This window comes from Sturnira hondurensis, unplaced genomic scaffold (assembly GCF_014824575.4).
Source record: "Sturnira hondurensis isolate 20B ecotype Veracruz unplaced genomic scaffold, ASM1482457v3 Scaffold0018877, whole genome shotgun sequence".
NCBI lineage: Eukaryota > Metazoa > Chordata > Mammalia > Chiroptera > Phyllostomidae > Sturnira > Sturnira hondurensis.
The window spans coordinates 86,355-212,540 of record NW_028091508.1 but is presented as its reverse complement, the minus strand read 5'-3'; the positions used below and the strand labels follow the sequence as shown (position 1 = coordinate 212,540).

Here is a 126,186-nt window from a genome sequence, read left to right as displayed (position 1 = left end):
GGCTTTTGTGTGATGGGAGTTTTTTGATTACTGCTTCAATTTCATTTGCTGTTATTGGTCTGTTCAGGCTTTCTACTTCTTCTTCATTGAGTTTTGGAAGATTATATTTTTCTAGAAATTTGTCCATTTCACCTAGGTTTTCAAATTTCTTGGCATACAGTTCTTCATAGTAATTCCTTACAATCCCTTCTATTTCTGTGGTATCAGTTGTAATCTCTCCTCTTTCATTTCTGATTGTGTTTATTTGGGTCCTCTCTCTTCTTTTCTTAGTGAGCCTACTTAAAGGCTTGTCTATTTTGTTTATCTTTTCAAAAAACCAACTCTTGGATTCATTGATCCTTAGAATTGTGCTTTTAGTCTCTGTCATTTAATTCTGCTCTGATCTTGGTTGTTTCCTTACTTCTACTTGCTCTGGGCTGTCTTTGTTGTTGTTCCTTGAGTTCTTGCAGGCGTCGGGTTAGGTTGTTTGTTTGAAATATTTCTATCTTCTTTACGTAAGCCTGTATTGCTATGAACTTCCCTCTCAGGACTGCCTTCACTGTGTCCCATAAGTTTTGGGTTGTTGTGAGTTCATTTTCATTTGTTTCCAGAAACTTTTTGATTTCTTCCCTAATTTCAAATTTCATCCATTCATTGTTTAATAGCATACCCTTCAGTCTCCATGATTTTGGGTGTTTGGGTTTTTTTTCTTTGGGGTTGGTTTGCAATTTCAGTCTCTTGTGGTCAGAGAATATGCTTGGTATGATTTCAATTTTCTTGAATTTGTTGAGGCTTGTTTTGTGTCCTATCATGTGGCCTATCTTTCAAAATGTTCCACGTGCATTTGCAGAGAATGTGTATTTAGCTTCTTCAGGATAAAGGGCTCCCTCTATATATAAATTAGGTCCATTTCATCTAGAGTGTAGTTTAAAGCCACAATATCTATGTTGATATTTTGTTTGGAAGATCTGTCCATTTTTGACAGTGGGGTGTTAAAATCCCCTACTATAATTGTGTTGCTGTCAATATGTTTCTTGAAGTCCTCTAAGATATTCTTTATATATTTGGGTGCTCCTATGTTGGGTGCATATATATTTTTGATGTTAATGTCTTCTTGGTGGATTCTTCCCTTGAGTATTATGAAGTGACCTTCTGGGTCTATCTTTATGGCCCTTTTTTTGAAGTCTATTTTGTCTGATATGAGAATTGCTATCCCAGCTTTTTTTTCTTGTCCGTTTGCTTGGAAAATTTGTTTTTCCAGCCTTTCACTTTTAGTCCATGTAGGTCTTTTGTCCTGAGGTGGGTCTCTTGTAGGCAGCATATACGTGGGTCTTGCTTTCTTATCCATTTAGATATTGTATGTCTTTTAATTGGAGTATTTAATCCATTTACATTTAAGGTTATTATTGATAGGTACTTATTCAGTGCCATTTTTGTACCACAGGTCCTCTCTGTCTCTCTCTTTTCCTTCCTTAAAGCAGCCCTTTTAGTATTTCTTGTAGAGCTGGTTTGGTGGATGCCTATTCTTTTAGAGTTGTTTTGTCTTGGAAGCTCTTTATTTGGCCTTCTATCTTGATTGAGAGCCTTGCTGGGTAAAGTAGCCTTGGTTGTAGGCCTCTGGTTCTCATTACTTGGAATACTTCTTGCCATTCTTTTCTTGCTTGGAGTGTTTTCATTGAGAAGTCAGTAGCTAACCTTGTATGTTAGTAGGCTCCCTTGTATGTTACTTCCTTTTTCTTTCTTGCTGCCTTTAAAATTCTCTCTTTGTCTTGGAATGTTGCCATTTTAATGATGATGTGTCTTGAAGTGGGCCTCTTTGGGTTCCTTTTGATTGAGACTCCCTGTGATTCCTGGATTCCTGTCACTTTTTCTCTCATCAAATTAGGGAAATTTTCCATCATTACTCTTTCAAATAGGTTTTCTATCCCTTGTTCTTCTTCTTCTCCTTCTGGTATTCCTATTATTCGGATATTATTACGTTTCATATTGTCTTGCATTTCTCTTAATTCCTCTTTATTCTTTCTGAGCCTCTTTTCTTTTTCTTGCTCTTTCTGGGAGTTTCTTTCTACTTTGTCCTTCAACTTCCTGATCCAATATTCTGCCTCATCGATCCTGCTTTTCATTACTTCTACTGTGTTCTTCAGTTCGGAAACTGTATTTTTTATTTCCTCTTGGCCTTTGCTGATAGTTTCTATTTCCTTTTTCATGGTGATATAGTTTGTGGTTTGTTCATTGTACCTCCCCTGCAGTTTCTTGTAGCTCATTGTGAGCTCTTTGAATTTCCTGATAACCAGTGCTTTGAATTCAATAGCTGTTAGCTGACTTGCCTCTCTTTCATCTGACATTCTTTCTGAGGTTTCCTCCTTTCCTTTTATTTGGGGATTATTTCCTTTTCTTCCTGTTATTTGTGAGATTCTTTTTGTTAGCCTCAGCTTCTTAAACTGATCTGTTCTGACTCCCTGGGTTTATGGTGTGAACTTCTGTGGTAGAATACCTGTGAAATTCATTGGTGCAGTCTCCTGCAGGTATCTTGATGTTATCTGCTTCCACCTACTCCTTTTTTTATGTGTGTGTGATCAGTTGGAGAGGGAGGCAACATGGTTTATGACAGCAGAAGAATATTTTATTATATTTACAGTCACAGCCTGTAGAGAAGAGATAGAAGATCTTTTGGATATATATAGTGTTAAGCGTAATCTTCAACCCAACTTGTCGCTTTTAAGAAAGGATGGACAAAAGATAAGTCCCTTGTTGGGGAGGGAAGGCTTTTTAGTTGGTTCTAGTAAGCAGTGAAGTTGTGGATGGTCAGATTTTGAGGTAAGGAGAGAGTAAAGAATAGTAACTAGGTGTTGCATGCGAGAAAATAGAGTTAATCACTACAGTAATAGAATTCAGGAACCTGTAAAGTGGGCTAAGATCCGAGGGATGTGTTGTGAACTATTTACAGTTGTATAGAACAGCTATTATTTACAATAATATTAGAGCAACAATCATATGACAGACTCTATGTGATCTGTCTTAATCGGGGGTATAGAGCTTTGGGTAGTGTGCCAAAGGAAAAGAAGTGGTGTGAAGTATAGAAAAGAGCGATACACTCTGGAGGAAAGAACAGGGGAAACCTGCAAAATAATACAATATAACCAGCCAAGACTAAGATGCCTATACAGAAAGAGGAGGAATACAAAGATACTATTAAAACATAAAAGAAGTGAGGATAATGGAAAAATAATACCACTATGCAGCAACTTGAGGCTTGTCTGCTATAACAAAGTGAAATTTGTCTCTCTGTCTCTCTTGTTGAGATGCCCCCTCTTTGGGTCCCACTCTGGTCCTTTCGCAGTTCCCATTTGTTTGTGTCTCTTGTGGATAAAAGAAAACAAAGCAACAAACAAACAAACAAACAAAAAAAGGCAGGAGAAGGGAGGAAAAAGTGATAAGTTTAGGGAGAAAGGAAGAAGGACTAAACAGGAAAAAAGAAAGGAGAGGAACAGAGTATTGAAAGATAAAGCAATAATATAATTTTAAAAATATAAGATTACTAAAAAAAAGTTACTTAAAAAAAAAAGAAAACCTTCCCTTGTTGGTTTCAAACTGTCCAAACTGGTTTTATTGGTTGCCGCAGGACCTTTCTGTCAGCTGGGGTGCAGGCACACATGCGTGCGGACTCGCGCCAGCCTGGCTACCAGACTGGGGTGTGTGCACCCACACACCCGACAGACAGCCCGGGTCCCACGGGATCTGGCACGGTCCTTCCAAGTCCTGTGGCAGGACTTAAGTGCTTCCTCCCCTCCTCTGGATGGCTGCCAGGCTGGGTGGGAAGCAAGGCAAGCTGCCATCACAGGAGAACATCTCATCCACTTTCCAATAAAAACTTCTCCAGAAATCCTGTCTCAGCCCAGCCCAATCCCCAGCCAGACTGTTGAAGATAATGCTCCTCTCAATTCTCCCAGGCTGGCAGGCTGGCAGGCTGGCGGGCTGGCGGGTTGGCAGCCACAGAGTGTGCAGTTGAACACAGCCCTTTGTCCTTATTACCCTCTCTGTAAACTTAAGCAGACAGGTCTCTGCCCAGTATTGCCCAGCCTTGCTTAGATGGGGAGGGAGGGGCCAGCTCTCTCCCAGGGACCCTGCAGCAGGCCTAAGGCTCCCAAAGAGTCTGCTGTAGACCCACTGGGTGCCGGGCTTCTGAAGAGTCTTCTGTGGCAGACGCCCCCGGTGCAGATGAAGCCTCTGGACCCTGACCGCGGCGGCAGCACCAAGGCCGTTAGGCGCTGGCCAAGCACGCCGGCTCCCTCCACCACCGCTTTTGTCTTTACTCACGTTCCCGAGACCCCACTGACCTACAGTTGTCTGGTTCGTTTGTCACAATCTCTGGTCTCTTATTGTCATAAATGCTGGGGAACTGTTGGTTGATTGTACTGTTCCTTAGTAGATCTGCCAGGATTTTCTCCCAGGGGTACGGGAACTGGAATCACTCCACCCTACTCCGTCGCCATCTTCCTTCCCCTCCCAAATTTCACTTTTTAAATTGTGGCTGAATAATATTCCTCTGTATTTATATAACACGTATGTTTATCCATTCCTCACCTGCTGATGACAGTTGAGTTGTTCCCACCTTTTGGCTATCGTTGTTTACAAAACAACTTTTAATTATACTTTATTGGTCAGGATTTTGTCACAGGGCACTCTTATACTCAAGGAAGACTGAAAAATATAATTTTTTTTAAGTAGACAAAGTGGACACCTAACCACTTTATTAGCTAAAGAGAATTGAAGGTGATTAGGTAAGCAGCTAGAAGTCTTTGCTCCAGTCCAACTCTTTGCCAGAAAATGTCTTTCCATACATAGAACACATTCGCCTTTTCCCAAAGGAGACAACCACCTTCAATGTGCAGTCCTCTTCAACAGATCTGGGTGTTTCTTCTTTTGTTCTAAACAAAAAGACAACTTACCTGCTGCCAGCACACCCATCATTAAATAGCACAGGTGCAACCAGATAACCAGAGGTCCTTTAAAAAACAGATACTGAGGTACACACAGCATTCACAGGTTCACATAAATTGTTAAATCCAGTTGAGCAGGAATAACAAAATTTATATTTCCTAAGAATGGAAGAAGTTTCCTGCTAGCAAGGACGAACTCCCTTACCTATTACCAATCATCACTCTTTCATCTGGCCTCTGGAAGGCTCTCCTTTTTCCTACTCTTTCCCTGGATTCATCTGAGGTAGAAAACACAAGCTTTCTGTTGGGCCACAGTTTCTATTAGGGGTTTAATAGTCACAGGTTGCTACATATCAAGATTGGGAATTATTTGGTAATATAGTTCTTTGATAAAGCTNCATAAATTGTTAAATCCAGTTGAGCAGGAATAACAAAATTTATATTTCCTAAGAATGGAAGAAGTTTCCTGCTAGCAAGGATGAACTCCCTTACCTATTACCAATCATCACTCTTTCATCTGGCCTCTGGAAGGCTCTCCTTTTTCCTACTCTTTCCCTGGATGCATCTGAGGTAGAAAACACAAGCTTTCTGTTGGGCCACAGTTTCTACTAGGGGTTTAATAGTCACAGGTTGCTACATATCAAGATTGGGAATTATTTGGTAATATAGTTCTTTGATAAAGCTAATAGGCTTCCAATATTTTCTAGAAGGGTATTTATGGCCAAACATCTTATCTGTACATAATATTCAATCATGAAGAGTCTGCCATACTAAGCTTCTTTCATTTTCTCAAACTCATGTAGCAGGGCTTTTAACATGCTGGTCCAACTAACTAGGATACAGTTCCCTACTCTTCACTGGCTATTCACCTTTAAACATTGAGTTTAAAATGGAACTTCCTCCATGAAGCCTTCTTTCATGACCCACAATGATGGTGGTTGTCCTTGACCTGTACTTCCTGAGCAGAGCTCTTACCAGCCTTCCCTGTTGTCTTAGGTAGAGTAACCTCAAAGCAGGGCTTGAGGCAGGGATTCAGATGCATGTATTGTACATCTTCAGGAAAAACCCATGAAGGAGTGTGGAAAACAGCACAAGGAAAGGTGGTGTAATTTCTCAGAGGAGCAGCATTAGTATCACCTGGGAATTTGCTAGAAACAAAAAAAATGTTAAGAACCACCCTAGACACTCTGGGGATGGAGCCAGTGATCTGTTGTTTAAGCAGATTTTTAAGTGATCCTGATACACACTAATGTATGAGAACCATAGGAAACGGGGATAAAGTCAAACAAGGATGTGGTCCCAGGTGAAGTCTAGCCGTGGCCTGAACCACGGAGGACTCTAGAACATAAATTGTGGCACAGAGTTGTCCCTGCCTCTGGTGAGAGGGCAGCACCCATGTATCAGCCACTCATTGACCTCAGGCTGGTGAGGCAGTTTTTATCAGCCAAGAACACTTCTCCCAAGAAGGAGGCAACTGAAGGTAGGCAAAGTGGGTGGGAAAGCCATGGTTAGGTCTGCAATGTACTGACACAGTAAAGGAGACCTGGGCATCTGTGGGGTACCAGCAGCATCCACCACAATTGTTCTTATTTGCTAATTATCTCCGTCCTCTACCAATAGACTGAGTTCTGGGTGATCAAGAACAATGTCTTTCTTTTTTTTCCTAGTTTGCATATTTATTTCATGTATTCTAAAATCATGTTTTCTGCTGATATATCAGTTTTGCTTTGCCCTTAGTCAAGTTGCATCTAAGGCAGAGATAGAACAGTGTCTTTCTTGCTCATTGATTTGCCAGTGCCTATCACAGTGTGTGAAACAATAATTATTCATGCAATTAATTGGTTAAACACATGCTAATTGAGTGTCTTCTATAACCTGGGCACTGTTCCAGGGTCTTGTAGTCTTGTAATTTATATATAAATAACACAAACCACCTGTCCTCATGAAACTTTTTTGCTCTATTTGGAAAGATGAGAATAAACATACAAATATGTGTGTATGCCTATGTACATATTTGCACATGTACCTAGGATGATGTCAGATATTGATAACTTCTATAAGTGAGAGGACAGAGATGTGGAGGGTATTACTCTAGGTATGGCAGGTAAAGAAGGATTCTCTAAGAAAATGACATTTGAGCTGAGATGTGAATGAAATGAGGGATTGAATTGTGACGACCATGACAGCAACTTTTATGTAAATTCACAATTGTTTCAAAATAAGGGTGCTTTTTTTAAAGAAGGGTATCTCAGGAAAGAGCAGTCCAGGCACAAGGACAGATGGATAAATCTCACCTGGCATTTCTGCACCGATAAAGAAGGAGGGGGCTGGGGGAGATGGACAGGGGCATGCTGTCTATTGTTTTCACTTATTTTTAAGCAACTTTAAGCATTTATCAGAGTGTACATGCACAAGATTTTAAGAAATCAAGTAGGATCAAACAGATTGTAAGGAAAAGCAGCTGCCCTGGTCCCACTCCAGTCCCTCTTCCCAAAGGTAACCACGGTTACCCATTTCTGTCTTCGTTTAGCTCACTTCACCCCAAATATTGTTGAAGTAATTTTTAGTTCATCTATTGGTTATTCTAGTAACTTTCAATAACTTACTTCAATCTTTCACTCTTTCATCAACAGTAACACAGGGATCTCTTTGTAATATCAGGATGTTGCATCCTTCCCATTCCTCCCCTCCTCCTACTGTCCAGCTTCTCTTCAGCTCTAGGCAGCAGGAACAGAACTTGAAAATACTTGGGTGATTTTCACCCTCTCCTTAATTTACACCCATGTGGATGCCTTTACCTTAGAAGAGCCTTTCTCTTTTAACCCATGCCCCTTGGAAGAAGGGCACAGACAAAGGCAAGGCTGGTTTGGTACCACCAACACCCACCATGCTCCTAAATTCTTTCATGTTGTCTTCTCATGCATGATCATGTTGTACTGTTAAAACCCATAGGCACCATCCAAGTGGAGGTCTCATGAAAACTCCTCCTAATTTGAGAACATCTTCCCTTCCCCCTTTCATGGAGCTGGTTCTGATAGCTGTTCTTGATATCTCTGGGAATGCAGCTGGTTGGGCCAGGAAGTGGCACATGACACAAGCTAGGTCAGTCAGTCTTTCTGTCCTGCAAATTTTTAATTGGGACTAAAGCTTCCCAGTTTAGTCTGGGTGGGTTTTCGAATAGAGATAACATAAAATCTCAAAACCAAGCTTACATCTTGAGTATTGAAGAGTAGAGAAAGCAAAGCAATTTTTGTCAACTAAAACCAGGCAGAGATGAAAAAGGGAGTGACTGTCAAGATTCCCATTGGCTTTGACTTCCTGGCTTCAGCTCCTTGCTAAGGCTTGATTGTGGCTTTGCCCCAATGATTTTTTAAAAAATATATTTATTTATTTATTTATTTTTAGAGAGAGGGGAAGGGAAGGAGAAAGAGTGGGAGAGAAACATCAATGTGTGGTTGCCTCTCATGTGTCCCCTACTGAGGACCTGGCCTGCAACCCAGGCATGTGCCCTGACTGGGAATCCCTGACTGGGAATCACAGGCCCATGCTCAATCCACTGAGCTACACCAGCCAGGGCCCCAATGACTCTTAAAACACCTCCACATCCTTACACAGACACACACCCTCCCCAGCCTGCACCAGTTTCTTAAAAAAGCTCCAATGAGTTTCTGCTATTTACAGCCAAAATGAAATAACAAAATACCCCCTGCTATAGACTGGGCTCCTTAGGAAGTAGGAAACTTGTCTTTGTATTCTACGAAGTGTTAAGCAGAATGTCATGTACACAGTAGGCACAGAAGAAGCATTTACTGAATTGAATCAGCATTCAGTACTCCTCTCTAAACCACTTTCAGGGGGCACTGACCTCTCTTGAGATGAGGGTAACTCTGAGAGGACAAGTGGAAAAAAGACAGAGGTCCTGTGCCAGCTGCTCTCCTAGCTGAGAGTCCAATGGAAGGGGTGGGGGAAGAAGCCTTAATAAGAGAATCAAATGTCAGCTGCAAGCTGTCTAAACACCTCCAAGTCTCCTGCCATGTAAGTAGGATCAGAGAAGGTCATCAACAAACACAGACAAAGGGCCTGGCTCCATGACTATAAGGATAGATAGTACTTTGAATCTCCTGGGTGGCTGATTGTTCCGGTGAAAAAGCCCTCTAGTGGTGAAATAGCAGTTATATCTAGGCTTAAAAGTAGACTCGAAGCACCCATGTACACACACCTACACATCAGCTGAATGAAAGGATGAGGTCATCCCCTAGTAAGTGGGGAGGCAGCATCGGGAACTAACTAACGGCATCCCTGCCTCCTCACTCCCACTCCAGTCAGGTGTTCTGACTTGCTGCAAATGCAGGTTCAAGACTTCCCACACTCTGTAATCAAAGGCTCAGTACAGAGCTCCATTCTTTTTACCTGTCCCTTTCTCTCCTTCAGAAGAATTGTTCACATCCTCACCCATGATTGTCATCTTCATATGCCTGAGCTCCTGACTGTTTCTCCCAACCCAGCGTTGTCCTACCTGGATACCTGATTCCTTCTGCTGAACTTTCTGAACACATTTTGTCTGTCTGGGTTTGACAGAGCTGAGGAGGTGGAGACAGAGATGCTCTTACTTTACTGTGGTTCTGGTGAGTGGAGTGATTGGTGCACCCTCTCCTTAAGCTCAAAGTCCACTGACCTTTCACCTACATGGTCTTGCTTTGAGAAAAAATCTTTCTCATCCCTGCTGAAGTGAGGAAAGAAACAAACAGTTCCTGGAATGGCAGCTTTTGGTCATTATTATTTCATGTTGTTTATGTTTCACCTCCATGTTACATGTGGCCTTTTTTAAATTGAGAGGCAAGTTTTCTTTCTGGGAAAAGAAACCTCTAGAGAAGGCCCTGTGCATCCCCCCATCTCCCATCATTCATTTTGGTTGTGTGGCAAACTTTCAGTACTATTTTCTATTCACAAGTCAGTGTTTGTAAGCCACAATACATGCAAGTGCAATTAAATGCACAGACCCACAGAATACCTATACCCAGCCCTGGCTGGTGTAGCTCAGTGGATTGAGTGCGGACCTGCGAACCAGACGATCGCGGTTCGATTCCCAGTCAGGGTACATGCCTGGGTTGCAGGCCAGTTCCCTGCAGGCCAACTCCTAGCAGGGGACGCACAAAAGGCAACCATACATTGATGTTCCTCTCCCTCTCTCCTTCTCCTCAAAAGATAAATAAATAAAATATTTTTTTAAAAAAGAATACCTATACCCAGGCATGTATAGCCACACTTGCAAACAGCTATACACTTACAGTAAACACATTCATATGGCCCATAACATTGCATGCAGGCACAGATTTGTATTTACATGCCTGATTTACTCTACAACAAACTCAGAACTCATAATTAAATTGAACACAGCACAGGTGAGCATTCAAACACAAATGTGCTTGATTATGTATCTGAACCTATGCATGTACATGGATGTATATCTAACATGAAGAACCAAGTCTTCAAGTGACTTTAGCACAAAAGAAAAAGTAGCAAAATCACCAATAAGTTGTGTGCTTCATTTAGAACTCTTCAATACATTGCTGCTACTCAGTCATCTGTATGGAATCTCTCAGACAGCCAGAGATGGCACCAGGAGAATATATGTGTCTATGATTACCTCCTGTTATATTTTTTTCAGTCAAATAACATTCAAACATGGCAGGTGCTTATGGCTACAACTCAGAAACTGCAGGAATAACCCAAGCAGCTCCAATTCCAAACACTGGCCTCTGGGTATCCATCCCATCAGGTCACAGAGAAAAAAAAATAAGGCATTCTGTGGACTGTTTTAAGTTAACTCAGTTAGTGCTCAAGTATGTGTCAGAATACATAGTAATAAAAAGATGGTCGAATACTGGTCTTTTGCGACACTGGCTATTTCTAAGGGAGAGTCTCACTTACTTTTGGATGTGGTGTGGCATTTGCAGTTTGGACTAAGAAGGACGTCAGACTTAATTTTACCTGTCTTCTGTTCTAACTTGGAAAGGATGTTAACAAATGAACATCCCAAGGACCTTTAAAAAGAATCTGACATTTTCAGGGACTTTCCTTTCTTGAATCCATCACACATATTCCCAATGCAGGAATGTTAAAATATAGGATGTATATTCATAGACCAATATTTCACACCCCTTTCCCCAAGTCCCTAATATGTGTACTACAGAGTCTGTATACAATTAGCTCCTTCTGTCTTTTAGAAGTACATGATTATATGTAATAACCAATTCTGGGGCTGATCTGAGCACTTGTCTCTGGTGTAAACCAGAGATCCAGAGAAAGAAGGGTAGACATATTGGCTTGTTTTGTGAGGAACAAGAGTGAGACAATGTATACACAGATGTGCCTGTGACAATTTTTGCCCTCCCAAGTGAGCCATAGAAGCAACGTCCAGAGTGGCAGGCCCCTTTAAGAAGACTCAATCTTTCCCAATGGGCTCCAGCAGCACCCACAGCAAAAGGCAAACTTGCCTGGTTCATGGGTGACAGGAGCTGGGATGGGGATGGTGGCGGTGGGGGGCGGGGGAGGAGGTGGACAGTTAGGTGAAAGCTGTGAGAGCGCCACAGTGCGCTGAGATCTTCTCTCTCCCCCCCCCCCCCCCCCCCCCCACCCNAATTCTCTACCCCCCCCCCCCCCCCCCCCGCCGCCCTTTCTCTTTCCTTAACCCTTGCCAGAGCGGAGGAACAGTGTCTTGGTGCAGCGCAAGGAGCCGGGCTCCGACTGCCCCGAGCTCCCCAAACTTTGAGCAGAGCGTAGGCTTGACTAGACAGAGCCGACAGCGACGGGGCGTAGGGGAGGAGGACCCTTGCGCAGCCGAGGTCTTTAGCCCAATCTCTAGAAAGGCTGGGGTGGATCAATGGTAGTGACAAGCTGGTAGCTGCAGGTTCAGCTCTATGGACTTGAATGAAGGCCCGGCGTTTGGAAGGCGGAGGCGGGTCAATGGAAAGGGAGCTGTCCGTTCAGCACCACGGACCCCTTTCCCCTCCACTGAAACGGCCGGCCCCAGCCCCTGGACTGCCTTTTCTCCAGTTTGAGCGGGGGTGTTGAGAGCAGGAGAGCTTTCCTCTGAGGCTGGGAAGCAGTGAACACTCTTCTCAGCGACCCGCCTCCCAGCAGTGCTATTTTTTGCCATACGCCCTCACCCCCAACACACACGTTCGCTCACCCACAAGCACACACACGCGCGCGCGCACACACACGCATACATGCACACGCGCGAGTGCGCGCGCACACACATACACACAGAGACCTCTCTAGATTTCTTGGCTTTGAGTCTCCCGGGGCTGTGAGGAGCCAGGCGCATCTCAAACCAAGCTGACAGCTCCAGGCTCCGGAGCCATGCTCTGCACGGAGTCTCATCTTTACCAAGCTCCTGAGGAATGAAAGGAACCCAGGGACCCTCAGAAGGCAGCAGTGATGTGGACCAACCCCCTGGAGCCAGCCCTCTTCCGAGGGCCATAGAAAGACCGAGGAACTGGAGAGAGGTCCCAACAGGAAATTCCAGCTTTCCCCAAGTCCCTCTGGATGCTGACAAAAGGAGATACGAATTTTTGGAAGAGCCTGTCCTAGGTTACCCAGCTGCAGAGTGATTTTTTTTCCTCTGGCACTGAACTTCCCCTTCAATCCCCAGCCATTCAGAATACCATGAAGAATTATGAGGATGTGTGACAGAGGTATCCAGATGCTGATCACCACTGTGGGAGCCTTCGCAGCTTTTAGTTTAATGACCATTGCAGTGGGCACGGACTACTGGTTATATTCCAGAGGTGTGTGCAGGACTAAATCTACAAGTGATAATGAAACCAGCAGGAAGAATGAAGAAGTAATGACCCACTCAGGGCTCTGGAGGACCTGCTGCCTGGAAGGTATTTACAAATTCCTCTCAGTGGCCCCTAATAATCCAGTTTCTGATATTCTGATATTCCACTGGGGAGGTTGGGGGATGTCGAGGCAGTGAATGGAAGGAGAAACAATGGTTCAAATTATTGTTGAGAAGGTGCAGACGTCCAGACTGTTCTCAACAAGACCAATGCTGTGTTGTGTGGGATGAAGGAGTTGGATCTTATTGATTGTTTTTGGTATAAGCTTCATGATGTGAGGTTTTATAGCACTCTCTGCAGCTTCTGCAATTGAGAAAAGTCCTCAAATCTTTAAACATATTGTGAGCTGCTTTGATCTCTGGCTTGAGGTGGGGTCTTTGGTTCTGCTTAAATTATATTTCAGTGGGAGGGGGGAGGTAGAAAGAGGGAGAGGGTGAGAGAGACAGAGACACACACACACACACACACACACACACACAGAGAGAGAGAGAGAGAGAGAGAGAGAGAGAGAGAGAGAGAAAGCAACTCCTTGACCTAGTCTGATACACTCTAAGCTATTCCTTATTTATCAACATAGTCTTATCAGTTTCTTCTGAGTTTGGTCTAACTAGATATTTTCGTGAACTTCCATTGCCAACCAGTTCTACACTAACATATGTGAACTCCTGCACACACACACATACACACATTTTAAGAATATTTCCTTTTTAATACACATTTTATTATTTTGGGATAAAAACAAAACTAAAGTCTTGGTATTTGGTATCCACATGTCTTCTTTCCTAAATCATCCCAACACCCAAAAATACATTTCCATTATATTTGCATAAGACTGATTCTCCAAGAATGGTAGCTTATTGTCTCTAATTTAAGAAATTGATAATTGGCTCTCAATTATAATGAAGAGGACAGATCAATTTTAGAATTTCAAGCTCTTGGGTTTAAACTTGCCTTCACTACACCAGGAGTCACTCTTAGTTTCACTAGACAATGGCTGGATGTCAGTGGTAAAAATCAGAAAGAGAAGAAAACCAAAGCTTTTGGAGCCTATGTACCTGAGGGAAGGCCCTAGTTTAAGGGATTAGAAGGGAGTTTCCATGGGCTTCTAAAGAAACTGTGAAGCTTGTCACTATCATGGGTAAGAAAAGCTGGGATTTTATATGCTCTTCTCCCCTGTTCATCATTGGTTCTCCATGCCTGCATTCTCACTGGCTGGCACTCGTCAGGGCTTCTTGAGAACTTGCATTTATGTCAATCGTTTAGGAAATCATGCTATGACATCACTTGCTAGTGTAATATTGCTTCATTCCCTGGCCTTCTTCCCATGTTCTGATAGTCCAAAGAACTGCTCTCTGACTGCAAGACTCCCTACAATTGAGTCTGTTTTCAATGCAAATTTGCAACTGGTGGGAAGGCCAGGTGGGAAAAGACCATTTAAAATGCAAAAAGAATCACTGTATGTGAAGTCAGAATATCTGGGTAATGCTGCAAACTATCTGCACAGCCTTGGCTAAAACATTTGTCCTCTTCAGCCCTCACTTTATTAATCTGGGAAATGATTAATTTGGAATAGGTAGTCTTAAATTAGCCCTATCTAAACCTCATATTTTATCCAGTGTACTGATAGAAATTAAAGAATAATTGTTTAGGAAACAAAATGCTAATATTTGTGATCATTTGTTGTTGTGTATGATGAAGTCATTTTCCTTAGGGAAAGTCTATCATTTGCTTTCTTATACTGACAATAAGGAATTGAATGGTCTTTTGTAAAGCTGTAGTTTTGTGGATATTTTGATGCCTACATGGTTCTTGGGATGGCATAAGAAATGATCTGAGACTCCTACCAATATCTACACATGTAGACCATGTTTCAGTTATTTCTGATTCTTTTGCCTCTTGCAATTAAACCTCATAATGCACAATTCAACACCAGTTCTAGCTTCCCCCTTTAGGGCCTATGATTCCTGAACCTTTAGCATTTCCTGACTGAACTTTTCTCTTTTCTTCAACATCCTGTCTTATGTCCATACCTGGACGTGGGGGCAAATTCTCAAAGAAATTTGAGCCCCACCCAGACATTCTGTGAAAAGTGAGAATTTGAATTAAATAGGAATTGGTTGAATCTAAAATATATTCTTGGTCAGATGAATTCTTTTGAGAAAATTTGTTGCAGTCTTCATGCAATTTGATCCAGCTACTTTTTCTTGTTTGCATTTTTGAAGTACTAAATACATTCAGAGGTATAAACTTTAATGAATCACAATAAAATTTTAGCTATGTGTACACCCATGTAACCAATGCGTAGATGGGCCCAGCTGAAACTGAAGCCAAGGTTTTTCTTGGAGGGTGAGGGGAGATGGAAGAGGGTATAGGAAGGATAGATGGTGATAGAAAGAGACTTGACTTGGAGTAGTGAGCACACAATACAGTGTACAGATAGTATGTTGTAGAATTGGGCACCTGAAACCTGTGTAATTTTGTTAACTAGTGCCACCCTGATAAATTCAATTAAAAAAGAATAAACAAACAAATAAATAAATGCTACAACTGCTATTAAAAAGATTTTTCTTTGTGTAGTGACTATACCAAGTGTTCAAGAAATTCACAGGAGCCTCTGCTTTCTGCATGGGCAGACACATGTAGTAGACAAGCCTGTGCTTTGATGGAATGAAGGTGCACAACCATTTTCTGTTTGGTATCTCCCAGAATCTCAACATCTTCATTTTTTCTGCCCCTTTAGGTGTCAGAGGATAATTACAGGGTAGAAGTAGGGTTTTTAGCTCATTTTTAAGATATCGAATTAGAAGAGTCAGTTCATCCACACTTTTTTAGGAACCATGAGAGAATGTAGCCATTTTGTCCAAAAGAAGAGAATGCTCAGCAGGAACATGACTGAAAGAGCAAATATCTGAAGCGCTGTTATGAAAAAGAGATTTGAAATGCTCTGTGTGGCCTCAAGGGGGTAGAAGTGGGAGCTAGAGGTAAACAGGTTTTACCTCAGTATACAAATGTATCCAGTGTAGAGTAGGAAGCTTTAAGAGGTGATGAGTTCCCCACGACTAGAGATATTCAAGTATAAGAAAGATATTCAAGTACATCAAATGCTTTCAAACTTGGCTAGTTATGAGAATCACATAAAGAGCTTAAAAATAGATTATCAGATCCCACAACTAGATTCTCTATTTCCATAGGTCTACAGTGGATCACTGGAGTCTGAATTTTCTAAAAGTCCTACAAGCTATTATGATGTTAAAGCCAATGTGTACTGAATATTTACAGTGCGCCTAGGGATGACTACATGTGTTAGGAAGGATCACATTGCTGAAGCAAGAGAAGGAATGTTTCCAGTTTTCATTTCTATAACTCACCATAATGTCATTTATATTAGCATTTACTAGGAGCTAGGACTGTTCTAAGAATTTTTTAAAATTAATTTTCTCCTTCAAAGAAGCTGAGTGATATAGGTGTTACAACCCTCACTTTATAGATGGGGAAACTGAGGCTGGAGAAGTTATATAACTTTGCCAAGGTCACATACTTCAAGTCAGCAGTCACTTACTTCACCTAAGCCATGTTGCTTCTCAGAGTGCTTGCTAGAGAACATTAACTCATGCTCTGATGGATATAGATTGCTACTATAATGTATAGACATTGGCTTTTGAAAATGCCAGACACATGGGTCTTTCCATTCTAATGCTCCACCTCCCAGAACACTCAGCATGCCTGCGCAGTGTCTGCAGGGGCACAGGAGCCACCAGATAGGCGCAGACTCAGAGGCAGCAAGGAGATGCTTGGAATGTAAAAACAATCGACCTGTGTAGAGACACCCACACTGAGAAACCAGACTGAATGCCTGACTCATTATCTAGAAAGCATTCAAAACATTCACAGAGTAGTGCCCCAGCCTGCTGTGGGTTTTCAATAGCAATGTATGAATTTGAATGAGAACATGCTTGACATGTGATGTTCTCATTGGGAAAACCTCTTTCTTGAAGTCCTAGATGCAATCAAAATGATGTATTTAGACAGTGGAAAGACCACTGCACTGGCCTGGGAGCAGGGGACCCTGGCAGCTAATTATTTCTGTCGCTAATATTTGCGTGAATTGTGCATTTTATTTTCCTCATTTAGATCTCCATTTATCCAAATCTAAAATGAGAGCCTCAGCCCTGACTGGTGTGGCTCAGTTTGATGGGCATTGTCCTGCAAAACAAAAGTTCACCAGTTCCATTCCAACCAGGGCACATGACTGGGTTGCAGGCTTGGTCCCCAGTTAGGGCATGTATAAGAGTCAACCAATTTATGTTTCTCTTTCACATGGATATTTCTTTCCTTTCTTTCTCCCTCCTTTCCCCTGTCTTTAAAATAAACAAACAAACAAATAAATAAATCTTTAAAATGAGAGCTTCAGGTAATATTGTGGAGTGCCAATCCAAATTTTCATGTGGACTAGGCAGGTAATATAAAGTGTGAAAAAAGCATTTCACAATATTCTTCACTCAGTTCTATGGGGAACAGGAAGGGATAAGAGTGCATTTAAAAAGATGAAACTTTGTCTCAATGTGGGGAAATGGAGAGTGGTGGGGGCTGTGGCAAATTAGAGAGCACAAGCCCATTCTAAGGGACAATTGCCACTTAGCTTAAGCTGATTTTTACCCTAGGGAAATACGTACCAATTTGGCCAATATTTCAAGTTTTAAAATGCCAGATGTAAACTCTCTTAATCTTTAAAATATAGGCAACTAATTCAACTTTTTAAAAAGATGTTGTCAGCCCTGGCTGGGGTGGCTCAGTGGATTGAATGCCAGCCTGCAATCCAAAGAGTCATGGGTTCGATTCCTGGTCAGGGCACATGCCTGGGTTGTGGGCTGGGTCCCCAATTAGGGGCATGCAAGAGGCAACCACATGTTAATGTTTCTCTCCCTCTCTTTCTCCTTTCCCCTCTCTCTACAAATAAATTAATAAAATATTTTTTAAAATTTAAATGTTCTTAAAAAAGAAAAAGATGTTGTCAGCCAAAGCAAACTTGCTTTGTAGCTGAATTAGACCCATAGGCTGCCAGTTTTGATTCCTAGAAGTTACCTAAAAGGCCTTTTAAATCCAAATTTATTATAGTTTCAAATTTGATTACTGAATTGTTCTTCCTCAGTCAACAATCACTCTTGAAATTTATTTTTTAAATGCCTACTAAGAAAAGAAAGCCCATTTAGGACTCTAGGACATGGAAATTAAAATTATGGAAAAGTTTCAATAAACTGCTATTTCTGCTACAGGTGGGCCTGGATGACATCAAACATGTGGCTGAAAAAAAATTTTTTAATTAGCCAGTCATTAGAAGTTCTCTCATATTTCCAAATCTCCAGATGATTGACTTTTTCAGGCAGATGGAGTTCCAGCTTTATTGACGTGTTCAGAAGCCTTTAGGGAATCAGGAAAGGTGTGGTTGAGGACAGGTTGAGAGAAGGATATAACACTGGTTGAGTATTTCCTGTGTACGAAGCCCAGTTCCAGGTGCCTTCACACACATGAACTCATACTTTTCCTACCTCCCAGTAGAATAGAAACTTGATAAAAACAGAGATTCTTGCCTATTGGTGGCACTGCTATATCCCTGGAGCTTACAAACAGTATCAAGTAGTCATTTCTGTGCCTTCTATTCTGGATGTAATGTTGTGCCTTCCTTTAGACGTGAGTGTGGAATATATCAGGACTCTCTTACTCTCTTTCTTACTTCTGAACTTCTCCCTGTTCTTTTTCCTTCACTGTTTCTCCTTGTCCCTAAAGCCTAAGAAAGACATGGGTTGGAGTGTTTAGGCAGGATGAGGAAGAGTGGCCTGTGTTTAGGAGGTGGGTCAGGACTGGGGTAGTGGCAGGATTAATAAGGATGTGAGCCTGACTAACGTTCAGCCAGAACTTGTCTGCATAACACAAGTTATTAAAATGTTGAAATTTCTCCTCACCTGTTGGTAAACAGCTCCTGGCCCAAGTCCCCCACACCCCTCTGCCAAATCCCACCATCAATACAGCCACCCTAGCCCTTCCTAGAATCTCCCAGATGTCTGTTAGATCTGTCAGATAAAGGGTTGAGATGTAACCTAGCAAGATCATCATGATCCTACTCCAGACCTAAGAAAGCATCTATTCTGATTGGCAGGTCTTGTGTCCTACTAGTGTTTAAGTATTTTGAATCCTACTCCTAGATGTATCATCATGGGTGGAAAGGCCACACTCTTCTTTCTACCTCAAATCCAGCCCCTCTACCTTCTGACTCTAGGACTCTACCCATCTGAGGAAATAGATGCCTTGAAAATACTTCTGCTTGGTTCATATTTGAAAATTTATCTTCTGTATTAAAATAAAGGCAAGTGATTTGCATTCCATGGTTGCGTGGCCAGTGTGGGTTACCAGCATCAGGAAAAAATAAAACAAGGAATTGGGCAAAAAGATGACTCTGTCCTTTTAATGATCTCATAGAGTGGTGTCTAATTAGCTTACCTAAGGGGTCCTCTGATTCTTTTGGTGAATGTAATTTTGTCTGACTTAGCCCTCATTATGAATTCAAGCCCAGCTGCATAGTTATATGTTTATTTGTAGAAAGCTTCAGAAGATGTATGTAAAGTTTTTGCTCAATAGAGATAGATGCAAATGATTTCTGTTCATTAGAGGAGATCAACACAGATATTGTGGATTTATTGCCTACCCTGTAGGTCATTAATCAGTTTTGTATCTAACTTAACAATCTTATTTCAAAATACTTTCACTGAGAAAAAATATAACATCCTCCTTTGAACCAGCCTTCTCATTCAGCTGGTTCCCTCACTGGTGAATAAAACTTGACATGAATTCCCTATGTATTTGAAAAGAATGAAACTGTGTTACTAACAATTTGAAAATTATACTCTGACATGTAGAAATACCACCAATGAACTAATGTTTCTGAGGTTAAAAAGAAGCCTATGTAAAACTCCAGTGCTGTTTTTCTTTTTCCCCATTCCCACAACCCTGCCAAAGCCCACTTTTTCCATGTAGGAGTAAATGGCCCTTTAATAATTTATGAGAGACAAAAGAGAATATCAGACAACAGGGGTTTTGAGGTCAGGTAGACATGCATTCTTATCTTGGAAGTTGGTTAACCTCTGAGCATAAGTTTCTTCTACCATTAAGATAAGAAAACAAAAGTAGCAAGTGCTTTCCACTGTTTCTGCCTCAGTTCTTCTTGTGGTTCCTTCATTCTTTCATACCTCTAAGTGATATGTTGATGAATAGTCCTTGATTCGTCCATTTTAGACAATATTTCTTTGCTAAGAAAAATGACATTAGCTTCCTTATACTGCTCTTTCCTCCCAATACTTTTAGTTCCTCAATGGTTTCAAGAACCATTTTCATCAAAATTGAGGGTGTCTGGAAAAAAAAGAGACTGGCATGTTGTTCCTGGATTGGATACTTGTTAGTTAGCCCAACTGCTCAACTGCTCTTGTGTCTATTTCAGCAAGAAAGTTGAGTTAAACATCAGGGCTGAGAGAGGAACTGGCAACAGGGAAGCCTGTTAGGAACGGGGAGACCCTATGAATTTGGTGGATCCAATGGTGGATACCTGAGATTGAGCCACTTTAGCAGCATCCCACCCAACAGAGCAGCCTGTTAAGCAAGAAGTTGTAGCCAGGGTTGCATGACATTTAAGAAGATGTTACCTTGCCCAGAAGGGCTTGGCTTGGAGTCAAGCAGGGGTAAAACAGTCATCCCATGCTTCACTTCCCAAACCATGTACCTTGGTCCAGAACTGAGTCTATCTAAAGGGAAGAGGGCCTTTTAAAAATGTTCACAAAGTATCACAGGCTCAGAAGCATGGGACCATGAGTTGTCAGTGCTGAAAGCTAATGTGGGATGGAAAAGGCTGGACCAGACTCAGATAGTCCATTTCGGAGAAGGAAATGGCAGTGGAAAGCCACCCAGGGCACTCCAATAACCAATACGTGTGTTTTTACAAGATAGTCAACAGGGAGCACCCTGATATGCAGAGAGTCCTTCGTTACTGCTTCTCCAGTGCTAGCTGGAGAAATAGTAATGAAGAACAATAGAGGTTTGCACCTTCACCCAATCGAGTGATATTTGGACCTTTTTTTTTTCTTTCTGCTCCCTGCCACAACATACTGAAAGTGGTAGGGTCAGGGATATAACTTTGCAATCAGACATACAATTGGAAGTTTCAACAACCAAAGGTGACTGAAAAGTTATGAAATCTGCCCAAAATTTCATTAAAGAAATAAAGTATTGGATATAACACAGTTGAAAAATAAAACAGTTACATAGTTATACTCCACTGATTTGAGATTCATAAAATAAACATGGTAAATATCATCGTGCTTTGTCTCTAAAATTTTAAAAGCTTAAGACTCAACATTGTATATAATATAAGACATATATCTCAGGGGTTGGCAAGCTACAACCCATGGGCCGAAATCGTCTCACTGCCTATTTTTGTAGAACTCATAGGTTCAGGATATTTTGTACATTTCTAAATGTTTGAAAAAATAAATAATATCCAATAATATTTCACAACACATAAAAAGAAGAAATTAGTATTTAAACATGTATAATTTTGAATGTTGGCAATAAAAATTGTGGAAATTTTTTTCTCTCTTGTTATATATACACCTACATAGTATCCTCAATTTTGTTGCCTATCCTGCAAAACCTAAAATATTTACTGTGTGACCCTTTACAGGAAAAGTAAAGTTTGCTGACACCTACTATATCTCACTGAATAAATGTATAGAAATCTATGATAACATTTTATTTCTGGAAGTAAGCACCCTTTGTTTTTCCAAGAGTATTGAATTGCTTTTCTTTTTCTTTCACTATTTGCCTTTATTATAGACTGTTCATCTGATTAGATGTTCTGTTGGGTCATCTCTTATTTCCTGGACAATTCTCACTTAGTCCTTTATTCACACATGTCTTGGCTTCTTTCTGAGACATGGAGAGGCTGACAGAAAGTCAATGAGATCCTCCTTTCTCTAATGCTCTCCAGGAAGAGGCAGCCCCTGACCAAGTGCACAGTAAATATTTTGGGGGCTGACAAGAGAAGAAAGCTTTGTGAATCAATGGTCTAATGGAAATGAAAGGAAGTCACACTAGTAGTAGACCCAATCAGACAGAGATTTTGGATGGATGAGGGTGAATACTTTGAGGACCACAAAAGGAAGTTAGTATTGAGACTCTTTATAAAGGTACCCCCCTCCAAGTAGCTCCATGAATAAGATTTGGTATGCTCATGAAGCTTCAAGAAAAATGTGTGAATATGCACTTCTATGGAGAAGTGCCAAAAAATTTAAGAATAACTAATATATCGCTTAGGATGGAGGTAAAACCTGAAGCGATACTTAGAATTATCTAAACATAGGTGGTAAGTGAAGACATGAAAGTACAGAAGTGCCAAAGAAAACCCAGTGAATATAAGGAGGGAAAATGATAAAACCCAAAGGAGTATTGACACTTATGGGGCAAGGAGCAGGGGAGCTGGTTAAAATTGAGAAAAAGCAGAAGTGAAGTAGGAGAAGGAGAATTCGAGATTTGGTTAGCATTTTAAAGATCTCTCAAGGCTTGCTCCCAAGTGATGCAGATAAATAGCAAAGTCTAGACTAGGAGCTCTCCTGTCTAAGAGAGCTCCCAGCAAGTCAAGAAACTCACCCCAGGGCTGCTTCCTCAGTTTGTATGAGGAGCTCTCTTCCAGATTAGGTGTGCCCTTTCTCCTGCAACCAGTAAGCAGATAAGATTCCAATATGGATCCTCAGGTTTACTTCCAAAGAAGCTGAAGGAGAGGCTGGGCTATGAGAATCCCAGAAAGATGTGACCAGGAAGTAGTAAAAATAATTAATATATAACACTTAATGAGCACTTTCTCTGTGCTGGCTATGATTATTGGGACAGATGAAGCATTCATTTCTAGGCTAACCCCTCAGTATGTATTTACGTACTTAACATGTATATACCATATGTCAGGTACTGTTCTAAGTAAGCAGTTGACAAATAGTATTCAATCCTTGTGACTTCTCAGGAGGAAGATACTTTTATTGCCTCATTTTACAGAGAATAGAAAGGTAACTAAATATCGGTAACTAAATATATGTAGAATCTTATGCCCAAAGAATAGAAACCATGTCTGCTGGACATGTGCACAATATGTCCACACAACATGTGCTTTCTTTTTTCTTCCCCCAAGTTTGCACCAGAGTATTGAGGGAATTGTTTAATGAGACTATGGAACTACTCTAGATAATATTCAAGGAAAAGATGAAAATAAGGGATGGAGAAATAATGTTGTCTAGTCAGACTGCCTCCAACTACAGGAGTCTGCATTACTAACACTTGTGGCAGGGATTATAGATATTATTTTAAAGGTGATTTATAAGCACATAAGAGCAGAAGAGTGATTGCTAGAGATTAGTATGGTCTCCCAGGAGAAGCTCAAGGTGACTGAATTACCTCAAGCAAAAAATTAAATGTATATCTATTGAGAATCTGGTATAAGCCAGGCTCTGGTTCTAGGCTGGCATTTCAGGGAAATATGGTAGATAAAAAAGTATTTTGATGATAATAAGGTACTTGATAATGCTTCTGTACAACACGCAGGTTAAAAGGTGGACAGATGATGTTAGGTCTTGCTGCTCCAAGCTCATCTTAGTTGCCCAATTTTAGACTACTCAGACACAAGGTCACTGAGGACCAGGCCTGGAGTACATTATTGGTCTATTGCAGATCTGGTGGGTGTTTGGTGGTCTTCAGAAATGGCTTTGGTCCTCTGAGTGTGCTGCATGAGAATTGGGCTGCAGATCCCTAAGTCACAGAGTTATCCAGCCAGAAATCTTGACTCTTGCCTGATGCCGAGTCTAAAACTCAAAGAAATCAAATAAATGATGTGGCCAAGTTTAGTCCTCAGGAAGCGGGACAGCTGCAAACTTAACAGCATCCCTGAGTTTGCAAACTCCCAATCTTTAGTGTAGAAGTTGTCAGAATCTGCTGATGATTTGCTCACTTGCCCAATCATACTCTTTAGGAAAGAAACTGTTCTCAATTCTAATGATTGGCATGGCCTTTAAAAAATATATATATTTGATCTCCAGATGTGGTATTATTTGAAATGCTTGTTTGTGTGTGTGTTTGTTTGTTTGTTTTTGCAGCCTAGTGCTGCAACATCTAAATCATGTTAGTTGTACCATTTCTTTTCCTTGACCTTGTTTTCTAGATTTGGAACAAAAATTGGCAAAGGTTTGTGGAGTGGGTGTTTTTTTGCAATATTTTTACTCATTGAGAGATTCATAGCCAATAACTGACACAAAACTGTCTTTTACATAGTAGTGGGCAGTTTGGAAAAGACCTACCTTACCAAGCCTGGGCCCTTGAATTAAGGGAGTGAGTATGGTGGTTACAGTGAAGCTTCTAGTTGAAGTCCCAGCCCTACCACCACCTAGCAGGTGATGTGTGACCTACTTTACTTCTCAGGTTCAGTCTCCTCGTGTGAAACAGGCCTACAAGTGGCAAATAGGGCTATTAGAAGATACAGTTGCATCTGTTTATCCAATTGCATGGAGTAGGATTGGAGTCCTAACTCTCTCTCTTCCTAACCATGTGCTTTTCTTGGTCTGTAAAATGAGGCAATAAAAGTATCTGTAAAGATATTATTTCTCCATCCCTTATTTTCATCTTTTCCTTGAATATTATCTAGAGTAGTTCCATAGTCTCATTAAACAATTCCCTCAATACTCTGGTGCAAACTTGGGGGAAGAAAAAAGAAAGCACATGTTGTGTGGACATATTGTGCACATGTCCAGCAGACATGGTTTCTATTCTTTGGGCATAAGATTCTACATATATTTAGTTACCTGAATGCTTAGGAAAAGGAATTTTTACCATTCTGTATTCTGCAGCATATGCTATTCAGCATCATCACATGTAGCTGCCTTGAAATGCAATAACTCTTACCTGTAAAATTAAAGTGATTCAAAAATTCATGGTGCCTTCCCCCTTCTCATCTATTATAAAATTCTACTGTCACCTGTGGAAATTTGTTTTGGCATAGAGCAGTTAATATAGATGCATCTTTACAGCAAATCATTTTAACTCTTCACTGATTATAGGACAGCAGAACCAGTTAATTGTTTGTCAGCTTAAAATACCTTAAAATATATTTTAGCAAATAAGTCCTAGTTTTTCAAATTATTACTTTTCAGAAAATGTGAATCTGGCTCACAATCAAAGGACTTTAAGTGTATAGAGAAAAATAAAAAGACCAAATCAAGAGACAACAGTGTGAATCTGAGTCCAAGCTCTGCAGCACAACATAGCAATTTCTCCTTTCTGCTCTATCTGGTGAGTGATGGCTTAGCTTCCAAGCAGTGAGGAGATGGCAGGGGTTGGGTTTGGAGCAATATTAAGGTCTGAACCCAGGAAAATTCAGTTTGGGCTACTCCCCAAAACAATTATCTAGTTAGAGTCCCTGGAGCTTAGCTGCAGTGGCATCCCATTGGCTGGGAAAATGTAGAGTCCTAGCCCTGAACCCTGGACTTCCTCCAAACTGTTCTAAAGCAGGAGGATGGGCTGGGTGGGAAGAAGGGTGAAATAGTAAATAGTGTGGTCAAGGCAGAGTTCCTGAGAAGGTGACATTTAATCTAAAATACGAAGAAGATGGGGAACCAAGCCATGTGGCTCTTGGGGGGAAAGTACTCCAGGCAGAAGAAACAGTGAATGCAAAGGCCTAGAGGTGTGAATGTTCCTAAGCTGTTCAGGAGCAAGGAAACCAGTGAAGTTGAAGAGGAGGAGTGAGGAAGAGAAGCATAGAAGATCAGCCAAGGGTACTAGAGGCCAGGTAGTTCAAGATCTTGAAGGAAGTTGTAAGGAGTTTGACTTTGAGCCCAGGAATAACATGTTCTTGAGTTTGCCATGTTTGAGTCTTCTCCTTAACTGCATTATTTGCTGCCTGACAGAAGGAATGCTTTTTCCTGTGATCTCCTTTGCTCCCTGCAGCAAGATTGTCAGCTCTAGTGTTTAAAGCTTTTGCCTCATCTTTGCCTTGCTCTTCTCTAAGACCAGAGACAGTAGAATAGCATCTCTTCATTGTTGTTGTTCTTCTCCTGAAGATAAGCTCATATCATTTTCAGTATTATATTTCTCATTGTGGGGAACTGGGGTAAAAATATGACAACAATATGAAGGTTTCAAGTGCTTACTGAATCTTAGAGTCATTGTCCTATCAGGTAGGCCCTACCTAACTCACAGAATCCCCACCCTTCTCCACTCCAGCTGATATCTCCTCCCATGCATGTCCCCCTTCCCAGCTTGGAGATCCTTAGGAGGTGTGACATGAGTGGTTTGTATTTGGGGGTACCTCCAGCCTGTGCCACCTGCCCTATAAATCCTTATTGAGCACCCACTATGTGCTAGACACTGCATTAGGTGCTGAGAATTCAGCAGAAAGTAAAGTAGATAAGTTCCTGTCTTCAGTAAGTTCGTAGGGAAGTAGATGAGAATTGCACCCAGATGAACAGTGCAGGATGCTCATGGAGCTTGGAGTAGGGGTCCTGGATTAGTTATGATAGGGGCCTTGTCACAGAAATGTTCTCTTAGGGCTTGTATGTCCCCAAATTGCCTGGCCTATCATATGTGCTCAAAACCCACGTGCCAAATGCACTAAAAGCTTGTGTAGGGTCCACAGAGAACTGATTTCTCCTAAGTGCTAGGGGCTAGAGTGGAAATGAATTCAGCCTCTTGGTTTCTAATCCCTTAGGAGAGGGGGAAGAGAACAAGATGATTACCTCTAGAAATCCATGGAGACAAATTCAATGACTACACATTTCTCTCATTTAAAAAAAAAATCCTGGATATTTAACTTTTGTCCTATTCTTTGAGTAGTATATTTTTCTACTGTATTTCTTGATTAAAATACATTTAATGTAAAAGTAATACAAAAACACATTTTCAATATAAATTTTTAAAACAAAAATAGACAAGGCAAATTTTCCCCTCTACCCTTGCTACAATCTTATTCCCTCACCCCTAAATGATTGCTACTTCCAGTTTAGTAAATACGTAATGAATATCATTCCCCTATTTTTCTGCTCTAGTAAGTCAAAGAGATTAGAAAGGTTATATTTTTCTCTTCATGTTCAAACTCTTCATATTTTACTCAAAAACTTTTAAACATTATCTTATAACTTATTAACATATTTACTTATGCACTGACACAGACACCGGCCTGCAGTGTCTGTGGCATTATGGATGAGATATGAGACAAATTCACGTGGATTTCTGAGTCCTCCGGAGGAAAATGGACCACACGGCCACTCTCTCAAGGGGAGAGTGCCTCTGAGCACATCGACCACCCTCTCAAGAGGAGAATGTCTGGACCTTTGTCTTGAAAACCTTTTATTTGGTTCAATTTCATACAGGAATAAAGCTCATCAATCACTGTTAGGCATAAATGATTAAACAATAGATAACATTCAAAGAACTCTGAGGGCCTATTTTGAGTCAGGGTCAGATAGTGAAAGAGCCATAAAATTTGGGGGAACAAACTCACTTCTTGCCTGGTTCCTCATTATTTAAATTGAGGGTATTAGGACCTGGCTGGTGTAGCTCAGTGGATGGAGCGTGGGCCTGCGAACCAGACGATCGCGGTTCGATTCCCAGTCAGGGCACATGCTTGGGTTGCAGGCCAGTTTCCGGCAGGGGTCAGTTCCCTGCAGGGGATGCACCAGAAGCAACCATACATTGATGTTTCCTTCCTCTCTCCTTCCCTTCCCCTCTAAAGATAAATAAATAAAATATTTTAAAAAAATTAAAACAAAACAAATAAATAAATAAATAAATAAATAAATAAATAAATTGAGGGTATTAGCAGAGTAGGTTTCACAGGATTTTATGCATTCTTTCTTAGGTCTGATTGCCCTAGGGGACCCACCCTTTCCAGCACAGGGTGGCACCCACCACCGGCATTGTTTCAGACTTATGGCATTGTTCCAAGCTTAAATCAGGCAGGGGAAGTAAGACAGCCAAGAGATTAGGAGACTTCTTCAAGACAGAATGAGGACTCAGGCTATGTCAAAGCCAAGGAATGAGGGTCCATCACCCACTTTTCCAATAGCTCCCCAAGTCCTTCCCTGGGGCCCTTGTGATTGTGCCTGTCTTAGGTCATCCCTCCCTTGAGGAATCTTACCCATTACTGGCTAACCAATTAAGCATTTGGGGCCAGGTGGGGTGAAGTAAAAGGAGCAGGGCAATGTCCCTATCAGGGAAATAAGCTTTGTCTCCTTAGTGGCTTATGGTCTGAAGATCACTGACTCAGCCTTAGCCATGGCGGGACAGTTACATCTTCTGAAACCCGGCAAGGCAGTTCCCAACAATGCATAAAATTTAAAACATCAAATCACTTAGAAGTGTTTTTAATGATAAGCATCTACTTCAGGAGTGTGTGTGCCTCCTCACCCTGAGTACTACTCTTTATAGCAAGCTTTTCTCTTTTTTCACTATTTCTGATGTGGTTCTTCTCATGGTTCCAGCCAAACCTTTACATAATAGGTTCACTCTCTATTTCTTAATTTATAATCTATTGACTTTCTGTCATAATAGGTGAGGAGTTAGCTAACTGAAGCTAAAAGTTGTTGAGGTGATGAAAACCTTGCAGGAGTGTCATACCTGTGGCCCAGGACAGCTATGAATGTGGCCCAACACAAAATCATAAATTTACTGAAAACCTTTTTTTTGCTCATCAGTTTTCATTCATGCTTGTGTATTTAATGCGTGACCCAAGACAACTGTTCTTCTTCCAGTGTGGTCCAGAGGTGCCAAAAGTTTGGACACCACTGCTTAAGAAATCTGTATGAGCCATACGGGAAACACCAGCACTTACTAAATAACAATAGTGAGTGTATACTGAGTGCTTACATGCACTAGCCCACTTAGTCTTTTCAAGAGGCCAATGGGGTGGATAGTACACCCATTTTACTGATGAGCAAATGGAACTCAGAGAAGTAACTTCCCCAATTTTCAAAGCTAGTGCGAGGTAGAGGTAGGATTCAAGCTGAGGACTTTTAAATATAAAAGCTGAGGTCCTTAACACTAATGTTACAGCCCAGCATTCTCAAAGGGTGTTGTTAACCCCTGGGCGTGGATAAGAGGAGCCCCCACCCAAGACCATGTCACGGGGGTCTGCAACATCAAAAGTATTTCATAGCAACAGTAAGATGCATTTGCCCTTTTTTACTGCTTTGACACTTTGCACTAATGAGACAAAAACAACTCTGAGTGATACTGCTGGAGGCTGAGCATGGACTAAGGCAATGGCAACAAAGTATTCATCACCACCACTCACTCCTGATCAAGAAAATGCTAGTTTCATTTGGAAAAGTCCTCAATGAAACAGTAAAAAAGTATAATTTTTATTATATTTTAGTAAATCTCAAACATTGTATACAACAAAGTGGTAAGCACATGTAAAGTGCTTGGGCTTTGTGTCAAAGTACACTGTTGGTGTCCAGGAAAGGCACTTGTGTGACTAAGCTGTATGCTGAACTAGCTGCTTTTCTCCCATGGAACACCATATTTACTTAAACAAACAATTGACAGGCAGATTATGGTTCTTCAGGGTTGGGGATCTGGCAGACGTTTTCTCAAAAAATGAGCTAAGTGAGACTGTCTCTTCAAGAAGAGCAACTGACAGTATTTGTTGCCAAAGATACAATTAAAAGTTTCAAGTGAAAATTACAAATTTGCCTTTATCTGCACCTGTGAGCAAGTGTGATTTAAAAAAAATATTGGGTAATGAAATGTGCTAAATTTGAAAGACCTGTATAACTCAGTAAACCAATATTTTTCAAGTGACCCATCAGTATCATTGCATACTACAAAATTATCCATGGGTAAAGAGTCATCTGAGGCAGATGAGAGCAATTGATTTTTTTCCATCTTCAGTTTTGTTTATTAAGTTTGATTTGATTTTACTGATTCTCAAGTTCTTTTTTTAGGCTTTCTTCTTTCTTTTTAAAAAATATATTTTATTGATTATGCCATTACAGTTGTTCCATTCCCCCTTCACTCCCCTCCACCCTGCACACCCCTCCCCCACCATTCCCTCCTTCCATTCATGTCCATGTGTCACAAGTTCTTTAGATTATGTATTTCCTATAATATTCCTGCCCTCCCCCATCTATTTTCTACCTACCATCTATGCTACTTATTCTCTATAACTTCTCCCCCCTTCACCTCCTCCCACTCCCCTGTTGCTAACCCTCCATGTGATCTCCATTTCTATGGTTCTGCTCCTGATCTAGCTGTCCTCTTAGTTTGCTTTTGTTTTAGGTGTGGTTGTTAATAACTGTGAGTTTGCTGTTCTTTCGCTGTTCATATTTTTATCTTCTTTTTCTTAGATAAGTCCCTTGAGCATGAAAAGTTACATTGGTTTCAGATTCCACATGGCAACTAGTCTTTAAGACACTATTGCTTGTTGAGTTTTGGTGTATTAGCAAAAAAGAGTAGCCACAGTTATCTTCAGAGGCTATTCAAACACTTTTCTCTGCTACCCACATATATTTCTGAGCCATAATTTCCTCAGATACTTCAACCAAAACACTTGTCAGCAGATCAAATGCAGAAGCAGACATGAGAATCTGTCCACCTTCTATGAAGCCAGATACTAAAGAGCTTTGCAAAAATGTAAAAATAAATGCCATTCTTTTACTTTTTTGGTTTTAGTAGTTATTTTTATATAAATATATTATTTATGTTAATATACCATCATGTCTACCATTATTTTCAAATAAATTTAAAATAAACATTTAAAAAACTTTTCAGTTTTATTTTCTGATATAGAAAATATTGATAGACATAACCAACATGAAAAACATGTCAGCTTCAATAATTTTCATATGTGTTAAAGCATTCTGAGACCAAAAACATTGAGAATTGGTGCTTCAGCTCTATTCTAATTCTGTCGACAAAACTTACACTTGAGGAGAGGAAACTGAAGAACACATTTTTATACTTTTGTCAGATTTCCTTCTAGTTCTGCTTTTTTTCTCCATTAAGAGATGAATGGCAGGTCCTGGTCACTCAGTTTTTGAGTTCTGTTTAGTTGCAGCTGAGCTAAACCATTGTTCCCCCACCACTGAGATGCAAGAGGCAATGGGAGAGTTCAGAGAGCATTGAAAGATGTGCCTTTGATTAAAATGCAACCCTGCTGCTATAAAGTTTGACTGGGTCTGGAGGACTAATTCATGGTGTCTTGTGTCTTTGTTCACAAACACCAACAAAGCTTCACCACGATTCCATAAAAAGGTGTGTGTTGCAAGATTCTTTACATGTGAGACAAAGCAGAGTGTAGGAAAACTGAGCTATAATTTTGGTGGGTGGCGGTTGAAATTTATAAATTGTCTGTCTTCTACCGGCATCAAAACATACTGTGTGCAGATGGAGAGGTTGTGGAATGGAAGAGACTATTGGAAAGTCACTGAACAAAGTCTTCTCCTGTCCAGTCCCAGTGCCAGGAACTGAGAAGCTGAGAAATGGGAAATAAAAGGGAGGTTTGGGGATGCTATCAAGAATTTCTGTTTCTATTTGTTCATTGTTTTGTTAGTTCCACATCCATTTCTCTTCTTCTGGTGACAGTACAGTAGTCCTCTTTTATCTGAGATTTCACTTTACATGGCTTCATTTACTTGTCATCAACCACAGACTGAAAATATTAAATGAAAAATTCCAGAAATAAACAATTCTTATGTTTTCAATTGTGCTTTTCTGAGTAGCATGATGAAATGAAATCTCAAGAATCTTGCTCCATCCTAGGTGGAACTCACTCCAGCCTGGCTCTCTGGATAAACATGTGACCCAGGAGTGACCTTGAAGATTACTGTAACTCACCAAAGTTTCATGCTAAGGCGGATATTTTTGCACTCCTTGCCAGGGTACATTAGGCAATGTTTGGTGATATCTTTGGTTGTCATGATTTACATCAGGGTATGGGGGAGTGTACTGATATCCAGTAGGTGAGACTAGGGAGTTTGTTAAACATTCTGTCGTGCACAGAATAAGTCCCAGGACAAAGAGTTATCAAGCCCCAAATGCCAATAGGGCCAGAGTTGAGAGCTCTGATCGAAAGACACCGAAAAATGGTGGCGGAGTAGGACGGAGTGACTCCAGTTCTTGTACCCATGGGAGAAAATCCTGGCAGATTTACTGAAGAACAGCGCAATCAATTCCCCAACCAACAATTCCCCAGCATTTATGAAAATAAGAGACCAGAGATAGTGATGAACCAGACAGCTACAGGTCGTTGGGGTCTCAGGGACACGAGTAAGGACAGAAGTGGCCAAGCCGGTGGCAGCCATTGGCCAGTGGGTAAAGACCTCGGAGCCGGGGCCCGGCTGCTGCAGCAGTCGGAGCCCACAGGCTTCCTTCCCTCTGTGCCCAACGACATGGGCGTCTGCCACAGAGAACTCATCAGGACCCCGGTAACCCTGAGTAAAGTCAAGGACAGCAGCGGTGGGAGGCAGACATTGGCCTGTGAGTAAAGACCTCAGAGTCGCAGCTGCCACAGTGGTCGCCACCCAGAGGCTTCCGCCTGCACCCAGCGACAGGGGCGTCTGCCACAGAAGACTCATCGGGACCCCGGCACCTGTGAGAAAAGGCAAAAACGGCAGCAGCAGGGCCGGTTGCCCTCGGGAGCCAGGCACCCCAGAGTAAAGTCAAAAGCAGCAGAGGCAGAACCAGCAGCCATTAGCCCATGTGTAAAGACCTTGGAGCTGCTGCTGCCACAGCTTCCAGGGCCCAGAGGCTTCTGTCACCAGCCAGCGTCTGGACGTCTGCCACAGAGGACTCATCAGGAGCCCAGCACCTGTGAGTAAAGACAAAAGCTGCAGCAGCAGGGCCTGCTGCCCTCGGCCAGCCTGAAACGCCTCGGAGCCACCACTGCCACTGCGTTAGGGGTATTGAGGCTTCCATCTGCGGCCAGTGCCACGGAGGACTCATAGGGAGGGCAGCACCCAGTGTAGCATTGGGCCAGCTGTGGGGTCCTTGGAAGAGCTGGCTTCCTCCCTCACCATCTAGGCGGGGCTGGGTGGCAGAGACCTGTCTGCCTAGGTGTGCAGGGAGGGTGGCAAGGACAGGGGGCCATGTTCAGTTGCGATGTCTGTGGTTGCCAGCCTACCAGCCTGCCAGCCCAGGAAATTTGAGAGGAGCATTGTCCTAACCAGTCAGATTGGGGATTGGGCTGCGCTGAGAGGCACGCTTTCTGGAGAAGTTTTTACTGCAAAGTGGACTGAGGTGTTCTGTGAAGGCAGCTTCACTTGCTTCTCACCCAGCCACAGGACTGGGAAGGACCAGTACCAGATCCTGTGGGACCCAGGCAGCCTGTCGGGTGGGCGGGTACCCACACCCCTGTCTGGTAGCCTGGCTGGTGGGTGGGTGTGCACCTGGGCCTACAACCCAGCTGACAGAGGGGTCCTGCCCAAACCAGAAAAACTGGATTGGACAGTTTGAAACCAACAAGGAAGGAGGTTTTGGGGTTTTTTAAAACTTTTTTCAGTAATCATATATTTTTAAAAATTTTATTGTTGCTGTATCTTTCAGTACTCTGTTCCTCTCCTTTCTTTTTTCCTGTTTTAGTCCTTCTTCCTTTCACCCCAAACTTATTGCTTTTTCCTCACTTCTATTGCCCTTATTTTTGTGTGCTTGTTTTGTTTGTTGCTTTCTATACCACTGTAAATACTTCACAACACATCTCTCGGGTCTTAGCCCACTTTACAGGTTCCTGAATTCTATTACTGTAGTGATTAACTCTACTTGTTCACATGCTATGTCTATTTACTATTCTTTACTCTCACCTAACCTCAAAATCTGACCACCTGCAACCTCATTGCTTTCTAGATACAACTCACAAGACTTCCCTCCCCAACAAGAGACTTATCTCTGGTCTATCCTTTCTTAAAAGTGGCAAATTGGGGTGAAGATTACACTTAACACTATATATAGCCTAAAGATCTTCTATCTCTTCTCTACCGGCTCTGACTGTAAATATCATAAAGTACTCTCCTGCTGTCATAAACCATTTTGCCTCCCCCTCCAGCTGATCACACACACACAAAGAAAGGAGTAGTTGGAAGCGGAGAACATCAAGATACCTGCAGGAGACTGTACCACTGAATTTCACGGGTATTCTACCACAGAAGTTCACACCATAAACCTAGGGAGTCAGAACAGATCAATTTAAGAAGCTGAAGCTAACAAGAAGAGTCTCTTAAGCAATGGGAAGGCAAAGAAACAATGCCCAAATGAAAGAAAAGGTGGGAGTCTCAGAGATAATGTCAGATGAAAGAGAGGCAAGTCAGCTATCAGATATTGAATTCAAAGCACTAGTTATCACGAAATTCAAAGAGCTCACAATGAGCTACAAGAAACTAGAGGGGAGCTAACAGAAACTAGAGGGGAGGTACAATGAGCTCTCCACAAACTATATCAGCATGAAAAAGGAAATAGAAACTATCAGCAAAGGACAAGAGGAAATGAAGAATACAATTTCGGAACTGAAGAACACAGTAGAAGTAATGAAAAGCAGGATCGATGAGGCAGAAGATTGGATCAGCGAGTTGGAGGACACAGTAGAAAGAATCTCCCAGAAAGAGCAAGAAAGGGAAAAGAGGCTCAAAAAGAATGAAGAGGGGCTAAGAGAAATGCAAGATAATATGAAACGTAATAATATCCGAATAATAGGAATACCAGAAGGAGAAGAAGAAGAACAAGGGATAGAAAACCTATTTGAAAGAGTAATGATGGAAAATTTTCCTAATTTGATGAGAGAAAAAGTTACACGAATCCAGGAATCACAGAGAGTCCCATTCAAGAGGAACCCAAAGAGGCCCACTTCAAGACACATCATCATTAAAATGGAAAAATTTCAAGACAAAGAGAGAATCCTAAAGGCAGCAAGGGAGAAAAAGGAAGTAACATACAAGGGAGCCCCAATAAGGTTAGCTACTGACTTCTCAATGGAAACACTCCAAGCAAGAAGAGAATGGCAAGAAATATTTCAAGTAATGAGAACCAGAGGCCTACAACCAAGGCTACTTTACCCAGCAAGGCTCTCAATCAAGATAGAAGGCCAAATAAAGAGCTTCCAAGACAAAAGAAGTCTAAAAGAATATGCCTCCACCAAACCAGCTCTACAAGAAATACTAAAAGGGCTGCTTTAAGGAAAGGAAGGAAAAGAGAGAGACAGAGAGGAACTGTGGTACAAAAATGGCAATGAATAAGTCCCTATCAATAATAACCTTGAATGTAAATGGATTAAATGCTCCAATCAAAAGACATAGAATAGCTGAATGGATAAGAAAGCATGACCCACACATATGCTGCCTACAGGAGACCCACCTCAGGACAAAAGACCATCACAGACTAAAAGTGAAAGGCTGGAAACAAATTTTCCAAGCAAATGGACAAGAAAAAAAAGCCGGGGTAGCAATTCTAATATCAGACAAAATAGACTTCAAAAAAAGGGCCATAAAGAGAGACCCAGAAGGTCACTTCATATTGCTCAAGGGAAGAATCCAGCACGAAGACATTAACATCATAAATATATATGCACCCAACATAGGAGCACCCAAATATATAAGAAAAATCCTAGAAGACTTCAAGAAAGATATTGACAGCAACACAATTATAGTAGGGGATTTTAACACCCCACTGTCAAAAATGGACAGATCTTCCAAACAAAATATCAACAAAGATATAGCAGCATTAAACGACACTCTAGAAGAAATGGACTTGACTGATATATATAGAGCGCTTCATCCCAAAGAAGCTAAATACACATTCTTTTCAAATGCACATGGAACATTTTCAAAGATAGACCACATGATAGGACACAAAATGAGCCTCAACAAATTCAAGAAAATTGAAATCATACCAAGCATTTTCTCTGACCACAAGGGACTGAAATTAGAAACCAACCCCAAAGGAAAAAACCCAAAACACCCAAAATCATGGAGACTGAATGGTATGCTATTAAACAACGAATGGGTCAAGATTGAAATTAGGGAAGAAATCAAAAAGTTTCTGGAAACAAATGAAAATGAACTCACAACAACCCAAAACTTATGGGACACGGCCAAGGCAGTCCTGAGAGGGAAGTTCATAGCAATACAGGCTTACCTAAAGAAAATAGAAACATTTCAAACAAACAACCTAACCCGACGCCTGCAAGAACTCGAAGAACAACAACAAAGACAGCCCAGAGCAAGTACAAGGAAGGAAATAACCAAGATCAGAGCAGAATTAAATGACATAGAGACCAAAAGCACAATTATAAGGATCAATGAATCCAAGAGTTGGTTTTTTGAAAAGATAAACAAAATAGACAAGCCTTTAAGTAGGCTCATTAAGAAAAGAAGAGAGAGGACACAAATAAACACAATCAGAAATGAAAGAGGAGAGATTACAACTGATACCACAGAAATAGAAGGGATTGTAAGGAATTACTATGAAGAACTGTATGCCAAGAAATTTGAAAACCTAGGTGAAATGGACAAATTTCTAGAAAAATATAATCTTCCAAAACTCAATGAAGAAGAAGTAGAAAGCCTGAACAGACCAATAACAGCAAATGAAATTGAAGCAGTAATCAAAAAACTCCCATCACACAAAAGCCCCGGACCAGATGGTTTCACAGGAGAATTCTACAAAGCGTTTAAGGAAGAGCTAACCCCTATTCTTCACAGACTATTCCAAAAAATCCAAAATGATGGGAAACTCCCAAACTCTTTTTATGAAGCGAGCATTATCCTAATTCCAAAACCAGAGAGAGACACAACAAAGAAAGAAAATTACAGGCCAATATCACTGATGAACATAGATGCTAAAATCCTCAACAAAATATTGGCAAATCGCATCCAACAATACATCAAAAAGATCATACACCATGACCAAGTGGGATTCATCCCAGGGATGCAAGGATGGTTCAATATCCGCAAATCAGTAAATGTAATACACCACATAAACAAAAGCAAGGACAAAAACCACATGGTCATATCAATAGACGCGGAAAAAGCTTTTGATAAGGTACAACACCCATTTATGATAAAGGTACTCAGCAAAGTGGGAATAGAGGGAGCATTCCTCAATATAATAAAGGCCATATATGAAAGACCTACAGCCAACATCATACTGAATGGGCAAAAACTGAAAGCTTTTCCACTAAGATCAGGAACAAGACAAGGTTGTCCACTTTCACCACTTCTATTTAATATAGTATTGGAAGTTCTAGCCACAGCAATCAGACAAGAAAAGGAAATAAAAGGCATCCAAATCGGAAAGGAGGAAACAAAACTGTCACTGTTTGCAGATGACATGATAGTGTACATGGAAAATCCTATAGACTCTACCAAAAAACTGCTGGAACTAATAAATGAATTTGGCAAAACAGCGGGATACAAAGTCAATATCCAGAAATCAAAGGCATTTCTGTATACTAACAATGAATCAGCAGAAGCAGAAATCAAGAAAAAAATCCCATTCGATATAGCAAAAAGAAAAATAAAATATCTGGGAATAAATCTAACCAAGGAGGTTAAAGACCTGTATGCAGAAAATTACACAACACTGAAGACAGAAATCAAGGAAGACACAAACAAATGGAGACGTATACCGTGTTCATGGATTGGAAGAATTAACATCATCAAAATGTCCATACTACCCAAAGCAATTTACAGATTCAATGCAATACCTATTAAAGTACCAATGGCATATTTCACAGACATAGAACAAACACTTCAAAAATTTATATGGAACCATAAAAGACCCCGAATAGCAGCTGCAATGTTAAGAAAGAAGAACAAAGTAGGAGGGATCACAATACCTGATATCAAACTGTATTACAAGGCCACTGTAATCAAAACAGCCTGGTACTGGCATAAAAACAGGCACATAGACCAATGGAACAGAATAGAGAACCCAGAAATAAACCCAAATCTCTACAGTCAATTAATATTCGACAAAGGGGGCAGTATCATAAAATGGGGTAAAGATAGCCTCTTCAACAAATGGTGTTGGGAGAACTGGACAGCTACATGCAAAAAAATGAAACTCGAGCACCAACTTACATCATACACCAAAATAAATTCAAGGTGGATAAAAGACTTAAATATAAGCCATGACACCATTAAAGTCCTAGAGGAGAACATTGGCAGGAAAATCTCAGATATTTCACGCAGCAACATTTTTACTGATATGTCCCCTAGAGCAAGGACTATAAAGGAAAGAATAAACAAATGGGATCTCATCAAAATAAAAAGCTTCTGCGCAGCTAAAGAAAACAGCATTAAAATAAAAAGACAACCAACTGTATGGGAAAACATATTTGCCAATGATACCTCAGACAAAGGTTTAATCTCCAAAATATACAAAGAACTCACACGACTTCACTCTAAGAAGACAACTAACCCAATTAAAAAATGGGGAAAGGACTTGAACAGACACTTCTGCAAGGAGGACATACAGAGGATCCAGAGACACATGAAAAGATGCTCAATATCACTAGCTATCAGAGAGATGCAAATTAAAACTACAATGAGATACCACTTTACACCGGTGAGAATGGCTATCATAAACAAAGCAATAAACAACAAATGTTGGAGAGGGTGTGGGGAAAAGGGGACTCTGGTCCACTGTTGGTGGGATTGCAGACTGGTACAACCATTATGGAAAACAGTATGGAATTTTCTCAGAAAACTAAAATTGGACTTGCCTTTTGACCCAGCAATTCCATTGATAGGATTGTGTCCTAAGAACCCTAAAACACCAATCCCAAAGAACATAGGCACCCCAATGTTCGTAGCAACACAATTTACAGTAGCCAAGAGTTGGAAGCAACCTAGGTGCCCAGCAGTAAATGAATGGATCAAAAAACTATGGTACATATGCACAATGGAATTCTATGCCACAGTAAGAAAGAAGGAGCTCCTCCCTTTTGCAACCACATGGATGGAACTGGAAAGCATTATGCTGAGTGAAATAAGCCAGGTGTTGAAGGACAAATACCATATGATCTCACCTTTAACAGGAAGCTAAACAACAAAGCAAACAAGCAAGCAAAATATAACCAAAGACACTGAAATAGAGAACAGGCTGACAGTGACCAGAGGGGAGAGGGGAGGGAATTTCAGGGGAAATAGGGGAGGGATTTAGAGGAACATATATAAAGGATACATGGACAACAACTGAGAAGGGTGGAAATGGGAGGCAGGGGGGAGCACGGGGTTGGGCTGAGATGGAAGTAATAGACAGAAAACTGTACTTGAAAAATAATTAAATTTAAAAATTGGGGGGGAAAAAAAGAAAGACACCAAAGGTTTAAAACAGAGGAGTGATGTGATCTGAGCTGACATTTTATTTTTCATTTCTTTTTTAAATGGAATTTATTGGGGTGACATTGCTTTATAAAATTATATACGTTTCAGGTGTACAGTTAGTTCTATAATATGTCATCTGTATATTGAATTGTGTGTTTACTACCTCAAGTCAAGTCTCCTTCCATCACCAGTTGTACCCCTTTACCTTCTTCTACCTACCCCCATGCCCTCTTTCCCTTTGGTAATCACCACAGTATTGCCTGTGTTTGTGACTTCCTTTTTGCTTAATCCCTTCACCTTTTCCACCCAGCCCTCCCAAACCCCCAGCTGACAACTGTCAGTCTGTACTCTGTCTCTCTGAGTCTGTTTCCATTTTGTTTGTTAGTTTATTTTGTTCATTAGATTCAACGTATAAGTGAAATTAAATGGTGCTTTTCATTCTTTGACTGGCTTATTTCACTTATCATGATACTCTCCAGATCCATCCATGCTGTGGCAAAGATTATGAATTTCTTCTTTTTTCCTACTGTGTAGGATTCCACTGTATAAATATATCAAAGCTTTTTTATTCACTCATCTATTGATGGGTACTAAGGCTACTTCCAAGTCTTGGCTATGTAAATAATGCTGCAATGAACAAAGGGGTGCATGTGATGCAGGACCCCAAAAAGCTGGAATCATCTTCAAGATGGTGGGCCCCTTATAGTATAGGCTTCCCCTACTAGGTAAGTGTTCTAGGAACCCATCTCTATCAGTGTACCACCTGGCATTGTTGTGAGAGGCTGCATTCAACTTCAGTGATTTTTTTTTTTTGAAAACTCAGCACATTTGCCCATTTCATGATGGGTGATTTACAAGGGTGCCTGCTCACACTGCACTGACTGTTCAGTAGTTTTTTATCAAAAACAGCATGATCCCTTTGTCCCACCATTCCTATTTAACCAGATGGAAAAAAGTCCTCAAAGGGAAACATTTTGCTGATGTGCAAGAGGTGAAAAAAAAATGGTAGAAGCACTAAACAGCATCAAAATTGACAAGTTCAAAAACTGTTTTGAGCAGGGGAAAAAAGGTGTATTGGTGCATTGCATTAAATGGAGAGCATTTTGAAGGTGACTGAATTTTAAACATGTAAGAATAAATTCACAATTTTTATAAATAAATTTCTCAGTTTTGGGGGGTCTTCTCTAATATACTCTTTTGAAATAGTGTTTCTGTTTTCTTCAGACATATACCCAGATGTGGAATCACTGGGTCATAATGCAGCTCAATTTTTATTTTTTTGAGGACCCTCCATACTGTTTTCTACTGTAGCTGCACCAATCTGTATTTCCACCAACAGTGCAAATATGTTCTTTCTACTCCACATCCTCACCAGTACTTGTTTGTTGATGATAGACACTCTGGAAGGTGTGAGGTGATCTCTCATAGGGGTTTTAATTTGCATTTCTCTGATAATTAGTGACATTGAGCATCTTTTCATGTCTATTGGCCATCTGCATGTCCTGTTTGGAGAAGTGTCCATTCAGGTCCTTTGCCCATTTTTTAAAAATCCTCACCCAAGGATATGTTTATTGATATTAGAGAGAAAGGGAGGGAGAAAAGGAGGGAGGGGGAGAGATGATAAAGACAGATAGAGATTGAGATGTGATAGATAGATAGATAGATAGATGGATAGATAGATAGATAGATAGATAGATAGATAGATAGATAGATAGATAGATAGAGAGGGAGGGAGAGGGAGAGAGAGAGAGAAACATAGACTGGTTGCCTCCCAGACTAGGGACTGAACCCACAACCTAGGTGTGCATGATCTAAGATTCTAAGATTGAACCCACCTACAACCTTTTGGTGTACAAGATGATACTCCAACCAACTGAGCCACTAGACAAGGACCTTTGCTCATTTTTGAAAAAAATTTGACTGTTTGGGGTGTTTTTTGTGTTGAGTTGTGTCAGTTCTCTGTTAACTTTGGATATTAACCCCTTATCAGATGCATCACTGGGAAATATGTTCTCCCATTCTGTGGGTTGTCTTTTCACTTTGTTGATGGTTTCCTTGCTGTGCAAAACCTTTTCATATGATGTAGTCCCATTTGTTTATTTTTCTTTTGTTGCCTTGGCCCAAAGAGATATTTCTGAAAAATATTGCTATGAGAAATGTCTGAGGTTTTACTGCCTATGTTTTCTTCTAGGAGATTTATGGTTTCAAGACTAACATTTAAGTCTTTAAAATATTTTGAGTTTATTTTTTGTGTATGTACAGTGTAAGAAGGTAGTCTAGTTTCATTTTTTGTATATAACTGTCCATTGTCTAAACACCATTTATTGAATAGACTATCTTTACCTCATTGTATGTTCTTGCCACCTTTGTTAAATATTAATTGGCCATATTTGAATATGTTTATTCTGGGCTCTCTATTCTGTTCCATAGATCTATACATCTGTTTTTATGCCAGTACCATTATGCTGTTATGATTACTATGGTGTAGTATAGTTTGATATCAGGTAGCACAATTACTCCAACTTTGTTCTCCTTTTTCAAGATTGCTGTGGCTATTCGGTGTCTTTTGTGGTTCCACATAAATGTCCAATAGTTGTTTTATCTACTCTTCTATTGATGGACACTTGAGTTGCTTCCATATCTTGGCAATTGTAAATAATGCTGCAATGAGAACCTATCCTTTGCAGTTTATTCAATAAATTCAATGAGAAAATTTAATTCAATTCAAATTCAATTTACTGTAGTTTATTCAATAAATTCAATGAGAGCCCATTGTATATGCTTATTTCTTCTGTCACATATTAATTGACTATAAAGGGGTGGATTTATTTCTGGGCTCTCTATTCTGTTCCATTAATCTATGTGTCCGTTTTTATGCTTGTACAATGCTGTTTTTAGTGCTATGCCCTTGTAGTATAGTTTGATATTAGGTAGCATGATTCCTCCAACTTCACTCTTCTTTCTCAGGATTGCTGTTGCTATGTGAGGCCTTTGTGGTTTCATATAAAATTTTGAAATATTTGTTCTAGTTCTGGGAAATATGTCATTGGAATCTTCATAGGAATTGCATTGGATCTATGGATTGCTTTGGATAGTATGTGCATTTTAATGATGTTAATTCTTCCTATTCATAAACACAGTATGTGCTTCCACTTATTTGTATCTTCTATTTCTTTCTTCAGTGTCTCATAATTTTCCAAGTACAGGTCCTTTACATCCTTGATTAGGTTTATTCCTAGATATTTTATTCTTTTTGAAGCAATTGTGAATGGGATTGTTGTTTAATTTCCCTTTCTGTTAGTTCATTATTGACATATGAAAATGCAACAGATTTCTGGATATTAATTTTGCATCCTGCTACTTTGCTGGATTCATTGATCAGTTCTAGTAGTTTCTTGGTGGAATTTTTGTGGTTCTTTATGTACAGTATCATGCCATCTGCAAATAAAGATGGTTTTACTTCTTCCTTTCCATTTTGGTTGCCTTTTATACCTTCTTCTTGTCTGATTGCTGTTGCCTGGACTTACAGTACTATGTTGAAAAGAGAAGTGAAAATGGACATCCCTTTCTTGTTCCTGATCTTAAGGAGAAGGCTTATAGTTCTTGCACACTGAGTATGATGCTGGCAGTGGGTCTGTCATATATGGCCTTTATTATGTTTAGGTATGTTCCTTCTATTCCCAATTTGCTAAGAATTTTGATTATAAAAAGGTGCTAGCTTTTATCAAAAGCTTTCTCTGCATCAATCAATATGATCACGTGTTTTTCCTTCATTTTTTTTATATGGTGAATCACATTTATTGATTTGTGAATGTTGTACCAGCCTTGCATTTCTGGAATAAATCCCACTTGATCATGGTGTATGATCTTTTTTATTTGCATTGCTGTGTTTGGTTTGCCAATATTTTGTTGAGGGTTTTAACATATATGTTCATTAGGAATATTGGGCTATATTTTTTTCTTTGTAATGTTTTTATCTGGTTTTGGAATTAAGATAATGCTAGTCTGGCAAAATGAGTTTGGGAGCCTTCTCTCCTCTTGAATTTTATAAATAGGTTGAGAAGGAGAGTTGTTAAGTCTTCTCTGAATGTTTGGTAAAGTTCACCTGTGAAGCCTTCTAGTCCAGGGTTTTTGTTTGTTGGGAGTTTTTTGATAACTGTCTCAATTTCATTAGTTATAATCTGTCTATTCAGATTCTCTGATTCTTCCTGACTTATTTTTGGAAGATTGTATGTTTCTCAGAATTTATCCATTTCATCCAGGTCCTACTGTTTGTTGGCATGTAATTGTTCATAATATTTTCTTTTTTAAAAATATATTTTATTGATTATGCCATTACAGTTGTCCCATTTCCCCCCAACTTCACACCCCTCCACCCTGCACACCCCCTCTCCCCACATTCCTCCCTTTAGTTCATGTCCATGTGTCACAAGTTCTTTAGCTTCTACATTTCCCATACTATTCTTGCCCTTCCACTGTCTATTTTTGACCTACTGTCTATGCTACTTATTCTCTGTACCTTCTCCCCTTCTCTTCTCCTCCCACTTCCCTATTGCTAACCCTCCATGTGATCTCCATTTCTGAGGCTCTGCTCCTGATCTAGCTGTCACTTAGTTTGGTTTTGTTTTAGGTGTGGTTGTTAATAACTAAATTTTGCTGTCCTTTCACTGTTAATAATTTTTACCTTCTTTTTCTTAGATAAGTCCCTTTTACATCTCAAATAATAAGGGCTTAGGAATGATGAACTCTTTGAACTTGACCTTATCTGAGAAGCACTTTATCTGCCCTTCCATTATAAATGAGAGCTTTGCTGGATAGAGTAATCTTGGATGATAGAGTCTTTGTATTTCATGACTTGGAATAATTCTATCCAGCCCCTTCTTGCTTGTAAAGTCTCTTTTGAGAAATCAGCAGACAGTCTGATGGGTACTCCTTTGTAGGTGACTGTCCCCTTATCTCTTGCTGCTTCTAGAATTCTCTCCTTCATTTTAATCTTGACTAATGTAATTATGATGTGCCTTGGTGTATTCCTCCTTGGTTCCAACTTCTTTGGGACTCTCTGAGCTTCCTGGACTTCTTGGAAGTCTATTTCCTTTGCCAGACTGGGGAAGTTCTCCTTTATTATTTATTCAAATAAGTTTTCCACTCATGGCTGTTTCTTTCCCCCTTCTGGTACCCCTATAATTCGAATGTTGGAACATTTAAAGATGTCCTGGAGGTTTCTAAGGCTCTCCTCATTTTTTTTTTGAATTCTTATTTCTTCAGTCTTTTCTGTTTGGTTGTTTCTTTCTTCATTCTGCTCCACTTTCTTGATTTGAGTTCCAGTTTCCTTCCCATCACTATTGGTTCCCTGTGCATTTTCCTTCATTTCACTTAGTGTAGCCTTCATTTTTTCATCTAATTTTCAACCAAAATCAACCAGTTCCGTGAGCATCCTGATCACCAGTATTTTGAACTGTGCATCTGATAGGTTGGCTATCTCTTTGTCGCTTAGAAGTTTTGGCTCTGGGGCTTTGACTTGTTTTTCTGTATGAGCCATAATTTTTTGGTCAGGTCACACCTGTTACCTATGAGTGGCTGAGCCTTAGGTGTTCACCAGGGCAGGGCAACCCTGTCACTGGGCTACGATGCTTTCTGTGGGGACGGGGTCAGAGAGAAAGCAATGGTATTTGTTGGGCTCTCTCTCGGATTTCAGTCCCTTCTGCCACTTCCCACAAGCAAATTGGGCCCTTCTGATGCTGATTCCTGGGTGGGTGGGCTTCTGCACATTCTAGGACTCTGTGGGTCTCTCCAACGAACCCTCCTGTGAGGCTGGGAGTCTCTCCTGGCACCTTTTCGATTGGTGCTTTTAGGCTTTATTTTCCATCACTGGGGTCTTGGGTTGCATGGTCTGTCTAGCTGCCTGTTTTTGCCTAGTTAATCTGCACACAAATGTGTGACTGTGGTCAGCTAACTGCCTTGCATGCTTTGCTCATTTCCTCCCTGGGCCTGGGGTCTCCTAGCCCCACGCTGCCTGTGCTCCCAGGTCTGGCAGTCACCGCCTTTTCCTGCTGTGATCCCTCTCTGCTGGCAAACGACTCCACCCCTCTTACGGGTCTGGTTGAATGGTTGTCAGACTTCCATACAGTTCAATTTTCTGTCTTTTCTGGTTGTGTTTTAGTTTCTTAATCTTTTTTGTCCTTAATTTTCATTGTGCAAAGAGGCACAGTATTTCCACCTATGCCTCCATCTTGGCTGGAAGGCGATTTCAATCTTTTTAAATTTATTGAGACTTGTTTTGTGTAACTCGAACTTGTAACATGTGGTATCTCCTAGAAAATACTCCAAGTGCACTTGAAAAGAATGTATATTCTACTGCTTTGGGGGGAAATGCTCTGGAGATATTTATTAAATCCATTTGATCTAGTGTATCATTTAAGGCTGCTATTTCCTTGTTAATTTTTTGTCTAGAAGACCTATCTATTGATTTCAATGGAGTGTTAAAATCCTCTATAATGACTGTATTAATATCAACCTCTTCCTCTATGGACATCCAGATTTACTTTACATGTTTAGGTGTTCCTGTGTTGGTGTATAAATGTTTTCAAGGGTTGCATCCTCTTGTTGGATTGTTCCCTTTATCATTATATAGTGTTGTTTTGTGTTTCTTACTATAGCCTTGTTGGGTTTTTTTTTTTTTACTATAGGCTTGGTTTTAAAGTCCATATTGTGAGATGTGAGTATTGCTATTGCAGCTTTTTTTCTTTTCATTTGCATGAAATATATTTTTTCACCCCTCTACTTTTAGTCTGTGTGTATCTTTTATACTCAGGTGGGTCTTTTGAAGACCACTTATAGATCGGTCTTTTTATCCATTCAGTTACCCTCTGTTTTGATTGGGGCATTTAAGCCATTTGTATCTAAAATGATTATTGATAGGTATGTATTTATTGCCATTTTATCCTTTTGACTATGTTCCTCTGGGTTTTTTTTCTTGTTAAAGAAGGGTCTTTAACATTGCCTATAATACTGGTTTGTTGTTAATGAACTCCTTTAGCATTTTCTTGTCTGGGAAGCTCTTTATTTCTCCTTCTGTTTTAAATGCTAGCCTTTTAATATTTCATTTCAATACCTTCTGGCCTGAAATGCTTCTGTTAAGAAATCAGCTGTCAGTCTTTGGGGAGCTTCCTTGTAGTTAATTAAGTGTCTTTCTCTTGCTGCTCTTAAAATTCTCTCTTTATCTTTAAACTATGTCATTTTAATTATGTGTCTTGGTGTGGGCCTCTTTGGGTTCATCTTATTTGGGACTGTGATTCCTGGACTTGTGTGTCATTTTGTTCCACCAGGGTAGGGAAGTTTTCAGTCATTAGTTCTTGAAATATGTTCTCAAACCCTTGCTCTCTCTTTTTTTCTCTTGGTACCCTTATCATGTGGATATTGTTTCACCTCATGTTGTCCCAAATGTCCCTTAAACTATCCTCATTTTTAAAATTAGTTTTTCTTTTTGCTGCTTTAATTGGGTGTTTTCTGCTACCTTGTCTTCTGAATTGCTTATTTGACCCTCTGCTTCATCCAACCTCCTGTTTATTTCTTCTAGTGTATTCTTCATTTGTGACTGGTTCTTTGTTATGGTTTCTGCCTTTTTTTCATGCTGCTGTAGTCCTCACTAAGTTACTTAAACATCTTTATAACCATTTTTTGAACTATATGTCTGACAAATTTCTTGCCTCTGTTTCATTTAGCTCTTTTTCTGGAGATTTTTTCTGTTCTTTCATTTGAGGCATGTTTCTTTGTCACCCATTTTGGCTACCTCTTTGTGTCTGTTTCTGTGTATTAGGTAGATCTGCTATGACTCCCAGTCTTGGTAGGGTGGTCTTATATAGTACATGTCCTGTGGAACCCAGTGAGGCAGTCTTCTTGATCACCTGATCTGGGTGCTCTGAGAATATTCCTTGTGTGTTATGTTGGCTCTCTCGTTATTTTTGAGTCTTGCGTGTTATTGGCCCATTTGTGCATGGGAGTGAGGCTCGGGCTTGCTGGCTGTGAGGATTAACCTTGATCACAGTGTATGAGCTGTTGTGTAGGTACTGATCACATGAAGCTGAATTTGCTTCAGCAGGGTCTGGGACCTGCCAAAATCTCCCCTTGAATATACCACTTGTAAAGCTAATTGAATCCTATTTTGATGTTGCTGAAGCTGGCCACTGGGTGTGTTTCTTCTGGGCTTCTTAGGAGGGACTCTGGTGCAGAACAGTGTCAGATACTACCTGTGACTGGCCCTGGGAAACCTGTTTGGAGCTGCAAAATGATTCATAGTTTGTGGCTGCCTTTGTTGGACTTGGATGTGTGCAGGAAGGACCAAGCCACACAATAAGGCTTGCTTTTTACCAATGCTGCCTGGGGGCAGGTTGGCAAAAGTCCAAGGTCACCCCCAAATTGGTCTCTGCCTGCCTCCACCTGGCAGCTGCCTGTTTGGCTCAGTCACTGAAAGAGCCTCAAGTTGCATGAGGTAGGTTCTCAGTGAGTCACCAGATAAGGGAAAGTGATGTTCAACAAATTGAAAGAAGTTCAAACTCAGTGCCAATGCTCAGTCTGAGGGCACTCAGCAAATGTCCCAGGGTATACCATATCTAACTACTATCCAGTGGGTACCTGCACAGCTTTGTGGTGGGACAGTGTCTCTAGGAGTTGTCAGAGTGAGGCCAGCAGAGCTCATCAGGCCCAAACGACAAAGATTTGGCCATACGAAGGGAGGGCTCTGCACCAGTAGGGTATACAATGGGAAAATGGCCCCTCTTCTAGAGCTACACAACTCAGTCTGTCCCAGATTTTGTCCAGAGCCTGATTTCAGCAGAGTGGGGCCACCGGGATTCAGGAGGAGGGGGCTAGTAGATCTCCTGTGAAGGGGAGGTGCTGGTCAGGCATGGGGGAAGGTGGAGAGAGTGGCTCCATCCCAGAACCACACAACTCAGTCTGTCCTAGATTTTTCCCAGACCCAGACCTTGGCAAGGTGGAGCCACCAGGAGTTGGCAGGAGCCTGTCGAATGGGGCTAGCAAGCCTCCCATGAAAAGGAGGCACAAGTCAGGTTTGCAGGAAAGTGGGACAAATGTCCCCCCTCCCAGAATGAGTTGACATTTTTAAAAAACCTACTTGGGTGCCAGGTGAAAACAGATTTTAGACAGTTAAGAATTGGGGAGGTAAACTAAGGTGCTATAACAATAACCCAGTAAGAGACTGGAAATTTGGAGTGAGGTATGATCTGGAAATATGTATTTGCAGATCACAGGTAGTAAAGACAGAGCCTTGGATATGGCTCTGGATAACATGTTAACTTGCAGCTTCCATGGAGGTGTTAAGAGGACCACTGGATACACTGATCCAGAACTCCTAAGGGAAGTTTTGCTAATTATTTCCATATACATATCTATACTTTGTGATCAGGAAACAATCAAACATGTGTATTCTTATCTCTGCTAATTCTATTAGAGACAACCAGTGAACGGTCATTAGCTGAGTTCCATGTGACTGACTAACTGATATTGAAAATCTCAATGCAATATCAGAAGGTCATGGCCAATCTAACTAGGCACAGACAGAGTTTACTGGGTCATGGAAAGCAAGTTGTTCATAACCATTGTTTCAGACCATTCTTTCATTTCTTTTGTCTTTAATTTCTGACTTATCATTTGGTTTGGGGTGAAAATTAAATATTTTTTTCATATGTGGTGACCTTTTGAAATTTTCAATGATGGTTTTGACTAATTTTCATTTCAACCCTGGGGCTGCTGCTTGAAGGTCATAAGCTTGAAGCTCTTGACTTGTCTTTAGCCCTGTGATCTCAACCAGAATTTGGAAAAGGGCAGTGTTGTTTTCATCCTCAAAATGCCCATCATCCAGATGAAAGATCATCATTTATAATTGTGTAACTACACACTGAGGATGAAAAATGTACTAAGTGCAGAGTTTCTTTTAATAGCAAGACCCAAACTGTTGTGGAGACTTTAGGAGCCTTTTGTCTGAGGTCATAATAATACAATAATATTGTTGTATTATCTAGAATTCATTCAATTGCAAGTGACAGATAATCCAAATTTAATTGACTTAAGGGAAAAATAGAGAGGGGTGAGGGGAGAGAAACTCTACTGGCACATACCTGGGTTGTAAAGATGTGGCTTGATACAAGGATCAAATTCACAAGTACACTATTTCCTATACCATTCTTTTCTCTGCTTCTTCTCTCTTGAGTCCATGTCAAAGTAATGGATAATTGTTGGCTTGTAAACTGGCCCCTATATATTGAGAGCAAACAGAAACTGAAGAAAGAGACAGACTACCCCAGACTGGTAGGTGGCAGGTTTTTTAAACAAGGGAGTTTATATACAAGGTTTGTCATAGGTAGTTGCAAGCCAGATATATCTCTCTACCTGCCTGACAGAACTTTAAAAGTTTATACAGAGGCCTTAATGGAGTTCAGTAAAGTATTCAGTCCAGATGGTCTCAACATTATCTTACTCTATCAAGGCCGTGTCCTTGAAAATGATCCTACTGTAGGACCAATGGGCAGAACACACATTCGAAAGGAGGAGGTAAGGACTCTCCAATTGCCAGGTTCAGCTCAAAAGTTAGCTCTGAATCTCTCATTGTTGGAGGAGAACATTGAGAAGATGTGACCAACCTCTGACCCTCAGTGGGCTCCTTCAACAATGAGAGAATCAGGGATACAAGATGGTAACACCAGTTCTCAGGGCCATATTCTTCTATGCTTGAATCCAGCCTAAGATTATGAGGATTTTTTCCCAGAAAGTAAAAGTCTCACTGTAGTTCATTGGCTCTGAATAGGTCACATGTCCATTACTGAACCAATCACTACAGGTCCCAAAGGGCTGATTGACTTAGGCCTGAGTTCTGTGCTCCAACCTTAGAGTGGGAGAGGCATAGATCCCCAGGGGTAATTCTGATGATAAACAATAAGCATTGCCTATCAGTTACTATACTTATATGTCAGGCACTATTCAAAGCAGTATATGTGTGTTTTTCTTCATTTGCTCCTTGTAACAACATTTGAGGTGTCATCTCCCTTTTAATAGTAAGGGAAACCAGAATGAGGTGTGGTTAAGTAGCTTGCCCAAGGACCCACAGCTGGTAAATGACAAAACTAAGGTACAGAGAGGGAAAGTAACCTTCCCCAAGACCCACAGATGGTAAATGATGAAGCTACAGTACAAATTCAGATAGGCCCTTGCCACAGCCTGGGCTCTAAGCCCTAAATTGGGATATATTTACCAGATATCTACTGTCACTCAGCACTTTACTATTATAGTGAGCTTTCATGTGTGACTTCATTTTTCCTCATAACTTTATGAGTGAGACAGGGCCTGGGAGCAATTTCCCCATAATCTGTTGAGGGAGTTGAGGTTCAGATTCATTGAGTGATTTACTCTTGGTCAAGCATCAAGTAAAGAGTGGAATGGAGACTAGGGTCCCATGCCTGTCCTTTCTGTGATGTAGCCTAGAGTCTACTAAATGTTTAGAAAGCCACACAGGCCTGGAAACTCATACTGGACTCACAGCAGACTAATCCTGAGTGCTCTTCCCATCTGTTGCCTCCATGCTATTTCCCTCCTGTATTTGCTGTGGGTGGATAGGAACATCGCAAGAACTTGCATACTACATTATGTTAAATGTTTACAGTGCAAATAAAGCTATTTGTGAACTATGAAATTATTCATCCACATTGTTTATCTTTTATTAAATCAATGTATGCATATAATAGATCTGTATATGTTTTCTGGACTTCATATTCTTTTCATCTGTAATTCTATGTCTGAGGCTCTATTATAATACTGCTTGAATTAAGACAGTTTTTAAAGATTCTTAATACATCCTCTTATTTTTTTACAATTTGATTTTTCCCAGTGAATTTTCTGACCATTGTGTCAAGAATGGTCAATGATATTCTCGTTTTTCCCAGAAAAATGAACAGAAAAACAAGAATATTAATACAATTTAATAGCATTATTTGAGCACAGTTGACATCTTTAGAACATGGAGTCCTTATTTAAAACACAATATATCTCTGATTTATTGACACTTTCTTCTATGTCTTTTACAGAAGTTGCACCATTTTCTTCATTCAAACCTGTGCATAAATTTTATATTCTCAATCACTAACATTAGTGGGTGGTTTTTTTCAGGACATTTTCTAAGTGGTTAGTATTACTGGTATTGTGAGAAAGTTTTCAAGCTGTAATTATCTGTAGCCTGTTTGAACTTTCTTATTGTTGCCAATTGCAATGTAATTAATTTTATTTGGTTTTATAGATAAACAATTATGTCACCTGCAAATAATAGATAGCACTTACATTTTTTTCTACTCTCTTTTGCTAATCAGCTTAACAATAACCCACAACCTGCGGACCAACTTCTACTCTCTTTTGTTTGAGGCTTAGAGAATAGTGTTGAATGATAGAATTGTTTAAACACCACCTTGTCTTGCTCTGAACTGCAATTGTAATGCTGGCAGACTGTGTTTCGCAGAGTGTGGATACAGATATAGGAATAAAGACCAGGATTTATGCAAAACTAGTCATCTGTGTTTTAGCAAAAGTCCTGGGGTGACTTCTGTTTCCCCTAAAGTGAACTGCTGTTCCAGAGTTTCACCCAAAAACATGGTGTTTACTATGGGTTTGACAGGGTTTTATTTTTCATACTACGATTTCTGTCACTGTCTAGTTAAAAACAATTTTAATTGAGTAGGGAAGTTTAGATTTTTGGATATCTATTGAAATTGCAAACTTTTTTTCCTTTGGTTTGTTTATGGGATAAATTATGTTAATGCCTTTCACATTAGCAAACTATCATTGATCCCTGTAGTAAATCCTTTTGAGGCATATTTTATTTTTGAAAATAGAATGCAGAAAGAGAAATGCTATATGTAATTTAGGATTTTCTCTATGTTTTTGAATGACACTTGTCTGTAGTTAGCCTTTTGTATATTATTTTTGTCCAGTTTTGATATCGGAGTTGAGGTGGCTTTATAAAATGGTTTTCTATGCTCTGCAATAGATTACACAGCACAGACACTTTCACATAAAACCCTCTAGGCCTGGGACCTTACTGAAAGTCGTTCTTTGACAACTTCTCTCATCTTATATTTGTTTACATTAGGCCTTTTTCTGGAGTCATTTTTGTTTCCTAGTAAATCAGTCACGTCATAGAAATGTATAGATGTTTTAGAACAGAGTTGAATAGTGTGATTACTTATAGGTTTTTTTTAGCCTTTTTTTCTCTATTTTCTCATTTTGTCTCCAACTGCATTTATTATTGTTTCTTTGAAGATTATGCCATTCAGTTATCTTTCAGTCTTCAATTTTTAAGTGTGGCATTTTCAGCTTTCTGTTTTTAATTAATTAAATAATAAAGAGAAATAAATAGGTAATAATAAACAATAAAAGAGAAATTAATCATTTCTATTTTCCTAATTATGTTATTGATTATGCTATTACAGTGATTCCAATTTTCCCCCTTTCCTCCCTCTACTCAGTACCTCCCACTTCCTCAGGCACCGCCCCCCCACCGTTGTTCATATCCATGGGTCATATGTATAAATTCTTTGGCTACTCCATTTCCTGTGCTGTACTGTACCTCCCCATGGCTATTCTGTAACTGCCTATTTGTTTGTCTTAATCCCCTCACATCTTCACCCTTTCCCTCACACTCCCCTCCCATCTGGCAGCCATCAAAATACTCTCCATATCCATGCTTCTGTATCTGTTCTTTTTGTTTGCTTAGTTTATTTTTTGGATTCAACTGTTGATAGATACATATTTATTGCCATTTTATTGTTCACAAATTTGATCTTCTTTTTGTTAAATATTTCATACACTAATGATTTAGTGATGATGAACTCCTTTAGTTTTTTCTTGTTTGGGAAGCTCTTTATCTGCCCCATGATTCTAAATGATATCTTTGCTTGGTAGAGCACTCTTGGCTGTAGGTCCTTGCTTTTCATGACTTAGAATATTTCTTGACGCCCTGGCTGGTGTAGCTCAGTGGACTGAGCGTGGGCCTGCCTGTGAACCAAAGAATCACAGTTCGATTCCCAGTCAGGGCACGTGCCTGGGTTGCAGGTCATTTCCCAGCAGGGGGTGCACAAGAGGCAACTGAACATTGATATTTGTCTCCCTCTCTCCTCCCTTACCCTCTAAAGACAAATAAATAAAATCTTTAAAAAAAAAGAAAGACTATTTCTTGACAATCCCTTCTGGCCTGCAAAGTTCGTTTTGATAAATCAACTAAAAGTCTTACAGGGATGCCCCTGTAGTTAACTAACTGTTTTCTCTTGCTGCTTTTAAGATTTTCTATTTATCTTTAACTTTTGACATTTTTATTAGGATTTGTCTTGGAGTGGGCCTCTTTTCATCCATCTTGTTTGTGATTCTCTGTGCTTCCTGGATTGATGTATTTCTTAAGAAGCTGGGAAAAGCTGTTTGAAAGCAGCTTACCTAATGCCATTTTGAGCAACAAGTTTTTGTTCCAGCATTTTTTAAACCAAAACTTAACCTTTCCTCTTGTTCAGGTTGGCATGTCTTCATGTGGAGAGGTCCTTTTTGGTGATTCCAACTGCCTTCTAGCAGCCACTAGGGCTCCCAGCTAAGTCTCATCTATCAATGTGACTGATTAGCTTGGCACTTCGATTCTCACCAAGTTGTTGATAAAAATCACTGGAAAGGCCTGGCTGGTGTAGCTCAGTGGATTGAGCATGGGCCTGTAAAGCAAATGGTCACAGGTTTGATTCCCAGTCAGGGTACATGCCTGGGTTGCAGGCCAGGTCCCCAGTAGGAGAAGCATGAGAGGCAACCACACATTGAAGTTTCTCTCCCATGCGTTCTCCTTCACTTCCCCTTTCTCTAAAGATAAATAAATAAAATATTTTATAAAATCACTAGAAAGGAAAAGTCTAAGAATGTAGCTCTGTGGTAAATAATTAGCTAAGCACAATCACTGTCAGCAGACTCATCTGAATGTACCCTTACTTCTAGTTCAATAAGTTCCCTGAAAAGCCAGATCCCATAACACTGGCTGAGTCAGCATTGTTCACTTGTATATTTATTCCACTCTCACACAGTACTTTCTCCTGGTGCAGAAGGCCCTGTGCTGGCCTTAGATACACAACAGTAAAAGGTGTGGCCCTGCCCTCAGGGGCTTGAAGTAGGAAGAAAATTCTTTCTTAGTGATGTGATCTCCCATATCATGGGGTTACCTCACACCATCATTTTTTCTAACATCTTTTAATAAAGATTAAGTTTCTTCTTCAAAAATTATAAGAGTAACAAAGGTTTGTTGTAATCAGTGAAATCATCCAAAAATAGAAAAAGAAGTAATAATATACCCCATGCAAGTCCCACCCTGCCCCACCCTACCCTAGCTCACAAAAGTAACTGTTGTTAACAGTTAAGTGTGTTTCCTGCACAGCCCTCTGCAGTCTCAGAACACATGCATGCATACACATGGACTGGGCAGGAGTGTGTTCAACTTTAAAAATTCAGTCACCCTGAAGATAGTAGTCTGCCACTGGCTTTTCTCCCTAAATATATCACAGGTGTCTTTCCCAGCTGATAGACACAGATCTGATTCTATCATTTTAATAGTTACATAATATTCCACAGAACGGAATCACTTCTGGGTAGACAATCATTTCCCCATCAATAGGTATCATTCCTGTTTCCAGTTCTGTCTTGTTTTGGTTTTGACCATTCCTATATATGTCCCTAAGTACTGGTACTTTTATACTTATAGGCTAGATTATCAAAAGTGAGACTGTGGGATGAATAGGGTTATGGCATTATCTCAATAGATGTTGACAGAGTGTTATCCTGAAAGTTCGTAGCAAGGCGGGAGATGGTTATCTGGTAAACATCTTAACTATTAAAATAAAAGTCTTCACACACTACAAACACACAAATTCATAGACTTTTGGCATAAAAGGACACTTCCTAGAATGAGTTGTAAACACAAATATGACCCCTAACTTTTAGTCACACCCTCTATTGCCACCTCCAAGCTGGTCCCCAGAGGGCACTGCTCTGAAACAATAAAAACAAAAGCCATTTATTGAGCACTTCCCATGCAATAAGCTAGTACATGTCTTCTTTTTAGTCTGACTGCCATGTAAGAGATAGGTACTATTCACTACCAGAAATGGAAACTGAGGCCTAGGAAGTTTAAGTCGCTTGCTCAAGATTCCACATGTAGGAGGTGGTGTTGCTGGGGTTTGATTCCAGCTCTGCCTGGCTCCAAGACCTGTGCTGTTAACCACTGTGTGGAATTTCTTCCAAGGATGGCATGGTTGAGACTATGCTATCAGAACCCCAAGGTGACATGAACTCTGATGTTCACCTTGAATGGTTCAAACCTTGCCTCTTGCAGTGAAGGAGGGAATGCTCCTCTGTAAGGTCCTTGAGGTGCACCTGACCTCTAAGTAGAACCACCCCTATTCAGAGGGAACTGAGTAACCTTATGGGCTCTCCAGGACACTAGGTTGATGTGTTTGCACACAACTCAGAAGGCAGCTTTCTCCTTTCTCTCTCTCTTGCTCTCACTCTCGGCTCTCTATTCTCTACTGCTCTCTTTCTCTTTCCTTCTTAAGACATAGAAATGAAGCCAATAAGAGAAAGTTGAACCCTCGATTTGCCTTCTTCTCATTTTCTCAATAGGCAGCAGACAGTCATGGTTAAAAGTATAGACTCTAGAGTCAGAATGACCTAGGGTTGGAAGTCACCTTCTGATCCCTGAGCAAATTTCCTGAGACTCTCTAAGCCTCTGGTGTCCCAGGCAACAGCATCATCCCGCTCAATGTCTTCTCTTACCTAGGCAAAAGTCACCTCCTTGGGGACAGATCAGTGCCCATGCCTCTTGGCCTGCAGGTCCTCTGGGCAAATGTTGATTCTCAATAATGACATTCAATAATGTTTTAAAGTAAAGTTGAGGGGGCAATTGAGGGAGAAGAAAAATGAATTCACTTTTGCTAAGGGCCCATGTGTTGGACACTATACTAGAAATTAATAAGCATGAACTGAACTCTGTGAAGTAGGCATCATTATTCCCATTGTACATAGAAGAAAAATGAAATTTACCAAAATCAGGATCACTTGTCTAGAGCTAGAAATGATGGTGATGGTGATGACAACAATGATGATGAGGAGGAGGATCATAGCTATTGTTTAATGAGTAAACACTAGGCTAAGAGTTCTGTTTGCATTATTTCATTTAATTCTTGCAACAACCCAACAGGTAAGTCCTATTATTATCCCCTTTTACAGATGAGAAAACCAATATCCCCAAAAGTTAAGTGACTTGTCAAAGGCACTTGATTAGCAAGTTTTAGAGTCAGAATTTGAACTCAGATCTTTGATTCTTCAGAGGCATCTATTCCCCCTTGCTTTGGGAGTGAAGGGCTCAGTAGCAGTTGTTCAAATGTAAATATTCACCTTGGACCACTCCCAGATTGTGTCTAGAAGGCCAGGCTTTTAGAAGAAGAAACCCAATTCCATCTGCCTGTCTTCATGCCTTTGTCTTTTGGACTGTGGGTGACACTTTTATGGCAAGATTTTATATCCTCTCTCTTGGCCACATGTACCATCTTCACTTGGCACAGGCTGCCATATCCATGGAACATCTGTGGCTCACTACTACAGTGAGTGGTTCTATTTTCCACACATCTCCAGCTGGTTAGAAAGCAAGGCTCCTATTTGTTGGTAGATGTTTGCAATCTGGAACCGAAGTACTGCAAAATGATGATTGAGCTGATTCACACTAGAGGAGAGCCTGTGACACATAAACACACACACATACCAGACACTTAATTAGTAAGGATTGAACTGGCACCTGACCCAGTGGGTGAAGTAACTTTGTCCACTGAGGGGCCATCTGGCTCCTGGTGACAGTTGTGGAGCTGGGAGCATTCTATGCAGTGATGGTGGTCTTCCCTGGCCAGGCTGCAGTCCAGATGTCCTCTGGGCCACCCATCCAGCTGTCATTCAAGGTAGAAAGAAAGCTGAAATAAGCAGCATGCACCCCGGCAGACCCTTGGCTCTGCAGAGATGAGAGAGCTTCCCCTCTCCCTTCTATGGATGTGCCTTGGAACTTCCTCCATGTTTCTTTCCAGTTTCCCACTTCTGGTCTTTGGCCAAATGCAATCTTTAAAAATACACATTTGGCAAGAATCGGTTAAAAAAATCCCTTCAGATTGCTATGGAATGGTGGGGGAAAGACACATTCTTTTTAACTCTAAAAAAAGCACCTTAGCATTTATAGGCTTTTATAATTCTGAAGCAGCTGAAATGCTAAAACTTTCAAGTTGGCAGGATCGAAACTGAAATCTGCAAAGTAGGTTCAATTTGACAAGAGTGGGAGCCTTGCATTTCAGAGAGTTTTGATGAGCCTGTGAGCCACAGCCATCAGAACAATGTGGCCACCCACATCCCCATTGTGTCTGGGTCCTTGTCTCCCTTCCACCACCTGCAGAACTCACTGTCTTGGTCCACGAAGTCTGCCCTATTGCTCTGGGAGCTGCTGGTACCATAGCACAGTACTGAAGGTATTAGGCTGTGGAGCCAGATCACCTGGGTTTGTAGTCCTAATTCCACAACCTGTAACTGTAGGACCTTACTCAAGTTCCTTGATTTCTCTCTGCCTCAGTTCCTTCATCTTTAAAATGGGGATCCTATTTAAGGGGATTGCTGTGGGGCTGAGTTAAATCCTGAAAGTGCCTTAGGACAGTCAATAACATTAGCCAAACATAGGAAGCAGTCAATAACGTTAGCCATTATTTGTTAGCAGAGAAAGATTTGGAGCAATAACTAAAAACACTGGGAAGCCCAGTCCTGGGGGATTGGAGGGGCTTAGAACCTAGCAAGTCAGGGATGAAGTTAGAACAAATGTCATCATAGATATAATGAAGAAGTACTGTGTGTCAGAACCCCTACTGCAATTCAAAATTAATATTTAATATGTTGATGCGTACCCACCTTTGTTCCAGGAAGGGTTTAATGTGGTTTGTAGGCACTCAAAATAAGACAAACTAGGTCCAATTTTTTAAATAGGACTAAGAAAGAAAAGATGGGACAGAATAGAGCCAAGAATGAGTCTAAACATGCATTTCGTGATAAACTACCTGAGTGTTAAAGGGGGTTCATAAGACTGACTATAAACCAAGCTTCCTCAATGCCCTTTGACTAGGGAAACCTGGCTGATTGTGCAACTGATACTCACATGCAGGAAAATGCTGTGGCTGAGCAGACTTTGGCTCACCTACAGGTTCCCTGGCTTACCGCTGCACAAATGACAATCTCTGAGTTTCGTTTTCTTCACCTATAACAGGGATAACAGTTGTAGCCATGGGGTTGTCTGGGGGTTATATAAAATAATATGTGTAAAGTGTTTATCATAGTATCAGCCACTTGGTGTGTTCAATAAATATTTCAAATAAATAAATTTTAGAATTTATAGATATATACTGCTGTCCTTGGTACCAAGGTCAGATAGGAATGCCTCCCTTCCTAAAAGAATGATGTTTCATGTAAAATATGGTATCCCCAGCATGGGCTGATGGCAAATCTCAGAAGCCACAGCACACTGTACTTAGGAGGAGAGACAAAGGACCTTATAAGGAAGGGGACCTGGCTGAAAGGCCATTTCAGTTTCCCCCCTAGAAAAAATTATGTAGGTAAATGTCAGGTGTGTAGGGTTGAGTTAATATTTGGCTTAGTGGTTAAGAACACAGCATAGGGAGTCAGCTTTTTCTGAGTTCAAGGCCTGCTTCCTTGATGTGTGACCCGGGATAAGCTACTTCACCTCTCTGTGCCTCAGTTTCCTTGCCTGTTAAACAAAAGAGGAGTGACAGTAATAGTGCCAACCTCACATGGTTGTGATAAGGATTAAATGAATTGGTGTATGTAAGATGCACCAAACGTGGGCACTCAGCAAAGCCAACCTAAGTATTAGCTATTATTACCTGGAATAAATGAAGGGTGAGAGAGGCAGCATGGGGTTGGAGGGAAGGGTTAAGAGGGATGTTCTTTTGAAGGGAGGCAGGTTGGAGATTTAGATGAGTCAGTGGGGAGAGAATAACTCAGGTAGAGAGGCGATTATTGTGGAAGTAAAGGACATGGGGGTGGGAGCGGGGGGCAAGACTAGACAGATTCCTGGACATGGGTGGAGCAGATAACAGGTGCGGAGGTGGAAGGCACGCAGGATGAGTAAGATGGCAGCTAAGTAGGTTTAGCACTGGAAGGGAGGTATTTGAATATGCATAGACTGTTCTTCCATCTGTTCCTCCTGGGAAGTCATGAATGGGTAAACAGAGTCAGCAGGAATCCTCACCTTGAATTCAGTCTGTGCCTGATTCTACTGGGTTCAGGCCACCAGCTACCCTAAGCCCCATTTAGGGGGCCAGAGAGGGGCCTTCATTCTCTTTGTTAAATGAAACTATGTGTTTAGGGACCTGTGAGTTTGAGAACAGGGAGCTAGCACTGGTTCTTTTTTATACACAACCAGCAATGGGGACGCATCCTGGCTGATTTCCTGGTAGCTCCCTGGAGCTCGGTTCTTCCTGCCCTCCCTCTCTTCTCTCTCCATGCCTCTCTCTTCTCTCCCATTCTTCCTCTCTATCCCTCTTCTCTGGTTCCCTCTGTATCTCTTTTCCCACTAATCTGTATTCAGTTTGTCTCCCAAAAAGAAAAAGTGAGTAGGAGGACAAATTGTTTAAAAGCAATGCAGCTATTTTAACAAGATGCTCTTTCCTTTGAATCAGTCTTAAAAAAATTTGGGTACAATCTAAGCCAGAATGAAGCAAACAAAAACCCTGAGAAATAAAATGGATTAGGGTAAAGAGCCTAAACTCCCCAGATGGAATGAGGAACTAGGAAGGACAGAGGGGATGTGAAGACTGTGGTTTGGAGAGGAAACCAAGCCAAGGTTTGGTTTGGTTAGATCTGAAAACCAGCAGCAAGAAAGTGAAACATTTATCTAATCATTTGGATGTCAAGTCTATTCTGTGCTGAACATCTGGCTCTTGAAAAGGTTTGGATGATTGCTGTGCAGACCTGGCCTTTCATACCCTGGCCATTCTAGATCTGGGTTCCCTCCCAAGTCAAGAAGTCCTTGTCCCTTGGATTTCAAGGTTTTGGATCTGTAAAGAAATTATTGAGGTCTTCTCTGTTGGAAACACCAGAATGTTAGTTCTAGTCTCAGCTCAGGCCCTTACTTTACTTACCATGTGACCTAGAATATACCATGCTTTTTGGGAGTCCCCTGTTTCCTTCTTTAAACATGGAAGAATTAGACTAGATGACCTCCAGGATCCTCCAACTCTAAGCCTCAGTCTCTGGTTCCTTTTATCCTTGTCATACCACCTGACAACCAGTTAAGAGCACAGACTTTGGAGCTGCACTGCCAGCATTTGAATCTTGCCTCTACATCAATAGCTGTGAATTCTCAAATAAGTTGCTTTGACCTCTCAGAGTCCTCAGTTTTCTAATCTGTAGAGTAGATAATAATAGGGTTCTTCACACACCCCCACTTTACCTATCCCACTCAAAAAAGTATATCAAAATGTAACTGATTGAGACTAGAATATATGGAATCTAATGAACAAAGTGAACTAACAAGCAACAGAGACAGACTCATAGATAGAGAGCAGGATGACAGCTAGTGTGTGAGGGAGGGAGGTTAGAGGGTGGAGGAATTGAGCAAAAGGGAAAAAGAACTCATGGACATGGACAACAGTGTGGTAATTGCAGAGTGGAAGGGTATAAAGGGGTTAAATGGTGATGGAAAAATACAATACAAATTTTTTAAAAATATATTTTATTGATTATACCATTACAGTTGTTCTATTCCCCCCCTTCAATCCCCTCCACCCACACCGTCCCTCCCCCACCCTTCTCCCCCCCTTAGTTTATAACCACATGTCTCAAGTTCTTTGGATTCTATATTTCCCCCACTATTCTCGCCCTCCCCCCTATCTATTTTCTGCCTACCATCTATGCTATTTTCTGTGCCTTCTCCCCTCTTCTCCCCCTCCCACCCCCCTGTTTCTAACCCTCCATGTGTTCTTCATTTCTATGGTTCCACTCCTGATCTAGCTGTCTTCTTGGTTTGCTTTTGTTTTAGGTGTGGTTGTTAATAACTGTGTGTTTGCTGTCCTTTCACTGTTCATCTTTTTCATCTTCTTTTTCTTATATAAGTCCCTTTAGCATTTCATATAATAAGGGCTTGGTGATGATGAACTCCTTGAACTTGACCTTATCTGAGAAGCACTTTATCTGTCCTTCCATTCTAAATGAAAGTTTTGCTGGATAAAGCAATCTTGGCTGTAGGTCTTTGGATTTCATGACTTGGAATACTTCTTTCCAGCCCCTTCTTGCCTGTAAGGTCTCTTTTGAGAAATCCGCTGACAGTCTGATGGGTACTCCTTTGTAGGTGACTGTCCCCTTATCCCTTGATGCTTCTAGGATTCTCTCCTTCATTTTGGTCTTGGCTAATGTAATTATGATGTGCCTTGGTGTGTTCCTTCTTGGGTCCAACTTCTTTGGCACTCTCTGAGCTTCCTGGATTTCCTGGAAGTCTATTTCCTTTGCCAGACTGGGGAAGTTCTCCTTTATTATTTGTTCAAATACGTTTTCCACTCGTGGCTGTTTCTTTCCCCCTTCTGGTACCCCTATAATTCGGATGTTGGAACGTTTAAAGATGTCCTGGAGGTTCCTAAGCCTCTCCTCATTTTTTTGAATTCTCATTTCTTCATTCCTTTCTGGTGGGATGTTTTGTTCTTCCTTCTGGTCCATTCCATTGATTTGAGTCCCCGTTTCCTTTCCATCACTATTGGTTTCCTGTGCATCTCCCTTCATTTCAATTAGTTTAGCCTTCATATGTTCCTCTAATTTGTGACTTTGTTCCTCTAATTTGTGACTATAATCTACCAGTTCTGTGAGCATCCTGATAAATAGTGTCCTGAATTGTGCTTCTGAGAGGCTGGCAATTTCTCGGTCGCTTAGAGTTATTGGCTCTGGGACTTTGAGTTCTTCTTGTGCCATCTTTCGGGTTGTTCGTGCCTGTTCCATAGCAGGATCAGAGCCCTAAAGTGTTCACTAGAACAGGGCAACTCAGTCGCTGGGTTGTGACGTGTATGTGGGGGCGGGGTCAAAGAGGGACAATGGCTCTCACTGGTCTTGCAGGGCAACTAAGTCGCTGGGTTGTGACGCTGTATGTGGGGGAGGGGTCAAAGAGGGACTCTGGCGTCCTGTCCGCCGCCTGCCGCCACGGCCCTCACCGGTGCTGAAGGGCAACTAAGTCGCTAGGTTGTGACGCTGTATGTGGGGGCGGGGTCAAAGAGGGACTATGGCGTCCTGTCCGCCGCCTGCCGCCACGGCCCTCACCGGTGCCGCAGTTGCTGCCGTCGCCGGGGCCCACGCGTTTCGTCCCACTGCACGCGAGTGTGCCACCGCCGTCAGCCTTCGCCCCCTGGGGCCTGCGTGGTCTGTCTCACTGTGCGCGAATATGCGCCCGCAGTCTGCCCCGCACCCCAACTGGTTCCCGTCTGCCTGCGCGCCTGGGTCGGGGGCCCTGTCCTGCCCGACCCTGCTCGCTGCTGGCTCCGCCCCTCTTACCGTCCCGTTGAACGGTTAGATGTAGTCGGACTTCCGTATAATTCAATTTTCTGTCCTTTGGTTGTGTCTTTGTTTCTCCAAACCTTTGTTGTATTCAAACTTGGTTGTGGGAGAAGGCACAGTGTTTCCACCTATGCCTCCATCTTGGCGGAAGTCCACAATACAAATTTTTTAAAAGGAAAGAAAGAAGATAATAGCACCTGCCCTAATTTTATAATAAAAATAAAAAGTACATCCTGTGAACATTTCAGAAGTTATACTATTATTGGTAATAAGATTATTGTGATACCCTTGAGTAAAAACAGATGTTTCTGAGTGCCTGTTGAAAGGGATCTCTAGAAAAAGGAGTTCTCTCTCATTCCTAGACCTAGAAAAAGGAGTTCTCTCTCATTCCTAGACCTTGCCTCTAGCTCTGAGGCCCATACAGGAACCATCACGGGTGGGGAAAAAAACAACAAAACCCCCCTTGAACCAAGAGATCTCCAATCTTCCTGGCTCTTATCTCATCCATCTGATCACCAGCCTCTTCCTCAGCTGCAGAAATGCATTTTCATAGAAAACTGCTCTTGACTTATCTCACTTCTGAGAAAATTTACTGCTTCTGAAAAGATGTATTCTTCCAACAAACCTAGTGCTGTGCACCACATCATAGGTGCAGGAGCAAGAAGGCAAATCTTGGTAGTAAAACTGCTTCTTTTAACTCACCTGCAAACTCTTAGCTTGGAGAGGATGTTGGAAGAAGACACTAGAGTGTCCCCCTCCTGGTGGATGCTCTCATAACCCCTCGGCTTAGGAATGAGAAGCCCCATGAATTGCCAGCATGAGGGTACACAGCACCACCCCTGCAGGCAGCAGGGCCACCTGTGCCAAAGCTGTGGGTTTCCAGCACTGTTCATTAAAGCTGCCTGCAGGCTGGGAGAAGTCTGTCTGCTCTGATGGGCACAAGGACCAGGTTCCAGGGCACTGGAGGAGATAATTGCCTTCATAGCCAGAGGATGTGGTCAAATGACTTTATGTACTCCAAAAACATCTAGGTGGATGGTGACAATACCATATTGTCTTTAACTCCTGGCAAAGGAAACAAATGAAAGATGCTGTAGAAGCACTGTAGTAGGGTAGAAGGAACAACAGGGGATAGGAGGGCTGGAATCTTGTCAGGTATGAGTTCTCCGTGAGTTTATCTATAAAATTAGAGGGGAAATGATTCTTGCCCTGCATACTTCATAGGGCTATGATGAGCATTAAATGAGATACTAGGTATAAAAGGATTTCAAGAAATGTATAACACTTTTTCATTTATGCATGCATGCACTCATTTATTCAACTTATAGATACTGTGTTCTCTAGATACCAGGCACTGGGCACAGAGTCGTAAAAGGTGGTTAACTGCCCTCAGGTGTATGTGGGGAAAGACAAGTGTGTCACTGCAGCCTGCACCCAGGAATTCTTCCTCGGGAGTGCCCTCCAAAGGCCAAGTCTTAGACCTCTACCTGACAGTTTAACTGGAAGTCCCGTTTCTTTCCTTGAGTCTCTTCCTAAGTCTCCAGGTCGCTTCATGGGGTCTAATGGTCAGTCCAGCCTTCTCCAGTCTTACAGCCTGAACTGGAGTCCAGTTGTGCTCCCTGGAGACCATGGTATGTCACAACTGACCTCTGAGATGTTATCTTCATAATATACCTCTGGTGCAGCCAAACCACCTGGCCTGCCTCCTGTGTTGGGAAAGTCCCTCATAGATCTTCAACCTGCTCCTCCAGGTACTGATGGCAGCTAAAGCTCAGTCTCCAGATATGCAATTTCTATCCATGCAACTGAGGTCCTTTAGGGTGCGAGTAGTAAAAACATCTGACATTCATTTCATGATTTAGCAATTTATAGATTGGGTGGTGTTCTGAGCACATTTCATGCAATAATTCATTAAATCCTGACAACAACTCTAAGAGGTAAGTGTTAAAATTGCCCCCCCTTTACAGAGGAAAATTGAAGCTTACAGGGGAGAAAATATTGCTGGTCACAGCAATAAGGGACACAGCCAGGACTGTAAACAGAGCCATGGCCTCACATTACCAACCAAGCTCTATTGGAAGAGTTATTGAGGAGGAGGGTTTTGCATGAGTTTCAATAAACCATGATAAAATGCACTAATATCTAATTCAGGTTTAAGTCTGCCCTCAGGGTGGCAAGGTCAGGATGTGCTCCCTGTGTCCATCAATCTGTGGCTATCTTTCCCTCTCAATGACCTCACTACCAGTCCCCTCTCCTCCCACCCTGGAGACTTCCAGCTAGGGGTCCAAATTACCCTCCCACACTGTTAGCTAGACTATTTGGCCCCAACAGAGCCCCACAAATTTATATTTTGGTTCACTTCTACAAATGTGTACTCTGAATTTGTAGCCCTCCCACAACCATCTATCAACTGTTTCTGTGCAGAAAACAAAATTAAACATCTTCCTTGCCAGACAGCCAGCTATGTACAAAAAAATTAATCAATTACTTTTTGAGATAAGAGCCACAAAGGAGTAGCTCAGGGCAATACTACTATTATCTTTGAAGACACTCCAGAATCACTCTCAGAGAGGAAGGCTGGGCTTGCTGGGAAGTGTGAACATTGGCTGTGTTTCCAGATGTACAGGCTCCCCTGGAATACTTTTCTCTCTCCCTCTTCTCCTCTTGAGTGCAAAGAGTAAAGCGTTAACCCTCCTCTTTCCTTGGTGTACATGACAACTGTAACTGCATCTGAGCAATCACACTAGCTTGCTATTTTAAAGCTAGGATTCTCAGAATGCCACCAGGGAAGGCCAGAGGAGCTGCCTCATTTTGGTTTGCAAATGGCCCTTCCCAGCAATCGTGCCTCAAACAAGGACAGAAACCAAGAGCACAGCCTGCTTTGATGGTCCTCAACCTTGGCTGCACAGATTACCTGGGGTGGGCTAATACATGGTCCCTCCTCCAGAACCCACTCAGGAGTTGTAAAGTGAGCAGCTGGGGTGGGGGTACTGCTGAGCTACAAGGAGCAAGGCCTTTAACAACCAAAACAGAAATCCTCTCAATTTAGAACTGTAAATGAGAGAGGATGAGGAGCAAGCAGAACAGTAGGTGCATGTGTCCATCCATTTGTTCCATCACTCAACAGTGTTTCTTGAGAACCTACTACACTCCAGGCAGGTTGAAAACCATCCAGGCTCTGCGCCCGAACAAACAGAAACCCATCTGACACTGAGGCCTCTGAGAGTCAACCAGCAAAGAAGGTCAGAGTGTTGGACAGGAAGGGACTGTAGGTGGGAGAGCTCTGTAAAGTTCCAGAACCTCACGTGTTCAGCAATAAAACCCTTGCCCAGAGAAACATCTCCTGGTGTTTTTCTAGTGGCCTGGAGAAAAGGAAAGACCAGATTCTATTGGCATTGTGGGCAGAATAAGGAGTTCATGGCCTGGGCCTGGGGGCCGGGGTTTTCTTTAAAAAATTATACACACACACACACACACACACACACACACACACACAAGTTATATGTATATAATTTACACATATAATTCATACACATAAAATTGCCTTCCTTCCTTCCTTCCTTCCTTCCTTCCTTCCTTCCTTCTTTCTTCTAAAACTTTCTCACTTAATAGAATGTTCTTCACTACATCTCTCAAGATGTAAAAAGAGCTTGGTACCAAGAAGTTCATTCTGATGATTAAAGACTTGTATCACTGAGTAAGTCAGTTTCTTGAATTCTCCTCATCCTCTAGCAGATTTTCCTAAAAATCTGTGGGACAACCAATGAGGAAGCATATTCATTCCTTTCCAAACAGAGGCTTTGTGACTCCTCCAAGGAGATGATTTTACAGCAGTGGCTCCTGAAGCAGCAGCCTCCCACCAGCCCTTCTGTAGTGGTTGGTTTCAGCCGCAAACTTTGGAACCTGTCAGGTCTCTGAGTCTTGACGTCTGAAGAGCAATTCTGTCCACTTCCACTTCAGTGAGGGTCACTGTAGTCTGGTGGCCACAGTAAGGCTTCTATCTTTTGATGACTTACTTTCCTTTTTTTCCTATTAACTATAGAAGCAAGGCATTATTCACTATAGAAAACTTAGAAATTAAAAATTAGTTTGAAAGGAACAAGTAATAATTATCATCATGTTCCCAGATATCACCCCTAGTAAGTATACATATTTTATTTTTTTTTTTTACTCTGTGTAGTTTTCTCTTAATTTTACCCAAAGTGTACTTCTCCATTTACTGAAGGATTATCATCATCTTTTCTACATCAATAAATGTTTTATTGCATCACTTAACGACAAAGTTGTATTTCATTGTGTGTTGTACCATAACTTATTTAGTTAATCCCTTTTTATTGGGTCTTCAGTTTAATTTAAAAACAGTAAGTACACATATTTCATTTTAAATAAATTCTTGCACACATTCATAGTAATTTTCTTATAATGGAATTTCTTGAACTGAAACTCTTGAGTAAAAAAGATGTGCATATTTTAAAAATCTTTTAACTTAGAATAGTTTTAGGTTTATAGAAAAGCTATAAGAAAATACAGAGAGTTTCTGTCTCCCTCACACTCAGACATCCCTATATCCCTGTTGTTAATATCTTACACTAATAATGTTATATTTGTTCCAACAAATGCACCAATAACCAATATTGATTCATTACTATTAACTAAATTCCATAATTTTTTCTGATTTCTTTAGTCTTTACCTGTTCCTTTTCCTAATCGAGGATACCATATTGTGTTTAGGCTCCTCTAGACTATGCCAGTTTCTCAGATTTTCCTTGTTTTTGATGTCCTGGATAGTTTTGAGACATACTGATCATGCATACTGTAAAATGTCCTTCACTTTGGCTTTGCCTGATATTCTTCGCATGATTACATCAGGGGCTGTAGAATTTGAGAAGAAGACCACAAAAGTACCATTCTCATGATATTATATCAAGGGACACATGCTAGCCACATGCCATCACTGTTGATGCTGACCTTGATCACCTGGCTGAGGTGGTGTTTGTCATCTTCTCCACTTTAGAGTCACTCTCCCCAACACTTTCATACTGTGCTAGCTGGAAGGAAGTTATTCAGCACAGCCCACACCTAATGAGTGGGAAGTTATGCTTCCCTCCTTGAAAAGGCAGTATATACATAAATTGTTTGGAGTTCTTCTGTATAGAAATTTGTCTGTTCTCCCCCATTTACTTATTTATTCATTTATTTATATCAGTATGGGCTCATAGATATTTATTTTATACTTCGGATTATAATCCATTATTCCATTACTTATTTTGTTGCTCAAGTTGTTCCAGCTTTGGCCATTAGGAGCTCTTTCAGTTGGCTCCTATTTCCTTTTGGCACATCCTCATTGTTTTTTAAAAATATATTTTATTGATTATGCCATTACAGTTGTCCTATTTCCCCCCTTCATTCCCCTCCACCATGCACACCCCCTCCCCTACCATCCCCGCCTTTAGTTTATGTCTACAGGTCTCAAGTTCTTTAGATTCTATATTTCCCATACTATTCTTGCCCTCCCCCCTATCTATTCCCTACCTATCTTCTATGCTACTTATTCTCTGTATCTTCTCCCCCCTTCTCCTCCTCCCACTCCCCTGTTGCTAAACCTCCATGTGATCTTCATTTCTATGGTTCTGCTCCTGATCTAACTGTCCTCTTAGTTTGCTTTTGTTTTAGGTGTGGTTGTTAATAACTGTGAGTTTGCTGTCCTTTCACTGTTAATATTTTTCATCTTCTTTTTCTTATATAAGTCCCTTTAGCATTTCATATAATAAGGGCTTGGTGATGATGAACTCCTTGAATTTGATCTTATCTGAGAAGCACTTTATCTGCCCTTCCATTATAAATGAGAGCTTTGCTGGATAGAGCAATTTTGGATGTAGGTCTTTGGATTTCATGACTTGGAATACTTCTTTCCAGCCCCTTCTTGCCTGTAAGGTCTCTTTTGAGAAATCTGCTGACAGTCTGATGGGAACTCCTTTGTAGGTGACTGTCTCCTTATGTCATGCTGGTTCTAGGACTCTCTCCTTCATTTTAATCCTGGCTAATGTAATTATGATGTGCCTTGGTGTCTTCCTTCTTGGGTCCAACTTCTTTGGGACTCTGAGCTTCGTGGATTTCCTAGAAGTCTATTTCCTTTGCCAGATTCCTCTATTATTTGTTCAAATAAGTCTTCCACTCATGGCTGTTCCTCTTCCCCTTCTGGTACCCATATAATTTGGATGTTGGAATATTTAATGATGTCCTGGAGGTTCTTAAGCCTCTCCTCATGTTTTAGAATTCCTGTTTCTTCATTCTTTTCATTTGGTCATTTTTTTCTTCATTTTGGTCCACTTCATTGATTTGAGTCCCAGTTTCCTTTCCATCACTATTGGTTTCCTGTGCATTTCCCTTCATTTCAATTAGTTTAGCCTTCACTTGTTCCTCTAATTTGTGACTAAAATCAACCAGTTCTGGGAGCATCCTGATCACCAGTATTTTGAACTGTGAATCTGATAGGCTGGCTATTTCTTGGTCACTTAGAGTTATTGGCTCTGCAGCTTTGAGTTCTTGAGCCATAATGTTTTGGTCTGTTCATGCCTGTTATGTATGAGGGGCAGAGCCCTAGGTGCTCACCAGGGCGGGGCAACTCAGTTGCTGGGTTGTGATGCTGTATGTGGGGGCGGGGTCAAAGAGGGGCAATGGCAGTCTTCTCTGTTGCTTCCCGCTGCTGGGGCCTGTGCGGTCTGTCTCACTGCTCACTCCTTCACCTGGTTTATCTGCACACAAATGTGTGACTGTGGTCAGCCTCCCGCCTTGTGCCCTCACTGGGTCTGCCCGTTGCTACCCCACACCTGGGATCTGCCAATGGCTGCCTCTGTGCCTGTGTCAGTCTGGCAGATCTTTACTGCCAGACCCCGCTCCGCTGCTGGCTCCGCCCCTCTTACTAACCCATTCAGCTGGCTGAATGGTTCGTTGTTGTCGTACTTCCATATAGTTCAATTTTTTTGTGTTTTGGCTGCATTTTTGTACTAAAACTTTGTTGTCTTTAAACTTGGTTGTGTGAGGAGGCACAGTGTTTCTACCTATGCCTCCATCATGGCTGGAAGTCTCCCCATTGGTTTTTATCTTGAACACGTCCTTATTTGCTGGCTTACGGATACTCTAGGCTCATCTTCTACATTTCTTACCCCGCCGTAGAAGAAATCATTTTGCTAAGTATTCCTGGTTTCTTTTACTGGAGAATGTGATTAGAAACAAAAGTCTGGGTGCTGGTTATGCTCATTGCTACCATGGTGCTCTTGCTTCTTGGCCCTCTCAGCAGACAAAGCTTGGAGATGGATATATGTCTACTAACCCTGTCTATTAGACATGTCTATAATTATTTCTATAGTATCTATTTGTATTTATATTAAGCTAAACACTAGTTCATACTTATGTCTCTAATTCTAATCCACTTTGACATGGTTTGTTCTAGCCCTTTCTGTTCTTGAAGAGAGCTATATTTTAGAGACTTTTGATTTATATTGCTATAGTACTTTCCATGAACTTTTTGTGTGGGGACGGGGTAGAACAGGAAAAAGAGAAGTATGCTCTGAACGTACTTGCTGCTTATCAGGTTTCAGTGAAGTTGGTTGCTCACACACAGGATAGAATGGCACATCTTAGGACACCATTTCTTGGCTTTCCAAGGAACTCACGATTCTTTGTGCTTGAAGAGATAAAAATCTGAAAGTATTGTGTGCACAACTCACCCACTTGGAGAACTAGAGACCACTTACATCAAAGAAGAGCTCCAGGTGGAAAGCTGTGGTTATTTGTACATTTTTTCTCACTTTGTAGAATTCTCTTTTGAGCAATGACTAAGAGCTTTTGATCTGAATGGCTTCCAAAGTCCTTTTAAGTCCCAGATAAAGAGTTTTTTGTTATTATTGTTTCCAGCTTGTGGATCTAGGACTTCATGGGGCAAACAATGGGCTCTTGAATTTTTAGGACAAAGGCCACAAACTCAGGTGCCTGCAGAACCAGGTGAATTATGCACAAGGGAAGGGGTGGGGGCGGGGTGATGGCAAACTGGAAATCACATGGCCTGTTACAGAAAGATGGGTCCATTGCTGGCAGGTCTTCTGATTTTTTTGGAAGAAGTCAGAGATCTAGATTTTGGGGTGACCCCTGCAGCTTTTAAATTTCGGCTATGATTTTTGATCTTTCCAGACTGCTATAAGAACGTACCAAAATATGTCCTCTGGCAGAATATAACCTTCAGAATCCCAGTTTGGGACTTCAGCATTTGTACTGTCTTGTTGATAGAAAAAGCATAATAATTCAATAATGTAAGGATCCATGGCTATCTTTTTATATTAAAGGGGTCCCACATACTAAAAATTTTGTGCATTTTTTGTCTCACACAAAAACACTCACTTTTCATTCTTTCCTGAGCTGATGAGTTTCCAGAGAAGCTGGGATCTGGATTCTCTGGAGGTGAAGGGATTGGCACTAGGATATAGCAGATTGTTTGATGCAGAGCAACCCAAGTCAGCCAACTTCTCCATGCAGTGTTGAGAGAAGTGTGATGTCCCCAGCCCAGCATGATCACAGAGAGCATGTGGGCCTGGAAGAACTTCTGCCCCGCTTGTGAAGGTGTAACCTCATCCTCTGAGGTCTTCACTGTGTCCTTTGTTTTTCTGGTTTGTGGCTCTTTACGTCAGGGCTGTGGGGATTGGTTTAAAGGCTTCACCCAAGGCAAGGACTGGGGCTGGGAAATTATTACCCACCCAGCAGGATTCAGCCTTCAAATGGAAAACATACTTCATTCAGTTTGATATGTAGCTTGTGTGCCTTCCCCCAAAAGAGTAGGATTAGTTGACAACAAATAAGTTGAGACATTAATGATCATTTTCAGATAGACTAAAACAACCATATATTCTTCTGGTTTTCTTTACTTCCCTATTCCTCCTTTCTGCTCTCTGAGGTCCCTGTGGTTGGGGCACAGACCTAGGTTAAAAAGTTATTGCTGAGGAGAGTCATTCCTTGTGAGAGTATCTGAGTATCTAGTGAGATGACATAGATAGGGATTCATGATTAGGTTTCTGATCTCTCTCTGCCTATCCCAATGCTGGGTCCCTATGACCTCAGGCAACAAAGAAAGCAAGAGAAGCCACTCAGCCTCTCCTTTTTATTCTTTATCATGTATCTTTTGTTCCCTCCAGTCCATTTTCTTTATTGTAGCCTGAGTAATCATTTGAAGACACTCATAAGGTCATGCTATCCTGCTTAATGACCTCCAACTGTGTCCATCTTTCAAAATAAGTGTCCTTATCACAGCATTTACTGAACTCAACCTACTCATCAAAATCTGCATTTCAACAAGATGCTCTGCCATGAGATGCATATGAAACTTTAAGAAACACTGGGCATCTGGGCTCCACATCAGTGGTTCTCACCCTGGCTGCACACTGAATTACCTGTGGAGTTTAAACACAGGAAACCCTGGGCCCCCATCCTGCCACGGGTAGTTCCAGGTACTGTTATTTCTTCTAAAAGCTCCCAGGTGGGTATAAGATGAAAGTAGGGATTAAAAACCCACTTTCCAGTTCTGTCCCTTGCTTCTTCTTCTGCTTCATTTCTGCCTTTTTCCTCTATTCCAGCCATACCAAACTTCTTTTCATTCCACGGCATTCTTCAGCTCTTAACCCTTGTATTCCTGCTGCCTAGAAAGCTCTTCTCATCATTTGGGACCCCCCCCCCCTTAAATGTCGTCTTCTNTTCTTCTAAAAGCTCCCAGGTGGGTATAAGATGAAAGTAGGGATTAAAAACCCACTTTCCAGTTCTGTCCCTTGCTTCTTCTTCTGCTTCATTTCTGCCTTTTTCCTCTATTCCAGCCATACCAAACTTCTTTTCATTCCACAGCATTCTTCAGCTCTTAACCCTTGTATTCCTGCTGCCTAGAAAGCTCTTCTCATCATTTGGGACCCCCCCCCTTAAATGTCGTCTTCTCAGGGGACCTTTCTGACTTCCCTGCACCCTCATCTGGATCCTATTGCCCTGTTTAGTTTTCTTTTAGTGTTGATTGCTGTCTGCACTTACATTATTTCTGCACTTGTTTGCCTGTGGAATAGCTGTTTTCTTTCATTATAATTTCAGTTTTAGGAAGACAGGGACCTTGTGGTTTTTATTTACCACCAGAGATGGGTTCATAGCAAACTAAGCATGTGCTTTGGGCAAGAAGAGGTGGGGGTAATGGAGAGAGAGTGAGGCCTTTTAAAAATGAGGTTTGATGTTTCAAAAACTGACCAAAGCTGTTGTCAGCTCTGCTGACATAGAAAAAAAAAGGAATTTGTTGTATTTCCTTATGCACATTTTAAGAATAGTTTTTTTTTAAATTACACAGGGAAAAATATAGCATCATCTTTTTAATACTTGGAGCTTTAAAAAAATTTTTAAAGACAAGCCAATTTTAGAAAGATTTTTTATTTATTTATCTTTAGAGGGGAAGAGAAGGAGAGAAATATCAATGTATGGTTGCCTCTCACAAGTCCCCGCTGGGAACTGGCCTACAACCCAGGCATGTGCCCTGACTGGGAATCAAACTGCGATCATGTGATTCACAGGCCCGCACTCAATCCACTGAGCTACACAAGTCAGAGTGGAGCTTTTAAATTTTTTTAACTTAAAAAAAAATTAAAGTGGCATGCTTACAGAGAAATGCATCCTAAGCAGCACTGAAATCATGAAATGGCTACAGGTCAGCCTGTCTCATGATCCTCTGGTCACAACCAGTCATGACTTCTGGTCACAATACAGCATAGACTGGAGGTTTTGAAATATTTTAAGCCAACATGGTCACCCCTGTGGCCTTGCAACTAGAGCAGTGCCTGACAAACACAGGACGACTCATCAGTGTTTGTTCAATGAACTTATTGGCTAATTGATTAATTCCTTTTTTCCCATCATCTCCATGCACACCCTTTCTGGAAAATCCTGACAGTATGGCTCTCAGAGGCCAAACTATCTAATTTCAAGAATAAAAAAAGTGACAGGCTCATAACTGGCCTCAGTTGGCTTTCAGATATCAGGCAATCGATGGAGCATTTACCAGGTCCTGTAGGTAGGAGCCTTTTGATGGTACCGAGGGGAATTTGTCTGGTGCCTACCTCTGATGTCATTCATCGTGCTGTGTCACTGCTTTGCAACTATGGTGGGACTTATCATGCCAGTGGGCTTTTCTTAGTGTCACTCTGGTCACTGCCATGGGCTTCTTTGCATTTGACTTGGGTTTAGATTTAGCCCCATGGAAGCTCGGATTCCTATTCTTCCTTCTGGCCTTTGCATTTCTTTCCTCCTGGTTGACGAAGCAGCTGTGCTGAGCAAGGTAAAAAGGTTTGAATGGCAGTTGCAGAAGGAGAAAGGTATCAGTCACAGTTTTCTGTGCAGCAGGAGTGGGGAACAAAGGGAGGAATGCCAGTGGTGCTGGCATTGGCCCCAAAAGGCATGGATCATCTGATAGTCTGTGAGCTCCCTCACCACTGGGCTATTAATTCTTCCTTACACTTTCCTCAACCCACACATTTACATAAATTGCCTAATTACAGGGAGGTCAGTAAAAGTGAAATGACCACATGCACTGGGTTAGATGGTGAGTGACCCCCAATGTACTTGGCATAGTACAAGTATGGGGACAGTTGAATTCTGACAGTTCCTTCCACCCAAGTCACACTTTGAACTCTTGGGCTCTGCTGTGAACTGTACCCTCAGTCTTCCCCCATCACAGTCCCCAGCAAACAGAGAAGAAGCAGAGACCCCTCAGACCCTCCATCTCTCCATGTACCTCTTGGAAGAACAGGAGGTTGACACGTATAACAAAAATACTTATAGGGAATATGTGGCCAGGAAAGACATCCTGCCTGGTATGAGAAGGACAGGGACTCTCATTTCCCTAAAACCTCATTGCATTCTCTGCATTTCAGACTCATGGCTCCACTTCTTTGGGTCTGTGGCATCTCCCAGCACAGACTGTGGGTTGGGGAGACCACAATCTCTCCAGCAGCCCTGGGTCTGCAATAGAAGGACCTCCCTTTGTTGGTCCAGTGTTGCAAGACCCGTGTTCACTCATCTACCTCGGAAAGCAATGGGCTTGCTACTGCATGTGCCTCTTCACTCCTCTCTGAACTCTTCATATGGTGGGCCACACTTATCTGTATCTGAAACTCGTGGGCAGAGGACATGGCCTTTGACCTTGTGGACACTCAGGAAACATTGCTTGAATGAACAAATGAGCCAGGGATTCAGGAGGAAAGCCAGTAAATGTAAAATGACCACATGGGCTGGGTTAGATGGTGAGTGACCCCCAGTGCACTTGGCATAGCGTTGATGATAGTCGTCCATGCCCTTGGGGGAAGGTAAAGACCCACTCCTCATTGCTTCATGCCTGGGTGTGACTATTCCTAAGGCTCTCTGCTTTCCTGGTGCCTGTAGTGGCCAAGGTGGGGCCAGCATATCCACTCTCCTCTCTGCACTTGAGGATCGACACAGGCGATACAGCTGTGCTGACTGTGGCTTCATTGACATCCATCATCTCTGCAAGTTGTCCTTTCACCTGGGCTGTGTCTGCAGTCCTGCATTTTCTGGTCCAGGTCTCAGACCACTATAAGCACTTAATTGATTAATACCATCAGTGGTAAAAGTTGACAGCTTTTAAGTATTTACTAAGTGCCACTGGCTTAACTACTTTCCTGAATTCACTCACAACAGCTCTATGAGTTGTTATTCTTGGAAACTAGGGCACAGAGATGTCAAACAACTTGCTTGTAAGTCACACAGCTAATAAAACAGTGAAGTCATGTCCTAAGTGCAAGTGCTTAACCACCACTCTATAGCTCTCCAATATGCACAAAGAAAAAAGGACTAAAGCATAGGCAGGGTAGAAAAAGAAGGCAGTGAAAAAATGATACTTAGTGCTAGGTACTTTCCCGTACTTGATATCTTTTTCTACAAACATTAGTACTATGAGATAGGGAAGGCTCAGGGAGATTAACTACCTGCCTGAAGTTATCACAGCAAGTGACAGAGCCAGAATTCAAACTTTGCTCTTTATAGAAGGCTTTGGGCCAGGAAATGTTTTCAGCAGGAGAACCACCAGGTAAGTTTCTAGGTTGGGCTATGACCACCTGGTGGGCCAGCATATTACTTGTTTGTCTTGGTTTTGCACATGTTTCCTAACACAATGCCTGTTGAGTGAGCTGGTGAATTACTATTCACATCATTTCACAAAGGGGTGCCTGGTTCCTGGTTGGGCTTAGTAAAAGCAGTGTACGGATACACTGTATAACATGCTTTCTCCACAAAGCAGTGAGAATGATCTTAGAAAGTAAAGTAAGTAATGTACCACCATGGGATGGCAGGCAGGGCCTCTCTGAGGAAGTGACATTTGAGCTGAGACCTGAGTTGGAAGATGAAGCCCCTCATAAAAGAATATGGAGGAGATATATTCCAGGCAGAGGGGACAACCTGTGCTAAGGCCCTGGGGCAGTGAAGAGCTCAGTATGTTAATCCAGGCACAGGACTCTTCTAAGCATGGGACCCTATAAGACTGTGCCAGTCTTATGCCCTGTCACAGAGGTGTGGATCCTCTGGACCCTCAGGGCAGCCAAGCAGAGGTGGCTGACCCCAAACCTGTTGCCTTAATAGCCTTGACCTTTGCACCAGTGCACCTTGATGTTTAGAAGATAGAAAGCCCCACTCTCATGGATGAATCTAACAGGCTCTTTCTCAGTTGGAGCCAAAGCCCAGTTTTCTTCCCCAGGATTTATTAGCTATCACAGTATTCTGCATGTGTGGGCTGCCACAGCCCTCACAGTATAGATATATATGTCCCTGTGTTCCCACTACTCCCCAGCAGCCATGTGGCAGCTTCATTCTGAAACTGAGAAAGTTCATTAGGGATTCTCACTGCTGCTGCCGCCTCTTCTTCCTCATCCTCATCCTCCTCCACATCCTCCCACCCTCCCTCATTTGCATGCCATTCACGAGCACCCCCACCATTAGGAAATCCAGGTAGGTGATAGGAAGCAGAAAATGGAGCCTGGGGCCTTAGCCAGTGTGCCTCAGTTGCCTGGAAAGAGGTCGAGAGGTTGATTTCCAGGCAGGACACATGCCTAGGTTGCATGTTTGATCCCCTCACGGTGTGTACTAGAGGCAACCAATAAATGTTTCTCTCTCACATCAATGTTTCTCTTCCTCTCTCTCTCCCTCTCTTCCCCTGTAAACATGTCTTCAGAGGAGGATTTTTAAAAAATCAGCTCCAGGCTCTGAGCACTATGGTGATGAAGCAGCTGAGGCTGGGAGCCCCTCAGCCCCATAAGGAGGCTGCAAATTCACCCAGGTGCCTAGAACGGGAGTGGCCTCATGTCCCTCCTTAAGGTCCAAAGGCAATGGTTCCAGCAGGGAACTTACCTCCCTGGTTCGCACTAGCAGTTTCCTGAGTAAGCATCCCAACCGCTCCTCAATCCCTAAAGAATGATTTTTGGAACGCTATTAATTCAACAAGTACTCACTGAGTGTTTCCCCAGGACCAGACACATTCACATGCTGTCGACTTGCTTTGTGTCTTTGGCCAAAGTTTACCCCTCCATCTCACATTCTGGGAGAAAGGTCTTCTGCAAAGACAAGAAAGGGAAGTTTGGACTTCTCAGTGTACTTCCTCAACTGTCAGAACACACCTGTCCCTTCACTTCTTCCTATTCTGATAGCCATTCTCACCATCAGCATTGTTTAATTAGTAACATTATTGAGCATGTACTATGTAAAGGACAGCAAACTGTGCTTCACAGGCATTGTCTCCTCAAATCCTGCAGCATACCTGGGGTATTATACTATTATTTTCCCCATTTTACAGAGAAGGAAACTGAGGTTCAGAGAGAGTAAGTAACTGGTCCAAGGCTACACAGCCTGGGAGCCAGGCTAGATAAAAACTGAGGTCTTCCCCACTTGGAGGATCTCAGGAGTCCTTTGGACCTCATCCATCCTACAAGACATCTAGAGCAGGCACAACCTTCCTTCCCAAACCCTGTCAAGAGCCTTCCCCATTGGTCTGGGCTATGCTAGGCTGTAAAACCTGCCCCATGCCTTCCCCCATCAGTGCCCTGCCCCTCCCAGCCCCAGCACAAACACCCAGCACTCTGGGAGGCCCCCTGAACGCTAAGCACCCCCTGTCTGTTCTGAATAAGTTGCCTATTGTGAGTCTGTGCTCTCTTCCCAGTGAGACAAAGCTCCCATGTAAAGTCCTGGCCTGCTTCCCTGTGTCTCCCACAGAGCCAGCATGGCTCAGGCAGCCATGGTGCTTGCTCCCTGGGCAACAACTAATTGATCCATCTATGGCTTCATTCTGCTCTGGATACCTTCCTAGGGTTTCTCCCAGCAACCCAGCTGAGTTACCCTGAGACTTCACCGCACCCTTAGCATCCCCACAACCTGATCCAGGCTGTGCTTTGTTGTCTCCTAGGAGTGAGCTCTAGTTCTGTCCACTTGTGTGGCATCCTCCAAGGTCCTGGTATTGTGGCCCCACGGAGAATGAGAACAAACAGACTTGGTTTCAAATTTCAGCTCAGCTACTTAACTGGGTCACCCTTAAATCAGTTCTTCCACTTCCCTGATCTGTAGTGTCCTCACCAATGAGATATGGATAAAAATGCACAAATGACACATGCGAATAACATAACAGGAATGCCTCATGCAGTACCGAGACAAAAACATATTGACAAGTAGTGCCAGCATCCCAGACTGGAACTAGGAATTAAATGAGTGAATAAATAAATGGATGTGAATGAAGAGGTCCCACAAGTGACCCATCAGGCTACATAATTTTGTCCACATTGCCTATGTCCTGGGTACATGCTAAGTGCTTTACTTATATGATTTCATTAATTGGCCATTCCAGCTTTCCAGTTGAGGAAACTGAAGCTTAGAGATGCTAAGAAATTTGAACAAGTTTACCCAGGCAAGAAGAGTTAGAGGCAGGTTTGAACTTGGTTTTGGTTTATTCCTGGGCCTGGGCTCTGAACCTGAGTGAGATCCCCCCAGGCTGGCTCTCTCTGAGGCTCTTAGACTACATGAATCAGATGATGGGAGGTGGGGTTTGCTCCTTAGCCTGCTCCAGCCACCACAGGCAGAACATGGAGGAGCCACAGTCCACAAGGAACAGATATGACTAGGCTCAGGCAGGGCTACCTTGGAACCCAGAGCCACAGCACTGGACATAATGGAGCTCCTCATTTCTGCTCAGGCTGTGAGGTGGCTACAGGAGACTGAGGCCTGGAGAGACTGCAGTCTGATTTTGGCATCTGCAGTGTTTGCGGGTTTGGAAGCCCAGGGAGACTGCGCACCCCCACCACCCTGTGGGTATGTCTGTATTTGTAGATGGCACCAATGGCTGGAAGAAAATGGGAAGCTTCCCTCAGGGAGCATTGTAAGTGGGGTGGGTGCCCTAAATTAGCAGCATCAGTATCTCCTGGGAGCTGGTTAGAAGGCAGATCCTTGGACCCACCCCAGACCACTAAATCGGAATCTCTGCAGAATTTGTATTTTAATTAGCCAACCCCCCCAGGAGATTCTGCATCCCCTGAAGTTTGAGAAGTACTTCCCAAAAGAAGGGCTCATGGGACTCAGGGATTCCAGCCTCTGGGCCCCTGTGTTTGTTGGTCACCCCACCAGGATGTCTCCCTCTTGTCCTTAGGATTCAGTGTCTGGCCTAAGCTTAGACACCTCTTCTAGAGGCTTTGCCCAGCTCCCCCGTGACTGACTGGCCATCATGGTGCTTTGTTGATTTCCTTCATAGCATTCTCCCCTCCCACACAGTAATAAGCTTGTTCCTTCTCTCTCCCACCCCAACAGTGAGATTTTGTTCATCTTCTGGTCCTCTACATTCCTGGAGCCAGGGAGGTGATTAGCATGCAGCAGGCACTCCACAGACCCTCTCGTGAACAAATGAGAGAAGAATGTCCTGGGTCTCAGATATAGTCACCCCCATGACCACTCCCCTGATGATGACTCCTACTCTCCTACTAGTATTGAAACTCTCATATCAGCACCATTCCTCAGTGAGGTGAGAAGCAGAAGCCTCTGTCTCCAGATGCCCCAGAGAAACACAGCCCAAACAGAACCTGTGACAGCTCTACAGTCTCATTAGCATCTCACCCTGGGTCACCCTTAGGTACATACCAGAAACTGCCAAGACAAGCTATGAGCTCCGTGGCCAGCTTCTTTTAGCTTTGTAACCTGCCCCTCCCCATCAGACATACTCTTGATTGCCTCATTTTATCCTTTGGTGGCTGTTTTTATTGAAAACACAAACCCATGCCAGGCAGTGATCAGTTAAATATTTTCTTATATATTACCTATGCTTTTAAATATGAAAAATGTAGGGAAATAGAGCCAAAATAGTAAAACTGACTCAAAATCTACTTTAAAAACAAAGAATAAGAAGCAAAAGTTTCCCCCCATTCTGTCATTCAAAGCCCATTTCTCTCCGACATACAGAGGCAATCACTGTTGAAAGTAACTTTCTCAATCTTTTTCTATGCTTATTGAGATGTATTTATGTCCAGATCTATATCCATGACTATTCTATATCTAAATTGACACCTACCTATTTAGTCTGCAGTTTGCAAAGTAGCCTGTGTACAGTTGTGCAGGTGGTGTACCGCTCCATTCCTGGTGCCATCATTCACATAAAGTCCCAAATTATGAGAGGCAGGGAGAAACCATGATGTCACAGAGGCTACAGGAAGGCAGCCAAGCTCTTTACCTTGCAGAACTGAGTCCCGGTGTGGTAGTTAGTCCAAATGTCAGAACTATTCCTGAATGTCAGGTGCAGTTAATGGTTGCCATGGCAGCCACCCATGCTTAATGAACATAAGAGTAAAAGATGCTGAATAAATGTCAGGGCCTGGGATGAATTTGCTCAGGAGCAAATCTGTTAGCACCCAGCAGAGCTGACTGGCGAAGGTTGAAATGAGAAGCCCAAGGTAGCTGGAATGGGTCCAGAGGACTCTCTCTCCCCTTTCTCAGGTGAGCAAAGTTGAATGGCACAAAAGGTAAGAAAGTGTGGCCTTCTGTAGAAACAGTTTAAACATATGTTTTGTAGGTTTGATTCTGCAACATGATTACAAGGGGCAGAAATCTGAGTCCAGATTGCTCATAAATTGAGATGCCACTTAAAAAAAAAACTCCTTTGGCCCTGGCTGGCATAGCTCAGTGGATTGAGCGCGGGCCTGTGAAGCAAAGGATCATGGTTCGATTCCCAGTCAGGGCACATGCCTGGGTTGCAGGCCAGTTCCCAGTGGGGGACATATGAGAGGCAACCACACATTGATATTTCTCTCCCTCTCTCCTTCTCTTCCCCTCTCTCTGAAAATAAATAAATAAAATATTTTTAAAAAACTCCTTTGGATTAATTTTTAATAAAGTAAGTGTCAAATTAGAGTTTAAAAAATAATTTTTGGAAAGACAATGTTAAGAAAATGAGAAGATAATCCACAGACTGGGAGGAAAATATTTGCAAAAGATACATCTAATAAGGGACTGCTATCCAAAATATACAAAGAACTCTTTAAAATTCAACAATATGAAAACAACCTGATTAATAAATGGGCCAAAGAAGATATTCATATGGCAAGTAAGCACATAAAGATGCTCCACATTACACATCATCAGGAAAATGCGAACTAAAACATCAAGATACTACCACATATCTGTTAGAATGGCCAAAATCCATTAACACTGACACCAAATGCTGACAAAGGTATGAAGCAACAGGAACTCTCATTCACTGCTGGTGAGAATGCAAAATGAGGCAGGAAGACAATTTGACAATTTGTTACAAAACTAAACATACTCTTGCCATATGATTCATCAATCACACACCCTGGTATTTACCCAAATACTCCTAGGTACTTATTTTCACACAACAACCTGCACACAGATGTTTATAGCAGCTTTACTCATAATTAAAAAAACCTGGAGGCAACCAAAATGTCCTTCAGTAGGGGTGGATAAATAAACTGTCGTCCATGCAGACAATGGAATATTATTTAGTAATAGAGTAAATGAGCTATCAAACTGAGAAAAGACATAGATGAACCTGAAATGCATCTAAGTGAAAAGAAGGAAATCTGAAAAGGCTACATACTGTATAATTCCAACTATATGATACTCTGGGAAAAAGGCAACTATAGAGACAGTAAAAACATTAATTTTGCCAGGTATTAAGGAAGACAGAGAGATGGAGAGACAGAGCACAGAGAATATTTAGGGCTCTGAAACTAGGCTGTATGATACTTAAATAGTGGATACATGTCATTATACATTTGTCTAAACCCACAGAATGTACAATACTAAGAGTGAATCCTAATGTCAGCTATTGACTTTCCATTATAATGATGTGTCAGTGTAAGTTTGCCTATTGTCACAAATGTACCATCAGGTGGGGGATGTTTATAATGGGGGAGGCTGTGCCTGTGTGGGAGCCAGGGGTGTATGGGAAATCTCTGCACCTTCTTCTCAGTTTACAGTGAACCTAAAACTGCTTTAAAAAATAAAATCTAGAGACCTCTGGCCAAGATGGAGGCATAGGTAGACACACTGTGCCTCCTTACACAACCGAAATAAGGACAACAACAATTTAAAAACAAAAAACAACCAGTACTGACAGAAAATTGAACTGTATGGAAGTCTGACAACCAAGGAGTTAAAGCAGACACATTCATCCAGACTGGTAGGAGGGGCAGAGTCAGGAAGGTGGGATAGAGAGGGCTCCAGGCAGGGTGGCTGGTGGATCAGGTGTGCAAGGCAGCAGCTGGTGGACCCAGCAAGACTGCAGATTGTAGAGGGATGCGGCACATCTAGTCCCGTATTCTCACACTGATAAACCAGGCAAAACTGGGGAGCGAGACAATCCACGCAACCCAGGGCCCCAGTGTGGGGAAATAAAGCCTCAAAACACCGATTAAAAACACCTGTGGAGGTTGAGGTTCTGGAAGAAACTCCCAGACTCACAGGAGAGTTTGTTGGAGAGACCCACAGGGGGCTAGAATGTAAACAAACACACCTACATGGTAATCAGCACCAGAAGGGCCCCATTTGCTTGTGGGAAGTGGGGGAAGTGACTGAAATCTGACAGAGAGCAGAGCAAGCACAATTGTTCCCTCTGGGACCCCTCCCCCATATACAGCATCACAACCCAGTGACTGGGTTGCCCCACCCGGGTTAACACCTAAGGCTCTGCCCCTCACTAAGTAACAAGCAAGTTGAGACCAAAAAAAAAACAAAAAAGACCCAAATGAAAGAATAGATCAAAGCTTCAGGAAAAAAAAACCCCACAACTAAGCAACGAAGAGATAGCCAACCTATCAGATGCACAGTTCAAAATACTGGTAATCAGGATGCTAACAGAATTGGTTGAATTTGGTCTCAAATTAGATGAAAAAATGAAGGCTATGCTAAGTGAAATCAAGGAAAATGTACAGGGACCCAATAGTGATGGAAACAAAATTGGGACTCAAATTAATTGTGTGGACCAGAAGGAAGAAAGAAACATCCAATCAGAAAAGAATAAAGAAACAAGAATTCAAAAAAATTAGGAGAGCCCTGGCTGGTGTAGCTCAGTGGACTGAGCGCGGGTCTGTGACCCAGAGATCACAGTTCGATTCCCAGTCAGGGCACATGCTTCGGTTGCAGGCCAATTCCTGGCAGGGGACACATGATACATTGCGTGCCCTTGGCAGAGGCAACCATGCATTGATATTTCTCTCCCTCTCTCCTTCCCTTCCCCTCTAAAGATAAATAAATAATAAAAAAATCTTTTAAAAAAATCCGAGTTTACATAATTAGAAAAAAATTAGGAGAGGCTTAGGAGCCTCCAGAACATCTTTAAATGTTCCAACATCTGAATTATAGGGGTACCAGAAGGAGAAGAGAAAGAGCAACAAGTGTAAAAGTTATTTGAACAAATAATGAAGGAAAACTTTCCCCATGTGGCAAAGGAAATAGACTTCCAGGAAGTCCAGGAAGCTCAGAGAGTCCCAAAGAAGGTGGACCCAAGAAGGAACACACCAAGGCACATCATAATTACATTAGCCAAGATTAAAGAATTAAAGATAAGGAAATAATCTGAAAAGCAGCAAGACAAAAGGACAGAGTTACCTACAAAGGTGTTCCCATCAGATTGTCAGCTGATTTCTCAAGAGACCTTACAGGGAAGAAAGGGCTGGAAAGAAGTATTTCCAGTCATGAAAGGCAAGGACCTACATCCAATATTACTCTATCCAGCAAAGCTTTCATTTAGAATGGAAGGCCAGATAAAGTGCTTCTCAGATAAGGTCAAGTTAAAGGAGTTCATTATCACCAAGCCCTTATTATATGAAATGTTAAAGGGACTTCCCTAAGAAAAAGAAGATAAAAAACATGTACAGTAAAAATGACAGCAAATTCACAATAATTAACAACCACACCTAAAACAAAAGCAAAACAAACTAAGCAAACAACTAGAACAGGAACAGAACCACAGAAATGGAGATCACAGGGAGAGTTATCAACAGGGGAGTGGGAGGAGGAGAGAGGGGAAAAGGTACAGAGAATAAGTAGCATAGATGGTAGGTATGAAATACACAGGGGGAGGGTAAGAATAGTATGGGAAATGTAGAAACTAAAGAACCTATAAGTATGACACATGGACATGAACTAAAGAGGGGAATGGGGGTGGGAGAGGGTGTGCAGGGTGGAGGGGAGTGAAGAGAAGAAAATGGGACAACTGTAGTAGCATAATCAATAAAATATATTTTTAAAAAACTATTAAAAATAATAATATTTGCCCTGGCTGATGTGGCTCTGTAGATTGGCCAGTTTGTGAACCAAAGGGTTACTGGTTTGATTCCCAGTCAGAGCTCATGCCTGGGTTGCAGGCCAGGTCTCCATTTGTGATGCAGGAGAGGCAACTACACATTGATGTTTCCCTTCCTCTGTTTCTCCTTCCCTTTCCATCTCTCTAAAAGTAAATAAAATCTTTAGAAAAAAAGACCCAGGAAGAAATGAAGGTTACACTAAGTGAAATAAAGAAAAATCTTCTAAAAATTTTTTAAAGAAAGAATTATCTTCTGAAACCCACACATCCACACATGATACTGTAATTTTGCTGTTTACATGCTACTTGTAGGAGTTAGAGTACAGATAGAGGATTTGGTGATGAGGAACAGGATCAGAATTGCCTAGTGAATATTAGTGTGTTCCTGTGACTGTGCAGAGCTGCATTTGGGAATAACACCAAAGTCGGCTGGCACCTGTGAATGTGAAGGCCAAGTACAAGGGCTATGTGATGCTCTTTTGTTGAGGAAACTGAAACATATGGTCTCGACCTCAGATTTCATAAGAGAGAATCACTCTCTACAAACCCTCCAAACCCCCAAACCTAGCTGGGCTGTGTTCCATCCAAGGTCTCAAATGCCCACAGAGGCCAAGTCTTTTGTGCCAAGTGTCCGCCTGGCTATAGAACATGGCATTAGAATCCTACAGGTGCCTGCTATAAAAGTACAGGTTTTCAAACTCCATCTGAGTCAGTGCATCATATAAGGGTCCCAGGATTGTGCCTTTTTTCTAATAAGAGCCTACCTAAAAGCAGCAGAGGTGAAGAGGCCACAGCCCTCTCCCCTGAACCCCTGGCATAGCCATAGCTGTCAATGTGGTCTGAAAAAACGATGAGTTCTTGACTGTTACTGCCTCCCAAAGCAGGATTAAGAAGGATTTTAGAAGCACTAAAATGATTATGGTGACCACCCCACCCTCAGAGATAATCCATCACTAAGACAATAATAGTAAGCCATTAAATAAGGAAAGTCAACACACTTCTAATGTTTTCCATGATATTTGAATGCTCTTTTGTAAAAGTCAAATACCGAATAATTTCCAATTCTCATTCTCTCTCTCTCCCTGCACTCCTGCTTAGCTGGTACTACAACACAAAGCTGCCTGACTGGCTAATTCTACCCCAGGGGCTTTGTTGGGTGACAGGTGGCAAGGAGATCTAGAACACACAACTACACTAGAACTGCAGTCTTAGCCAGGATGGGCAGGGCTCTGTGCTGGGCCCTGGGCTCTGTGCTCCAAGATTGGTTGAGATCTAGCTTTGGGGCTAGGTCAGTGTTCCAGTTGGACCTGAATTAACGAAATAATTAGGATCAGAGAAGTCATTTTACCCCAAACCCACCCAATGGGCTGATGAAGCACATCTCCCAACATCAGGCTTTTTGGAAATAAAGCAGGCCTGGGTACAGAACGGGGCAGGAAACACAGTCCCTTCTTTCTATTAGATTTCCTGTACTTGGTTCCAAGGCAGGGCACTTTCTCTACTGAGCATCTCTCTCTGAGTAGATGGGGCAGGACACTGGCTGGACTGCTGTTCTGCCCTCATCACCAATTACATCTTCAGAGGGTCATGATGGCTTTCAGTAATGCCTCTGAAAATACACTTCCATTCCTGCTCTCCTGCAAGCCCCTGGCATCCAAGAGTCATTTAAAAACTAAAAATCAGATTATGCTTGTCACATGTTTAACCCCTCCAAACATGTGGACCATACTCCTTCCCAGCCTCTGACCTGACCTGTAAGGTGCTCCATCATCTGGCTTGTTTATGGATATGGTCTTATTTCACTTCTCCTCACTCACTCTGCTCCAGTTGCCTATGATTGTCTTGGTTCCAGAAACACACTAAGGGTTACCCTTCCCTGGGCCTTTGCACTTGCTGTGCACTTTCCCTAAAAAGCTCATCTCTCAAATCTTCCCATGGGTGGCTTCATCTTGCCATTCAAGTTCCCTTCTCCATGAGGTTTTCCCTATCCACCAAAACTCATAATTGGCCCTCCTGTCCTCCCTGAGTCACTCTCTCTCCTTAATAACATAAGGTTTAATTTCAGAAATTTATATGGAACCATAAATGACCCCTAATAGCTGCAGCCCTTTGGAGAAAGAAGAACAAAGTAGGAGGGATTACAATACCTGATATCAAACTATATTACTGTAATCAAAACAGCCTAGTGCCGGTATAAGAACAGACACATAAACCAGTGGAACAAACAGAGAGCCCAGAAATAAACCCAAGTCTCTATGGTCAATTAATATTTGACAAAGAGGGAAGAAGCATAAAATGGAGTTGGGAGATCTGGAAAGCTACATGTAAAAAAAGGAAACTCGATCACCAGCTTATACCATATATAAAAATAATTTTTGTATATGGTGGAAAAGGTGGGTAAAGGTGGATAAAGACTTAAATATAAGTCATGACACCATAAAAATCCTAGAGAAAAACATCGGCAGGAAAATCTCAGACATTCCATGCAGCAACATCTTCACTGACATGTCTCCTAAAGCAAGGGACATAAAGGAAAGAATAAACAAATGGGATCTCATCAAAATTGAAAGCTTCTGCATGGCTAAAGAAAACAGGCTTAAAATGAAAAGAGAACCAACTATATGGAGAAATATATTTGCCAATGATATCTCGGACAAGGGTTTGATCTCCAAAATATATAAAGAACCCACCCGACTCTACTCTAAGAAGACAAGCAACCCAGTTGAAAAATGGGCAAAAGACTTGAACAGACACTTCTCCAAGGAGGACATACAGAGGATCCAGAGACATATGAAAAGATACTCAGCATCACTACCGTGCAGAAAGATGCAAATTAAAACCACAATGAGCCCTGGCTGGTGTAGCTCAGTGGATTGAGCACAGGCCTGCGAACCACAGGATCACGGTTCGATTCCCAGTCAGGGCACATGCCTGGGTTGCAGGCCGGTTCCCTGCAGGCCAACTCCCAGCAGTGGATGCACAAAAGGCAACCATACATTGATGTTTCTCTCCCTCTCTCCTTCCCCTGTAAAAGTAAATAAATAAATAAAATCTTTAAAAAAAACAAAACCACAATGAGACACCACTTCACACCAATCAAAATGGCCATCTTAAATGAATCAACAAATGTTGGAAAGGATGTGGAGAAAAGGGAACCCTAGTGCACTGTTGGTGGGAATGCAGACTGGTGCAGCCACTGTGGAAAACAGTATGGAATTTCCTTATAAAACTAAAAATGGAACTGCCTTTTGACACAGCAATCCCACTGCTGGGATTATACCCTGAGAACCCTGAAACACCAATCCAAAAGAACCTTTGCACCACAATGTTCATAGCAATGCAATTTACAATAGCCAAGCGCTGGAAGCAACCTTGGAAACAACCTAAGTGCCCATCAGTAAATGAGTGGATAAAAAAGCTATGGTACATTTATACAATGGAGTACTACACAGCAGAAAGAAAGAAGGAGCTCCTACCCTTTGTGACAGCATGGATGGAACTGGGGAGCATTATGCTAAGTGAAACAAGCCAGGTGGTGAGAGACAAATACCATATAATCTCACCTTTAACTGGAACATAATCAACAAAAGAAAAAAGCAAACAAAATATAACCTGAGACATTGAAATTAAGAACAATCTAACGATAGCCAGGGGTGAGGGGACAATAGGGGAAGGGTTCTTAGGAACCCCCCATTTTCCTGTAAAGGACACATGGACAAAACCAAAAGGGAAGGTGGAAGCGAGGAAGAGAGGTGGGTTTGGCTGGGGTTCGGGGGAGTGTTGGGAGGAAAATGCAGACAACTGTAACTGAACAACAATAAAATAATTTTTTTAAAAAGAAAGAAAACTGTACTTCAACAAAAGTTAAATAAATAAATTTTAAAAAGTAATATAATCACCCCAAAATAAATAAATAAAGTAAAATATGCAAATAAAAAATAAGGTTCATTATTTTTGTGGCACTTATTACTATCTGAAATTACCTTTTTCTTTTTATAAAAACATTTGTTCAATGAATAAATTTATAATTATATTTCAATATATTTATAGTAAATGTTTATTATATTTAAGTATATTAATAATAAATATAATTATATAAATGTATTTATAATAATTAGATTTAAATATAGTTGTAATAAATAATAATTAATGTGTTTATCATTGTATTTGATATATTTAATAATACAACAAATAAAATATAATTAATAAATTTACTCATTCATTGTAGGTCTCTCCCTACTAGAATATAACAGCCTTGAGATCTGGAACCTAGTCTCTTTAGTTAACTAACAAACTTATTGTGCCCAAAATGCTACTTAATGTGAAGTGGTTACCTCAGTAGACATCTGTCAAACAAAAGAGTTAATCAGCATTGTGCACTGACAGCAGTTCAGTAACATCAGAAGAGGAAGGTATTTTTCCCTGACTCACTCACTCCTATGGTTCTCTTATTAGAAGCTGTAGCCATAGTTATGGCTAAGTCCTTCATCTTGCTCAGAAACCAAGTTTAGTTCAGGGTCCTCACTATGGTGAGTTCATTATCCAAATCCTTGCACATGTGAGGCTGAATGGACAAGCAAGCAAACTAAATCTTAATATGAATATGTGCATTAATGTCCTGACAACTTAAGAAACCAGTCTCTACTCAGACGCACCCCCACCCCACACCCTGCCCCACTTACTGTTCTGCAGTTCACGGTCTGTGTCTGAAACTATTCTGATAGACAATTCTTGTTAACATAAGACAGTACAATGCAAACAAGAGACAAACAATTGCAAAGAGAGATTGCATATCTAGCAAAACACACAGGACATCATGAAATGAATGTGAGGGACATTAGGGGTGTCCTGGAGTGATGTGACATGCCAAACATGGACAGTGAGAGCCTGACAGAGGGACACCAGGTAACAGTGGGAGAAAGAGATGGTTAATAAGAATGATATGATAGACATATATTATGCCTTGAATATCAAAGGATTTAGAGAAGCCCTTGAGAAAACTGATGACATGCTCAAATATGTTTTGCAAAAATGACCCACTTTATAATCCTGTTGTGAAAGTCAAACCTTAAAATTCATCTGGGAAAGTGAAGAATTTAATATTGGACCATCATGCAATTTTATTTAAAAAATTATTAGCCCTACCACCAAAAAGCATCACGGCTTCCTTCTTTGTTTACCCTGGTACATGGTTAGAAAAGATAGGACAAAATAAACACGTTTTCATAAACAATCGTTTTATTTTCAAGAGAAACTTGGAAGCACATTTTTGAAGTTCATTATTTATCGTGAAATAATGGCTCCTAATTTTAAGAGAATTCACCTGGGGGCTGTGTTTTTCAGTATTAGCTGGACAGTTCAGCCTTCCTGGGGAGTTCTGAAATACCCAGATGACCTGAGTAAGAATCTCTGGGGTAGAACTGCACATGAGCATTTTCTGACTCATGTCCCCATGTGCAGCCTTCATTGGAAACATGTTTTAAGGTATCCTTATTCACAGATAATAAAAATCTGCTCTAACACCAGGAAACTGAACATTTGTATAGTCACATAGTTATTTTTGCTTTCTCAACCCAAGTACTCAACGGCATAGGCAAACTTGATCTTTTTTCCTCTTTCCTGGTTTCTCAAGGCAAATTCATGACAATGGGAACCTAACGAAAGCCTATATTGCTAGATCCAGTGCCCTAGTCTCTGCTCAGCTTTGGTTTGGGGCTCTGAGCTGGACTTTCAAGCCTAGAATTTGAGTGGGACTTGTGGCTGAGAAGGGTGTCAAGCTCTGGGCCCTGTGTTGGCTGTAGTTCTGGGCTGAACCATGTTCTGGCACTGTTGCTGGGCTGGATAGGCTGGTTAGGGGGAGTCTACCTCATTCTGAGCACATGGTAGCTATCCAGTGACTGCTCAGAAGTAGTGTCTTTTTCCCGGGTTGGCTGATACCACAGCCACCAAATCCTGCCTCCAGGCCATCCGTGTGAGCGGCTCACAGGAGGTTCCCTCTTGAAAGACAGTTGAGAAGCTCTGCTAATGTTCTCTCCTCCAACTGGACAAAGGATGTCCAGGACACAGCTGTGCCCCATCCCCATGCAAAGTCTTCCTTCAGGACTGCAAACTTGTGAAAGTGGAGCCTTGGATGACACTTGCACTTCTCCAGGCCTCTCTGCCCTGGGTCCAGAACTTCCTGACTTGAAGATGAAAACTCTAAATGCAGAGCTGTCTTTGTGACCCAGAAAAGCTCTGTCTGGCCCTCACTCAAACTTGGCATAGCAGGTGGGCTAAGCCTACTCCTGCTGGAGTGTGATGCCTCCTCAGGCTCCCTGCCTGCATTATCTTATGTGTGTACACCCACACGCAAGCACCCACACACGTAGATCTGCATGTATGCATATATGTGCCTACATGAGGGCGAAGAAAGGACTGGTGTCCTCCCACCCCTATGCCCAAGATAGAAATGCCAATAGCATTAATAGTTGTTTCTTGTTAACTCTTTTCTTGGTACCCACTGCTGTGTTAGTACTATTCAGAGGATTTTTCTAAGCGCACAGGCCCTGGGGTTAGAAGGACCTTGGTTTATGCCTCAGTTTCCCCATCTATAAGTGTATTTATTAAATTAACATACACTTACACAATACTTACCATGTGCTAAGTAAGCATTGCTCTAAAGCACTCAACCAATATTTCCTCTTCTTATCATCACCAAAACTTCATAAGCTAGATACTGTTGTTACTCTCAGTTTACAAATGTGAAAATGAGACACATATGAGTTAAGTAACATGCAGCTAATATGTGGCACAGCCAGCATTCAAACTCAGGTAGTCTGGCCCTAGAACCCATGCTCCTCATGCCACCCTATGCCCAATGGTGGTGCCTGCTTCACTGGGTTGTGAGGAAGACCCAAGAGGCCCTGAACAAATAACTGACCAAAATAATTATTTCTTCAAAAACTTTTGGGAGTCAGGAAAATGGCGGCGGAGTAGGACAGAGTGACTCCAGTTCTCGTACCCCAGGGAGAAAATCCTGGCAGATTTACTGAAGAACAGCGCAATCAATTCCCCAACCAACAATTCCCCAGCATTTATGAAAATAACAGACCAGAGTAGTGAAGAACCAGACAGCTACAGGTCGTTGGGGTCTCAGGGACACGAGTAAGGACAGAGGTGGCCAGGCCAGCGGCATCCATTGGCGAGCGCGTAAAGACCTCAGAGCTGCTGCTGCCGCAGCTTCCAGGGCCCAGAGGCTTCTGTCACCAGCCAGCGTCTGGACGTCTGCCACAGAGGACTCATCAGGAGCCTAGCACCTGTGAGTAAAGACAAAAGCTGCAGCAGCAGGACTGGCTGCCCTCAGCCAGCATGAAACACCTCGGAGCCACCACTGCCACTGTGTTACGGGTATAGAGGCTTCCATCTGTGGCCAGTGCCACGGAGGACTCATAGGGAGGGCAGCACCCAGTGTAGCATTGGGCCAGCTGTGGGGTCCTTGGAAGAGCTGGCTTCCTCTCTCACAATCTAGGCGGGGCTGGGTGGCAGAGACCTGTCTGCCTAGGTGTGCAGGGAGGGTGGCAAGGACAGGGGGCCATGTTCAGTTGCGATGTCTGTGGTTGCCAGCCTACTAGCCTGCCAGCCCAGGAAATTTGAGAGGAACATTGTCCTAACCAGTCAGATTGGGGATTGGGCTGAGCTGAGAGGCATGCTTTCTGGGGAAGTTTTTACTGCAAAGTGGACTGAGGTGTTCTCCTGTGAAGGCAGCTTCACTTGCTTCTCACCCAGCCACAGGACTGGGAAGGACCAGTACCAGATCCCGTGGGACCCAGGCAGCCTGTTGGGTGGGCAGGCACCCACACCCCGATCTGGTAGCCTGGCTTGTGGATGGGTGTGCACCTGGGCCTACAACCCAGCTGACAGAGGGGTCCTGCCCAAACCAGAAAAACTGGATTGGACAGTTTGAAACCAACAAGGAAGGAGGTTTTGGGTTTTTTTTTTAACTTTTTTTAACTTTTTTCAGTTATTGTATATTTTTAAAAATTTTATTGTTGCTGTATCTTTCAGTACTCTGTTCCTCTCCTTTCTTTTTTCTTGTTTTAGTCCTTCTTCCTTTCACCCCAAACTTATTGCTTTTTCCTCACTTCTCTTGCCCTTATTTTTGTGTGCTTGTTTGTTTGTTTGTTGCTTTCTATACCACTGTAAATACTTCACAACACATCCCTCGGGTCTTAGCCCACTTTACAGGTTCCTGAATTCTATTACTGTAGTGATTAACTCTACTTGTTCACACGCTATGTCTATTTACTATTCTTTACTCTCACCTAACCTCAAAATCTGACCACCTGCAACCTCATTGCTTTCTAGATACAACTCACAAGACTTCCCTCCCCAACAAGAGACTTATCTTTGGTCTATCCTTTCTTAAAAGTGGCAAATTGGGGTGAAGATTACACTTAACACTATATATAGCCTAAAGATCTTATATCTCTTCTCTACCGGCTCTGACTGTAAATATCATAAAGTACTCTCCTGCTGTCATAAACCATTTTGCCTCCCCCTCCAGCTGATCACACACACACAAAGAAAGGAGTAGTTGGAAGCGGAGAACATCAAGATACCTGCAGGAGACTGCACAACTGAATTTCACGGGTATTCTACCACAGAAGTTCACACCATAAACCTAGGGAGTCAGAACAGATCAATTTAAGAAGCTGAAGCTAACAAGAAGAGTCTCTTAAGCAATGGGAAGGCAAAGAAACAATGCCCAAATGAAAGAAAAGGTGGGAGTCTCAGAGATAATGTCAGATGAAAGAGAGGCAAGTCAGCTATCAGATATTGAATTCAAAGCACTAGTTATCACGAAATTCAAAGAGCTCACAATGAGCTACAAGAAACTAGAGGGGAGCTAACAGAAACTAGAGGGGAGGTACAATGAGCTCTCCACAAACTATATCAGCATGAAAAAGGAAATAGAAACTATCAGCAAAGGACAAGAGGAAATGAAGAATACAATTTCGGAACTGAAGAACACAGTAGAAGTAATGAAAAGCAGGATCGATGAGGCAGAAGATTGGATCAGCGAGTTGGAGGACACAGTAGAAAGAATCTCCCAGAAAGAGCAAGAAAGGGAAAAGAGGCTCAAAAAGAATGAAGAGNTCTATTCAATATAGTATTGGAAGTTCTAGCCACAGCAATCAGACAAGAAAAGGAAATAAAAGGCATCCAAATTGGAAAGGAGGAAACAAAACTGGCATTGTTTGCAGATGACATGATAGTGTACATGGAAAATCCTATACATTCTACCAAAAAACTGCTCGAACTAATAAATGAATTTGGCAAAATGGCGGGTTACAAAGTCAATATCCAGAAATCAAAGGCATTTTTGTATACTAACAATGAAACAGCAGAAGCAGAAATCACGAAAAAAATCCCATTCGATATAGCAAAATGAAAAATAAAATATCTGGGAATAAACCTAACCAAGGAGGTTAAAGACTTGTATGCAGAAAACTACACAACACTGAAGACAGAAATCAAGGAAGACACAAACAAATGGAAACATATACCATGTTCATGGATTGGAAGAGTTAACATCATCAAAATTTCCATACTACCCAAAGCAATTTACACATTTAATGCAATACCTATTAAAGTGCCAATGGCATATTTCACAGACATAGAACAAACACTTCAAAAATTTATATAGAACCACAGAAGACCCCGAATAGCTGCTGCAATTTTGAGAAAGAAGAACAAAGTAGGAGGGATTACAATACCTGATATCAAACTATATTACAAGGCCACTGTAATCAAAATAGTCTGGTACTAGCATAAGAACAGACACGTAGACTGATGGAACGGAATAGAGAGCTGAGAAATAAACCCAACTCTCTACAATCAATTAACATTCGACAAAGGGGGCAATAACATAAAATGGAGTAAAGATAGCCTCTTCAACAAATGGTGTTAGGAGAACTGGACAGCCACATGCAAAAAAATGAAACTCTAGCACCAACTTACACCATACACCAAAATAAATTCAAGGTGGATAAAAGACTTAAATATAAGCTGGGAAACCATTAAAGTCCTAGAGGAGAATATTGGCAGGAAAATCTCAGATATTCCACGCAGCAATATTTTTACTGATACGTCTCCTAGAACAAGGAACATAATGGAAAGAATAAACAAATGGGATCTCATCAAAATGAAAAGCTTCTGCATGGCCAAGGGAAACAAGATAAAAAGAGAAGCAACAGTTTGGGAAAACATATTTGCCAATGGCACCTCAGACAAAGGTTTAATCTCCAAAATATACAAAGAACTCACTCGACTCCACTCAAAGAAGACAAGCAACCCGATCAAAAAATGGGCAGAGGACTTGAACAGACACTTCTGCAAGGAGGACATACAGAGGATCCAGAGACACATGAAGAGATGCTCAATATTGCTTGCTATCAGAGAGATGCAAATTAAAACCACAATGAGATACCACTTTACAGTGGTGAGAATGGCTATCATAAACAAAGCAATAAACAACAAATGTTGGGCAGGGTGTGGGGAAAAGGGGACTCTGGTCCACTGTTGGTGGGACTGCAGACTGGTACAACCATTATGGAAAACAGTATGGAATTTTCTCAGAAAACTAAAATTGGACTTGCCTTTTGACCCAGCAATTCCACTACTAGGATTGTATCCTAAGAACCCTAAAACACCAATCCCAAAGAATATATGCACCCCAATGTTCATAGCAGCACAATTTACAATAGCCAAGAGTTGGAAGCAACCTAGGTGCCCGTCAGTAAATGAATGGATCAAAAACTATGGTACATATACACAATGGAATTCTATGCAGCAGAAAGAAAGAAGGAGCTCCTACCCTTTGCAACAGCATGGATGGAAATGGAAAACATTATGCTGAGTGAAATAAGCCAGGTGTTGAAGGACAAATACCATATGATCTCACCTTTAACAGGAAGCTAAACAACAAAGCAAACAAGCAAGCAAAATATAACCAAAGTTACTGAAATAGAGAACAGGCTGACAGTGACCAGAGGGGAGAGGGGAGGGAATTTCAGGGGAAATAGGGGAGGGATTTAGAGGAACATATATAAAGGATACATGGACAACAACTGAGAAGGGTGGAAATGAGAGGCAGGTGGGAGCACGGGGGTGGGATGGGATGGGAGTAATAGAGAGAAAACTGTACTTGAAAAATAAGTAAATAAAAAAATTGAAAAAAAACTTCCAACATTCTGTAGATTATGAATATTTTAGAAATAAGAAGATCAAGGCTCAGGGAAATAATTAACTCAATCAAAACTCACCTGAGCAGTGAAACAGAGATTTGAACTGAAGCCTGAGGCCCCAAAGCTCATGCTGTGACCACTGTATGGCATGACCCTTCTAGAGGTCAAATACATACCTGCTGAAGAGAATTTGACTTGTAAAAATTCACAGCTGAGCAGCCTTATCCCTCTTCATGACTGTTGCTGGCTTTGTCCTAGGGTGAGGCTAGGGCACATGCTGCTGGGATCCGAAGGGAAATACTTAGATTGGGGGCTGAACCACAGAACGTGAAAGCACTATTTTTTCCTGGACATTTGTGTCAAGGGCTCTAAGAGTTAAAAACATGAATATCCTGTTCTCCAGGATCCCTCCCCACCCTTGCCACCTCCGTTGTTTGGAAGCTACTCAGGACCACTTCAGTCCTTTTGATTACCCCAATTCCAAGGAAGAGATGACATTGAACTTGGTCCTTGTGGAACCCAGCCTCCTACTAGGTGTTCCAGAGACCCCATTGCTGAAGGGATCGCTAGGAGGGCTGCTGTCGGGCCTGGCGAAACCACCACCATAGGCCCACTTTTGCCCTGTGGAACTTCCTTTTGTTCTTCAAATTAACCAAGCCACCCCCACCTTGGAGAGCCTCTGCACTGGCAGCCCCTTGGTCTGGAAAGTCCTTTTCCTGGCTCTGCATGTCCCTTTACTCAGATCTGAGCTCAAATGCCCTCCCAGGGCCACCTACCCAAAATGGCCCACTGCCTGCCCTCACCCAATGTGTACTGGACACCACATCATCCTGTTGTGCTTCCTTCAAAGCACAGTTGTCCTGTTTGTTTACTCAGTAGTCTATAGACACTCTACCCAATAAGAATGTAAGTTCTGAGGACCAGAATCTTCTGTCTTGGCCACTAGTAAATTCTTAGGTCTTAAAATAGCTCTAGCACACTGTGAGCGCCTATTAAATTTGGAAGAAGGGAGGGAAAGAATGAAGGAAGGAGGGAGAGAGGACAAAGGTTGAATCAACCAATGGTCACAACCCAGTTCTCAGACCTGCCCTCCCAGGTTCACATCACCTCATCACCTCTCACCTGTAACCACTGGATCTGTTCCTCTGACCAACTATCTTTCAGTTTCTGAACACCTTAACTGCTCCAGTTCCCGAAAGAGTTTTTCCTTCTCTCTCTTCATCACAATGTTGCCTGAAGCAACACACCACCCCCCTTACTTTAAGTTAATTTTTAATTAACCTGTGCATCTTAGCTTAGACATGATTTCACTCAACATTCAGTTAACAAAAGTCATTCTATTAAGTTATTAAGTGAGAGAATTTTTGGTGATGAGGAAGATGCTTTTAGTTTTAATCTTATGCCTTTCTATGTATACTGTTTGAATTTTCTATATACATATATTCTTTTAATTTTACATGGATTATTGGAATGTAGAATAATGGACTGCTTCTCCTATTTTTTATAATATTCCTCTGCATTGGAAAAATGTCCCAATAAATGTTACTTTTAAATGTCAGGGCCACAGTGATTTACTTATTACAGTTTTATTGTGTGTAGTTTAGTATCTTATAATAAGTCCCCGCACTGAGCTCTTTCATTCACTCTAATTTTTTTTTCTAGCAAATAGCCTTCAGCTTCCCAAGTAGATTATTCTATCACCTGGAAAAATAATAATTTCATCCTGTTTTTTCTATTGCTTATAACTATTCATTCTGTTTTATTTTTTCTTTCCCTAGACCTTATAGAATCATGGTATAATAGAGGCGGTGGTGGGCATTCATATCTCATTCTTGATTCTAATGGAAATATTTCTCAGGTTAACCTTTAAGAAGGAAGTGCCCTTCCTCATATGAAGAAAGTATTCTTCCATTATCTGAGCCAGAGATGAGCCATCAGCACAATCATCTCTACCCAGGATGAGGTTGTTGTCACAACAAAACCAATCTTTGCATTTGTACTTTGATACATCAGGAAATCCTGCTGGCTTTATCTTCCATGCCAAACATCTTCCCCAGGGACCTGGGATCAGTGGGTTCTCACAGCCTCACTCTTGGCCTTGACCTACCCTTGGTTCCCATCACCTCTCACCTGTAACTACTGTATCTTTCTCCCAGACCAGCCACCACTGCACCTCTTCCTGGTTTCACATTCCTGGCTTCTGCTTCTCTTTGCCCCAGTGCCTTAGCCGAAACTGTGAGAACAGTGCTTGTCTCTGCATCCAACTCCATCTTTGCAGTGCGTGTGTTGTCAACATCTCTCTTGGTCCCATCCTCTGCAGTTCATGAGCAAGTTCACCCCATCCTATTTTCTTAACTCTACTGATGCAGAAAAATACTTATGAGAATATGTAATTGAGAAGAACAGCATGATCCCAATTTTATAAACCCTTTTGTATGTGAAAGAACAGGGGGAGAAAAAGCCTGAAAGAAAATACATGGAAATGCTAATTGGAGGTTATTTCTGGGAGCCAGCAACATGCTATCCAATTATATAAATTGCCAAGCTCACTTTTTGATGATTGTATGACTTGAGATGCCAGCAGCTTCATTCTCAGTGTGGAGTCATCCTCAGGGAAATTCCTGCTTCTCTTTCCTTTTATATTGTTATTTAAAATCTCACGGCAGCACCAATGTGTCTCTTCTGGTCTTAAAATACCTACCAAAGTCAATGGTAGTAATAATTATAATTTACTGAGCTCTTATCATGTGCCAGGAACTGTAGTAAGTGTTTCGCATTATTGCCTGATTAAGAGGTAAGAGTAAAGTGCTGAGAACAGGGACTGGCGCTGAAATTTCTATCACTGCCTCAGTTAATTATCATGAGAATCCTCTGAAGTTACTACCGTTGTCTTCACTCTGTAGAAGAATCTGAGTTTAGGGAGATAATTTGACATAGGTACCTCAAACGCTGAAGACACAGGTGGAAACTCTAGCCAACTGGAACTCTTGTGCCCCATTGAAAGGGGGCTGTGGATGTCTACCTGCAAGGGATTGCTGCCACATGGACACATGGGACAGAGCTCCTCGTTTTAAAAGAGAAACTGTAAATCAGGCTTTCATGTGCCAAATCCTAAATTTTAAATTGCAGAAACAAATGTAATTTTTAAAAAAATGCAACAACCCCTGGTTGGTATGGCTCAGTTGGCTGGAGTGTCACCTGTAAACTGAAAGGCCGTGGGTTCAATTCCTGGTCAGGGCGAGTATGAGAGGCAGTAGATCAATGTTTCTCTCCCTCTCTCTCCCCTTCTCTTTAAAATCAATAAGCATGCCCTATACACTAAAATACTTCACATAAAACAAAACAATAAAACACAAACCATTCTGTAATCCTTGCCACCTGCCACTATCTGCTTTAGAAGTGCCACCTGGATTATGTCCTCTGATCTCAGGGAGACTCAGACTCTTCTTTGCTCTCTTTTGCTCTCACAAACTTTGTGCTACCTCACAGCACAGAAATCTTCAGACTAGGGATCAGTAAAATTTTTATAGTCGGATAGCAACAGCTTTCAACTACTTCTCTGCCACAAATAAATACTCAGCTCTTCTGTTATAGAGTGGAAGCTATAAATGAATGGGAGTGATTGTATTTCCATACAATTTTATTTATCGAAACCGAAATTTGAATTTCATGTATATGTTTTACGTCATGAAAAAAATATTCTTCTTTTGATTTTTTCCAACTATCTAAATATGCAAAAACCACTCTTAGCTCATAGGCTATGAAAAAACAAGCAAACAGGTGGTGGGCTGCTATAGATCATCAAAAATCAGAGATGTTTCTCTAGAAGCTATAGTCTTAGCCAGCTCTAAGCCCTCACTCGTTTCAAGCTGCCTTAGGCCACTTTGGGTAAGGCCCGTGTCACACGCTGATGCAGGCATGTGGGTAGGTCCTTATTACCACATGGTTCTGACTGGTCTGTTTTAGTAGAGTTTGCATGTCATCTTCAGCTGAACCATCTCTTCCCATGAAATCTTTGTTGGCGGATGTAAGACAGCTAACAATAGGTGATCCCACAATCACTGCCTGTGCCCTGCTCAGTGGTTCCTGACATATACCATGGGGAAAGCATGGTTCATGGAAAACCCACTGGTCCAGTTCGATAACAGTGGAAGGACTACAAAACTATCATAAAGCCACCTAGAAAAGAACTTTGCTTCCAACTCTAAAACGTGTTGAAGGGGAAAGGATTTACAATGATGGTTAGGAACTTTGGAGTCAGGCAGACTTGCCCTTGGAGGGAGATGCTTGGAGCTGTGTCCTGGGGGAAACCACTTACTTCACTAAGCCTCAGTTTCCTTCTCTGGAAAATAAGGGTCATAATACCAGGTGCCTTGTGTGACTGTTTGAGAGCTAAAGAAGATAAAACAGGTCAAGCGCCCAGAATGGTATGTGGTATATGGTGTGTGCTCAGTGTGAGTGAATTATTCTAACTTATATCCAGCCAGTTGGAGGGGAGAGGGAGCTTAAAAACAAACAGGGACATGTGGATGAACCTCAAACACCTAAACAAAAAGAGAAACAACAATCAAAAGCCTTTTTCAATATCAGGAAGGAAGTTATGAATTTCCCCTTCTTCCAAGAAATTCCTTAGTCTTTCAGTCTCCTCTCCAGGACACCCCTTCTTGTTTCTGAGTCCATCATTTACCTGGTGGGCAAAGAATCAGAACCAAGAGTACAGTTTCATATTGCATCATATTTATTGTAAAATGCCTCTGGCTTGAAGTCTGCTTATAGTCAGGGTTAAATATACACTCTTATTATTATAAGATAATAATACAAATAATAATCATGGCTACCATTCATAGTATAATGGGGGAAACCACAGGCTTTGAAGGCTGGATTTAAACACCATTGCCCACTTTCAACCATGACACCAGGAGCCCCTCTGTGGTCCTAGGTAACCTCATTGTCAAATGTCAATGTGAATAGCCCCTGCCTCCTAGGATGGTGGATGAGAGTGAATAGAAGAAGAAATGTAAGGTTTCTGCTCTTCTCCTGGCCCATTAGAAGCACTTTAAGTGTTGGCCATTATTCTGACATGCCTATATCTTTGCAAAAACAATGAGCTCATCTTCATATATCATCTTATTTCATTCTCACAGTAAAAGCCCAGCCCATGTGATTCTAAACCTTGTCCACTGTCCATGACACCACTTCCCCGGCTACCTCTGCTGGTAGGGATCAGAACAGTAATGCATAATTCCATGCTGTTTGTAGTAAGAAGTTCTGAAATTGTTTGTCGTGCATAAGAAATGGCAGAACCATTAAGCTGCCCCCAGAGATTGGTTAATTGGATAGTTAACAAACACCCACAATGATTATCAAACACCCACAACAAGTTAAGTCAAGCTGATGTTGAAGAAAGAAAAGGAAGAGAAATGCTGACAGTCAGTTTTCTCAAGATGCAGCCACGCAGTTCTGTGCCTCCCAAAGTGGTGAGCCATGCAGCAGAGCTCAGCAAACTCTGACCCTAGGCCAGACCAGGGGGTGGGAAAGGACCTGTGCCAGGTGTGACCATTACCAAAGACAGCAGACTACTCCTGAGATGCCTGGAATCTCCACCCAGGAGCCAGCAGATCTCGATTGGAATCCTAATGCTTCTCTTTCCTCCTGTGAGCACAAGCAAAATTCCTATGCCCAGTGTCATTATCTGTAAAATGGGAAGGTGAATTGTATATGGAAATTCTGCTTCTTTTTCCCATTTTCCGTCACAACTTGGGAAAAAAGGGAGAAGAGAAGACAGCCCTAATAATGATTGCTTAGGTGTCATAGTTCTTTGCATTTCTAAATGGATCCCAACATCACGCCAAATCTAGGAAACAGAAAATTTCAGACTTTTCTCCCCTCTACTGGCCTTGTTTCTGCACCCTAAGAAAGATGCTGATGGGCCAACATATGCTCATCCTGCAAAGACCAGGAATGGGTCTTCACCATACGGGGTGAGGACCTGGTTGGGCCCATGCCTCTGATTTTTACCCCAGCTCAGGACCATGTTTATTTCCACAGGGGCTTTCCGAGGGGTGTGCAAGAAAATAGATCACTTCCCAGAAGATGCTGACTATGAACAGGACACAGCGGAGTATCTCCTTCGTAAGTTCCCCACTTCTTGGGTTTCCCTGGGGGGAGGGAAGGGTGCCCTGTGGTCACCTAGCTGCCCTGGAGTTTGAGGCTGCTCATACCCGCTCCTAGAAGTGAATACACCCATAGAACCCTTCAGGGGACCTTTGCTACTAGACCGAGACTTTCAAGTGGTTCTGATATCTAACTCTCTAATTTCAATGAATAGATATAGAAGGGGGGAATATGTAGGCGAGTCAAAATTGAAGATTCTTTGTAGTCTGCATGGGAGGAAATTTAAAGCATTTTCTTTAACTGGAATTCAAGGTTTCACCTTCCCCAGAGGACTGATTTGAGGTGCTAATCGGAAAAGTGCTAATGGATGAGGTGCTAACCCGTGAGCTTCTAATGGGTGACGTCTTAAGGGGAAGGCCTGGGGGAATAAGTGCAAGCAAAATTCACCTCTCTTTGACTTCCCTTCCATTTCAGTCCTACTAGGACAGGGCTAGTGTCTTTGTAGGATTGTCCCAAGGTCATACCCCAGAAATTACATGGGACTGTCAAATACTGCACATAGGGTGGCTGAAGTGTGTGATGGCTTAGAGCAATGTCTCTGGAGGCTGGTCAACATGGACTTTTAGTCTGTCTGATTACCTACCAGCTGGGTTGGACTTTATCTCCAAGCTGCACTTTAAAGCCAAGCTGCTTTATCTTTCCATCTCTTAGCCCTCTCTATCTAGTCAGAAATGAGATTATAATGCCATATATGGGACAGGGTCATGAAAATTAAATAAACTAATGCACATTACACTTAGCTCCAGGACCAATATGTCATCATGAAGCTACATGCGTTAGCTCTTTTTGTTGCATGAGATGAGCAATGGAGGTGTCCAGCTGCAGACATGGGCCTGATATTAACCAAGGCACAGGGAGAACTTGGGATTTAATGTAACTTAAATGTAACTTCTTTAATGAGCATGTGTTATAGTTCACTTGAAAGGAGAATTCTAAGACATTGATAAATTATATTAGGGAGTATTTTTGTTTCTTTTTAAACTGCTATTAAAATAAAAACTCCAAGGAATTGTACCATTCAAATTATACATGTAACTCATCACTCAAGAAGTGGAAGTGTTTTTACAATTAAAATCGTTTTTAGCTCTATTCACGGCTGCTAGTCTGCAGATGGGCTGTGGGTCTATGTATGAGCCTTTAATCACTTAGCAATGTAAGTGTTATGGGGTCAGTTTGAAAATTATGTTGTAATTTTTACAACATAAACATACCATTTATCTCCTTTCAGTCCTTATCCATTTATGAGGACTTACCCAAATGCTTATTAGGAAGCCATTATACCAGCAGCCCAAACAGATCTGGTGTGGGGAATAAAGGCCATATTTAGAGACGTGGCTTGACCAAAGTTTGGAGATGACAGAGATTACTTGGGCCCCTCAAAGAGAAGGACTTTAAAGTCATACCTAGTGGGGTTTCACCAGATTGCTCATCATTCTTTGTTTTTCTTTCCTAATTGATAAAACATTGCGATGTTTGCCCTGCTGGAAACTAAATAGAACTGTGACTTCTATTTCACAACTTGCAAAATTGATTTTAAGTCCTTCAGAGCAGTCCATTGTTTTTCCGACAAAACATGTTTCTTCCTCTGGAAATGTGGGGGTCCTCACCACAGTCTGTTTATGCTCTACCATTACCCACAGAACCATGCTGAGGTTAAGGAGGAACCTTAACCAGCACCCGAATTTCCTGCTGAGAATATGGGAACCCATGACCCAGCCACATAGGGCCAGGGCATGTTCCTGCAGGGGTCTCTGGTCCCCAGTGTTTGTGATGCCAGTTCCTGGTGTGACTACACTGTAGCAGGATGGGATTCTGCACACTGATTTTTCTGCTGTTTCCTCCTTTTTGCATGCTGTTCGGTAAGAGACAGCTTAAACTTACAGCAGAAGGTTTATTTGCCCACAGGTCCTGGGGACCAGAGATGCCTTATAATAGAACACTGGACTTGGCCAACACCTGACCAGACACTGATGGTGGAACTACACTGAAACAAGCTTCTCTTCCCTGCCCCAAAGACCCCAACAACCCTGGGTAGTTTAAAAAGAAGAAACAAGGAAGGAAGACAATAAAATCTGTTTGTTCTGAAGCCATCACATGTCCACTGGGCTAAAGCAAATCCTGAATAGAAACCAACCAACTTAAGAAGAAATGGCAGTGGCAGCCATCTGGTGGGAAGCAGACAAAGTGTATCCAGGGTTCTCAGGGTTTGCTATACCACATTTGTGGGGTACAGTGGGGTTGGCCACCAATAAATCACCAAATGCTCCCTGTGCCAAATGGAAAACAGCCATGCTTATACATCTCATAACCACATATTTCAAATATGCACACCAACCCAGTGCTGTGCAAATGAAGTTGTGTGCTGGGGAAAAGCCTGCATTTTGATAACTAGTGTTTAATCTCATGGGACTCCTGGGACCAGGGTTGGCTATATATTTGCAAGGCCCAGTGCAAAATGAAAATCCTGGGCTCCTGGTTTAACATGTAGGTAAAACAAAATTTTCATTTCTTTTGCAATCTCTCTCTTTTAGCCCAGCAGAGTGTCTTATATTTGCTGTTTAATATCACATGCCTTTCTGCACAGGGACACTCAAAGGTGCCTGGAGTTTGCACCCAATCCTGATTCTCCTTATGTCTATTCCAAGCCCCTGCTAGAAGTGCAGAGTGGCAGTGATCATTGTTTGGACAGAGAAGTGGCAGCTGAGGACCCATCTCAAGGAGAAGGGGAGTTGGTGATGTGATAGGTGGTGGGATCCCATGTAAGCGAAGGCTCCAAGCCCCCAGTGTATGCTATGACAGTCAATCAGACTTCCTCACACAACATAGAATCAAAATTAAAATGATTAATAAATTCAGGACATTGACCGCAAAGGTGCCCAATTACAGGGCCTGGTGACTGCACAGCTCTCACGCTCATGTCAGACACAGGCTCTGTCTCCAGCTATCACACTGTCCCTGCAGGCATCCCATGCCCAGGCAGGTGGGCCTGGGGCTGGCTAGGGACCAGGCAGAGCCCTCTCTCCTTCTCTTTGCAGGGGCTGTGAGGGCCTCCAGCATCTTCCCCATCCTCAGCGTCACACTGCTCTTCTTCGGCGGGCTCTGTGTGGCAGCCAGCGAGTTCCACCGCAGCAGACACAATGTCATCCTTAGCGCAGGCATCTTTTTCGTCTCTGCAGGTGAGCACCTGGCCCCAACTCTGAGATCTGCACAGACACCAAACCCAAGCCATGGCCATGGGGACAAGGAAAAGCAAGAAAGTGCTCAACTTGTTATGTTAAGAATGAGGGCCCATGAGCTTTAATCAGAACAAAAGATGTTGGTACTCTAGCTAAGGGTGTCATGAAGGAAAGACAGAAGACAGGTGGCAAGGTCAACCCAGAGAAGCCAAGGTTGACTAATAATAGAGTATGTGTCTATGCTTGCATGCAGTGCGCAGGGGGCATGTGTGTGGTGTGTATAGTGTGTGACCTGAGAGACTGAGTTAGTGTGCTTGAAAAGGATCCAACTTTTTGTTCACTGGGGCCTCTTCATACACTATCTTTGGCCTTTTCAGGTATGTGTTTGTCTGTTTACTATTGTTTTCAGCTCTTCAAGTGCTTGAATCTTCATAACACAGCTCTGGGAACAAGGGAAACCCCAGCAATGCCAGGGTAGATGTAGTCAATGCCAACCCTGACCAGAGGTGGCCCAGAGTGGCTAGGAGGATGAGAGACAACCTTAAGGAAGGGGTCCTACTCTCTGCCTTCTCTCTCTGCCCTTCATCTCCATCCTCCTCCACACTCCTCATGTACCTCTTTTTCCTCTGGGTTTCCTTCCATCTCTTCACCATATCCTCCCACCCCACCCTTCAATCAATGTCATCTGGATGAAATGCTTTAGGAAAGCAAAGAACAAAGTAGGGGGCTGGGAGAAGGGGGCTTCCCTCTTTGGTGACGACCTTCAAGCTTTGCCCAATAATGGCAGAATATTTATTGAAATGGGAACATTGGGGAATTGTATGAAGTGGTGGGTAAGAGATGCCTACTCTCCTGGATTTGAACTCTGGCTCTATCTGGGGGCCTTGGACATGTTACCAACTCCCTGTAACTTGGTTTCCTTCACTGTAAAGTGAGAAATGCTAATACAATTTACTTCATAGGGTTGTTGGAAATAGGCTGAACATAAAAAGAACAATATTACTTTCTAGTATTGGAAAAGCAGCAACGACATAGTCTTGGTCCCTTTAAACCTTTTTCTCATACCTTCCCCACCCACTGTTTCACTTCCTGTGAAGTGGGGAAGTTAGACTGAGTCCTGCTCTAAATCTCTAGATACTGGCTGCACCAATGGATCTTAAAGAAAGCTGCCATCTTGCCCCAGAAATGTGGTCACCCAAAGGTGGCTATTGCTCCTGGCCACACTCTGTGCAGACAGATGGTCAAACTGGTAAAGTCAGGGACTTGTGCTAACAACAAGACCTCCTGGGCCCCAAGTGACCAAGAGGATGATGTGTTGTGCTGACATGAGGATTTCCTTGACAGGAGGAGATCATTATTTTGTCCCCTGAGGGGACTGTTAGGGAAGATTGTGTCACCAGCAACTTTCTTCTCACAGGAGGTACTGTGAGAGATGTCAAGCTGATTAGACACCAGGAAACTGGGAAACCTGAGGGCAGTGATGAAAGCCCTGAGAAGCAGCCAGAAGTGTGGGGTCAAGTCCTGGACCTCCCTCCCCCACTGACCTCCCTGAGGAACTCAAAGAACCTTGTTTTCTCCACCCATAGAAGGAAAGTTCAGGAGGATTCAGCGATTTCTAAGGCTCTTCTTTGCTTAGCTATTCTAAAGAACTGTGGTCTCAGACAAGCAATCAACAACCCTTTATTAAGCACCTACTATGTACCAGATAGTGTGCAAAATGCTGAAGAACATGGGCTTTGATCCAGGTTCCCAGTGTAAATATTGACTCTACTACTTCCCAGCCGTGTAACCTCAGGCAAGTCCCCTAACCTTTCTGTGCCTCAGTTTCCTCATCTGAAAAGCAGGGATAATAATGTTTCTACCCCTAAAAGCTGTTAAGAGGATTAGATGTGTTGGTGTAAACACATTAACTTCTAAATTAGAAGTTACAGTGTGCTAGGCCCAGAACTGCCTATCACACTGTAACTTCTCAATTCACAGTAGCTGCTATTCTGTACATTGTTCCATTTAATTTTGATGCCATCTCAATTCATGCACTCGTTCCACAAATATGCAGCACTCTTGCTGTGGGTCAGGCTCTGAGTTGGGACATGTCTCCACAGCACCAAAAAAAATGACCCCACTACAGCCTGGGAGCAAGGAGCAAGTGGCTGCACACATACCATCAGCTCTTCCTATACTGGGTTGCTAAAAATTTAATCTACCCATGGCTAAGGGACCATCCTCAGTTCAAATTCCACTTCCACCATTTCATAACTGTGTTGACTTGGGAAGTTACTTATGTTCTCTGACTCTCAGTTTCCTCATCTGTAAAAGAGTGGTAATTTTTTAAAAAGTGGGCTTGCTGTGATGGTTAATTGAGATAGTTCATGCAAAGACTTTGCACAGTGCCTGACACATAGTGAGTGCCCTATAACTAAATGGCAACTCACTCGGCTTCCTGCCTCCTTTAACCTGATCTGACATCTGAGCCTTTCTTTGAACTTGTTTTTTCCCCAACAAGACTTCCATTTGGAGCCTTACCCAAAATTTCCCTGCTGGCAGAGCAAGTCAGGAGACAATGCAAGAAGTCACCTTCACTGAGCTGAAATGTCTTTAAAGTCTGTTTCCGGTCAACACTTAAAAATTCATGTGAATTATGCTCCCTCCTTCTTGTTATATTTATGTTCATTTTAATATGAAAGAATGTGCCTATGCTACTAACCTTCAAGTCAAACTGACACTGCAGGAAGAGAGCTGCTTTTCATCCTGTGGTTTGCTGCAGCCTGACATGAGGCTGTCTGGTCACCCCAGATTAAGAACAGCTCAGGTACTGGAACTCGATGCCTACCTGATGAATGCCTGTGCAGAGTAATGCCAGGAGGACCCTGGCTAGAGGGAGACCCTACCCCTGCCCTCAAGGGATAAGTCCTAGATGGAGTGTGGCTAAAGATAATATTTAAAATATGAATTCCCTTTAATGCCCGTTCACCACCCAGTCAGAATCGTAGAAGTAGAGCACAGTCCAGTGGTTCCTGCTCTTCCAAGTTTTAACCTTTTTGTTGCTGGACCATGGGGAGATCTTGGGGATCCCTAGGAAGAGTGTGGGATGCTCATGAAATGCAGGAAAGACTCAGGAGGCCACTGAAAATGATTATTTACTTATTGACACTAGAAACTGTAATGAGGGACAGCCTCCCTTCAGCAGCACCCTGCAGGTGGTCTGAATTTGGAGGCAAGGAGATGCCACCTGATGAACCAACCTCTCTGAGTCACTGTTGGTATCAAGGCCTGGATGAGGCCCTTGGAACAAAGGGACAAAAAAAAAAAAAGACATTCCACCTTAGAGCAATAATGTGAGAAGGGTGGTAAGACATAAGCAGAGCACCCAAACCCCAGATTCTGTTGTTTCTTCTTACTACTCTCTAGAGAAAAAATTCCTCTCTGGCTGCCTCAGCAGTTATTCTTGTGCTATCCTGTTGGCACTTGGAGACACTAAGTTCCCAGACCTTTTCTACTAGGAACATCAGGCTTATGTTCTCTAATTCCTGATGCTCCAACAGCTAATCTAAAGCAGTATCTTATCTTGTGCAGATAAAGAGACTTAGGAGCTACTGTACCTTCCCCACAGGCTGATTATTTCCCCAAACTGCAGCCCGGGCTCCACACGGGGACAATAGACTGTAGCTGTGTATTGGACAGCTACTGCTGGATTTCCAATAAGCACTTCCAACTCAGTGTTTCCAAATCTCTCCTCTTCTCCAAATTTATTCTCTCTGCCATTACTTATTATAGCTTAAGGTGCCACCAATTCCCTCATGACCCAAGCTAGAACCTTAGCAAGTCATTCTTCCTCTTGCACTCCATAGTCAAAAGCCTTTCATTTCCTGGCTCACCCCTCTTCAATTTTCAGGATCCAGCTCAAATATCACCTTGTCTTCCCAGAGAAGTGGCTTAGTCATCTCTCTCCCTTGGCTCCTAAACCATTATGTCTCTTGTAGTGCCCTTCTTGTCTGTTGCTCGAATTGCATTTACATGTCAGTGTCTCCTAGTAATGGTAAGGAACTCAGGGTAGGGACCTGTATCTCATTCACTACACCACCCTCATGACTTCCTGCTGAAGATTATGTTTTGATGGAGTGAGTTTTATCTAAGGGAAAAGACACGTGTTGCAAGTTCTACTGCACTTGCTATGGGAGTCAGGTATCGTCTTTAGCTGAAGGCTCACCATCTGGGATTGAATTCATTTCCCGAGAAACAGACCATGCAGAAGAGCTCAGCAGGATTGGATTTCTTAGCCACAAATCCATTGTTGTCTCTCCCTGTTACCTCCACATTCTCTATAAATATTTCAAGACTGCAAGTAATAATTACCTCTGAGGTTTATTTAAAAATGCATTTTTCTTTCACCTTTTCTTAGGGTTAAGCAACATCATCGGCATCATAGTTTATATATCGGCCAATGCTGGGGACCCTGGGCAGCGTGACTCTAAAAAGAGCTACTCGTATGGCTGGTCCTTCTACTTCGGAGCCTTCTCTTTCATCATCGCAGAAATTGTGGGGGTTGTTGCCGTGCATATCTACATAGAGAAACATCAGCAGTTACGTGCCAAATCCCACTCAGAGCTCCTGAAGAAATCAACTTTTGCCCGCCTGCCGCCCTACAGGTATAGATTTCGGCGGCGGTCAAGTTCCCGCTCAACAGAGCCCAGGTCTCGAGACCTGTCCCCCATAAGCAAAGGCTTCCACACCATCCCTTCCACCGACATCTCAATGTTCACCCTCTCCCGGGACCCCTCAAAGATCACCATGGGGACCCTACTCAACTCCGACCGGGATCACACTTTTCTACAATTCCACAACTCCACACCCAAAGAGTTCAAGGAGTCGCTGCATAATGATCTGGCCAACAGGCGCACCACACCTGTCTGAACTGCCCTCTGCTATCTGCCCTCCTTCCAGCACAGCCCTGGGAGATGCACAGAGGTGTCTCTGAGGTTGCATGACATGGTCCTCGTGATGGTATTATTTTTTACAAAGAATGAAACCAAATGGACTCAGCCCTCTCCCACACTTTGTCCCTCACCCTTCAGGTCCTAATTAACCCCTTAGTTCCTCCTCCATCTTCAAGCCAATTCTGTGACACCATTCTTCTCTGTGTATCTGTGCCAGATGTTTTCCCTTCTTCCTTCTTTACTGGAAGGACCTCCATATTCTTCCCTCCTTGGAAGAGGATTTCACTCAAAGTCACAGGTGGTGGCTTGGGGGGAGGATCCCCAAATACCCAGGCATCTGCACAGTTGTCCCTATTGTCCACTCACAAATCCTCAGGACACCAACTGCCCAGGTGGCCCTGAGGGAGGCATTCACCTTTCCGTGATAGAAAAACATGACCAGAAATCAAAGCGGTCAGAGCCCTGAAGCAGCTAATGTATTAAGCACTCATGTAATTAAAGGTTTTGCCTTGAACCAACTGAGACAAACTGTTTTGTTGCTTCTGGTTACTTCCTGCACAAACTCACTGCTCTGTGGTTGAACTGGAAGCTGAGCTTTATTCATCCATACTCTGGCCAATAGATAGGATACCCCTCCACCTCTTGAGGACAGAAGGGTGCTCCCACCAGTGTCAGAGTTGGGGTGTCCCTCACCTGAATCCCTAAGATAGTTAGAGGCCAGCATGTGTTCAAAAACCTGGCTCTTGCACCTAGTAGCTCTAGGATCTTGGGCACGTCCATCTAATCTTCAAGGCTCAGTCTCCTCATCTTAAAAATGGAACATGGTATAGTGCTGTCCTCCATAGACTTGTGAGGCTTAAATAAAACAACACATGTAGAACAATTTGCACATTGTAAATTATATCTATGTGTAAATATTCAAGGGGCACCCCAAAATCTGAAATTTATTTATAAAAGATGATGTATTTGTTCTTACATGTTTAAACTTCAGTTGCCTTCAAAGTACTCTCCATTTGACACAATGCATCTATTGAGATATTTTTTCACTGCTCAAAACAGTTTTTTAATTCATCAATTTTGATGCCTTTTTGTGCTTCTACTATTTTGTTTCACCTCTTCCACATTGGCAAAACCTTTGCCTTTGAGGACTTTTTTCATCTACGGTGGGGTTGGGCAAAAGGGTTATGCTGCAAAAGGGTTTTGGTCAAAACCTGAACACTCAGTGGTGTGAGTAGGTGCACTCATAAATCACCCATCATGAAACAGGAAAACACGTTGAAAGAGTCTTCAAAAAATTCAAAGAAGCCAACACTAGCCTCTCACGACAAAGCTAGCCTGTCAGTGTAGCCAGCTGCTACACTGATACAAATGCGTTCCTAGAATACTCAGTGTGGAAAGCCTGTACTACAAGGAGCCCACCCTCCAGAAGGTAATTTTGGTTTTTTTGGACCTCCCCCAAATTTACGCATACTCATATACATTCCTCCACATATATATATATTTGGGGGGGGGTGGGTTCTAGAGAGAATGAGCATAGCATTAGTCTTCTCAGGCTGCTATAACCAAGTCCCATAGACTGTGTGGCTTTACAACAGATAATTATTTCTCATAGTTCTGGAGGCTGGAAGTCCAAGATCAGGGTGCAGGCCAGCTGGGCTCTTGACGAGATGAGAGCCCTTCTCCTGGCTTGTAGATGGCCACCTTCTCTCTTTGCCCACAGATGGCAAAGAGAAAGTGAGTATGTGTTCTCTCTCTCTCTCTCTCTCTCCCTTCCTCTTCTTACAAAGCCAGCAATCCTATCAAAAGAGACATACCCTCATGAACTCATCTAACCCTAATTACCTCCCCCCAAAACTATCTCCAAATGTCATCACATGGGAGGTTAGGGCTTCAACATATAAATTTGGGAGGTAGGAGAAACAAATCAGTCCACAGCAAGCAGTGTTGCAGGAATACAAAAGCCAATGGAGCTGTTCTATATTGAGGGGGAAGGGTGTGCTTTGCACAGGCTCAGAGTGTTGGGGGCAAAAGTGGAAGGATTTTTGAATTTTTTGAATATTTGATATCAGATAGCACAAGAGATTGATGTTACCTTTGCCCACACTGACTTTCTAGAGCTGTGGGGCACACCCCCAAGCACTTCACACTTCAAAGAGCTTTCCCATTTTAAGCTCTTGTGACCGTAAGGGGAAGACTTATGGTCACAAGAGCTCACATTTACCTAACACTGCTGTGTAGCCAGCTGTGTTCTAGCACTGCACACATATTGCATCATTTCATCCTCCCAGTAATATCCTCACTTACCAAGAAGGAAACTGAAGCAAGAGAGGTGACATGATTTGCCTGGGAAACTAGTCACTTGTCCACACTCACATGGTGAACTTGATTATTGAGCACAGACCAGTAACAATTTATTTTGACACATGAGTCATTGCATTCAAACTCCACTCACATAAATTAAATTATCTCATCGGATTATGAAAACACCCCAATGCAAGGTAGAAGTTATCATCTGCATCTTGGCAAGTGAGGAAATAGAGGCTTGAGGAGAGTAAGTGTCTTAGGAGCTAAATGATCAGGGCCAGCACTTAAAGTCAAGCCTCTGCTTTCTAACTGGACTGATTTCCTCCAAACCTGTTATTGGAGGATAACCCTTGTGAAGTTTCATATCCACATACCACATCAATGATCCTTTACCTAATGCTTCTCTGTAAATTAACTCAGTTTCTACTTCAATAAATATATCTTGAAACTGAAGTTTATAGCACTACTATCAAAAGGTAACTGGAATGACTTGCCATATGCAAATGGTAACTGGGAAAAGAAACACAATAAAAACAACACAATCACTCCATATTCTAGCTGCTGCCTATTCTGAGCTGAGGACCAGCTGCCTGCTCTTTATGGAAAGGATATAACCCAAATGTTAGAAAGATGTAAAAGGTGTTCTCACACCAGAGAAGATACTTCTCTTGGCCTAATCAGAGAGACCTGGGAAGGGGATCACTTTCTGTCTACGAAGTTGGATGCTCTCTAATACCCAGCCATGCATCATGTCCAGTGATCTCATTCTGTGCATTGGGCAAAGTGGTTTTTGGCACTGTGAAGAGGGAAGGATCTTAGAGATAGATGGAGTAGCTGATGAATACTATGAGGTAGGAAAGGCAGCAACTTCCAGCCCTGGGAACTAGGAGTTTGTCAAAAACAAGGCATCTGAGGAGTTGATCAGAGATGGAGAGAAAGGTCCCAGGGGCTAAACTAGCTGAATGCCTGCTCTGGAGACCAAGGTACAAAGCTCATCACAAAGGCCATAGAGCTGGAGGAGAGATGCAGACTGCGAACCCTGAAAGGACTTCACGCACAACCTCTAGCTCTCATCTTTGCAAGGCTTTGGCACATGGGCCTCAGAGTGCCTTTGCTTGAAGAGCACTCTGGACCCTGCTGGTGGCATCAAATAAATATTAGTATTACTGTTCCTGGTTCATATCCAGGATCCTGGCAATCTTGGCCCTCCATACCCCTGGGAAGAGCATTCACATCCACAGGTCCCCACGTGTATGCTAAGCAATGTGTCCTGAACTCCTCTTCTTTTATCTCATTTAACCCTAACCTTTAAGGCAGGAGCTACTGTTGATCCCATTGGCTAGATGTGATGCTGCTCCCTCCCCTAGCCCACTAATTTCTGGACCAGCAGCATTCTACTGCCAACCTCAAGACCAGAACTCTTGTGGTTCCCTTTCATTTTTCTCCACTCTTCTGCATCCAGAGCTGACCTTTTGCCAAGTATGTCTCTACCTTTCTGGAGGGGAAGGCAGCTTGGCATAGCATTCACACTCACAAACTCTGTAGCTGTGTCTGCTCAGAGTTTAATCCCAGCTCTGCATGTATCAGCCATGAGAACTTCAACAAGATAATTTCCCCATACCTCAAATTATCCATCTGTAAAATGGACACAAAATAGTACTTAACATGATATATTAGTGCTGTTCTTGGATTTATGTTTTTCCTGCATGGGCTTTTTTCTACCTAGTCAATCTTATTTTCCAAATCATGTCAACACACACCTTTGCTCCAATTAGGCCAGTACCCACACTGTGCCCTGGCTATGCAATATTATTTCCAACTGCTTGACTTTGCTTATGAATGTTATTTCTGCCTGAAATGTTTCCCCTTGTTCTTTCTAAAGCCTGTCCATTCTTTAAGGCCAAGATCAAGCCTTGTCCCTTCCATAAAGTCTTCAGTGACTCCTAGGCTACATAATCTCTTGCTTGTGGGCATTCACCATTCATTCATTCCTTCACTCATTCATTCAACTAGCACTTATTATCCAGTGCCTACTATGTGCCAGAAATAGCAATAATCTCAACAAATATGACCATTTCCCTCATGGCTCTTTCAGTCCAGTGGGGAGAACAAGCACTAAATAAGTGATTCACAAATCATCATTATTTGACATTGTGATCTGTATTATCAGGGAAAAATATAGTTCACAAAGTACAAAGGAATATAAACAGGGGTCTCTGATTTTGATGGAGTGTCAGAGAAGAGAAGATGGCATTCAAAAGCAGACATAAAGGAAGAGTTAGTGTTATCCAAGTAAAAAAAGGAGAATGGGGATGGGAGAAAGAGCATATTCAAAGGCCCTGAGATCCTACAGTTTCTAGTAGGTGGACATGATCATGAATTGGACACAAGCTTGTATCCAGCCACAGTTGATTGGATCACATATTGTACCTAATATAAGGCCGGCCAATTCATTTATAGGGTGGCCAGAAGCCTAGGATTTGTGACTGGACATAAAAAGGTAAACTGAGTCGATCAGGTAATCTCCACTGAAAATTGTAACTAAGATGCAGGAAGCAGTTACTAGTTGGGTAGAGGAAGCAGAACAGAAAAGATATAAGGACCATGGCTAGAGCAGCAACAATAGGCCAAATTCAAGCTGAAGCTATTTTTTATAAAACTGTCTGGTGAAGAGAGGACACCCCTTGTAAAGGTTTCCTATTGTACTTAAATAAAATCCAAAATTTTGACATGGTCTTCAAGACCTTGAATTATCAAGACCATGCTAACCTATCCAAACTTCTTCCATGCCACCTTGCATCATGCTGTCTACTCTCTAGTCTTGTATCTTCCCTTCTCAGTTCCTTGATCCAGCCAAACACATTTCTGCCCCAGGGCCTTTACACCTGCTGTTCCTGATGCTTGAAATCCCCTCCATATCTTTGTATGGCTGGCTCCTTCTCATCTTTCCAGTTGAGCTGACAAGTCACTTTTACAGAAAGGTCTTCCTTCACCAATGCTCAAAAGTAGATCTCCTATTATTCTTTAGTATAATTCATATTTATTCCCTTGCTAGCTCAAAAGCCTGTAATATTTTATTTTTATGTATTTTTTACTTATTAAAATATATATTCTATTGCTTCTCAGCCTTTTTTCTAAGATCAAGTGCAGTAAACCACACATTCTGTGGAAGCAGCATACCTGACTGTCTTGTTCTCCACTATTGTGTTCTGTGCCAAGTATGGAGCTACTCATCTGGTGCTCAGATATTGGAAGGAAGGGAGAAAGGTGGTGTCTGAGGCCTAGTAAATCATAGCCTAAAATCAAAGACACCAAAAAGGCAATGGCAAAGGCAGGTCACCAGGCTGAAAGCAAGCAACTCCTGGATGTTAGCTTAAAGTTGTGGAATGCTGGTTGTCTCTTTGTAAATAAGAACAAAACCAAACAAAAGCCAGTTTTGAGATGGTGGTCTGAACTTCATGGGTCCTTCTTTGATTCTTTAAATGAGAATCTTTTGGCCTCAAGTAACACCCAGATCTTACTTAACTAACTTGTATTCATCAGGCTGTCAGAAAAAACAAACCCCCAAATCTCAGGGGATTAACCCAATAAAAACCTTTATTTCCTGTTCACACAAAGACCAATGGCTAAGCAGCACTTTTGGATGGCTCTGCCCCAGGAAGTAACTCAGGAAACCAAGGTATTTCTGTCTTATAGTTCTGCCATCATGTGACTTCACCATCACGTGGCTTCAAGGCCTTTTCATCATTTCATCTGCCTGGGTAGATTGGGGGGAAAAAAGGGGATGGTGGTGAGGAGGTGAAGGATTATGCACCAAACTTAATCACTTTGACCCAAAAATAACCCACTTCAAGTCGCATTTCATTAGTGAGAATGAGTCACATGGTGCCACCTAGATTCCAGGAGAAGAAATACCAAAAATGCCATCCATGGCGGGACAGTTGATTCCAAGCAATAATTCTATGTAAAATAAGACATGCACGAATCTTTGGTAAGTGACTAGTCATCTCTACCACACTGCTTAAGAAAATTGTGTCCTGGCCCTGGCTGGTGTAGCTCAGTGGATTGAGCACGGGCCTATGAACCACATGATTGCAGTTCGATTCCTAGTCAGGGCTCATGCCTGAGTTGCAGGCCAGTTCCTAGCAGGGGGCTCACAAGAGGCAACCACACATTGATGTTTCTCTCCTTCTCCCCTTCCTTTCCTCTCTAAAGATAAATAAATAAAATCTTTTAAAAATAAAAGAAAAATGTATCCTCCATAAAAAGATATCTCAAGATAGAGGGTCTCAAAGATTAATTAATTCAGTAGCTCAAAGATAAATTTAAAGACCCAAAGTCTTTCCATCTTTCTGCTTCTCCATCTTTAGGTCAGTATCTGTCATATCCAGAAACAACAACCAGTAAATGAGTTCCCTCTTTCCTATGTGTCTTCAGAGAGAAGAAACCTTTCTTAAAAGCATTCCACTAGATTCTCTCTTTATTCTCTCCCACCAGGATTGAGTCATGTTGCACCCATTCGATAGTCACCAATAAGGGGGATGAAATTACCATGAAGGACCAAGACCAGTGGTTCTTATCCCTAGGTGAACATTGGCACAATTTTGAAGAAACTTTAAAAATGCGAAAGTCCAGGCTCTGATGCAGAGATTCTCACTTATGAAGTGAGCCTGAGCTTCAAAAGTCAACAATTGATAATTCAAGGACCAAAGTCTATTCACATTCTTGTTTAGCTTGATCCATGGGTATTTATAAAAATTGAGAACGTACAATAATAAAGCAAATGGGGCAAAATGTTAACAACCATTGAACCTGAGTAAAGTGTATAGGAGCTCTTTATACTATTCTTGCAATTTATTCTATAGGCTTAATTGCATGTCAAAATAAAAAGTTACCCCCATTCCAAGAAAAAGAAAATAAAAATGGGAACTTACATATAAGAGCTGGGATCTTTGGCTTCTCTGGGAAATCATAAAATCTGGGGAGACTAGGTCTATATTTCTTAAGAAAATAAAAAGCTGGCTTGAGTAACAGCACCCAGATCTGTGATCAAGGGCATCCAGGAAGGACCTGATATTGTTAGCTGGAGCTCAGGTGAGTCTCAGAATCAAGCTTGCAAATCACTCATAGGAGTTCTTTCAATTTTTATTCACTTGCTTCTCTCCTGATCCATCCTCTTCCAACCTCTAAGTATAGCTCAGATTATTTTTTGCCATACACAACACCTTGCATTTGCCCACACTAAATCTCATCCTTGGCAACTGCCCTGCCCACTCACACAGCCTGGTGAGTTCTTCCTGCAGCTTGTCACCAGAGGCGTGGCATTTCACTCCCTGGCACAGCTAAGTGTCATCAGTGACAGTGGGACTCTCACCACATGCTCCTCCAAATCAGTTAGACAAATGTCAAATACAAGACTGGTCCCAGCACTGATGCCCCACTGTTTTTAATTAATTAATTAACTAACTAACTAACTCACAACAACCCAACTAAGTCTCCCTGTGCAAATAAAGGGAGCCATGCAAACTATGGCTAACCACAGCAGCAGAGGAGTTTCATGGAAGTCAGGACTTCTCAACAGAGATACTTCTGACATTTGGGGCTGAATAACTCTTTTGGGGTGGGGGTTCTGTGCATGTTTAGCACCATCCCTGGCCTCTGCCCATCAGATGCCAGTAGCACAACTCCCCCTCCTTTGCCACCTTGTTGAGACAACCAAAAATGTCTCCAGATATTGCCAAATGTCTTGGATGGGAGGAGTCACTCCCCATTGAGAACTAGTATAAGGATAGGGAAGCCGAAGAACTGAGACTTAGAAAAGATGGCAACCAAAGTCTTTCTAAGGTTCTAGACAGCAAGAATTAGTAGATGGCTCACCATTTAGTAGTTGTGTGACTTTGGACAAGTTACTTAACCTCTTTGTATGACACTGTCCTCATCTACAAAATTGGATAATCAAGATAAATTGGGTTATACAGTGGAACAAACAACTCCCAAGCTTAAAAATCATGCTATGTGTCCTATGTGGTCAGCTGGGGTTCTGCGCACATTGTTCAACCCAGGAGGCCCAAGCTGGTAGATTCCACTGTCTGGACACTGCTGGTCAAAATGACAAGGAAAAAAGAAAGAAAGGTGATAAACTGATTCTTAAACAGTTCTATCTGGAAGTGATCCATGTCATCCCTGCTCATCTGCATGGCTCGGTTGGTTGGGGCATCATCCTGTATATCAAAAGGTTGTGGATTCAATTCCCAGTTAGGGCACATACCTAGGTTGTGGGTTTGATCACCAGTTGGGGCAGTCAATTGATGTTTCTCTCTCACATCAGCATTTTTCTCTCTCTCTGCTCCTCCTACTTCCCCTCTTCCTTCCTCTCTCTCTGAAATCAATAAAATCATATTCTTCGGTGAAAATTTAAAAAAAATAGTCGTGTGGCTATAGTGGACTTGAAGAGGACAGCAAAGTGAAACCTGCTACGTGTCTGGAGAAAGAAGAAGAGAAAATACTTGTTGAAAAACAGCACTGAAGTTGGATACAAGTAATAATAATACTGACTTTATAAACTGCTTGGGAATGGTAAATGATTAATACATATAGACTTCTTAGAACAGTGCCTGGCATCTATTAACTGCTCTATAACCACTAGCTTATTATTAATTCAGCAAGTGTTTATTAAGCACTCAGATAGCCAGTTTTATGTGAATAACCCAGTTATTCCATTAATCCACTGAGCCATACCAGGCAGGGCTTAGTTATTCCATTAAACACTGATATAGATGTTGCTGTGAAGGAGTTTGATAGATAGATATGACTAACATCTACAACCAAGTGACTTTAAGTAGAGGACATTATTCTCAATAACCTGGGTGGGCCTGATATAATGAATTGAAGTGCTTAAGAGCATAATGGAGGCCTCCCTTAAAGATGCAGAAATTCTGCCCATGGACAGCAGCATCAGCTCCTGCCCAAGAGCTACCAGCTTACCCTTCCTCACAGCCTGCCCTGTGGATTTTGGGTTTTCCCAGCCAGCCCCACAATCACGTAAGTAAATTCCTTACAATAAATAACTTTACCTTTAATATTCTTTCCTCCCTATCTCCTGCCTTCTCCCTGCTACCTTTCTAAAAGGCATAAATCCTGCATTTTATTCCCTATTCTCTGTTGGCTCATCTCTGGTTTCTGACCTTTTTATTCTAACTCCCAGACTCCCAGGTGGAAGTTTCCTAGTTTGGTCTTCATGCTCCTGGTTCTTCTGCTCACATGCTATTCCTCGCCTACTTAGAGGCAGAGTAGTTTACTCACCTGTTTGGGTGCTTGAAGAGCTAAAGTGCTTGGGAGAGCAGAAATTTTGGACTACATGAACTTGACCTCCTTGCCACATGAAGCTTTGATCCTGCTGTCCTGGCCCCACTTTCCCTGTCTTTAAAACGGACCCAGTTCAAGTCCCTGTTCTGAACTTACTTTATGTAAGTTCCTCTCTATGTTTCCCTTTACTCACCTGTTGGAGGAGATCAGGATATGCCACCTGGAAATCTGCCATTTTGGACCTAAGGATTATTCTGAGCTGAAGGCAATAAAAAAAAACAGGAGGTCCAGGGAAAGCTCTCTACCCTTCCTCTTTCTGCCTAAAGGCAGGCATGGGGGAACTTTGTCCAGCAGAGCCCCATGAATGAGGATAAGTCTACCAAGACATAATCTGTTTGGGGAGGAAAGGTGGCCAATCTTTCAGAGGAGAAGGGCCCTGAGTTAGTTCCTCAATGGGTTTCCACTGGGTCCAACCTGTACAGGAACACGCCTAAAGCTCATCAGTCACTGTCAGACAGCAATGATTGAACAATAGACAACATTCAAAGAGCTAGGAGGGGCCACTCTGAGCCAGGGTCAGACAGCTAAACGGCCACAAAACCCTGGGAAACAAACTCACTTTGTGCCTGGACCCCCATCAGAAAACTGAGGGTACCCTCAGCAAAGCAGGTTTCTTGTTGTAGACCGCTCTGCCTGGTTTTAGGAATTGTATCTCTACCCCTTGTGGCTAAGGGCAAGGGACGACCTCTGGAATGCAAGCTGCAGGAGACAAACCTTGTCTCTTGTGGCAAATGCTGCCTCAGCTCCTCTCCCTGGTCCCAAAATTTGGTCGGAAGTCAATGACAGGTAAGACCTCTCACAGCAGGGGGCAACCTAAGCCAGACCAGACTCGATCACTTGGGAGGCCTTCATGGAAGGACTCAGAGGGTTGCAGCAAAGAGCAATGGACTCTCGCACCTTGGCTTTGACATAGCCTGAGTCCCCATGTTCTCTGGAAGAAGCGCTTCCTGGCTCTAATCCCCTTAAGCCTGAATACCTGTTGGGGAGAGGTTCAGCTCCTTGCCTTGCTAGAGCGCATCCTGGGGAAAAATATGGCATCACAAAGACTTCCTGATAAACCTGTGAAATCTGCTCTGCTAAGAGTGCTTTCATTCATATGTTAAGGGTTTGAGCAGGAAACCTAAAAGTCTGTTCCTGACCGACTGACTCATAGTAAGCCCTCAGATTTCTTTGCAATGTTATCTACTGTTTGATCTTTGCTGCCCTGTATTCCTGTGTATTACAACCCAATAAAAGGCCCTGGAGGAGGGGGCTCAAGGCCTTTTTCTCTTCTGAGAAACTGGCCACTGCTGGCCTTTGTCTCCCCTGAAAAACTGGCCACTGCTCACTTCTCCTCCCCAAGCAGAACATATCTTGTCTCGATCATATTTACTCTCATCCATGGCACCTGGGGGGGCTTGTGAGGAAAGTTATCCCCAACAGTTTCTCAGGATTCTGTGCATCCCTTCTTGGGCTTGATTGCCCCAGGGAACTGTCCATTCCTGTCCAGGGCTGCACTGTCCTCTCACCCCCCAGCATTGTCTTAGGCTTAAGTCAGTCAGGGGAAATAAGGCAGCCAAGAGATTAGGAGATACTTACAGACAGCATGAGGACTCAGCCTATGTCAAAGCCTAGGGTTAAGGGTCCATCACCTTCTTTTTCTATAACCCTTCAAGTCCTTCCCTGATGGTACCACCATGACCATGCCTGTCTTAGGTCATCCCTCCCTTGAGGAACCTTACCCATCATTGGCTAACCAGTCATGCACCCAGGGCCAAGCAGGGTGAAGTAAAGGGGGCAGAGGCAGTGTCCCTGCCAGGAAGATGAGCTTTGTCTCCTTAGTGGCTTATGGTCCCAAGGTCATTTACTCAGCTTTAGCCAAAGGGAATTATAGCTTCTGAAACCAGGCAGGGCAGTTCCCAACAGGCATGGCTTAAATTTCCCTCAGTGAAGGTGTCCCCTGTCTATTCCTGCACTAGTAAAATAAAATGATTCTTACCATTTATAACCCTGCAGATGGCACCAACTTGAATCTACATAAACCAACACCATTGAAATAACCCTTATCTTTCATTAGTTTTCTCCACACTTTTACTTTCCCCCAATTTACTGCCCTAGAAGCCCAAACATTTTCCTTTGTCTTGTCATTTTTGCCACAAATTTATTGTCGTTTGTTAAAATGTTACATAAGCTCTTGGGCCTAACACTTCTCTGAGTTTCCACTTCATTTTCTGAGAAATAATGTGTATGTATACAAAATTAAAATATTAACATCAAATAAAATGTGTATGGGTAACTGAACTTCAGAGAACAGAGGAAAAAGTTGTTCTTCTCTTATACTGCAAAATGGGGATGACAATAGAACCCACTTCTCTGAGTGCAGTGAGAACCAAACAAGACAGTGCTCATGTGGCACTTATGGACAAAAAGGGGGTATGTACAGGTCAGCAACCAAAAGTAACTTCACAGGGTGATCTGATCATAAATTCCTAGCTGGGCAGATCATGGTGGGTAGTCACCCCCCAGGCCTATAACTTCTTCAGTGAAAGGTTTATCTTTGCCTTAAGCAAGCCCTGTCCATTGTTCTTGTGCACCAGGTGCACCTGTGAAAGGCCAGAGTCATCCTCCTTTTCAGACCCCTCAGAGGCTAACCTCCCTCAAGGGAGAACATAATCTTGTTAGCTGTCTTGTCCCTTACTTTCTCCCAGCTTCCTGTGGTTGTCCTTATTGTTACCTCCTTAATTCCAAATGTGTAAAAGAAACTGCAGACTGTCACTCTGCAGAGCATTTGAAATCTGCTTCCTGGGACTGTGGTCAGTTTGGCTCAAATAAACTCATAAAAATTCTCTTCAGGATTGAATGTTCTTATGTCAACACACTTAACACATGACCAGTTCTTTGCCAGTGTTTAATAAATGAAAAAATTTTTAGATAGTTAGTCCTATCCATACTAGGACTAGTCCTATCCATCCCCACCCTCAGCACCAGGACAATGCCTTTAAGGTCCCAGGACACCTTAGAGATAGCAGAACATCTGAGTCAATCCCACTCTAGGTCCATCTCAGGAAGGGGAAGTTCTAAAACTCAAATCCTGCTATCTTTTCTTCAAGCCCACCTTCTATCAGCTAATGAGACATTTCCATTTAGCAGGGAGCCTAAGGGAGCTGGCTTCCCTCTCAGCTACCATAACCTACTCTCTGCTCTGGCTCCTGGGGTCAACATACCAATATTGCCACCCCACATGTGGGGATTCATAAGCAGTTTTGTGCTTTGAAGTCCCTCAGCTTACCTACAATTTTATAGTTCACTAGGGAAAAAAAAACACAAATCATTATTGGCAAAGAACATAGGGAAAATAGCAGAGGTCCAGTATTCTAAAGTAATTAGTTGAGACAACAGAAGGAACAAAAGGAAAGACATAATGTAAATGGAAGCCATTCCACCCTTGAGAAGATAATATCCTTTTTGAACACCAAGGAAGGCATTTAAAGCAGCCTGGTTTACTCTAATTCTATGTGAATATTAAATTTCCTCATGATTAATATTAGGCCTGCATAGCATCAGGCTTCTGAGACATTCATACTTTCATATTCCTTAATGATTATGTTAGTATTAACTGTATTCAATTTTAAATATTTCACAACATTGGGCAGGAGTCTGTACAACAATAAATCTTATCTTTCTCCAAAATAACTCAAAACTGATTTGAGTCCACTCACACCTATCTACTTTATTTTTGCAAGTTTCCTCTTTATAAAAGCATTTTGAAGTCTACTGAATGCAGGGGATGGGGAGGTGGGAGTGATCTTGGACAGAAAGTCAATCCTCAGGGAAGCAAATAATGCCTGGTTTCAATTACTTTAGGACACAGGCCATGGCTAAATGGGGAAATGTCCCTTCTATATTTGTATACCTATCTATATGGGACCAGGACTCTCTCCTTAAGAAACCAGGAGAAATGGAGATCAGAATTAATCCCTTCCCCCATCAGAAAGGAATACACACCTGAGATGGAAGAGTTCTGGTAGTGTGGGTGCCTGGGGCTTTATTATTTGTTTGAGGGTGATAGATTTTGAGAAAACAACATTTGGGAATGTTGGGAGGCTTCAGAGTGGGGAGGAAAATACGGAAAAAATTAGGGGGCAGCTTCTGTACCCTGGTGTTCTATCCACCGATTGTCAACAACCCTCCTTGATGACACATTGCTATTCGTCTGGTGTAGAATATCCTTCAACTGAACTCAGCTGTCCCAATACACAGGTTAGAGCAGCCCTTCAAGGGACAACAGTTCCAAGGGAGTTCCTGCCTCACCTAAGTGGAGCAAATACTCAGTCTCCTATTCAGGTTTTAGTTACTTGCAGTCAACTGTGGTCTGAAAATATTAAATGGAAAATTCCAGAAGTAAGTTTTAAACTGCACATCTTCCTGAGCAGTGAGATGAAAACTCTCTTCATCTCATTCCCTCCTGCCCTGGATGTGAATCATCCCTTTGTCCAGTGTCTCCAACCTAAAGATACTTCCCACTCTAGCCCTCTAGGTTATCATTATTACATAAATTAAAACCTAGGTTACCATTTTACATAATAATTCTGCATTAATTTAACTTTTACTAAAGTATATTGTTATAATTGTTCTATTTTGTTATTAGTTGTTCTTAATCTCTAACTGTGCCTAATTTATAAATTAAACTTTATCACAGGTATGGATGCATAGGAAATCCACGGTGCATATAGAGTTCCATACCATCCAGTTTCCAGCATCCACTGAGGGTCTTGGAATGTGTCCTCTGCAGATAAGGGTTGTAGTTCCATGAGTCTGTATATATCTTTAAAATTCATCAGATCTGATACGCAAGACTTGTACACTTTACCCTTCATATGCTGTATGTCAATAACATTTTTAAAGGAGTGGCTTAAGAGAGTTTATCAGCCAAATTAATTAATTAAAACACAACAATAGATTGAGTGCAGACCTTCTCTGGCACCTGCATGGGCCACAGACCCCCAGCTCCACACCCACCCACTCACTCCTCCCAGCTGCTAAGGCTGCTGAATAAGTAACAGTTCTTTCAAGGACTCCTGTGCCTGCCAGCTCTGACAATAACCAATCATGATTACAAACAGCTTTACACGGGAGAAATATCTTTGGTCTTCATTAAGTTTTATTTGTGACTGTTCTAATGGTGGTTTCCGAGAGAAGGAAGAGAATGCCGATGGTAATTAGGCCCTCCTAACTGCAGTACTCACTGATTGCCTGTATTAAAAACATTGAAGGAAGTACAGCAATTAGAGCCTTGGGAAATATTTAAAAACTAAGTGAAAAGAGGCTTCAAAGTGCAAGGACACAGAGAGGCAGCCAGGAACCCCTGCCTAGCCAAAGTGGACCCTGAGCAAGCCTGGACATCTAAGCGGCTCACCCCTGAGGAAAGTGGCCATGATTGTCTGAAAAAGTAGAGGCAAGTTTCCTCCCTGTCACCCTCCAGCTATGGCTATAAAACAGCCCATGGAGAGACAATTCTGTAAAAGGTTAGTAATAATGGCAAGCACATATTAGTGATATATATATTATATATTTTTATATATTTATATAAATAAAAATATTTTTGACACGCAGAGCATATATATACATATGCGCTGCATGAGAATGAAAATGTTATTGCTATTGATATACAATGTATGAATGGTAAAGTACATAAGTCTTGAGTATAAAGTGACATTACATATATATAAATACACATACACGCACTGGCCTGCTAAATCTATATGACAACTACAGCACTGTTGCCTTTTAAAGATGAAAAAGATGAGGTCTTCCTCAAGGTCTCACATGCATAGCAGGTGGCAGACCCCAGCTTAAACCCAGGTCTGCCTGAATTCAAAGTGCATGATTATAAACAATGTATTATCCTTGTATTCTTCAGCCCCAGGGCTCAGGATTCTTCTAGCCACCAGCACCCCAGCAAGGCCAAGCTTGCTTATGGGTCCACACTATCCCCTCCCTTGAGAATCAATCTACTTCAAGTTGCTGAACTAGATAATCAGCCCTCTTGCTCACCTTCAGGCCTCCCCAGCCCTGGCTCAGGACCTGGGAAGAATCTCCAAGCCCCTCCCTTCAAGTTCCCTGAGAATGAGCTCTTGGAATTTCTCCACTTTGCTTCCCAGCTGAGATCAGGGGGTCTTTAATACATCCCTGCAATTCTACCTTGAAGAATCCTAGTCAGGTTCATCATTCATCTCCAAATGTCCTCAACTGCCAACCAAACTTACTCTTTCCTGTGGCCCCTTGGCCCCTACTACCCCTAAAATGGAATGTAAACAACATGGGGGAGGAGTTTTCAGACTGTTTTAGTTCCTGCTGTC

The 126,186-nt window shown here is 42.0% G+C and overlaps 1 protein-coding gene across 1 annotated transcript; it reads left to right on the top strand.

The window, feature by feature from the left end:
• Positions 1-12,166: 12,166 nt before the first annotated feature.
• CACNG3 (calcium voltage-gated channel auxiliary subunit gamma 3) lies at positions 12,167-110,691 on the top strand. The gene is made up of 4 exons (XM_037070640.1): positions 12,167-12,811; positions 101,944-102,027; positions 105,105-105,245; positions 109,645-110,691. Exons 1-4 carry the CDS (start codon positions 12,601-12,603, stop codon positions 110,154-110,156), a joined length of 948 nt encoding a protein of 315 aa, XP_036926535.1. The 5' UTR covers positions 12,167-12,600; the 3' UTR covers positions 110,157-110,691.
• The last annotated feature ends 15,495 nt before the right edge of the window (positions 110,692-126,186 follow it).

Coding starts and splice junctions, on each gene's coding strand:
- CACNG3 (XM_037070640.1), top strand. CDS start 12,601: ATGAGGATGTGTGACAGAGGTATCCAGATGCTGATCACCACTGTGGGA. Junction 12,812..101,943: donor GAGGACCTGCTGCCTGGAAG/GTATTTACAAAT, acceptor TTATTTCCACAG/GGGCTTTCCGAGGGGTGTGC. Junction 102,028..105,104: donor CACAGCGGAGTATCTCCTTC/GTAAGTTCCCCA, acceptor TTCTCTTTGCAG/GGGCTGTGAGGGCCTCCAGC.